We start from the raw sequence: 144,179 nt of genomic DNA on the forward strand, positions 1-144,179 counted from the left end.
TCAGGAATGTACTTGAAAAAGATCTTGTATGTGCACTCAGATTTTGCTTAATCCCCAATTCCAAAAATAGTCTAATCTTTGAATTTCTGAATTTTTAAAAATCTCTCTTGCAGATTTGAATAGGCTACATATTCTCACAGCTCACTTTGGAAACTATGGGCTAGAAAACTGTGATGATGCTCTAATCCAACAAATATGCATACTAGGAACATCAAGTTAAACTTGTTATGACCTTGTCTAGCAAGGAGGCTCTTAAAGCAGATAATGGATATATAAAAGCTGATGTATTAAAAGTCTTTTTATGGCTGAGATCACAAAAGCCTCATCCATTTTCATTTTGTATTTTTTAATAGAGTCCATGATCATTTATTTAACTATAATTTATTAATTACTTGCTATATGCAAGACCTTGGACCTCATTTATCTATTCATCCATTGAGTAAGTACAAAAATGAAACATGACATAGTTCTTGTCTGGAAGAACTGATATTCTATTGGGGCAACGAAGAAAATACAATATGTCCTGACTTTTTAAAAATTGAAATCATAGCAATGAAATTAGAGAATGCATAATTTTTCTGGAAGCTCATTTAATGTTAAGGTTTTGTGAGATTTCTTCTATTGAAAAAGTTATATAACAACCTAAAGTTGCCATTTCCAATGGTGGTAAATAAAATGAATGCATCATAACTAGAATTTATACAGTGCTTTAAGGTTTGCAAAGTGCTTTAAAATATCTCATTTTATTCTCACAATAAATCTCAGAGGTAGATGCTTTTATTATGCCCATTTTACAAATGAAGAAACTAAGTTAAATAGAGGTTAAGTTTCTTACCCAGGGCAGCTAGTAAGTGTTTGAGGCTGGATTTCAACTCTGATTGTCCTGACTCCAAACTATAGTTCTATTCACTTTGTCATATTCATTGCTCATGAGGCTATTTCATTATATGCTAACTAATTACAGGACGTACATACCGATTTTTCTCTCGGCATTCAGCACTATTTTCTCCACCCCATTCTCTAATAATAACAAGCTATATTTTATAGAATATTTGAAAATTTACTAAGCACTTTTTCCTGACAAAAGCTTTATGACAAAGATCTCGTAAATATTGTGACCCATTCTCTTCTCCTCCCTTCCTCTCACACAGATTCATTTTTATATGAGAAAACTGGGGTTCATGAAAGATGTGATTGAAAAAGGCAAATGAGCTCAAGTGTTTACCAGGATTGGAATTCAAGTGTTCATAACTCTAAGACCAGCACTTTTCCTACTGTATCATATATTTTTTTAAATTTTTACTAAAGCTTTTTATTTACAAAACATATCCATGGGTAATTTTTCAACACTGACCCTTGCAAAGCCTTCTGTTCCAAATTATCCCCTCTTTTTCTCACCCCCTCCCCAGATGGCAGGTAATCCAATACATGTTGAACCATATTACTTTTAAAAGAAGAAACTGATTCTGAAAGATAGTAAATGACTTGTTCAAGGGTATGTAATTGGGAGGCAAATAGAAGACCGAGAATTTTAATTTAATCAATAAACATTTATTAAGCATTTACTGTTGGCCAGTCTCTACGTTAAGCTAAAGACAGAAAGACAAAAGACAATCCTTGACCTCAAGAAGTTCAAATAGTTATAATGTCAGTTGTTTACCTCGTAGAGACAACATGCAAACATCTATGTCCAGATAAGCTATATGCAGGATAATTTGATCTCCTTTTATAATACGGTTCAGACTTTCCCAATTAGCTTTATTTTTCATCAATTGTTCTACTTGGTTTGGACTATAGAACATTTTATCCCCATCCACAAGTGGTGATTTCCCCTCCTTTCAGCTTCCTTTAGCACCTTGTCTTCTTCCACTAGATTGTAGACTTCTTGGCTGGAACTATGCTTTTCTTATTTGTAATTCCAGCATCTAGCACAGTGTCTTACATGTAATAGGTGCTTAATGTTTATTGACTGACTAGAGATAATTAACAGAAGGAAGGCTGTGAAATTGAGGAAAATCAGGAAAAAAAATCCCGTGAAAGGTGAGATTTAAACTGGAAAGGAAACCTTGAAAATCAAGAGACTCAATGTATAGAGCACTTGGCGGGGATTCAGAAAGATGGGGGTTCAAATTTAGTCTCAAACACTTCCTACTTGTATGATCCTGAGAATGATTGCTATTTACCTCAGTTTCTTCATCTGTAAAATGGGGATTATTGTACCATCTACTTCCCAGTTTTGTTGTAAGGATCAAAACAGATGATCTGTTTAAAGAGCTCACAGACTGGTTGGTACTAAATATTTGTGATGATGATGATAATGATGAAAATGATGATGAGGATGATAAATGAGAATAGAAAGTAGTCAGTGAAAATTCAGAGAAAGGAGATGAAATATCTTGCACCTATTTTGACCATAGACAGTGAATTCTCATGAGGACAGAGACTATCATTTACTAGGTCAAAGATGGTATAATAGTAATAATGAAATGAAATTAGAAAATAGAATATTTAAGTTGAATCCAAGGAAATACATGTAAACTTTAATCATGCTATAGAGATGGATCCCAGTTCTTCCACTTATAACTTGGGCAAATAACTTTACTTTTTTGGGTAGTTTCCTCCTCTGTAAAATGATATGCTTAGACTTGGATGACCACTAATGTCCCTTCCAGCTTCAGGGTCCGATTCAATGATATCTAACACCCTTAATTTACCCAGGAGGAAAATAAAGTCCAAAGAGGCAAACGGACTCATCTGAAACCAAGCAGCTAATTACTAGCAAAACTATTATCTGCTGTCTCTATCTAGAGCTCTTTTTACTACAGCAATGGCCCACTGAGGATGCTAAACATTGATCAATAAATATTATTATTATCCACAGTAGCTAATGTTTTACACAATCCCTGAAATGTCCAATGCTCCTTATATATATATTACCTCATTTAATCTTCAATATCAGCCTGCGAGCAATAACCTAATAAGTGGGGTCTTTTATTAATAGGGAAGCTTTTTTTTTTTAAACTAAAAACAGGGACTCGGAGGGTTAATATGACAAAACTGAGAGGCCAATGAGTTCCTCCCTTTCATTTCACTGATGAGGAAACTGAGGTCTGGAGAGGGTGTGTGATTTGCATCATACTATCATACAGATAATAAAAGACAAAGGCCGCATTCGAACCCAAGTCTTCCAACGCCAACTCCTGAATGCACCCTTTCCACGGGACTACCTTGCCTCGCCCGGGCTGCCTTTGGCTTCCTGCGCCCTTCGCCCAGTGCCTAGGACTACAGTGTACAGTTCTTAGGGCTGCAGCCCTTCCTCCAGTTCTCCGACACCCTTTTTCTTGGCCACGCCCACACGCCGTGGGGAGGTGGGGGAGGTGGGGCTGGGTGGTGCCGGGGCCGCGGTGATTGGCAGATGCCCTGGCAGGGGCGGGGATGTGAAGGGAGCGGAGAGGCGGGGGACTGTGGCGGGGGCTGCTGCCGGGAGCGGAGCCGGCCACGCGCAGGGTGAGGAGGGAGCTTCCCGGGTGGACGTGCGCGAGCTGGCCTGGGGAGTCGCGAGTGGGTGAGTGATGTAGGTTCCTTCCCACCCTCCCTCTTCACTCGGACCAGGGGAGCGAACACTTGCCCTCTCCCTTCTTTCCACTCCCAGGAACGGAGGGAGGGAGGAGGTATCATCTCCTGGGCTAGCGTGTCCTGCCCAGGGGATGGAGGGCACTTATTGATCCCCGGCGACCCCGCGCCTTTGCACTTCCCTAGGCAGCTGCTGCCCTGCCTGCTTCTCTGCTCCACACCCCGCCGTACTCAGCACTCATCTCTGCGTCCCACTGCCCCCTAAGGACTCTTTCCCCTTGCTCTTAATCCCCTCCCCTCTTTGACATCCACCCCAACCCCCACCTTCTCCATTGCCCCTTCAGACTATGAATTTATCTCCACAGCGCAGACGCTGCCTTTTCTTGGCGGGGGGGTGGGGGTGGGGGTGGTGGTGGTGGTGGGGAAAACCTGCGGGGGGAGACAGGTGCCTCCCTAGCCGGGACTGCCTGGCTACCTCTCCTGAGTTTCCCCTAGTGTGCCGGTACCGGGGAGGGGAGTCCAGGTGACCCCTGGGCGGAGCAAAAGAAAGACCTAACACATACATACCCCACATCCCCCGGGGAATTGCACATGGATTGTACACTTAGCTCACCTGGGCGTCCTGCCTTGCCCCACCTTTTTGTTGGGGAAGGACCAGGTTTTGGAAAAAAGGCTTCTTCAGTGTTTTGAACCTGAAACTGAGTGATTTATTGGATTTCTGGTCAAAGCTTGGACATGGAACACCCTGTCATCCCATTTATCGCCAACAACTTCCCAAGATGCTTCCCCCCCCACCCCTCCAAAGATAAGCAAACCTAGGTGGTGGAGAGGTAAAGGTGAGAGGGAAACCTCTCAAACTCTATCAACCCTTATCGATGTGGAAGCCACTGTTTCATTTTTAGTAAACTATTAACTATGTGCCGGTCGTTAACACACACACACACACACGCACACACACAAACGTTTATTGTAGCTGTTGCTAATGAATACAAAAGTTCCCGTGAGAAGCAGATCTCCCGACTCTCCTGGCCCCTCCTCTCCTGTCATCTCCAGAATACTATTTCTATAGGTTATAGAGTTCAGGCTGGAATCATTTGCTTTATCGAATACAGTTGACTGTTGAACAGTCTATTTGAGGGATCAGTTGATCTTTAGTGTCTTTTGTGTTTGTTCTTAATGATAGCAATGAATAAATAGATTTTTTGAAACTAGAACTGCTTTAGTTTTACCTTTGTGTATTTAGTGCCTAGCCCAGTGTTTCATGCATATTAGGTGACTTTCAAAGGTCTGTTGTGTTAAGTTTAATGTTATTGACTGATAAATTCAGTAGGATGATTTAAAAATTAGCAAAGAAAACTAAGCTTGGATTTTAGGAGGTGAAATGAATATTGAGACTGGATGATTAATATAATTTTGTTGTGTTTACTCAGGAAAACAGCTGGTGTGGATTGTTTTAGATTTGTGGACATTTAATAGCCAAGGATATGAATTCTAGTTCTTTTCCAACATAATTAATTTTGTACACTGTGTGTGTGAAGGTGCCATGAAAGGGAGGGGGGGATGAAGATATATACATAACCAGTTCCTTACTCTCAATAAGTTTAAACACTGCTTATTATGATTCTATAATAAGAATTCCCCTCATGAAGCAGTTTGATCATAACAAAGAATAGTGACATTTCTTCTCTTCTTGGTCCGTGGGTAATAGAGAGTTTGGAACACAAAATAAAAATTAATTGAAAAAAAGAATACCTAGTCCTGTAGCATCATCAAGAGAATGTTGTTGGGGGAGACATGGATGGATCATTGTAATAGGAAATAATTTACGATGATTGAAAGTGCTTGACAATTCCCCAATTGTCCAGGAGCCTGATTTTCTCCTCTTATTTGATTTTTGACCCAGCTTATTGTCTATGAACAGCTCACGGCCAAAATAGAGTATTGAGTCAGTGGCTAGGACTTCCCCCCACTCAGGGACCCTATATTTATTTTGTATATGTTTTGCATTTTCTCATATGTAAACACATTATTTCCTTTCAAGGAATGTAAAGCTAGAGCTAGTTTGTTTTTGTATTTGTATCCTCAGTGTGACTGCTACATAGTAAACATTTGTTAACGGCAAAGAGAGGGGAGGGGAGAGAGAGAGAGAAAGGGAGGAAAGAGGAAAGGAGGGGAGGGAGAAAGGGAGAGAAGGAGAAGGAGAGAGGTGGGGGAGAGGGGGAGGAAAGGAGGGAGGGAAGGAGGGGGAAAGAGAGAGAGAGAGAGAGAGAGAGAGAGAGAGAGAGAGAGAGGGAGGGAGGGAGGGAGAGAGAGAAGGAAGGAGAGAGGCAGGAAGAATGAATGGGAAAATGTTTCTTAACTGCTCTCTGTGTACCAAGCACTCATGATAACAAATAGAAAAGATGAAATAGTGTCTGCTGTCAAGGAACTCATACTGTAATTGTGGGAGAAGAAAATAAAAGAAAGTTTACCTGCAGAGCACACTGCAAAGACTAGAGGTTGTATGTGAATTCCTGTAGTGATGGATTAATTTAACAAACTGGCCATGCAGCTTCATGTTATATTTTAATAGTAATCTCTGGGGGGAAAAAAATCACTTCACTTCTGTCTCAGTTTCCTAATCAGTAAAGATAGTGGTAGCATCCACCTTCTAGGATTATTGTTAGGATAAAATGAGATTATATTTGTAAATGCCTTGCAGATCTCAAAGTGGTATAAGTGCTATTATTATTATTAATCCATTTTTTCAAAATCTTTCTATCCTTTCCTTTCTTTCCATCTGTGCCCCAAAGTTCTTTTCTTTCACTTATCCTTTGGGATCATGTTCTCTTAATTTTTTCTTCTTTTTCTTGCCTGTTGATCATTTTACTCTTATTCTTTCCCTTCTGCTTAAAGATATAAGCAAAATTCCCCTCAGTTAAAAAAAAAATATTTCCCTTAACCTTGTGGTTCATCTCATTTCACATTTTCACTACCAAACTTCAAGAAAGTTGGGTTCAATCATTAGCTTCACTTTTCTTACCACCAACAACCATACTCAGGCTCCAGACTCCACCATTCTTATTGCTTTCATCTCATTGACCACCAAATTCACTGGTCTTTTCTCAGTGGTTTTTCTTGACAACTCTGAATCACTCATGAAGCTGTGTGCTACCTCCTTTATTCTATGAATGGTTGGTTGGTTTGCCTAGTTTTTTTTTTTTTTTTAAAAAAACTATTCCTTCTTTCTTCTCTGTCTCCATCATTGCCTTCTCTTCTTCCTCCTTTCCAGAATCCTATTCTAGAAATCTCGTTTCTCTTCTTTCTTCTTATTCTTTACCACCTGTCCCTAAACTTTCTCCTTTGCAAGGCTCATCTGCTGCCAAGGATTTAAATGTGACCTCTTTAAATCATGCCCAAATCTTCATTTTCTTCTCCAATCCCTCATGAGTTGCAAAGACACATTTCTGACAATGTCTCCATATCTCTGCCAGAATCTAACTCAAAATATCTCAAGCTGAAATCATCTTTTCCCCAAAACTTGTTCCTCTTCCTTACTTCCTCATAATCTATTAATGGTGCCAGCATTCTGCCAGACACTCACACTTGAAACCTCAGACTCCTCTTTTACTATTTCTCTTCCTGCTTCTAGTTGATCTATCAAATGGTAGCAATTTTACTTTATAGCATTTCTGAACTACCTTGCAACGTCTCCAATTTTGCTAGCTCAGAAGCTTGGTACCTCTCTACTAGACTATTGCAATATTCATTCGTTAATACTCAAATATAATTTCCCCATCTCATCCATCATATACATTACTACCAGATTAGTTTTTCTAATGCCACAAATGGATCCAGTCTTCCTATAACAGAAACTTATTTATATGCAATACAGTTTTAAATATGCCTTCATGCGATATCATTTGGTATAGACAATATCTGTAAGCTAGGTCAAAGAAAGTTGTATTGCTCCTGTTGTACAAATGAGGAAACTGAAGCTCAGGCAGCAGTAATTTCCTTAAGGTCAGGCAGGTACATCTAGGATTCTAACTCAAGTTCATCTGACAAATTCAGGTTCTTTCACTATTTAATAAAATTCAATAAACTTTTATTAACTTCTGCTTTGATCATAAAGAGAGCAGGAAACTGAGGGGAAATTTTACAGCAAGTTTCTCTGATTAAGGCTTCATTCCTCAAGTATTCAGAAAAGTGAGTTCAAATTTATAAGAATTCAAGTCATTACCCAGTTGATAAATGATCAAAGGATATGAACAGGCAGTTTTCAGAAGAATTCAAAGATGTCTATAGTTATGTAAAAATGCTAAATTCGGCATTGATTAGAGAAATGCAAATTAAAATAATTCTGAGGTTGGCTAATATGACAGAAAGGAAAAGAACCAATTCTGGGGAGAGGTGGAAAAAAATGGAGCCGCTAATGTACTATTGGTGGAATTATGAATTAATCTAACCATTCTAGAGAGCAATTTAGAATTGTGCTCAAAAGGCTATAAAGTTGTATACCCTTTGATCCAGGAATACCTACTATTAGGTCTGTATTCCAGAGAGATTAAAGAAAAAGAAAGTTTGTATGTGTAAGACACAGCAGCTCTTTTTATGGTGGCAAAAAAATTTAGGAAATTGAAGGGATGCCCATTGTTGGAGCTGAAAAAGTTGTAGTATATAGTTGTGATGGAATTCTATTGTCATATAAGAAATGATGAATAGGATGATTTCAGAAAAATTGGGGAAGATATATATGAACTGAAGCAAAGTGAAGTGAGCAGAACCAGGAGAACATCGTAGACAGTAAGAGCAATATTGTTTCATGATTAATTGTGAATGATTTTATCCTCAACAATACAGTGGTCTAGAACAATTCCAAAGGAATTATGTTTTAAAAAATATTATTCATCTCCAGAAAAAGCACTGATGGAGCCTGAATGCAAATCAAAGCATACTGTTTTGGGGCTTGCTTTCTTTTTCTTTTTAGGGACAATAGGTAGGTCTGTGTTTTCTTTTGTAATATTGCTAATATGGAAATATGTTTTATATGATTGCATATATATATATTTTATATATATATATATATATATATATATATAAACAGATCAAATTGCCTGCCTTCTCAAGAAGGGGGGAAGAAAAAGAGAAAGGGGGAACTTGGAACTAAAAAATTTTAAAATGAATGCTAAAAATTGTTTTTACATGTGATTGAGAAAAAATTAATTAATTAAAAACAACCTTCCTGCTTTGTATGAGGCACTGAGAATACAAAGAAGTAGTCTCTGACTTTAAGGAGCCTAAATGGCAATGGGAGAGGGGAAGAGATTTGTAAGTATGCAGGGAAATGCAAGGTCATTTGGGGGATGAGAAAATACAAACAACTGGGAGGGGGGCATCAGAACATACTTTGGCAGAGGAAACAGCTGTAGTTTAAAAGAAGGTTCAGATTCTAAGAGGCAGAGGAAAGGAGAATGAAAAGAGATGGGAACTTGGGGAACAGCTGCTAGCAGACTTGTTTGCATTCCATTTCAAGTGTATGATGAGCAATGATAAAGAATTAATCTGGAAAGGTAACTTGGTACCTGATTATGAAGGGTCTTAAATATCAGATTGAGGACATGTATTCATCACATAATAGGGAGTCAGTGAAGGTTTTTGAGCAAGTGAGCCACATGGTCAGCCCTGTACCTTAGAAAAAATTAATTTGGTGGCTATGCGTAGGATAGATTAGAGGGGGAGAAAGCAAAAGAAGGAAGGTTTCTCCTCAAAACCTGGAATCCAAAATCTTTAGCAAATTCTACTATCTTGGTTAAGTCTAAGACGTCACCCTTTTTGTGTCATGATTTTCTTTGGCAATTTGCTGAAGCCTGTAGATATTTCAAAATAATGTTTTCTTGCCTATATTCATAATTGAAGGCAATGCTAAATTTCATTTAGAGCTTAGTAGAAATAAATGTGTAAAATTTCCCCATCCAAATTGTGGATTCCCTGAAATCTATCTGTGTTCTGCAGATCTCAGGTTAAGAAATCAGGCTCTAACCTAAGTTTCTAGTCATATCTTATCTTACTCTTATTAGTGCCTTGTTTTGCTCTAAGCAGATTTGCTTGGCTAGATTTGAAATCAGAGAATATGGGTCCAGCTCCCAATTTGTATTACTTGTGGATCTCTGTAGTACTTGTAAAAGTTATTTACATTTTATGGGCTTCTCTCCCCATGTAAAACAGGGAGAGGAAAGATGTTGGACTGCCATGCTGTCTAAAGATCCTTCCAGTGCTAAGTCTATAACCTAAGAATTTGTTTTCTATGTGTTTTACTTGTACTTTTCTGCCTGCAATTCCTATCTTTTCTCCTTTCTTTCTATGTTCTGTGACTCTCTCTGTCTCTCCATCTTTGCCTATATCTCTGTCTCTGTTTCTGTGTCTTTCTTTCTCTCCTTTGCTGATGCTTTGAAGGTCCAGTTGAAACATTACCTTTTTATTCTAGGCATACTTTACTAATGGCAGCTCTAAACTCCAAGTAATAAGAAATATATGAATAACAAGGCAATTCCAATAGACTTGGGAGGGAAAGTGCCATCTGCATCCAGAGGGAATGACACTGAATGTAGATCAAAGCCTAGTATTTTTACTTGTGTTGTTGTTCGCTTGCTTGCTTGTTTTTTTCGTTATCATTTTTTTTCCTTTTTGATCTTTTTTTTCTTGTGCAGCATGATGAATATGGAAATATGTTTAGAAGAATTGCACATATTTAATCTATATCAGATTGCTTGCTGTTGGGGTGGGAAGAAGGAGAAAAATTTGGAACAAAAGGTTTTGCAAAGATGAATGTCAAACTGTTTTTTCATGTATTTGGGAAAATAAAATACTATTAAAATTAAAAAAAATAAATGAATAAGAATGAATGAATTGGTTCAGTTCTGCCTATGACATAATGCTCCCTGTGTGACTCTGGACAAGTCCTTCCTACAGGTGGTGGTAAGAGAGGTGTCAAACTCACAACAGCTTGAAGCCTGAACCAGATTACAATGTAATTGGGAACACAAAACTAATTCTGAGGTACAAAACAGATAATGTTTGTTGGTGCTTTTCCAAATCACTAGGGATCCAGCAGGGATTACTTTCTATTTGAGTTTGGCAGATAGTTCTGTTTCTAATAGTTCTGTTCTAAACCAGTGAAATCAGGGTCCTTAGACTTGTATAAATGGCAGATAGTGTTTAAATATGTTAAAATATTCTTATGTCAGATTGAGTTTCATTTGAATCCTAGTATGAGGGCAAACAGATAGCACAGTGGATAGATCATTGACCTAAGAGCTAGAAAGACTCATCTCCCTGATCTCAAATCTGGCCTCAATCCAGGGTTACTGTTTGCCTCAATTTTCTTATTAGCTGGAGAAGGAAATAGACTCCAGTATCTTTGCCAAGAAAATCCCAAATAAGGTCATGAAGATACAGAGATGACAAATAAGTGAACAACAGGAGGCAGGAAACTACAGTAGACATTAAAACAGCAAGCAATAGCAACAACAAAAAGTTGGATTTGGTTTAAAAGAACCTGGATTCGATTTTTTTGACTCTAAAATTCACTCTATGACTGTATGTCAGAATCCTTATTTCTTTGGTCTGCTTTTTTCTCTTCAAGATGCAAGAATTGGACTAAATCACTAATGGAATAAATGTGTGATACTGTATACTACTTAGTATAAGGAAGAGATTAGTTTTATACACATATACACACACCCCTTTGTATTGGTTAGTATTTGTATATGTTGATATTGATGGTTCCCTCATCCAACTGATGACAGATAACCCTCTGGGACCGGTTGTTGGATCACATAATTAGGCTCTAGAAAGATGTTGATAAGCAGGAATGATGGATGGACTACATCTAACAACATACAGATTTAATAAGCATAAATGTAAAATCCTGCATTTGGTTTCCAAAAAAGAATAAAAATTCCTAAGTATAGAATGGGAGAGGAGAGAGAAAGGCCTTGAGCAATACATCCAAGCATCTTAGCTCAGCATTTCACTTGTAGTCATTATCCCAGAGACAGTGCGATCTTTTAGACCAGATAATTGATATGGTCAGATCTGTGCATTCTGGAGGAAAAACAACTGGGTTTAAGAGACTGGGAGTTCAACGAATCTGAATTCTGATGTAGTTGCAAAAATAAAAAAGTGAAATTGATCTTAGGCTACATTAAGGAAAAAATAACATTCAGAACAATTGTATTCTTTCCTGCTTAGAAGACCACATCTGGAACATTTTTTGGGTATCATATTTTTCAGAATTATATTGAAAAGCTGAAATTTATCTGAAAGAGTGTACCTCCTTCAAGGGTACCCCCTTCAGAGGTCTTCAAGACAACCTTATTATTTTTCTTCTAAACATACTTCCACAATTATCATGCTGCGCAAGAAAAATCAAATCAAAAAGGGAAAAAATGAGGAAGAAAAAAAAAGCAAGCAAACAACAACAAAAAGATGAAAATATTATGTTGTGATCCACTTTCTGTCCCCATAGTCTTTTCTGGATGCAGATGGCTCTTTCCATCACAAGTCTATTGGAATAAGACAGCCTTATTATGTAAGCAGTGATGAAGGAGCTAAATGTAGGAAAATGTAAAGAGCGAAATGTAGGAGAAAAAAATCACAAATTTTTAGAACTGAAATGGACTTTGGGTGTCATCCCAGGCTGCTAGATGGCTTAATGGATTGAGTGCCTGATTTGGAGTCATAAAAAAACAACTCCAAGCCAACCCTAGATACTTACTGACTGGTTGATCTCTGGACAAGTTATTTCACTTTCCTCATCTATAAAAGAAAATTAATATAGTAACTTCTTACTTTCTAGGATGTGAGGATCAAATTTTGCAAATTTTCAAATGCTACTTAAATACTAGTTCTTATTTAATGCAAAATATATGCAGAGCAGTTTCTGTTGGTGAGGAAGCAGCAGCAAGGGGAAGATCAGGCCAGAGCTCTCTAAGGAGGTGACACTTGATGTGAGCTTTGAATGAGTTTAGGTTTTTTCCCATCCTAGATCCATTCAATTAAATTCCATTCTTTGAATAGATAGACCCCAGGACAGCCTGTTCAAATGTACAGAGGCCAGAAATAGATCACCAATAGGGAAGAGCTTTTTGTCTGGAACAAAAAGTACATCAGGCAAAGTAATAAGTAATGTTTAATTAGCCTGGGAAAGAAAATGTATTGGAAACAGCTTGCAAAGGGTTTACTTGCTCAACAGAAGAGTTTGTGAGGCAACAGGCATCCACAGACATTTCTTAAGCGAAGTGACATTTCTTAAGGGAGGGGGCATTTCTTAAGGAGTGATATGGCTGTACTTATGCTTTAAAAAAGGAAGAGGAAGAATATGGATTCAGCATGACCATCTGTTTACAGGCTAGAGATAATGAGTACCTATATGATGATGGTGGCTGTTTGAGGGAAGAGAAAGGAATGGAGGTTGGATCTGATTGCGATTGTTGTTTGTTCTTCATTCTGGAGGAGGACTATGACATCTGGAACGTGATGCCATTACATGCAAGTGAATTGTATTGAAATGAGGGAAGGCTATAGAAGGTCACTGCCTCACTTTCCCCTCCAGAGCCATCTGGGTCCAGTGGCTGGATATAGATTAGGAAGACTGGAGATGGTCCTGGATGCATTGGAAGATCTGGGCCTTTTAATGCTAAAGTCTTCAACAGGTTTCAGTTTGACTGAGGCTATATCCATTTAGTGATTAAGGCTAAGTAAAAGCCGAGGCAAAGAATGGCCTCTTTCACCTAATCAAGAAAATAAAAATCTAAATAAATAAATAAGTAAGGGAAGGGAAGACTCTCAGGGTTTCTGTCCAAAACAGAACTGACTGCTGTTTGAATTCACTATGAGTCAATCAGGACCCAAACAATGACCTCTACTATGACTGAAGGAATGGGGAATGTTTAGTGTGAGGGAAGAAATTTGCTAATGACATGAGAGTAATCTTCTAATTCTTGAAAGGATGTCTTGTGGAATAAAGACTAAATAGATTCAGAGTAGACCATGATGGTAGAATTAGGACCAATAAGTGGAAGCTAGAGAGAGGCAGATTTTTGGTTTTATTAGGAAAAATATATCCCAAGCATCAGAGCTATTTTAAAAAGAAATGGAAAAGGCTGCTTTGCGAGATAGGAAGTGCCCATGTTACCCATACCTAGATATCCTTGGACTGTCTGGATGTTATACAGATGATTCACTTTAGCTGTAGACTGAGCAATGTTAAAGGTTCCTTCTGACTTCAAATTCCTTATTGTACTTTCTAATCATTTCTATTTGTGGCTTCTTTCCCCTTATTAGATTGTAAGCTCTTTGAGAACAGGCACTGTTTTAATGTATTTCCAATATCTGGCGTAGGACCTGGCACATAGTAAATATTTAGTAAGTTCTTATTGAATTTGTTTTGGTAACTAAAATTCAACTTCTCTCTAAATGATAGTTGAGGATCCCAGCACCATCTCATTTACCAACCTCATCAGGCTCACCCGGTTCCAATACCTATTGTGATGATTCGAGTGGTAAGAGTTGACATTAGATCCTGCAGGAATTAGAATTTTCTGTTCTTGTCTCCTGGTTATCTGTTAGAAGTCCCACAATGAGCTTACTTCCTCAGAAGTGTCTGAGACTCAGAAAGGTGACTTGCCTATCTATGGTTACAGAACTGGCAAGTTTTAGAGTAGGGAGAAGTTAGTTTTGAAATATTAAGGGGTAAGTGATAAGGACCTGGGGAAAACATCTATTTGGATTTGATTTAGTGAGCTTTATGAGAGTAGATATTTCCACTTTTGTTGCAGGAACTTGTCATTCTCTCAGTTCTCCTTTTAAGTTTTGATGCCCTATCACAATCATGACACAGTTGTTGACTGTCAATAAATACTAAGCATGTCTCCTCTTCACCCTATTGCATTTATTTCAAAACTGGAGAAAATCCTTTGGCATCTTCCTAAGATTTTTTTCTGAAGGAATGCCTCATCAAATCAAAGAGCTAGTATTTTAAGGCAAAAAGGAATGTTAAAAGATTATCCCTTTCACTTTATAGATTGGGAAACTGAGACCTGGAGAGGGGGCTTGGAATGAGAAGTGAGTCTAGCATACATGTCTCCCAATTTCCAGTTCCAGTTCACATATACAGGATGCCACAATGCTCAGGTGCTTCCTAGCTTAGTATTAGAGAACCTTAAGTGTCACTTTGCTTTTTTGGCCATGGGTAGCTCAGTCTATGATGAAGCCCGAGAACATTCATTCTATAGATTAGTCTGCTCCTGCTTTTGTCTCCAGCCTTAGACCTAGAATTTCTTGTTGATTCTCCTGCTCTTCCTGCTCTGCTCACACCCAGAGGCAAATCTAGGTCCCCAACTCACTTTAATTCAGTGCAACTCAACAATTCAGTAAGCACTTATTAAAGGCAAAGACATTCTCCTGGGTACCATAGATAAAAATATGAAAAACAAAGAAAGATTCCCTGCTCTCAAGGAGTATCCATTCTTAAAGAATCATACTACCTCTGAAATGAGTTATAGAAATGTAGATTCACAACTGGAAGGGGCCTTAAACATCACCTAGCCCCCCTTCATCCTTTTATAAAAAAAGAAACTGAGACCTTAAAAATTAAAATGACTTGACCATTCCCAGGGAGGAAGCAATAAAGCTAGAATACAAGCTCAGATCCTTTTATTTCAAATCCAGACCTGGTTCCATGCTATTTCATAAATATGCACACATTAGGCAACAATATATTAGAACACAATGAAGTACATAGGTCAAAAAGAGAAGGCTGAGACATCAAGGAAGGAAGGAAGACTCATTCCCTTATCAGGGAAGTCTTTGTAAAGTAATGGCAACTGAGATAGGTTTCTAAAGAAAAGAAGGAATCCGAAAGAAAAGAAGATCCGAAAGAGCAAGACCCAGAACAGTGACTAGTCTTGTTTGTGAGAAGCACAGTATATGAAGGGGGGAGGAATGGGGGATGTGTTGGGGGTGGGGAAGCATTCCACTTTTCCATTTTCAAGACCAAGAATTCCATTTTAACACCAGGAATTTGATTTTAGAATGTCTCTGTTTCTTTGTAAATGAATAGGCACTTCAAATCCATGTTGTATGCTTTCTTTTACCTCAGTTCTTGATCACTGATAACAAGATAGATCAGTAGAGTCCACCTTGTATCAAACTAACAGACTAGTAGATTACATGTGCCTTGAAACTTGCATAAACACACACACACGTCTATAGATATGTGTATGTTTATGTGTGTGTATATATATACATACACACACAAACACATACCTACAACCCAGCCCTGGATAACTTATTAATCCAGGATAACTCCTAAAGTATCTTCTCATTCTATATCTACCATCCTAAAAGGAATGAAAAAGCATTTATTAAGTATGTATATATATATATATATATATATATATGTATATATCTATATATCTGTATTATATATCAGGCACTGTGCACTGGAGATACAAATACAAGCCAGAAAAATAGTCCCTTGCTCGCATATCTTGGAATAGGTAAAGATAACATAACATAACAGGAAACCTGCTCCTTAGAGGAACAGAGTTACCAATCTACTATGTTCCATAATGGGAAGGACAGTTGAAATAATAAGGCAGAGTAGGGGCAGGAGAGAAAATAAACATTTATTAAACATCTTCTGTGTTCTAGGTGCCATGCTAAGTACTTTACAAATGTCATTTGATCTTCACCAGAATCCTATGACATGGATACTATTATGATCCCCATTTTACAGTTGAGAAAATTGGGACAGTCAGAAGTTCAGTGACGTGTTTGAAGTCATACAGCTTGTAATTATCTGAAGTGGGATTTAAAGTACTGAAACACAATTGAAGTGAGATTATATAATATACTACCTAGCTGTTATAATAAATTCCTTGAGGGCAGGGATTATGTATTCCCAGTTTTGCTCATTAATCGGTACCTAATAAATGCTCATCCAGTTGATCTCTCTCCATCAAGTTTTTTTCCACTCAATCATCCTGGCTGTCAAATTAATCTTAATTTGTCACTGATTTGTCACTTTGTCATTAATTTGTCATCACCAGTTCAGTAGTTTCTCATCATTTCTAAAATCAAATATAAAATCTTATACTTGGCACTCAGAACTATTCACAACTGGTCCCTCTCTCACCTTTTCAGTCTTCTGACTCTCCCCAAAGCTCCCCCATAAGTGACACTGGCCTTGCTGTTTTTGTAACAAAACTCTTCATCTCCCACCTGTGGGCATTTGCCCTGGCTGCCTCCCTTCAAGTACCAGTTAAAATCCTATCCCTGATTCCTTTTTATGCTAATACCTTCCGATATTGATTATTTTAATTTTTATCATATATATATTATTTATAAATAGTTATTTTTCTTATGTGTTCCCCCAATAGCCCAAGCTCCTCAAAGGCAAAGACTGTCTTTTGCCTTTCTTTGTATCCCCAGCATACAGCACAGTGTCTGACATATAATGTATTCTTACTACTAGAATCAGGAATATCTGAGTTCCCATGTGGCCTTAGACACTGTGGCAAGTCACTTAATCCTCAGGCTCCTCATCTGTAAAATGAGCTGCATTAGGAAATGACAAACCACTCCAATATTTTTGCCAAGATAACCCCAATTTGGGTTACAAAGAGTCACAACAAAATGCTTATTGATTGTTGTTTCACTACTAACTTTCCCCTCCAGAGGCCCCTGTGCTGCTTCTTTCCCCCTCTCTCAACTTCTTTCATGTTCCTATTGACTATTGAGAACCGAATTAGATCATTCATTAGATAAAGGCAGGACTTTCTAAACCACTGCGGAGATAGAGATCTAGCCCTTAGAGGGAGGAGAGGATGGTCCCTAGAATCTGGCTGTTAAATTCAGGGAAGGAGGAAGGGAAGAAGAGCCTAAGATTCAGAAGGAAATACTAATGGGATCAGCTGAAATGCTACCTGTTTTTGCTTTGTTCAGTTTTATTCTCACGTCCTGTTTTTTTGCTGAAGCCTTTTTTAAGCCTAGTAATAGTTCTTCTGCAACTATTGTGTCTGGAGTAATTGATCTGAGCAAGCTGACCTATATTTCTTCCCCTCAAAGCCTGGCTCCCAGAAATAGCTTGTCTGTTCCTGCTTTTACTGTCTCCCTACCCGCTCACTTCTCCAACTCTTAAAATTAAGATTTGACTCCAGCACTCTAAGCTATTCTCTCTTAGGCTACCACAAATCTTTCAACTGCTAAATCAGATAGACTTTTCTGGTCTCATCCTCTTTTAACTAGATTGGATATTGATGATCAATCTTCTTTTCTCTGGGACACTCTTTCATTTGTTCCTCAGAACAATTTTATGAAGTAGGTACCCAAGGATTAATGGATTCATGAATAGATGGATGGATGGGCAGATGGATAGATGGATGAAGATGGGTGGATGGATGGATAAAATATTTATCAAGCACTTACAATATAATGGAGATAGCTAGGTGGCTCAGAGATTAGAGCTAGATCCAGAGACAAGAAGATGTAAGTTCAAATTTGGCCTCAGACATTCACTAGACCCTAGGTAAGCTACTTAACCTCTGTTTGCCTTGATGCACTGGAGAAAGAAATGCACACCACGCCATGATTTCTGGCAAGAAAGCCCTATGCACCACATAGTCCACAGGATTACAAAGAATCAGAAACCACTAAATGACTAAACAATAGCAACACTATATACTGAATACTGTATTAAGCACTAGTGATACAAATACAAGCAGCTACTTCCTCCTGTGAGCTCCTTCCTTCCTACCTATCTCCTACAAGCTCACAATCCAATGGGGAAAGATGACAATTCAATTCAATTTAATTGAATAAATATTTATTAAGCAGTTATGTTCTAGGAACTATGCTAAGTTCTGGGAATACAAGAGGAAGGAAGGAAGGGAGGGAGGGAGGGAGAAAGGAAAGAAGGAAAGAAAGGAGGGAGGAAGAAAGAAAAGGAAGGGTAAGAAGGAAGGAAGGAAGGAAGAAGGAGGAGGAGAAGGAGGAAGGTAGGGAAGGAAGGAAGAAAGGTCCCTGCCCCGCAGGAGCTTACAATCTAATGGAGCTCATACAAAAGGAAGCTGCAGTAGGTTTGATTTCAGCAGGTATCTGGCATATTAGGGACTGTGTTCCATGGAGTTATAACTAAGTGGAGCTGGAAATATAGGTGGAGAGTTAGATGCCTACCCTCTATAAAGGAAAGTTTTGGTAGTAATGCTTTATCTCCTTGTCCTTTAATAAGAACAGAGAAGAAACTGAAGCGTTGGGAAAATGTTGAGTCTTCAAAGCTCACTTGGTTATTGTTGAGTCATTTTAGTCATGTTTGATTTTTTTCCTGACCCCATTTGGTGTTTTCTTGTCAAAGATATTGGACAAGTTTTCCATTTCCTTCTCTAGCTCGTTTTACATTTGAGGAAACTGAGGGAAATAGGTTCATTGACTTGCCTAGGGTCACTCACCCAGTTAATAAATATCTGAGGTCAAATGTGAACTCAGGAAGGTGAGTTTTTCTGACTCTAAGTCCCATGTTTCATCTGCTTCTGCTTTAGGGTATGTATGTATTTTTAAGTTTTTTGTGTGTATATGTGTGTGTATCTGTGTATTTTAAATTATATTAGTTTATCTGGGCGAAAGCATCATGTTCCCTAGAGTTCAAACTAAGAAGAACTACAAATACACTGTGGAAAGTTTTAACATATTTAGGGTGGCCATAATTACAAGTCATCCCTGTTATCACCCTGTTAGAGATGAAGAATGTAAGAAATAAAGTTTAAGAACTTGCTTAGAACCATATAACTTCTGTAATAGCAAGAATTTGAACCCAAGTCTACTTGATTTCCAATCCATCCTCCTGTCTTCTATGGCAAACAAAAGAAGCATGGAATTATTATTTTACCTTTTAATTTTTATAATGTACTTGCGTATCCTTATCAAAATGTCAATTATTATATTCTAGTCCTGTCATAAAAGTAATTTTAAAAAATGACTGCTGTATATCCTGAGAGACTAAATATCATACGGACCACAAAAATAACGCCATTTGCATCATAGATTTAGAATGGGAAAGAAAGTTAAAGGCCATACAGGAGAACTTTCATTACACAGTTAAGGAAACTGAGACCCTGTAAAGTTAATTGTTGTTGAGTCGTTTTTCTGTTCTCTGACTTTCTGTGACCGCATTTCCTTCTGCAGCATATTTTACAGATGAGAAAACTGAGGCAAATAGGGTCAAGTGACTTGACTAGGGTCACTCAGCTAGTAAGTGTCTGAAACTAGATTAATCCAGGGAGTGGACACTTCTTGACTCCAGGTCTGGTATTCTCTCTATTGTAAAACTGTTTGCCAAGATTAAGAAGATAAGGGATAAAGACAGAATTTGAGCCAGGATGTCTGATGACAAAAACACAGCTGAAGTCCTTCCCATGTCTGGGCACTGAGAGGTTAGGTGCCCAGGGGTTACTCAAGTGCTTAACACAGTGCTTGGCATATAATTGGTGCTTATTAAAGGTTAGTTGCTTGATTGAACACAGGTCTTCCAATCTTGAAGCTGTCTATCCACTATACCAGGCTGCTTCTTATTAAGCGCCCTTATGCCTCAGTTATCATGAGAAATAGTTCACAGATTGTGTACCTTGGGGCAGGACTGTTGTTTTCTGATCCTGAAATTAACTTGGCACATTTGTGTTCAGCTGCTGCAAGAGTTTAGGACTAAGGGTATGATGTGATTGGACAGGTGGGCAGCTGGGGAGATGCCCACAATTAAGGCTCTTCCAGGGTAGCCAGCATTTATAGTGGCAGGGCTAGTCTGTCATGGGAGCTGCCCTTCCTGCCTCTCACAAACAGCATTATTGACAAGAAGGCAAGCTACAAGTGTTTGTGTGGTCCCAAGTAGACATTCCAAAGCAAATTTTGAAATAGCCAGTGTCTTACTTTCACAATGAGTGTCTACACATGCTAGAGATTGTCAAGACAAGTGTTGAAGAAAAAAAAATACTGTTATTTCTCTGTTTTGGTCACAGTTCTATCATAAACAATGTATTCATTGAGCATTATTCTAGAGTAGAACATTATTCTAAAGTCAACTATTGTACTCCCTGGAGAAAAAGGCTTAAATTAGTAGAGGCCATGAATGCTTTTGGATATATCCATAACACAAGACATTTTGAAGTTATTTTTGTTATTATTATTATTTGTGAGCCAATTGGAATTAAGTAACTTGTCCAGGGTCACACAGGTAGGAAGTACTGTGTCTGAGGATATATTTGAAGTCAATTCCTCCTGACTCCAGCGCCAGTGCTCTGTCTACTGTATCATTTAGTTGCCTCCTTGGAGTTACTTTTTTTTTTAATTATAACTTTTTATTTTCAAAATATATACATGGATAATTTTTGACATTCACCCCTACAAAATTTTTTCCCTCCCTTCTTTCCCTCTCCCAGTTGGCAAGTGATCCAGTATATGTTAAACATGTGCCATTCCTCTATACATATTTTTACAAATTTCGTGCTGCTCAAGAAAAATCAAATCCAAAAGGAAAAAAATGAGGAAGAAAACAAAATGCAAGCAAACAACAATAAAAAGAGTGAGAAATACTTTATTGTGGTATATAATCAGTTCCCACTGTCTTTTCCCTGGGTGCGGATGAGTTTTAAAGTTACTTTTTATCCAAGAATACTGAACCAGAAAAATGTTATAATATGATAAAACACATTACTCCTAGTAATGAAATAATAGTCATTTAATTTTTCCTGAATATTCCCTAGAGAAAAACAATGTATCCCTCTTTGACCCCTTCCAGAGTAATCAAAGGGACTTCCTTCCTCCCCCTAATGTAAATTTCTTCTGACCAGAATTAGTGCCTTAAGTGGGCCCTGCCATTCTTTAAGGGGATGGGGAAGGCCAAGATCACACCCTATACCGGAGATATTCCCCCTTAAACTTGCTTACCCATTTCCATTTTCCGGACCTGGTCTTTGTTCTTGACCTTTTACTCACCTTCCTAAAATTCAATTTAACAAATATTTATTAAAAGAAAGAGGTTTTGACCTGAGAGGAAGAATTTTATCAGAGGGTATTATTTCCTAAAAAAATTAAGTCCTGATTAAATTTTTTCCCTATAGGTAACAGTATTATTGGATTCATTATTTCAGAAAAATATTATTCAACTGAAAAAGAAGAGATGTTTTTATTGTGCTTTCACATAAGAAAGGGTTAATTCAACAAGTATTTATTGGGTTTTCGATATATACCTGGTCCTAAAAAAAGTGAATTAAAAAACAGTCCCTTTTTCACTTTTTCAAAGGACAATATGTTAGGGAGATCAGAGGCACACACGAAAACCACCCTACAAGGAAAACTTTGGAGCAGGAGATGATAAAAAACAGTGTTGTTGGGTTTTAAGGAAAAGGACTATTCAGATAGATGGGACAGTTGATTTTTGCTAGACTTGGGAGCCAGGTAAATCAAATCCATCCTCTATGTCCCAGCTTCTTAAACGGTGGGTCTCAACTCCATGAGGAGTCTCATAACTGATTATGGGATCATGAAATTATTATTAGAAAATGATTATTATCTATTTCATATACTCATCTATTCGAGGTCACATAAAATTTCTTGGGGAAAAAAAGGATCATGTGTGGAAAAAGTTTAAATAACTGTGTCATACTAGCTAAAATTATATCCTGTTAAGAGAATCAGACTCAAAATCTGGTCATTCAGCTTATTCTCAATTCTGAGGATCCTCAGTTTATTTTCTTTCCCATTAGGACTATTTGTCTATCCAATATTCCTCTGTACCACCTAGCCACTATATGCAGGAGAAATAGGTTTAGACTACCTCCAGGAGCTCAGCTTTCTGATCTAGCTAATAAGTGTCAGGGATGGGAACTGAGCTTTTCCATCTCCAAGTTTAGCACTCTCTCCCTTGGCACACTGCCTGTCTATTAGCATATCTTTCTACAAGGATATGGCTGCTGTTTCAGCTGCTAAATGAGGTTCTCTGTTTTTTAGATGCCCTTTGGAGAAAGATTGAAGCAAATGGCCCTTTGGCAGAGGGAGGGAGAGATTAACTGAACAGTAGTTTGAATTGAAGCCAAACTCTCATTTCAGTGGCACTGACCTGTTTCTCCTCTCAAGAGACTCCTTTTCTTTCTTGTTTTGCTCCCTGCCCTTCCTTTGAGCTGGCAGGTTACTAATTGTATGAAAGCTCCTACCTCGAGCCAAATGCTGGTTTCAGCTTCCCCATCTTTCCTGGCCATTCATTTGGAAGATGTAGGAATGGGTGAAATCCCATTGGACTGAACTCTCCAGTAATGATTGGATTGCATCAAGGTTAGAATGGTTAGTTGTAACATCTGTTGGGCTGTGCAAATGTGTTGGGCAGAAAGTTGGCAAGTTTGCAGAAGTTGAAAGTCATTTCTTCTAAGTGTGGAGACAATGATGAACTATTCATACAGTAGCTGTCATGGAAACGCTATTTGGAATGCATTTATTTAACTCAGGCATGCTTAAAATTTTTTGACTTAAAAAAGAGGGGAAATAAAAATCCCAGAACCTGGATAGGAAAAGGAACTTTGAATTCATTATTTTTCAGAGTAAATAATAGGCCAAGAGAATTGCCTTGCCTAAATTCATAATTTGGTATATAGAGGAAAAAGACTAATTGTAGAAAACTTGCATTTATATCCTTTGGTCTGTTTCCCTCCTCCTTCCCTCCCTCCCTTCTTCCCTCCCCTTTCTTCCCTCTCTCCCTCACTCCTTCTCTTCCTCTCTCTCTTCCTTCCTCTCTTCCTTCCTTCCTCCATCCCTCCTTCTCTTCCTTCCTTCCTTTTTAAAAATGTAGCTAAGGTTAAGTGACTTTCTCAGGATCATATAGCTACTAAGTATCTAAGGTTGGATTTGAACTCATATCTTAAGGGTGTTCTATCCACTGCACTATCTAGCATGCCCCACACCCATTCATGTTTCTTATGAAGTAAGTATATCCCTCAACTTCTGGGCTTCAATTTCACACATACATACACATAAAATATTTCTATATGTACTTCTATTTGTCAATTTTTTTTCCTCTGGATTCAAATAGCATCTTCCTTCATATGTCCTTTGTAGATAAGGTACCTTAAAAAAAAAACCCTCTGTTTTCTGCAATGAAGGATCAGCTATAGATGGTAAAAGCTAGCAGACATTTTCTCAGTATCTCTGTAAGCACTTTACATGTATTTACATGCATGATTGTTTCCCACTTGGCTGCACTCCTTAGGACTTCTCCATCATGCTACCCCATTTTTACATACCCCATTATCCTGCAAGATTACATTAGCCTTTGTACGTACACCTCACCAGTACCTTCTTTCCCCCTAAAGCCCATCCAATTGGAGAACTACTCTCTATATCTCCACTTTAAAAGGATGCCCAAACTAGCATCTCCTCATTTCTTTTTTTTTTTTTTTTTAATTTAATAGCCTTTTATTTACAGGATATATACATGGGTAACTTTGCAGCATTAACAATTGCCAAACCTCTTGTTCCAATTTTTCACCTCTTACCCACCCCCACCCCCTCCTCTAGATGGCAGGACGACCAGTAGATGTTAAATATATTAAAATATAAATCAGATACACAATAAGTATACCTGACCAAAACATTATTTTGTTGTAGAAAAAGAATCAGACTCTGAAATATTGTACAATTAGCTTGTGAAGGAAATCAAAAATGCAGGTGTGCATAAATATAGGGATTGGGAATTCAATGTAATGGTTTTTAGTCATCTCCCAGAGTTCTTTTTCTGGGCATAGCTAGTTCAGTTCATTACTGCTCCATTAGAAATGATTTGGTTGATCTCGTTGCTGAGGATGGCCTGGTCCATCAGAACTGGTCATCATATAGTATTGTTGTTGAAGTATATAATGATCTCCTGGTCCTGCTCATTTCACTCAGCATCAGTTGCTGTAAGTCTCTCCAGGCCTTTCTGAAATCATCCTGTTGGTCATTTCTTACAGAACAGTAATATTCCATAATATTCATATACCACAATTTATTCAGCCATTCTCCAACTGATGGACATCCATTCAGTTTCCAGTTTCTAGCCACTACAAAAAGGGCTGCCACAAACATTCGTGCACATACAGGTCCCTTTCCCTTCTTTATAATCTCTTTGGGATATAATCCCAGTAGTAACACTGCTGGATCAAAGGGTATGCACAGTTTGATAACTTTTTGAGCATAGTTCCAAACTACTCTCCAAAATGGTTGGATTCGTTCACAACTCCACCAACAATGAATCAATGTCCCAGTTTTCCCACATCCCCTCCAACAATCATCATTATTTTTTCCTGTCATCTTAGCCAATCTGACAGGTGTGTAGTGGTATCTTAGAGTTGTCTTAATTTGCATTTCTCTGATTAATAATGACTTGGAGCATCTTTTCATATGACTAGAAATAGTTTCAATTTCTTCATCTGAGAATTGTCTGTTCATATCCTTTGACCATTTTTCAATTGGAGAATGGCTTGATTTTTTATAAATTAGAGTTAATTCTCTATATATTTTGGAAATGAGGCCTTTATCAGAACCTTTGACTGTAAAAATATTTTCCCAGTTTATTGCTTCCCTTCTAATCTTGTCTGCATTGGTTTTGTTTGTACAAAAACTTTTCAGTTTGGTATAATCGAAATTTTCTATTTTGTGATCAGTAATGATCTCTAGTTCTGCTTTGGTCATAAAGACCTTCCCCTTCCACAGCTGAGAGGTAAACTATCCTATGTTCCTCTAATTTATTTATAATCTCATTCTTTATGCCTAGGTCATGAACCCATTTTGACCTTATCTTGGTGTACGGTGTTAAGTGTGGGTCAATGCCTAGTTTCTGCCATACTAGTTTCCAATTTTCCCAGCAATTTTTATCAAACAGTAAGTTCTTATCCCAAAAGCTGGGATCTTTGGGTTTGTCAAAGACTAGGTTGCTATATTTGTTGACTGTTTTATCCCTTGAACCTAATCTAGTCTCCTCATTTCTTTATGCTACTTTGGATTTCTCTGTGTGCCTTTTTAGCTTCTCTTGAATTAGATTAGATTGTACTCTTTGAAGTCAGGGACTTTTTTTCTACATTTGTATCCCCAAATTTTAATGCAGTGTCTGGCATATAGTAGGCACTTAATTGGTGTTTACTTAGTATCTCATTTGATCTTCACAACAATCCTGTCTCATTAGTCCTATGAGGGAGATACTGCATAGGAATATTTCCCTATACTAGATAGGGAAGTTAAGAATAGGAGTCTTTGGGTCTACTCATGGCCACCCAGCTCTTAAGCATTAGAGATACTATTCCAGTGCATGTTTCTTGTCCTGCATTTCCTCAGAACTAAAGGCAGAGATGGAAGAGGTTTCAGGAAGAGCACTCCAAGCACATTTTCACTGCCCTGATGCTTGTGAGCCTGAGAGGAAAGGTTGATTGACAGGCTTGAAATAGAAAGCAGAACCTACCGAGAAGTTGGGAAATCTGAACAAATGTGATGGGTGGGAATCATAGAGGTGGCAGGATTCTGGGACTTGCTGGTAATCGTAATATTCATGCTTTTCTTTTTTCAGGTGAAGGAACTGAGGTTGAGAAGTGAAATCATAAAGCTCCAGTCATCCAGCTGATTGGTGACAGAATCAGAATTCTAGCTCAGCTCTCCTGGCTCCAAATACCAGTTCTACAATTTATTGCCTTTTAACATTGGGTAAGTCACTTTTCTGGGCTTCAGCCTCTTTATCCATGTAATACTCTATTATAGCAATTAGCTTCCTTTAGTCCTAGGGCACCCTTCTGCCTATAAAACTGGAGATTTAAACTAGAATTTGGATAATGTCTAGCTCTAAATTCTATGAACTTGTTCCATGTTAGACACTACTGGGATAACCCTTCATTTCCTTTGATTTTGGAAATTAAAAGTCCCCATTTCATTCTTGGTTCTTCCTCAAAAAGGCAGATTCCTGAAATGAGCAGAACCAGGAGATCATTATACACAACAACAAAAAGACTATATGATGATCACGTCTGATGGATGTGGCTCTCTTTAACATTGAGATGATTCAAACCAGTTCCAGTTGTTCAGTGCTGAAGAGAGCCATCTACACTCAAAGAGAAGACCATGGGAATTGAGTGTGGACCACAACATAGAATTCTCACTCTTTCTGTTGTTGTTTGCTTGCATTTTGTTTTATTTCCCAGTTTTTTTTTTCTCCTTGATCCAATTTTTGTTGTGCAGCAAGATAACTATAAATATGTATACATATATTGGATTTAACATATGTCAGCATATTTTTAAAAAGGCACTTTCCTCTAATTAAAAATGTTAGAACTAAATCATTTCAATAAGCACATATTAAGCACTTACAGTATGCTAAGCACTGTACCAAATGCAAAATAATGTGCTATAAAGGCTTTGGGTATAAGGGAATGCATGAAACTTAGTGTATAGAAGGGTGTAGCAGAAATAGTTGGGAGTCAGGCACTGGATTCAATCTTAGCTCTGTCACTCACCTGCCCTCGGTGACCTATTTGCAGTTTTTAGTCAACCAGCACATATGCATTACATATAATAGCAGTATGTGATAGATATTACATTAATATAATTATATATGGTGTTATATAAAATAAATATAAAGCATATATGTAGTTGCTGAGCCTTAAAGGTAGAATTCCCAAAATCAAAAGCAGAAAGAGAATACTTGTATCAGGAACAGCAAATGACTTTCCTGCTCTGCCTCTAAGAAGCCACCAGTGAGGCTCAGATTCCTTGAATCACCCCCATTAAAGTAAAGTCTTCGATCAAGAACAAAGCTCCTTTTTAGCGGGGAATTTGAGGATCAGTTATTTAATAATTTGGGTCAGATTCCCTTCTCGTACCCACAGTTGAGTAGGAAATGCATTCTTTTTGAACAATCTGTCTTTTACTATAACTATCTTGCTCTATCCTCCACTGGACTTAAATCAATCTTAAAAAATCCAAAGGTATTGAGGAAATGTTTATAGAGAGAAAATGGTATAGCAAACTTTTTTTTCCTCCCTAACCAAAAGCTTACTGAAAGGGACCTAAGTACGTAAGCACAGGAACTGAAACTCTTTCAAAATCTTTATAACTGGAAAAAAAAATAAGATTGTGTTTGAATTTTTGAATACCATGGAGTCTCCTTCCTCTAGGGACTTGCCTTGGGGAAGTGAAGTTCTGAAACTGAGCTGTGTCAAAGGGTGTTCTTGGTAGACATGGTTTACCCCTCCCTACTCCTGTGTTTATCATTCCCTTCGATTTACTGTAATATGACTTTAATTTCTGTCATTCTATTGAAACTGCTCTTCAAAGTCACTGCTAACTTCTTAATCCTCAAATCCAAAAGTCTTTTCTGGGTATCATTTCTCCACAATAAGTCTGTAGCTTTTGGTGCTTACTAAATAACTCATTTCACTTAATATTCTTGTTTCACTTAACTTTCCCAACTCTTCTCTCTTTATTCTCCTCCCCATTGACTGCTCTTAATAAGGGCTCCCTTCCTTTTAAACATGGGTGTTCCCCAAAGCTCTGTCCTGGGTCCTTTTCCCTTCTTTCTTAATAATCTGACCTTTGGCAGCCCCCAAAGGTCATTTCTATGCAGATGACTTCCAAATCTATTTCTAACCCCTAACTCTTTCCTGAGTTGTGAATCCACATTTCTATCATCTGATCAGGCATTTTCATTTCTTTGTCTTAAAGTGAACACAGCCAAAGCTGAGTGAATACAAGTCCTAAAGACTTCTCACTTTCTATTAATGGATTCAGTCAGTTGGCTGCATTTCAAAGTCATCTCTAATTCTTTTCTCTTTCTTCTTTTCTAATTAATAGCCAAGTGCTGGTATTTTTTCTCTACCCTTATTTTATACACGTGCAAATTTGTATGTTTCTGTCTGTGTGTCTCTGTCTGTGTGTCTCTGTCTGTATTTGTCCCTGTTTCTCCCTGTCTCTCTTTATCTCTCTCTCTCTGTTTCTGTCTCTTTGTCTCCCTGTGTCTCTGTCTCACTGTCTCTCTCTACTTCTCCCTCCCTCCCTTTCTCTCTCCCTTCTCTCTCTCTCCCTCTTTCTCCCCCTTCTCCCTCTCTCTCTTCCTCTTCTTTCTCTGTGTCTCTCTGTCTGTGTCTGTCTCTTCTCTCTCTCCCTCGTTCTTTTCCTCCCACCCTGCTTGTCTGTCTCTGGGGGTGGGAGTGTCTGTGTATGTATGTATGTATGTATTCCACTATAGGTTATTTCAGTAGAGGAGACAGACAGATAGATAGATAGATAGATAGATAGATAGTGATTTAGATGGATGTGTTGAGCCCAGAGTTCAAATCTTGCCTCTTATATTTACTAATAATATGGTTTGGGTCAAGTTGCTTCTCATTTCCAAACTCATTTCACAGAGCAAACAGCAAGGTTATATGTGCTTTGTCAACTTTAAAGTGTGATTTAAATGTTACCTATTGTTTAACCTAACCACTTTCCCAGGTTCCAGTCAATGAACATGTATGAACTCACTTTCTATATGCCAGACGCCTGGGGATACAAAAAGAGACAAAAGGCAGTCTTTGGCTCCAAGGAGCTCACACTCTAATGGAGGAGACAACATGCAAATAAATAAATATCAATAGAAAATGATCAACAGAGGGAAGGCACTAGAATTAAGAGCGGTTAGGGAAAGTTTCCAGGAAAAAAAAGGGATTTTAGTTGGGACTTGAAGAAAGCCAGAGAAGCTATAGACAGAGATAAGAAGGGAGATCATTCAAGACTTGGGAGATAGCCAGAGAAAATACCTGGATTGGAGAGATGGGGGATCTTGTTTCAGGAAGAGCTGGAAGCCAGTGACACTGGCTGAATATGTAAAGGGGAGTAAGGTATAAGAAGATTAAAAAGGTATTAGTGGACTAGATTGTGAAATGCTTTGAATGTTAAACAGAGCATTTTATGTTTGATCCTGGAGTTATAGGGAACCTCAGGAGTTAATTAAATAGAGGAGTAAGAGTTGGACTTGTGCTTTAAGAAAGTCACTTCAGTGACATCCAAACTGCCTTCCAGTCCCACTTATTTTTTTCACTGTTTCTAGATTCATTTTCCTTATTCTAAGGATTGTAATGTGATTCCTCTATTCATATGAAGGCAGTAGCAATAATTATAATATTTAGGGCTTTACAGTTTACAAAATGATCTCTCAAGTTTTGTTATTAAATTCTCAAACAACTTGGTAGGTAGGTTAAAAGCTATAAAAAGCACAGGTACTTTTTAAAAATTATTTTGTTTCTAAAAAGTTTTATTGAAGCTTAGAAAAAATAATACCACTTTTCAAATATACACTTTCTTTGCAACATAGTTGGGAAGAGCTGTTCAAAATCAGCTAAGAAATTACTGGGATTGAAAATAGATGCAGCATTCCACCCCCATAATTTATTCTCCTTCCTCACTAACCCCATCCCAGTTCTCCAATGGAAGGAATAAAGTATCTTTTCTTACCTCCTCCTAAAAACCTATTCTTTTGAATAAAAGCTTTCAGTTTTGTCTTGTAGTCATTATGTTTATGTTTATTTGAGATTCTACTCAATTCAGTCCACATCAGTTTATGTGAATTGGCATTCATGACTCCCTTTCTTACAGAACAATAATAACCCATTTTATTCATATATACACATGGTTTGGTTAGGTATCATTTGGGATAATGCTATTCCCCTTTTGCAGATAAGGAAAACTGAGACCCAGAGTCATTTATTCCGCTAGTAAGTAGCCAGGCTGGGATCTGAATCCAGGCGTTCTATGCAAAGTCCATTTTGAGGGGAATAGTCATATCAGACTGATTTCATTTTCTCTTCCTCAACTTCCATTTCCTTAGAAGAATTTGCCTTGTGTTAAATAGATGCTTGTTGGCTTTTTGACTACTAAGCTGATAGGCCTGGGAAATGCTGGAGATAAGAAGTGTTAAACATAAGAGGTGTTATTCTAGTAAACTAGTTTAAGTGTAATTGGAAAATGTTTAAGAAAATAAGTAAAAATACAATAAAGTATAGATAATGCGAATTTGGGTTTTTCTAAATCATTATGTGGCCAGCAGTGACCCCTTTTACATTTGATTGTTCGCTTCGATTTTATAAAAATGTCTTATCCAGCATCTTACCATGTTTTTTAGGACAACATGGAGAGAGGTTGGTTAGATCCCCTTCTTAAATTGTGGTTTGTGACCCCATGTAGGATTTCATAACTGAATGTGGGGGCCAAGAAATTATGAATTATTATCAGTAAATGTTTGATTGTTGACTTATTTTATATGCCTATGTATCTGAGGTTGCATAAAAATTTCTCAGATGAATAGGAGCTGCTAGTGGGAAAAGTTTAAGAAATCGCAGGCTAGATGATGGTACGATTAGGTTTTGGGTTTATGTGAAGGTTGAATCCCTAAAGTAGTCATTAATGACTCTGTGTCAATTTGGAAGATCTTCAGTGGAGTGCCAAGGGATCTATATTTGACCTTAATAATGTTTTAAAATTATTATCGTGACTTAGATAAAGGCATAGATGTCATGCATCTTAAATTTACAGATGGTGACAGGGTAAGAGACATAACTAGCACTGGCTGATAGTTAGGATTCAAAAAAAAAAAGTGACATCAGAACATAATAAAAACCTGAGCTTCTTTCCCTGACACTTAATTGTATGGTCCTAGAAAAGTCATAATGTCTCTACCTCAATTTCCCCATCTGTAAAATATGGATAAAAAAACTATCTACCCCATAGAGTTATTGGGAGGATAAAATGTGGTGATTTATAAATCGCATTTCAAACTTTAACTCACTACATAAATTTGAAATATCATTGCTGCTATTATTAATATGATGAAATTGAATGAGGATAAATATAAAATACCTGATGTTGAAAAGTTTTTGAGTCCTTATGAGCAAGTCTGGGAAAAGTATCATTAGATAACAGGTTTTTTTTTTCTTCTGGAAAAACAAGAACAAAATCTGATCATATTGGTGAATTACAAGGGCAGTAGGTCAGCAGTGAGGTATAGCAGCCCCTGAACATGATGCTATGAAAAGAGCACCAGGCGAAATGTCAGGAGATGTGGGTTGTGGTTGTGGCAGTACTTAGCTCTCCTGTATAACCACTTAACCTCTAGAATTTCCTTTCCTCCTTTATGAAATCATGGGGCAGAGTTGGACTGGGTAATCTCCAAGGTACTTTACAGCTCAAAAATCTGTAATTCTGGAATTTTGCTAAAATTTCTCCTGTGGGCCCACTCTTCCAATGTTCATTCCTCTCAGTTTCAGGTCCCCAGAGGGTGGCTGCTACTATAATTGCTATTAATGGAAACTAAGCAATTCATGATCTTTAAACAAATTTTTATGTTCCTTTTTTTTTTTTCTGAAGCAATTGGGGTTAAGTGACTTATTGAGGATCACACAGCTAGAAAGTATTAAGTGTCTTAGGCTAGATTTGAACTCAGGTCCTCCTGACTTCAGGGCCGGTGTATGTTCCAATTTTAAAAAAAAGGAGAGGGTAAAGAAGGATGACGTCTTCAAACTTTGGATTGGTGGATTTTGATTACTGCTCAAATTCTAGAACCTAATATTAGAGGGCTGGTTTGTAAACATTTATAAAGGGAATCGCACAGGAAGTTTGATCAAGAACAAGTTGTCTTGTCAGGCTAATCCACTTTTTTCTTTTGTCAGGACTAATATTAGACTCATAGATCAGGGGAATGTAGAGACACAATGTGTTTAGATTTTCATGAAAATGTTTATTAGTTTCTCATAGACTAAATGTCAGTATATGGGCCACCATCTTCATGGTCTGTTTTCAAATGCTGTCATTGGCACCCACTATCACCATGCCAATTTAGGATTTGCCCAGTCTGAATCTTTGATTAGTTTTTTATTCTACAAGCTCAGGCTCACTTGACTCTTAGACACCCAGTAGTTCCTCTGATTTTGTAGGCTTTCTGTTGAGATTCTGCCTAGAGTTCTGTATCAGTCCTTTAGCTAACTGATTATTACTCCCTCCATCTGTTATTTCAAGAGAGGAGAGGATAAAAAGAATGCCCAGTTCTATGAAAGGTTTTTCCATTATCCTGAAAGAAGTATAATAATCTCTAAAAGTCTGCTTCCAAAATTTATAAAGAACCATAGCTTTTCTACATAAACCAAATAGTACAGTTCAAGATTGGAGAAGCCAGATAAAGGTGGAGACTGATCCTGGAGAGACCAGTGGTCATGATTCTATTCTGTGTGGAAAATGTTGAAGGTGGACATTAAGCTGAATGTGAATGTATGATTGAATGAATGAAGCCAAGAACTGTACTAAACATGGGATACAATTAAACAAAGGAAAGGGTATCTCTGCTCTCTGGGATCTTATATTCAAGTGAAGTGAATAATTTTCTCTCTCTCTCCCCCCCCCCCATCTTCTCTTTCTCTCTCTCTTTTTCCCCCTCCCTCTCCCTTCTTTGGTCTTGGTCACTCTCTCCCTCCTTCTCTCCCTTCTTCACTTTCTCCTCTTCTTCCTCCCTCTGGCTCCTATCTTTATGCATATACACAGCATTCATAATTTCACCATTTGCTGTAACAGATGATGTGGTGCTGGCTGATGGAGTACCTATGTTTTCTTGGTTCACTTTCTAGGGATATATACATTGATAATAAGAGGATAACATACACATTGCCAGAGCTAGCTCAGTATTAGGAAGGTTCCAAAAAGAGTGTGGGAGAGGAGAGGTATTAGACTATCAAACTGAAGGTCTACAGAGCCATTGCACCAACCTCACTGTTGTATGTCTGTGAAACCTGGACAGTGTACCAGTGCTATGCCAGGGAATAGAATCACTTCTATTTGAATTGTCTAGGATCACCTGGCAAGAGAAGACATAAGACACTGAGGTTCTTTCTCAAACTAAACTGTCAAGCATTCCAACTCTTCTGCAGAGAATACAGCTCCATTGGGCTGGTCACATTGTTTGAATGCCAAATGGAAGCTTGTCAAAAAGATTGTTTTATGGAGAACTCACATATGGCAAGCATTCATAAGATAGAAAAAGTGATACAGGTCTCTCTTAAGAACTTTAGAACCGATTGTATGACATGGGAGACACTGGCACAGGACTGCCCAGCATGGCATGCCCTCATCAGAGAAGGTGCTGGGCTCTCTGAGCAAGGCAGAATTGAATTAGCTCAGGAGAAACACGGCATGTGCAAAGTTAGGGAAGCCCCCCAAATGTTCATAGGGACTATTTCTGTCCAACCATGGCAGAGCAGTCCGAGCTCATATTGGTCTGATCAGTCAGTTGGTTACACTGCAATGCAACTCTAACATAATGATGTCATTTTGGTCCTCTTCAAGAACTAAGGACAACAACCAACCAGCCATATCTATAAACATATATGTATATATTAAATTATACACTATATGTACTATTATAAAAGGGAATATTTTATACATATTCTAATATACTATGCAGACTATATAATATGTAAATTATATCTATATTCTCTCTGTTATGATGCATATGGGAGTAGTGATCTAAGAGCTAAGATCAAAATCACTTTGATTTGAAAAGTTACCAGTATGGTGAATGGTACCATTTTTTGGAATCTATTTATACAGTTAGAGGAGCAATATTAGAGTTGATTCAATCATGGTATCTGAATTTGGGGTGGGGTGGGACAAGTTTGACTGGCAAGATAGTTGGTAAGAGGGTTGAAGAATGAGTGAAGCATGACTAGGTTTTGGTAATTCTGGTGAAGTACAAATTGGTTCCATTGTGTAGGGCTAGTGTCTGACTGGCAGGGAAAAGGGAACCAGGTGATCTCTAAGCTTCCTCTGGCAGTAATGTTTTATGTTCTGTAATGTATAGTTATTAATGGATTCTTGTCATTTTGTTTTTGTTCGTTAAATTGCATCCTCTGTACTTGAAATATCCTCTTCTTCACCTTTGCCTTCAAGAATTCCTAGCTTTGTTAAAACTCAGCTCAAATGTCGTCTCTTATATGCAGTCTTTATTAATACTTCTGTCTTTCCCCCAGCTTCTACTTACTTAGAAAATATTAACTTGTATTTACTTTAATTTATATGTAATTCCATGTATATGTGTTGTTTGTACTGTAAGCTTCTTGAGGGCAGAGACTGTTTAATTTTTGTCTTTGTATTTAAACTGCCTAGCATACAGTAAGTGTTTAATAAGTGCTTTTTTGATTAATCTATTTGATGTTTGTTTCCTTCGTCACTTGCTTTCTCATGGAGTAGGAGGCTGAACTAGATGATTTCCTAGCTTTTTTTTTTTTCCAGTTGAGAAATTCTGACCTGCAATAATAAGTCAACAAACATTTATTAAGTACTTACTGTATGTCAGGCATTGTTCTAAGTCCTTTAGGATGTAACAAAATGCAAAAACCTGCTCTCCAGAAGCTCTCATTCTAATGGAGCAGACACCATGCAAGCAATTGTTCCATGCATTAGAAGTGGAAGGTAATATAATTTTTGAATGATTGTGGCAGACAACCATTGGCCCACCTGACTACCACAACCTTGCACTTATGTTTTCATTTCTTGGCAGATTGGCTCACGGGCCTCTACAGAGCTGCTGATCAGAATGGACGAAGAGCTCCTGCCCAATTCACATGTGCTCATCAGTGGCAATAAATCAATTCTGAAGTAGGTGCTTCCTTCTTCCTCTGGGGAAGGGTAACAAAATGGGATTTCCTTGGTTCTCCTTTTTCCTAATTGCTTTATTCCATTCATTGGGAAGAGGATTATTCAAGTTGTGTCCTCTATCATTGACTAATTTTAGGAATTGTTTATAAGTCAGGGAGGGTTAGATAATTGGAAGCAAGAAGAGTTGGGTTCACATTTCATCTCTGCTGTTTGCTAATTCTGTATCCCAGGGCCAGTCACTTAAACTCTTACTGTTCACTTTCTTTATTTATAAAATGAGGAAGGGGGTAACTAGAACCCACTGAAGATCCTTTCTGATCCTGAGCTTCTTAATATATATAAACATCATACCAACTATACCAGTCTACTCTAAGAAAGCCACTGTGATTGCCACTGAAGAACTGAGAAATCATGTGATGAATGATTTGCTTCACTAAACTGCTCTCTGATTTTAGTGAACTCTTCTTTCCCAATCCTATCATTCCATCCTACTATTGTTAATTCTTTTTTACCCATTGGTAGAGAGTATGTATATACATGGATGCGCCACAGAGTCCTGTTTACTGGGAAAAATATATATTAATAATGTAAGCTGGATAGTGTGTGGATAGAATTTAGGTGCTGATAACAGTTGTTTCCAGTTCTCAAGACTGTCCTGTTAAATTATCTTGTGTTTATATAATGTTTAGGACTTTCTCAAAGCACTTAGATCTGTTATCCCATTTGATCGCATGAAGCAGCAAGGCTAATCTTGGTAGCCTCATTTTACAAATTTCTTCTATGACACAGAAAATGTTAACTTCTCCATCCCTACATAGCAAATTATTTATTACCAGTTTCCTGATTTTTAGGCCAGTGTTGCATTCTTCATACCACAAATCTAAATTTGTGTTTTCACCCCTGCAGATCAGAACTCTTATCTCTGCTAAAAACATACAATTGCTATCATGAAGGAAGAAGCTTCCAGCTGAGACATCGAGAGGTAAGATTTTGGTTTAACTTAAAAAAGAGTTTGAGATAAATAACCAAAGTTGCCCTGAGAAAATCCAAACATTTTGACTAAGCCCTCGCTTGGAGTCAGCTCTAAGCTGGGCTGAGGAAGAGAGCCATTATAATTGGAGATCAGGGTTTATGTTCAGTCATATTATATGTTCCTGATTCACCCCAGCATCTTCACTATTGTTATTATGTTTAACTAAACTCTCAGGGATTCATAGCAAAATAAAACTGGAAAATATCTATACCAGTGATTATTCAACTGAGGTCTGTACTTTCAAAAATATACTTTATTTTTTTTCACTAAAATTGGTTTTCTACATGATCTTGTGTGTTTTATTTTGTGTATTTAAAAACATGATTCTGAGAAAGGCTAAACAAAAGTCTCACTAGCGGAGTACATGAAATAAAATAGGCTAATGGCCTCTGTCCAGCCTTACCCTCTCATCTTATTGATAAGGAAACTAAGCCATCAGTTTGAATACTCTCTCAAGAGCATGTGACCAGAGTTACAACAGTGCTTTGAGAAGTTTAAAAGCAGTTCAAATCATCTTGGAGAGAATATCCTTAGAGGGGAAGAGATTTCCCAAGAAGGAAACCTGTGGCTTAAAGAGGATGTTGGAAAGGAAAGGGTGGAGGAAGGAGAAGCAGCCAGAGTGATTCATATAACTCTTAGAACCAGCTGATCTTTTTTTTTTTTTTTTTTTTTTTGGTATAATTTTTATTTTCCCCAGTTACATGTAAAAAACAACATTTTATTTTGGTTACACATGTAACTTCTTTTATAGAACATATTTCCTTATGAATCATGTTGAGAGAGAAAATTCAGAACAAAAGGGAAAAACCATGAAAAAAAAAAAAAACGAAGAAAAAGAAAAAAATGAACATAGTATGTATTGATTTAAATTCAGTCTCCATATTTCTCTCTCTGGATATGGATGGCATTTTCCATCCAAAGTTTATTAGGATTGCGCTGGGTCACTGAACCACTGAGAAGAACCAAGTCTTTCATACTTGATCATCACACAATCTTGCTATTGCTATGTACAGTGTTTTCTGATTCTGCTTGTTTCTTTCAGCATCAGTTTGTGTAAACTTCCCAGGCCTTTCTAAAATCAGTCCATTTGTCATTTTTAATAGAACAATAATATTCCACTACTTTCATATATCATAATTTATTCAGCCATTCCTCAATTGATGGCTCTCTATTCATTTTCCAATTCTTTGCTACCACAAAAAGAGCTGCTACAAACATTTTTGTGTATGTAGGTCCTTTTTCCTGTTTTATGATTTTTTTTTTGGAGGTAGACCCAATAGGGTTATTGCTAGATCAAAGGGTATACACTGTTTTATAGCCCTTTAGGCACATTTCCAAATTGCTCTCTAGAATAGTTGGATCATTTCACAACTCCACCAACAATGTATTAGTGTTCCAGTTTTCCCCTATTCCCTCCAACATTTATCATTATCCTTTCCTGTCCAGCCAATTTGAGATGTGAGAGGTGGTGCCTCAGAGTTGTTTTAATTTGCATTTTTCCAATCAGTAGTGACTTAGAACATTTTTTCATATGATTTATAGATGGTTTTAATTTCTTCATCTGAAAACTGTCTTGAATCAACTGATCTCACCAATCTACTTTTACCTCCTAACTACTTTCCTGAGTCATTGCAATAGCCATCCTATTCCAAGAATAATTAGTGTTTTCCATCTTCTTCAAAATAATGGGTCTAATGGCAACTGTTGGAATAAAAAAAAATTATTGTATACCTACTATATGCAAAATATTTCAATCTATAACAGGATTAGAGAGAGAGAGAGAGAGAGAGAGAGAGAGAGAGAGAGAGAGAGAGAGAGAATGAGGATGAGAATGAATATGGATGTAAGATCTAGACTTTGGAGTCTTCACCTTTTTTGTTTCATGGACTTCAGATTCATGCTTTGTGGATTACATGTGTAACAGAGAGAAATACTCTGTATCTGTTTGAGATTAGTGAAAATTAAAATGATTTTTCCCCTCTCTCCAAGTTCATGATCCTTTTGAAAACTATCATTGTGTCCTTCTGGGTATGTAGATTTCAAATTAAGGATTCCTTATCTGTACTTGTGATAAGGGAAGACTACTAGATAGGAAAATTCTCTAGCAGTGTAGGTCAGCTCTTTCTCTTTAATGTATAGTCTTAAGAGATTTACTCAGGGAATGAGAAACTTTGCAAGTTTTCCAACTTGCAAAGAGTCACACAATGAGTTTATATCTGAGGCCAAATTGAATCCAGGTCTTCCTGGTTTTAAGACCAGTTCTCTTTTCATTATATTATGTTATATCTGATTCATATAATAAGAATGTTCATGGTGATATTATTTTTTTATTTTTATTTATATATTTATTATATATTTTATAATATAGTGCTTTTCAATTGAGAAAGAACTTTCCTTACAATGTTTCTGGATGTCTGTTGATAGAAGCATTATTACTCTCATTTTACAAATGAGACACTGAAGTTGAAAGAGTTTAAATTCTCCAAATCAGTCCTGTTAGCTATAGAATGAGTTCTCATTCCCACATATTCTGACTCTGAAGATCAGTAACTATTCTCATACATGATGCTTCCATCAGTAATTAGCATCTCCCTTATCCCTCAGGATTTCTGAAGTATAAATGCCTCTTTATAACCCAGTTATTGTTTGTCCTTCATTCTGGAAGAAGATCATGATATCAGAGAGGTGATGCCATGACATGAACGTGAATTGGATTTAAGTCAGGATTGTGTGTGCAAATTCACCTCCCTCACTTTCTCCTCCAGAACTGTCTGAGCCCAGTGGTTGGATATAGATCAGGATGACTGAAGATGGTCTCAGATGCAGTGGGAGAACTTGAAATTTTTAAATTAAGGTTTTTAACTAAATCAATGCCCATTCAGTGATTAAAGCTGGAAAAGAATTGCGGCAGAGAATGGCCTCTTTGACCTAGTTTTAAAAAAAAAAAAAGAAAATTAATCTGAGAGGGGGAGACCCTCAGGTTTTCTGGGTAAATCCAGAAACAATTCCTATTTACATTTATTTATTCAGAGGCAATCAGGACCTAATCTATAACCAAATGGGGCTTTGCCTGGAACTTCTTGTTGGCCAGTCATTGAGAGGTAGAGTGATTTAGATTTAAGGCATGGTCCTTAAACAGAAAGAAATTTAATTGGTAAGCTCCAAAATGTTTTGGGAGTTTTAAGCAATCAAAAAAAATTGCATTCCTTTGGGCAGTGCATCCACATATAAGGGTTGGATACCCTATGTGGACAGAAGGAAAGAAAGAGACAGAGATGGAAAGAGAAAGAGACAGAGAGACACAGAGAGAGCTGTGTAAAGTCTCCAGTCTCACTTTCTCCTCCAAAGCCATCTGGCAGGCTCTAGTGGGAAGATAACAGATGATGCTTTTGGAGAAGTTTCTCTGAGAGATCTGATTGCCCAGCCTTTTGTGGGTCTTTTTGCCTGTAGCTGTACACTATATCCGATAGCAAATTTCACTTATTCTGTGCTGCTGACTGAACCCTTCCCTTTTGGTTACTGAAGAGCTGATCCCCCTCGCTGAATATGATGATTTTTTTTAAAAGCAGCAAGGGCATAGTGTTCTGGAATAACATCTATTTCTAGCACAGGCTTCTGATCCATCCAACAGATGCTTATTTAGTTGGACATTTATACATCGAGACACTATTCACTGTTTACTGTGTGTATAATGCTGAAATATTCAAGAATACATGGTTTGCATTATAGAAATAGAAGTTTAGGTCTAGGGAGTAAATAACCTGCCCAAAAACTCTTTTTTCTCTTTTCTCATTTTTCTTATTTTAAAATACAATATTAATAATAAATAAGATCTGTTACATTATAATTAATATATTAATACAATTATTAATGATATCAATAGAATAATAAAATAAAAATACTTTATTTTTTCCAAATTACATGTAAAAACAGTTTTGTAATTTTTTTTTAAATTTTAAGTTCCAAATTCTTTCCCTCTTTTTCCCCCATTGAGAAAGCAAGCAATTTGACATAGCTTATATATGTGTAGTCATATAATACACATTTCCATGTGTAAATCATTCTGTGAAAGAAAATAGACAAAAAACGCCAAGAAAAATAAAGAAAATAAAGAAAAAGTATCTTTGATCTCCATTTAGGTTCTACAAGTTCTTTTTCTACAAAATTGTCTTGGATCATTGTATTTCTGAGACTATCTAAGGTATTCATTATAGATCATTATATAGATATTACTATTACTATATACAATGTTCACCTGTTTCTGCTCATTTCATTTTGTATCAGTCATGTAAGCCTTTCCATGTTTTTTCTGAGAACATCCTTCTCATCATTTCTTAAAGTAGAATACTACTCCATCACAATCATATACAGCAACTTGTTCAACCATTCTCCAGTTGATGGACATCCCCTCAGTTTCCTATTTGTTGCCCCCACTAAAAAAATCCTATAAATATTTTATGCAAGAAGCTCCTTTACCTTTTTTTTTTTATTTTTATTTAATAGCCTTTTATTTACAGGATATATACATGGGTAACTTTACAGCATTAACAATTGCCAAACCTCTTGTTCCAGTTTTTCACCTCTTACCCCCCCCCCACTCCCCTAGATGGCAGGATGACCAATAGATGTTAAATATATTAAAATATAAATTAGATACACAATAAGTATACCTGACCAAACCTTTTTTTTTTTTTAATAACTCTTTGGGCTGCAGACCTAGTAGTGGTATGTTTGGTAGATATGGTTTTATACCCTTTTGGGCATAGTTCCAAATTACTCTCCAGAATGGTTGAATCAGTATACAATTTCACCAATAGTATATCACTATTTTAATTTTTCCACTTTCATTTTCCCTTTCTGTCATATTAGCTAATCTGACAGGTATGAGATAGTAGCTTAGAGTTGTTTTAATTTGCATTTTTTGTCAGTAGTGATTTAGAGCATTTTTAAATGAATATAGCTAGCTTTGATTACTTTGAAAATTACTTGTTCATATCCTCTTACCATTTATCAATTGAGAAATGGCTCTTATTTTTGTAAGTTCATCTTAGTTTTCTGTTTGAGAAATGAAGTTAATATCAGAAACTCACTGTGAAAATAGTTTTCACAGTAATTATTAAATTATTACCAGCTATATATATCCCACCATCCTATTTTCCCTGTTTTTCTCTTCCCTCCCTCCCTCTCCCTCTCTCCCTCTCCTTTTCCCTTTCTTCCTCTCCTTTTCCCTCTCTCCCTCTTACTCTCTCCCTTCCTCCCTCCCTCCTTCCCTCCTTCTTTTCTCCCCCTCTCTCCCCTCTTCATTTATCCTGCCCATTTGCAAAAGCCCTTTTTTCTGTTATTTCCCCTTCCCTTCCTTCCTACTTTTTTGTATAAGAATAGATTTCTACACCCATCTATTTATTATTCCTTCTTTGAACCAACTCTAATAAGAGTTTGGTTTATGTGTTTCCTTCTTCACTTCCTTCATTTTCCTCTCCAATGTAAAATCTTTTTCAGACCTCTTTTTATATCTGAGAATTTATCCCATTCTACCTTTCCTTTTTCCCTTCTTCCAGTTCATTCCTTCTCATCTCTTAATTCATTTTTTTAACCATAACTTTTAACTTACACCCCTGTTTTCTATCTATGTATACTCCTTCTAACTTCCCTAATAATGGAAAAGTTCTTGGGAGTTATAAATATCAGTTTCCCATGTAGAACTTTATTGAATCCCTTATGATTTCTCTTTCCCATTTATCTTATTATGCTCCTTTTGCATCATGCATTTTAAAGTCAAATTTTTCATTCAGCTCTTTTTTTTTTTTAAATCAGGAATGCTTGAAAGCCTTCTGTTTCATTGAATATCCATTTCTTCCTTGAATGATTATGGGAAATTCTTGGTTGTAATCCTAGCTCTTTTGCCCTCTAGAATATTGTATTCCAAGCTCTCTTATCCTGTAATATAGAAGTTGCTAAAGCCATTATTCGGTTGATGAATGGTCAAAGGATATGAACAGACAGTTTTCTGATGAAGAAATTGAAACCATTTCTAGTCATATGAAAAAAAATCTTCTAAATCACTATTGATCAGAGAAATGCAAATTAGGAAATTATGAGGTACTACTATACACTTCTCAGATTGGCTAAGATGACAGGAAAAGATGATAAGTGTGCAAATGGATATGGGAAAACTCAGACACTAATATATTGTTGGTGGAGTTGTGAATTTATCCAACTATTCTGGAGAATAATACGGAACTATGTTCAAAGTGCTATCAAACTGGGTATACTGTTTGATCCAACAGTGTCTCTACTGGGCTTATATCCCAAAGAGATCATAATGGAGAGAAAGGGACCTACATGTGCAAAAATGTTTGCGGCAGTTTTTGTGGTGGCAAGAAATGGGGAACTGAGTGAATGCCAATCAATTGGATAATGGCTAAATAAGTTATGGCATATGAATGTTATGGAATATTATAGTTTTATAAGAAATGATCAGTAGGGTGACTTCAGAGAGATCTGGAGAGACTTAACATGAACTGATGCTAAGTGAAGTAAGTAGAACCAAGAGAACATTGTATACAGAAACAACATAATTATGCAACAATCAATTCTGATAGATGTGGTTGTTTTCAACAATGAGGTGATTCAGGCCAATTCCAATAGACTTGTGATGGAGAGAGCCCTCTGCATCCAGAAGGAGGATTATGGGGACTGAATGTGAATCACAACATAGTATTTTCACCTTTTTTGTTGTTTGCTTGCTTTTTATTTTCTTTCTCATTAAAAAAAAATTTTTGATCTGATTTTTCTTGTGCAACATGATAATTGTGGAAATATGTATAGAAGAATTGCACATATTTAACATAGATTGGATTACTTGCTGTCTTAGGGAAGGGATAAGGGGAAGGAAGGGAGAAAAAATTTAGAACATAGGGAATTGCAGGGGTGAGTTTTGAAAACTGCCTACATATATTTTGAAAATAAAAAGCTATATATATATATATATATATATATGTTGCTAAATCTTGTGTTATTTGTATTGTGATTCCACTATATTTTAATTTTTCTCCTTGATCTTTGAGGTCTGGAATTTGACTTTTAAATTATTGCTGGGACTTTTAATTTTAGGATCTTTCTGGAGGTGATCAATATATTCTTTCAATATCTGATCTAATCTAGAAGAGTAGTGCAGTTTTCCTTGACAATTTCTTGAAAGATGATTTTTAGGCTCTTTTTTTTTTATCATGACTTTCAGATAGTCTAATAATTCTTAAATTATCTCTTCTGGACTTATTTTCTGGGTCAGTTGTTTTTTAATTAGATATTTCAAATTTTCTGCTGTTTTTTCAGTCTTTTTATTTTTTTGATTGTTTATTGATGTTTCATTAAACAATTAACTTTTACTTGTCTAATTCTAACTTTTAAGGAATTATTTTCTTCAGTGAGCTCCTTCAGTACTTCCTTTTCCATCAGATAAATTCTAATTTTTAAGGAGTTCTTCTCTTCAGTGAATTTTTAAATGCTTTTTCTATTTGGCCAATTCTGCTTTTTAAGGCAATTTTCTCTTCAATTAATTTTTGTATCTCTTTTATTTTTATTTTTTTAGTGTCTCCTCTACTTTATTTTAAAAATACTTTTTGAACTCTTCCATGGCTTGAGGCTGAAATATTTTGGATTACCAGAATTTTGATTTTGTCTTCTTCTGAGTATGTGTTTTTATCTTCATTGTAATTTTATTTGGTCAGAGATTCCCCCCCCCCCCTTTGTTTGCTTATTTTTCCAGTCTATTTCTCATTTTTCAACTCAGTACTAAAGTAGGGCTTTGCTTTCCAAATGGAGGGGACACTGTTCCAAGCTCCAGATTTTTTGTATAGTTGTTTTCAGATATTAATTCTAGAAATCTATGTTTGGGGCTCTTCCAAGATGGTATGATCAGGGAGAGGTGTGTTTCCTACTCTCTTGTACTGTGCACTTTTTTGTGAATGACCACAAGGATCTTTTCATCCTGGAACTGGAGCAGGGTCTTTTCCCTTCTCAAGCAAGCTCTGTTGTGTTAATGCTCTTCCAAACACCAGGACTAAGATTAAGGACTGGGACCCAGATCCAACTTTAGGCAATGCATCAGAGTCCTGCCCCTAGTGCCGGCAAAGGGATGTCGATGAATCATCTTCCTATCCATCATCTGATCCAATTACCATTTGTAGGCTGAGAGGTCTGAAAATTGCCTCTACAGCCACTGATTCAATGCCTGTTCTTGGGTTGCTGGGATCTAGTCTGTGCTGGCACAGCCTGCACTAGACTGTGCTCCTCTCTCACCCTGATACCTTTCCTGATAATCTTCTAAATTGTCTTGGGCTGGAAAATTGTTTCTTTTTGTTGTTTTTGCTACTTTAGAATTTGTTTAGAGTCAAGGCTTTTAGAGGAATTTAGGGGAGAGCTCAGTTGAGGTTAATTCTGCCATTTTGGCTCACTTCTCAAAGACAATATCTTTATTATCTTTGAATCTCTCCATATGTACCCAGTATAGTACATCGTATGCAATAAGCCCCCAAGAACTGTCAAATGGATTGAGTGAACAGATGAAATCCTCAAGGAATTTTCAATAAGAACAATCTACAAAGAGTCAAATTTAGGTTCATTCTAAAGTAGAACCTGATAGGTCCTTATCATCAGGCCTTCAAAAAATAATAAAATAGGCTGCATCATGACTTAGTGATTTAATCATCACTGGAAGTATTCAAGAAGAGTCTGGATGACCATTTGTCTGAATTTCATAGTTGGATGAATGATCTACCATCTCTATACTCTTTTTTCTGTCTTACCCATCTGTCACATATTATGAATTACAGGAATGAAGTTCTCACTTCCCTCCTTTAGGATTTTATTTATGACGTAAAAGAACCAGGGTGATCTTAGTCAAGTTACTCATATTCTCTGATCTCAATTACTCATCTGTAAAATGAGGGAGTTGTGGTCTCTTAACTTTTTTGATCATGTATATCTACTGATAATTTTTTTTTAGCATGAACTCCTTCTATTTGTACATTCATTGATTTAAAAGTTGTATGTACATCTATACTAATATATATGTATATATATATCATAAACATGCACAAATTCATACATCCTAAAAGGATGAGGTAAAGATTAAATTAAAATGTTTTTAAATATTTTATTTTTATTCATTAATGATACAAAAACATTTACTTTGAATAAAATGTTGCTGTTGTTTGGTCATGTCCAATTCTCCATGACCCCATGAACCATAGCATACCAGGCCTTTTCTCCACTATCTCTCAAAATTTGTCCAAGCTCATATTCATTGCTTCCATAACACTCTATATTCATCTCATCTTATGCCATTCCCTTTTCCTTTTGCTTTCAATCTTTCCTAACATCAGAATCTTTTCTAATGAGACTCATCTTCTCATCATGTGGCCAAAGTATTTAAGCTTCAGCTTTAGTAATTAGCTTTCTAATGAATACTCTCCATTAATTTCTTTAAGAATTGCCTGATTTGACCTTGCCAACTGAGGTGACTTTAAAAAATTTTCTCTAGCACAATTCAAAACTGTCAATTATGTGGGTTCTGCCTGTCTGATAGTTCAACCCTCCCAACAGTCATAATGTATGACTAGAAAAACCATGGCTTTGCATATACAGACTTTTTCTTTTCTTTTCTTTCTTTCTTCTTTTTTTTTTTTTTTTTGTTTAAGAGCAATGTTATTGCATAGTCATCATTTTCAAAAAAAAATCCCTTGGGATGTCCAGAATATAATAAAATCCTTGAAAAGAATAATTTCTTATTGGTAATAAGTTAATTAATTTAATCAAAACAGCTAATCAAGTAGGTTAATATCTAAAGATACCTTTAGTGAAAGATACAGCATACAACATAATAATGGACTGCAAATAGCAGCTTTTCAGCAAAAGTCATATTTCTCTATGTGTAGTATTCCTGCATATGAGGCAAAAACCAAAACCAAAAGTGATTTATCATTGAGCAAAAGTTTTCAATATAAATAAATTCCTTTTTTTTTTTTTTAATTTAATTTAATAGCCTTTTATTTACAGGATATATACATGGGTAACTTTACAGCATTAACAATTGCCAAACCTCTTGTTCCAATTTTTCACCTCTTACCCCACCCCTCCCTAAATGGCAGGATGACAGTAGATGTTAAATATATTAAAATATAACTTAGATACATAATAAGTATACATGACCAAAACATTATTTTGCTGTACAAAAAGAATCAGACTCTGAATTATTGTACAATTAGCTTGTGAAGAAATCAAAAATGCAGGTGTGCATAAATATAGGGATTAGGAATTCAATGTAATGGTTTTTAGTCATCTCCCAGAGTTCTTTCTCTGGGCATAGCTAGATTCAGTTCATTACTGCTCCATTAGAAATGATTTGGTTGATCTTGTTGCTGAGGATGGCCTGATCCATCAGAACTGGTCATCATCTAGTATTTTGTTGAAGTATATAATGATCTCCTGGTCCTGCTCATTTCACTCAGCATCAGTTCGTGTAAGTCTCTCAGGCCTTTCTGAAATCATCCTGTTGGTCATTTCTTACAGAAGTAATATTCCATAATTTTCATATACCACAATTTATTCAGCCATTCTCCAACTGATGGACATCCATTTCAGTTTCCAGTTTCTAACCACTACAAAAGGGCTGCCACAAACATTACGTGCACATACAGGTCCCTTTCCCTTCTTTATAATCTCTTTGGGATATAATCCCAGTAAGTAACCTACTGCTGGATCAAGGGTATGCACAGTTTGTTAACTTTTTGAGCATAGTTCCAAACTACTCTCCAAAATGGTTGGATTCGTTCACAACTCCACCAACAATGAATCAATGTCCCAGTTTTCCCACATCCCCTCCAACAATCATCATTATTTTTTCCTGTCATCTTAGCCAATCTGACAGGTGTGTAGTGAGTATCTTAGAGTTGTCTTAATTTGCATTTCTCTGATTAATAATGACTTGGACATCTTTTCATATGACTAGAAATAGTTTCAATTTCTTCATCTGAGAATTGTCTGTTCATATCCTTTGACCATTTTTCAATTGGAGAATGGCTTGATTTTTTATAAATTAGAGTTAATTCTCTATATATTTTGGAAATGAGGCCTTTATCAGAACCTTTGACTATAAAAATATTTTCCCAGTTAAATAAATTCCTTTTAAAAATTATTCATAATGTGGTTCTGCTGACTGGAGCTTGTGCCTGAATTTCCTCTTCATGGTTGAATATTTTAATTGTGGTTTTGTATTAATATGAAAGACAGCAAAAAAGCTAGTTTGACTAGAATGAAGCATACAGAAAGGAAAGTATTGTGTAATAAAGCTGTATAAAATGGTCTTATGAAAGGTTACAGAGGCCTTTAAATGTCAAAGAGAGTAGTCAATCAGTCAATAAACATTTATTAAGTGCCTAGAATGCTCAGGCACTATGCTAAGTGCTTGAGAAGGCTAAGAGTGATGACATTGAACTAGGGTGGTAACTTTTTGAGTGGGGAGAAGAGAAGATGCAAGGGATGTTGTGGAATTGGAAATAAGTCTTAGCGATTGCTTCATTATATGGGATAAATGAAAGTGAGAAATTATGGGTAACAGTTGACTGATTTTAAAAAATGTTGGCTAAAGAAGGTCAGAAGAGGCAATGATTGAGGGGTGTGTTAAGAGAGATAAAAAGATTTGTGAAGCACATTATAATTCATCCATATCTGCTCATCCTGGGGGACTCGCTCTGTGCCACCCAAAATGAAAGCAGGGAAGGAGCCAAGGCTCATAGTCATTGGTTGTGGCACTTCAAACACCCAATAAACAGCACCTACCTGGGTAGCAGGTGATCTGGGGAGAAATTGGTGAGTATTATGCTTTAGGGTTAGGGGGATATTTGACTTATCTGGATCTAATGGGGAAGTATGGGAAGTCATCATAGAAAATAAGATCCTTGAGGGCATGGACAGTTTAGTTTTTTTATCTTTGTATCTACATTACCCAAGACCTAATATAATCAAAACTTAAAAGATGGAAGCTACCCTTTTCCCCTGCAATCAACAACTGTTAAATTAGTGCAATCTAATTAGGGCAGTTAGATGGTATAGTGCAGTGGTTCTCAAAGTATGGTCTAGAGAGTCCTGGGGATCTCTGAAACCCTTTTAGAAGGTCTACAAATTTAAAAATAGTTTTTATTTCCAATATGGTAAATGTCTATAAATATAATCCAGATAAACAAAAAACACTTTGGAGAGATCCTCAATAATTTTTAATAGGATAAAGATACTGAAAACAAAAGTTTGAGAACCACTGGTATAGTGGCTAGAACACCCAGCCTGGAGTTAGGAAGACTTATCTTTTTGAATTCAAATCTGATCTCAGACATGCATTAGCTGTGTGACCCTGAGTCAGTCACTTCACCCTGTCTGCCTCAGTTTCCAATTCTGAAAAATGAACTTGAAAAGGAAATAGCAAACCATTCCAGTGTTTTTGCCAAGAAAACCCCAAATGGAGTCATAAAATGTTAGACTCTACTGAAATGACTGAAAAACAAAACAATCTAATTGTGGAAGATCAAATTTATTTGTATACTGGGGCCCTTGAGCAATATTCCTCTGAATTTTCCTTCCTACCATTCTTCTTATATTCATGGACTCGTACTTGCTTAACCATCATTCACTGCCTCCTCCCCATGTGCTAGGACTGTGAAGCCATTTCCAGGCCTTCCTTGAACATACTCTCTCCCATTAAAATCTGTGTCTCTGCTCATTGTCTGAACAGTAATAGACTTAGAAATGAGTGGCAGTGAATGCTGTCCTCTGGTGAATGAATGCAAGTTGTGAACTACAAAATCCCGTTACATACTGTGAGTGTTAGGAGTTATGGCCTGCTGACTATTGTTATGGCCTGCTGGACCCAGAATCAACCTGACAAGCTCTCCTGGCTGTTTCCTGTACTGTGTCAGCTTCCCTCCTCCCTGAATCAAATTCCAAACTCTCTCTCTTTCTCTGTCTGCCTATCTGCCTGTCTCTTTGTCTCTCTGTTTCTGTCTGATTTATTATTATCTCTGTGTGTGTGTATCTCTCTCTCTGTCTTTCTCTCTGTAGCCCTCTGACTCTGTTGCTCCCATGTGCCTCTGTTGCTTCATCTGTCTGTCTGTCTCTGTCTCTGTCTCTTTCTTTGCCAATTTCTCTTCTGATTTTGCTTCCTTCTCTGGGAAAACAGCTTATATTTGGTTTTGTGCCAGATTTAGAACAAAGGCTGTGAGAGGTAGAGAGAATCCTTCAACTCCCTCATTTTATAGCAACCTTGAATGTGCAGAAGATGAGGGATTTATTTGCCCCCAAAAGTATTGGATACAGCTGCTATTAATTTATAAGAGGTATTATTAAATTTGGAGTATGAGCATTTACACCTTGGAAATCAGCAAACACTACAAATCAGTACTTGATTTATTGTTTTGGTGATTGCCTAGATTTAAGAAAGCATTGGAGAAAATGTTATATTGCCAGAGTAAAATTTAAAAGTCTACTTTGAGTACTCCCTCTCTCCCCACAGATACTTTGGAGAGACAATTGTTCAGCATTTATAAATAAGCACACCCTTGGCCTTCATCTATAATGGAGAGTTGGGGAGACTTCCTGAGATAGGGAAATAGGGGTGGCAGTGGGGTATAACACACTGCAGGGGTGGTTCCCCATAAGCTAATGTCTTAGCTCTTTTCACTTTTTTTTTTTTTTTTTTTTGGATCCAGACTTATTATTTCTTTTGTGTAGGAAACTTCTCTTCTGCTGCGTATCAGCAATTTATGTGCTGCTTAGATTCTCACAAAGGTCCCCTAGGCTAAACAGTTTGCCTAGGGCACACTCATAATTTGTGTTAATTTAGACATACTATCTTCCTGACTCTACTTAATCTGTTTGTATAATAAGTTTGAATTGCATTTTAACTCTTTGTGATCCCATTTGGGGTTTTCTTGGCAAAGATACTGGAGTAGTTTTGCCATTTCCTTCTCTAGCTGATTTTACAGATGGGACAACTGAGGCAAACAGAATTAAGTGATCTGCCCAGGGTCACATAGTCGATGAGTCTCAGAGGCTCAGATTTGAACTCTAACTCCTGGCCTGGCCCTGTGTTTTAATTTATTAAATTAAATAGCTGTCCTTTAATTTATACTTGGTATCAATTGTTAATTTTACTTACTTATCTTTGAAAGACTATGGCAAAACTTCATTAGTGAATTAATTTATTTAGGGGTAGGAAGTTGAAAAGACAAGAAAAGAAACAGCTCTGGAGTTGGAGTCAGGAGTAGCTGAGTGTTCTAGTATGAAAGGGCCTTCTCCTACCTTAGCCTGCCACCTGCTGGCCTCAGACTCACCATGTTATTCTACTGGATGAGAGTAAGAGATACAGTAACTTCAGTATATCAGCTACTTCCTCTCCTTTTTCCTACTGTGGGTTTCTTTTACACACAATAACAATAATAAATAATATTAAATATAATATTGTGTATAATAAAAAGAAATATAACATAATCACCAGGTATGACCTATTGGCTAGAATTATCCATCAAAAGCTTACTTTCCTTCCTAAACCAACAGTGGAAAAATCTAAATGTATCAAATGTAGTCCTCATAACAGCCTGGAGAATTCAACCATTAGACTATTCAACCCCAGACCATTATGTATCAAACAGTGGACCGTGATCACCTGCACAGAATGCTGAGCCAAAAAACTAAGAGCATTTTAAATAGTGTCACCATGCCAAATACTTATCAGTTCCAAAGCACCTGGAATAAAAGGCTTTGGAAAGAGACCTAACAGAAGACCTGAAAAAGTACGGGGGCAGAGGTTGAAATGCATTGGCATTGTACCAAGGACCCCTTCTCAGAATGACATTTTAGATGAATAAAATTCAATACATAGAATGATAAAGGAAACTAAAAATTAGTTAAAATAAACATATAACTTTTTTTCCCATCCAAGTTCATAGACCCCCTGAAATCTATCCATAGACTTCCTGGGGACTTCCATATATAAGTTAAGAACCTCTGGTATATATACTAGATGAATTTTACATAGCCATTGTAGAGAGATTGTCCCCATAATGATTCCATAAGGGAACTATCATATATATGCCTTTGACATGTGACCTCTGGATCATGGTATTTCTATAACACCATTCCTCAGGCAGCGGAAAGCAATTCATGAACATAAAATCAATGACTAATTGAAATTTAGGTCAAGAAGGGAAGTTAGAGGTCACATTTCTCCCATTTCTTCTTATGCGTGAAGAAGGGGGTGGGGAAGACACTGCTTATATTCAGCTTTTCTGGGCAAAGGCAAAGAGCAGCAAACTGACATCTCTGAGGTCAGTGTGTGCCCTGGAAGCTGGGTCTAATGTCTCACTCCACTATCAGGCCATGTGATTATTGCATTTTATTGGTTAATCACAGTAGTGCATTAATAGCAAGCTAATTATTATGAGCAGTAGCTAGCCTTGACTGAGTAAAAAAGGAATCATGGAAGATTATAAACTCAGTATGATTCAATAATGTGATGTGGCCACCAAAAAAAAAAATAATTAAGGGAAGTAGAGCTAGAGGAGGAAATAGAAGAGATAGCCCCACTTTACTGTGTCTGGTCAGACCACATTTGCATTGTTGTTCCCAGTTCTAGGGGCTATATTTTTAAAAAGCTGCAGTGTTTTTAAGGAAAGGCAGCTATATTGATAAGGGAACATTAGCTTATGTTACATGAAAATCATTTGAAAAACAATCATAATTATTGGGTGGGGGGACAGGCCTAAAAGGTACATGATAATTACCTGCATATATCTACATGGTTATTACTTGGAAGAAGGATCAATTTCATTCTTTGTGGCTCCAGAGCACATATCTGGAACTGATAAATATAGATTTGCAGGAAGACATTTCCATTTAGGATAAGAAAAAGAATGATACTATAATTATTGAAAACATGAGAGGAAGTATGGCCTGGGAAAACCTGGGTCTGGGCCCTATCTCTGGCTAGGAGTTCCTTGAGAGCAAAAGTAGGAACTAGCTTTTGCCTCTTTGAGTCCCCAGCATTAAGCATGCTACCTGACACATAGTATATATATGTATGTATATATATATATATATATATATTAATTAAAGCTTTTTATTTTCAAAACATATGCCTGGATAATTTTTCAACGTTGACCCTTATAAAATGTTGTATTCTAAATTTTCCCCTTCTTTCCCCTGCTCCCTCTTCTGGATGGCAAGTAACCCAACATATGTTAAACATGTTAAAATAGATGTTAAATCCCATATATGTTTATATTGTATATTCTTAATAAATATTGACTATATTATATTTATCTATATTTTACTGTATTTTTATTCATTTTGCTAAATATTTCCCAATACATTTTAAGCTGGTTCAAATTATACCCATAAGTATGGGAGGCTTAAACTGCATTTTTGACCCCTCTCTTCTAGGCATCCCCCTGTCTTGGTAGACAAAAGTTGTGTTCAGCCAGAAATTTTCTATACCAGTAAAATCTAGTTCCTATTCCTATCTCTAAGAAAACATTCCCTAACAGGTAGAACTGTCCAAAAATGAGATGGGCTTTCTCACCACATGGGTTTAGAGAATCCGTTTTTGGAAGTAGAGTTGAAGAGAATGCTTGCTTCAGATAGGAATAAGACATAGATGACCTCTAAGGTCCCTTCCATTTTTAGAGTACATTTTATACAGCATTCCATCTAAGGGGAGAAGATATGGTGATGTTGGGTAGGCTAGAATAAGAGTAGGGAATCTTTTCTTCCCTCTTTTCCTTTTCATATCTTTTCCCAAATTCTCAGTAAGTTTCCTCTGAATGGAAGTTCCAAGAGATTGAACAAGATGTCAGTAAAATAATTATAGAACAGATGCTTTATTTTCAAAACTGATCTCAGTATTCAGTCCCTCCTGCACCTAAGGTTTTATGCAAGTATGTTAGGCTCTAGGACCAGATAAAAACTAGAGCTATGGTTTCGTCAGTATCAATAACTTTCTGAAGAAACTACCCATACCTATGCAGGTGGGCAAATTTTCTACAGCTAATAACCTCTCAATGCTGTGGGCAACTCTTTAAGATCAAGTACCTTGCAGGAGAGTCACATAAACATGTATCAGGGTTGGGACTTGAACCTGAGTTAGATCTTGATCCACTGTAGCCACACTGCCCTCCCAGACAAGAGAAAAATGGAAATAAGACACGGACCCTAGTTTCCAAAGATTTGCACAGTCCCCTTATTCTCCCATATCTCTTCTGAGGGAGTCCCCCCACATTAAGAGATCATAACAACAGAATAGGAAAACCTTATGTTGGTTGGTATAATTCATGTTATACCATATTATAGGGTACTGGCTTATGACTGATAGAGCAGTTATTCCTAGAGTTCATTCTGACAACTTCAGGAAATATTGATCACTGGGTCAGGGTACAAGGAAAAGGACTCAGTAATGATTAAGAATTCTGGAGTTATTAAATTTGTGTTTTATGCCCAAATTCCATCAAGACTTAATTTAAAAGCCATTTCCTTGATGAGGCCTTCTCTGATTCCCTCAGCTATTATTGCCTGACTCACTCCCACCAACCCTTGGGTTTTTGTTGTTTATGTTATATCTATGTATGTATCTATATGTATATGTGCACACATATAATATGTAAACATTATTATGTAACATGTACATAATACATATATGTGATATATGTATTTGTACATACATATATACATACATCTTTTATCTGTGAGTTTGTACCATCCTAGTAGAATGTTAGCTCACGGAAGGGACTTTCTCATTTCTATATTTCTATTTCCTGTGACTAACCCAGTACTTCTCACATAGCAAATGCTAACTAAATGCTTACTGATTGATCAGTTGCCAATAGTTTGGGCTCTGATGAGATTTATTTCTAGAGCTACCTTATTATTTGTGAAAAAAAAAGTTTTTTAGAGTTCACAACATTTAACTATGCTAATATCCATAGTCATATGACTTATATAAAGCCCCACATTTTATTCACATCTTGGATAAAGCCAAAGAGATGTGCTTTGACAGTCCAGAACAACTGTCCCCTCCCTTTTAGATTTCTCATCTGGCATGTATCTGTAACAAAACCTGAGATACTGTCATTTCATTTTCTCCATCTATTAAGCACAGTAGCTACACTTAAGATATACTGTTACCATTGTTACTTATCCAAATGGAAAGTTTATCCTACCCACTTCAAGTACTTAATCAAAACAAGTATGTAGTTCTTAATGGAAAAATTCTCCCCTTCAGTAACATTCCTTAGCCTCGCATGGATTGTGAGACATTACAAGAGCAAAGACAGGATAGATGTCCTTCTCTTTAAGATAGGAAACCAATAATGCAAGAAAACACCATAACAAAAAGCTATTTACAGAAGACTTTATTTGTGGGGTCACAGTTCATAAATGACTGGGAGATTTGAGTTCAAAACCCGGGATATCCTATCCTGGTGAGAACTGCTGGAATACTTCAGGGAAGCATTCAGCATAGAGGGCTGAGTTCTTTTCTCCCAAACCTTGCCCCACTCACTGGACAGTTTTGTTAAGGGACCCCCAGGGAGCTTTGCTTCACAGGCTCTGATTCGACGCGGGACCCTGGATTTTCCGGGTTCATTCTGTTTATGCAGACATGAAGGGTCAGTGGATAGGCCAGTCCTCCTTAGGGTGTCCTTCCAGCTCTGTCTTTTTGGTTGGGATTCCCCAAAAAGCCAGTCGAGGGGGTCGATGTTGTTGCCCAGAGGCAGTGTCGAATGCTGGCCACTGAAGTGGGCAGTGATGTCCTGCATGGGTGAGGCTGGGCTTGATTTCTCACTGTGTGAAGCTGAAGTTGAATCATTGAAGGTCTTTCCTCTGAGCCTGCATGGCTTTCGCAGTCTATTGTAGGGGAGACGTTGGTCCCCATCAAGTACAGAAGTGGGCTGGGCTAGCTGACAGATGGACTTCACGTAGTCATCGAGGCTCTGTGATGAAAGAAGATCACTCTGCAGCTCATCTTTGGCCTGGGAGCTTCCCAGCATCATCATCTCTGAGTTCTCACTTATGGTTGGCAGGAGGGCCACTGAAATCAGAAGCCTGGATCTCATACCTTGATAAGAAGAAAAAAAAAATTCACCCATTAGTTATGTAATTAATTCATGAGGACTCTCAGAGACTGACATGCAAACAATTTTCATTAACATTTGGCAATTTAAAGATACCAGTTGCAAATCAATGATCCTGACAACTCTCTGTTTTAGGAGAGATGAAGGGTGAGCAATGAGTATTTAGCAGGGCTTTCTTACACTAACTAGACATTGATGGTATTTTTGGTAGACAATAATCAGAGCATTTATGCCCAACACTTTTTGATTCACAAAATACATTACATATATTAACATTTAATTCACTCAACAACATTGTGAGATAGGTGCTGCTCATTTTACAGATAAGCTAAACTGTGACAGAGATTACTCATTGTCATACAACTAGTTAGTTTCAGAGCCAGAATTTAAATTAAGGCTTCAAGCCTAGAACATTATTGGATACATCATCGATTTTTGAGTCCTGCCTCAGACATTTACTAGTTTAAGAACCTGAACAAGTCACTTCATGGCTTCGAGGACCCCTTTCTAAGAGTTCTCAGGCGGTGATCCATACTGCAGTTAGCCTAATACCAATTTGAAATGAAGAAAAAGAAAGAGAAAAGAGAGCAAGAAAGAGAGAGCAAAAGAAAGAAAGAGAAAGGAAAGAAAAAAAAAAAGAAAGAAAGCTTCATAGTTTTCCTTTTCTGAAGCTAGACACTTTGGAGGTCCAGAGAGGCACATAGCTGTCCCTGCTTTCTACCCAACCATACCTAGGCTTTGAACTACAAGTTTCCATGCTAAAATCAGAATGCAAGGATGTTAAAGACAGACTATTTTGTTACCCAGTGGTTGAAATTTCCCTAGCTACTCTAACTGATCTTTGAGCCATTGAAAGCAATTAAAAAAAAAAAAAAATCAAAACACACACACACATTAAACACACACCAACCCAAGGTGCACACAGTCTGTGCTCTCACCTGCAGTTGCAGAGACTGGGCTGTGAAGTTCTGTCACGGATTGCCTACAGACGGTGGCTTCCTGAGAACCCAAAGGGAATCCTCTTCCCTGGCTGGCCTGGGTCAGACACCCAGAAAGCAGAGGAGAAAGGCAAGGTCCCTTCGGGGGCTTAGAGCTGGAGCTGGAGCTGCCTGCTGGTCCAGGAGCTCTCTGGCCAATCTGGGCCTCCCAGCAGCCTCTTATACCATCCCTTGCCATAGATAACTGTCAGCTGTGCTCTAAAAATAGCAGCACTCAGGAAGGCTCTCAGAGGAAAAACAGGCTGGAACTGGGCAGGGTTTGGTCCTTTCACTAACCTCTCAGTAAATGTTTGTCTTTCAGATTCATTTCCCCAGTGATTCAGCCATTGTTTATCTTACAGTAATGAGGGTGGGGGTGGGGTGGTAAAGAGGAGGCAATGCTTTGTGGGCCCTTGGCTCCTGCTGCATGGCCTGCCTGGGCCCTAATGGAGCAAAGGGCTCATGAAAGCTTTTCCGCCTTAAGCTAAAAACTGATTTCCATTGTTCCCTCAAACTACTTTCCCACAGAAACAAAACTATTCTAGGTCCAGTTTCCAAGCCAAGCCCCCCTTCACCCTGCACCTGTCAGGTGGTTGGGGGACATAGACTTTGGTAGCTTGCACAGGTTGGATGCCTGCTGGGGTGTCAGGACCAGGCACCAGAAGTATAGGACAGAGGTTCCAGCTTGTATTAGGGAAGATAGCTTTCCTGGAATCAGTTCTTGCTTTTTAAATTTTTTATTACAGCTTTTTGTTTTCAAAACATATGCATAGATAATTTTTCGACATCGATTCTTGCAAAATCTTGTGCTCAAAATTTTCCCCTTCTTTCCTCCCACCCCCACCCCATAGGGCAAGTAATCCAGTATATGTTAAACATATTTAAAAATATATATGTTAGATCCAATACATGTATGAATATTTATACAGTTATGTTGCACAAGAAAAATCAGATCAAAAAAGGAAAAAATGAGAAAGAAAACAAAATGCAAACAAACAACCAAAAGAATGAAAATGCTATGTTGTGATTCACACTCAATTCCCACAGTCCTTTCTCTGGGTGTAAAAGACTCTCTTCAACACAAAATCATTGGAACTGGTTTGAATCATCTCATTGTTGGGAAGAATCACATCCATCAGAATTAACCATTGTATAATCTTGCTGTTGCCATGAGCTCCTAGTTCTACTCATTTCACTCAACATCAGTTCATGTAAATCTCTCCAGGCCTTTCTGAAATCATCCTGCTGATCGTTTCTTATGGAACAATAATATTCCATTATATTTATAAACCATAACTTATTCAGTCATTCTCCAGCTGATGGGTATCCACTCCATTTCCAGGTTATTGCCTCAGTTCTTATTTTTAAAGATTGCTCTTTCCCCTCAAACTTTGCATTTCACAGGCTAGGGATTCTACAGAATTTGAATTGAAGTTCCTAAATAAGGAAGAGATCTAGCATTTTTTAAGTCTACTACATACTGGACACTGTGCTAAGTACTTTACAGATATTATCTTAATCCTGATTAGATGATATGATTAATTTTGAAGTTAAAGATATCGAGGCAAACAGAAGTGAAATAGATTTTCCAGGGTCACACAACTAAATGTCTGAGTTCACATTTGAGGTCTTCCCAATTCAGACCTGGAACTCTATCCATTGCACCATCTATCTAGCTGCCAAAGGGCTCTCTAGCCTGTACATGACCACATAATCCTCTCTAACAAATAATAGTAATGAGGTTGGCAGAGAAAGACTGAACTATTGATGGAATTACTCCGTGGAGCAAAAAGGAAAGGGTACTAATGGATATCAGTTCAATCTGACAGTTCCACCCACTGTGGAAGTCATGGGCAGTCCAATTCTGCTATGTTCAGTCAGAAATCTGAGTTATGTCAAAACCCCTAAGTTAAATTTCCTTTCCAAATCTGTCCATGGCTCACACTATCTTTGCCGAACTTCTTTGGGTCGGTCCATCACAATGTTCTGCCTCATGATGTCTTTCCCTTCCCTATCTCCCCCTGGTATCTCTCTTCTCATCCCTATGTCATATGGTGTCTTTCTTCTTCTTAGAGTTACCTAACTTTTTAAAAGTGCTAAATCTCTTTTGGAATTTAGCCTACTAGTCAGTGATATCCTCCCACCTCATCCAATATTTCCTTTCTCCTAGTTAATTGTGAGTTCCACTAAGAAACTTGTCTTTTCCTTTGCTAATGGTTAAAAGTCCTTTCTTTGATAACTATATGCTCTTCCAACTCTATTTCATATTTACCCCTCTTGGTGTCTATTATATCTCTTCATTTTGTCTGTAATCTCTTCTAAATAAATGTACCTTTTGCCAAAGAGAATGGCCACTGTGAATTCTTCATATAACTGAACCTCAACATTTGATGACTCAATGAAACTAAATGAATTGAGAGAATATAAAAGGGAGATTAGAAAAGAAAAGATCCCAGACATGGGGGATAGCCATTGTGCAAAGGCCTAGAAGTGAGAACTAGGGCTCTGTGTATTAGAGAATCAGAGACACATCTTTCCAACCACATATTTAATCTTGGAGAATGAAGACTTTGATCTAGGAGGATGGAAAAGGTGCACATGTACATAAAGTTAATTTATTTTCTCCTTCCCAGGTGAAGAAAGAAAGACTCTAACATGCTTCAGGCTACCCCCCAATTCTTTAAGAAAACAAAGTGAATAATTCTATTCTTAAATCCAAACTTTTTTCTTGACTGTTGTGCCCTGAGCTAGAGTACACATTAATACCTGATTTTAAGCCTTTGGCAAAATCTGGTTTTCAGGAGACACCTCAGTCACGTCATCTATGCTATATTGTTGTTCCATGATATCCCTTGTCCAAGGCTTCCCATTAGTCTGTCATCAAGCTTACTATTGACTTTGTATTTCAAGTATATTCACTACTAGGCATTCAAGGGTCAGGATGTTAGCAGCCAGAAAACTGTTTTATTCTTAAAAAAAAAAAAAAAAAAAAAAAGTAGCTTGAGCAGAAATGTGTGAATAAGGAAACAGAAATTCTGAATTATCTCCAAGTCTTTTATTGATTCTCCATAATGTGTCTTTGTGGTGTTTTTCTAAAATGAGTAATGCTATAGTCCCTGATCAGACCACATCTGTATTGTTGTGTTGGGAGAGCAGGGTACAAAGTTGGGAGACAGATGAAATATAGTTGGCAGAGTACTGTGAAAGAACTTTCAGAACATTTAGGAACAATGGGAATTTGTGACATGAGGAAAGTACAGTTGTCTCAGCCTGAAGAACAAGTAGGGATAGAAGAGGGGCATGAGGCCAGATGGGGAAAGAGACATATGATAGGATAGCAGTCCTTTAGATTTGGAAGATTTGCTTTTATATTAAAGGACGGAACTAAAACCAATAGTTAGAACTAGCAATGAGGCAAATCTGGGCACAGTATTACGATGTTCTTAGTCATTCAAGCTGTTTTTTTAATGACATTTTTTCCTGGCAAAGAAATGAATTTCCTGTCACTAGAAGTTTTCAAGGATGAAAATCATGGCCATTTATCAGAAATACGTAGAGAGGGGATTCTTTTTTCAGGCAGAGAATAGCTAGACTTCAGTCAAAAGATTATACTTGGGTCCTGCTTAACCACTTTTCTTAGAGGGTTCCTTAAGAGGAGAAAGGTATTTATTAAGTACTTCACTTAATCAGGAACAAGATCCAGGAGTAAGCATGATCCTATCAGCAGTTTGTGGGAGTGAGGATATGAAAAATTCATGTTTTGTCTCATCTATCAATTTACATAGGACATCTTTCTACAAGTTTATGCTAGACTTAGCTATCTGATTCACAGATTAGAGAACTGGATGACTGAAACATGAAATCTTGTTAATGAGGACAAATGGAAAGTTGTCCAAAAAAAAAAAAAAAGATGTACTGTTTCCAATTGACTCATTAGGGATTTTATTTGCTTGTCTTACACTATGTTAAAGAAAATAAAATCAATCAATAATCATTTATTATATCAGCCATTGGTATTATACATCCAAAAGTAAGAGGGTCCTTTCTTCTTATTCATCTTATGTTCTACCAGGTCAGAGAAACTATTGAGGCCTCTGCTTTAATATGGATGGGACTCTAGATAGTAATATGATGAGTGAGTTTCAAGTCATTTATTCCAAACAATAACTAAAAACAATACTCTTCTACACCATCCCCAACAAATGATTATTCAAACTTTTACTTGAAAAAAATGTTTTTTTTACTTGAAAATAAAGAATCAACTTTTTTTTAAGACAGCCTGTTGTGCTAACAGATGGGTGAATGGATGGATGAAGAGATGGATGGAAAGATATATGCTTGATAGATAGATAGAGCATTGATTAGGATTTATTATATGCCAAGCACTGTACTAAGCACTGGACATAAAAAATATATTGGAAGAAAAAGTGACGTTCTCTACCCACAAGGAGTTCACATTTTAATGGGAGAAGACAACACATAAAAGAGAGCTGGAAAAATCAGGAGAAAAGCTGGGAGAAAAACGAATGTAGATGACCTAGGCTCTTCCTGAAATAGTGGTCTCTGTAGGAACTCACCAGTCAGTGGAGAAATCCCAAAAAAGAAGTGTCTATAGTATTAGAAGTCTATTGACCCAAAAAAGGAAAAGGCTAGATAGCTCTAATTTTTAATATTAACTTAAACCTTTTTTTTTTTTTGCACCTTCTACCCATTGCTTCATTGCCTTTGAAACAAAACAGAAGTTTAATCTTTCTCCCATGTGACAACCTTTCAAATATGTGAAAATAATTTCTGTCCCCCTCCCCACTCTTCAGGTTAAACATCCCTAAGTTTTTCAACCATTTTTTGGTTAGAATGATATTCTCCACTATTCTAGTATATCTCTCTAGGTCACCAATGTCCTTCTGAAACTATGACAAAATAATTCATATGAAGTCTAATTAGAAAAAATATACCTGTACTATTATTTCCCTTGCCTGTGTTGTGCCTTTTTTTAATTTCACCTAAGATTATGTTAGGTTTTATGATTGCCATATCACATGGTTGACTTACTGACCATAGGGCTTCCAGTGCATTCTTGTTCCCAGCTCCTTGTCATCTGTACATCTGTCAAATATACCATTTAGACCTGTATCCACGTCATAGATAAAAATGTTAAATAGCATAGGGCCAAGCAGAACTTCCTGAAACCTCTATTGGAAACTTTCCAAGTAGACATGGAATTATTAATGATCACCCTTTGGGTTTAGCTATTCGACTATCTCTGAATCTTTCTAATTGCACTCTTGTGCAGACCATATTACTCCACAGGAATAGCATAAGACGCTTTTGACAAATGCTTCTCTGAAATCTGAATAAATTATATATAAACTATTTACAGTATTTCTTTGATCAGTAAGTTTAAAAGCTCTCACACAAAAGGAAATAAACTTAGACTGATGTGACCTGTTCTTGATGAGTTATTCTGGGATTGATTCATCATTCTTCTTTTTCTTAGATATTCATTAGCATTAATATGTTCTAGGATTTTGTCAGGAATGTTGAACTCCCTCATTGAGTTTTTGACTTTTCTCTTTCACATTTTTGGAAATGGGGATAACATTTGTCCATCTCCTGTCCCATAGCATCAGTTCCATTCTAAATCTTTTGGATATCGCTAACAATGGCTTGGCAATCACACCTGCCATTTATTTCACTTTTCTTAAATTTAATCTTTGCTGGATAACTTTTAATTCATCAAGGGCTTGAAAATAATTGATAGTGTTAACCTCTTAGCCCTAATATTTAAGTCTTTGGTTCTTTTCTGAATTAAATGCTAATTTGATTGCAAATTCATCTTAAATTAAAGGGACAAAAGTTTATCTCCCAGGTAGACTGAAAGCAGTTTTGATGCTTGTAGAAGATTTTTGATTGAGCTACAAAGGATATGTAAATAAATTAAAAAAAAATAACCTAGAATTAAATCCCAGTTTTGATATTGAGGGTTCTGGGACTTGGCTGCTTGATGAGGATTAGGATAGCTGATTTCAAAGTCCCTTCTAACTCTAAACCCAATGGTTGGTTAGGTCCAAATTATGAAGGACCTAAAATGTTATTCAGGTGATACTATCCCATCTGTGTGTCTTTGCACTAACTGGTCTCCATTTCTCTAATACTTTCCAAATCTTTCATGTCTACCTCTAAGAATCCTTTTTTTCTGCTTCAAAACTCTTCTCAAGTGATACCTTCTACCTTTGTGTTGAACCTGGAGGGGAAATTTTTTTTTACATACTTATTTTCACTAATATTTAAATTTTAGCACTTCCTTCAATTCTGAATGTAGGTATCAGTTGTAATTTTGAAAAGGGAGTTTGTAACCATCATCATATTGCCAAAGGGGTTCAGGACACACAAAAAAAGGTTGATTTAATCTTGTCCCTACTTTTTTTTACAATTAAAGAAACTGAAGTCCTAAAAAGTGAGATGAAGTACTTGGCTATGGGTCTAGAGCTTATTAATAAAAGTAGCATGAGCTTCTACCACCAGTCTTCTGTGTTCAGTTTCTACTACACCATCACACCACACCACTTTCCTTCCTTTACAACAATAGTACAATATCAATATTCAGTAGTTTCTTAATTGCTATTTGATCATTTCCTATATTGAGAAAATTCCTCAAAAATGAGACTAGTAAATAGAACAGAATCTGTATGGAGGAAGGGTGGGGTGGGATAGATTGAACAGAATAACTAATGTTCTTGGAATTTTAGATGGTAATTGTGCACTCATGAAATGCCCTCTAAATTTCCTAATTTTGATCTTTTTTGGAAAGATGAATTAAGTCAATCCAGGGCCAGATAGCCTAACTCATACCAAATGAAAAGTTAGTTGCCCTCTAAAGGAGATTTCTAAGAGACCCAGTTAATTAATGAAGAAATATTCAATCCTTCTAACTTACCCCTAAAAGGTTTATTACAGTTTGGAGATACTTTTTTTTTATTACCCTTTTGGGGATAGTGTGTCTAAGGAAGGGAGGAAGGTGGTAAATGACTAAGTCAAGGGAACAGAATTCATTTTTTTTTTTAATCTTACACTTCACCTATAAAATTAGAAATTAATTTATCTTTGGAAATATCATGTCAAGAAATATTCTTCCTATCTCCTGATAGAGAAGTGATAGACTCAAAAGTGCAAATTGAGACTCTTTGTGTGTGTATGTGTGTGTATGTACACACATGTGTGAGTTATGGCTAATGAGAGATTTTGATTTGTTTAACTGTGTATTTGTAACAGGACTTTTTTTTTTTTATTTTCTCAAAATGGGAGTGGGGAGAGTGGGAAGGATGTACTTTTAGTACAGTAGTTAGATGTACTTTTGGGGGATGCGGGAGAATTAATTTAAAAAAATCTTTATAAAAAAAGAAAATCTCATTATAAAATCTGACAGTAAGATAGCTCTGGGAGCCTGCTGGTTGATTCATTATCATTCTGGTGCTTTAGTGACCTATTTTTTTAAAAAAAATGATACTTAAGACCTCCTTAAACTTAGTAAATGTTGAAATTGAATTATTTCCTCTGCTACATCAGAGTAGAGGCACAGATACTTGGTAATCCAGGAATGCTTTGGTTGTAGGATAGAGATTGATTCAGGCACACATACTAATACACAGTTACTCCCATCCTCTTGGGTCTTGTCCTGACACCTTTTCGTGTTTGATCTTGCTTTTAGTCTGACTGATGGGGGATGGGTGGGGTAATCTATTTGCAGTTAACTGAGTTGACCATACATAGGAAATAGAAGTCAGCTTAAAATCCATTAATAGTAACTCATTAGAGAAGTCGTATGGTCGGAAGGGGAAGTTTCTGGGTATGTGGGTAGAAACACTTCTACCTTGAGACTTCTATTTCCTCAAGGCCCAGGCTGTACGTGACTGACTATACCTCGGCTGTGTTCCTGAATTAATTCTGACTCATCAGATTCATTCCCTAGTACTGCTTTTTTCTGGCCAAGTCAGGGTGGGATGAGATGTGAAAGTGCACGGCTCACATTTCCTTTTGCTAGGTTCTCTCATCACGTACCAAATGTTATATAGCACGTGGAGATAGGTGGGCCCTGAGACCAATCTTTAAGTTGGGTAAGACTGGCCTTGAGTGTCTCCATGTTTTGTTCCCCCACCTCCGACTTCAGGAAGAAGGAGAGCTGATCATTGAAGGGCTACTCAACATATCCTGGGGATTGAGGCGACCCATCAGGCTCCAGATGCAGGATGATAATGAGAGAATCCACCTCTCTACGGCCCCATGGAAGAAAGATCTATCTACTTTAAGCCAGTAAGTAGCCCAATGGAGAGGGAGCTCCTCAAGGTGCTCCATGCAACCTTCCCTTGCTAAACTAGACATTCATCCAGCCTCTTTATAGAGGCCAGAGTAGAGATATGAGGAAAAAAAAAACCCAGAGAAGTCAAAAGAAATTAACAGAGAATATTGAGAATGCTCAAAAAATTCATGGTTTGGCTGAGGTCAAAGAAAGACCTTTACTCATTTCGATTCAGGAAGCATCTATCATGTTCTTCCTATGTGGAAGAACTGTACCAGGCACTGGAGATCCAGGGGCTGCCTGCTCTCAAGTACCTCAAAATCAGCTCCATATTGATTCTTAGTCTTCTTAAGTGACTTGCCCAGAAACTATGTAGACAAGTGGTAGTGAAGATCAAGGACAGGATTTAAAACCAGGTCCTTGATTCCAAATTGAGTGATGTAGTTCTGCTCTGCCATTCTGCCCCCTCTTGAGACATGGCCAGAAGTCTCTTTCCCTCTTTAATCCTCAATTTTCCATCTATAAAACAGAAATAAGAATATACCACTTACTTCATAATATAACAATAACAAGCATTGATTAAACACCTAATGTATGCCAGGGAACAAAATGAAAGAAAATAAAGAATCCCTTCTTTTATATCCAATAGGAGGAGAAAATATTCACATATAGAAGTATGATGTAAAATGTCAGCATTTGACTTTTGCCTCCTCTCCTCTCCTTTGTCCCTCATATGAAAGGATATCTAGCTCAGTCCCTTTGGAAATGAGAAACTCTTTTCTGACAACAGAAAGCCTCAAATGTGATGACTGTCTTTTCAGAACGGGACTTCAACAGGGTGCCAAGGAGACCATTGAGGAATCAAGCCCTCATGCTGTGGTGAACTCAGAAAGCTCTGGCACCTACTCAAGTAAGTGGGGTTCCTCCTGTGGGCAGGTCCAATCAAGAAAAGGACAGAGAGGTGAAACTCCTATAGATTAGTGTGATTTTCACTCACCAAGCATTATGTGTGATGATGTGATAACAAAATGAAAATAAAATAATTCCTACCCTCAAAGTCTATCACTAGAAATAGCACATAGATATATAAGTATATACAAAAAATATATACAGGCTATATATGAGGTCATGGGGGGAGGAAACACAAACTATTGGGCTCAGGAAAGGTCTCAGAGGAATCATCCAGCTAAGCTTTGAAGGAAATTAAGGATTACAAAAGATAGAGATAGGAGGGAAGTATGTTCCAGATGTGGAAGATGCATGAAGATTAAATGTTGTGAGAGATAATAAGTAGATTGATTTGGCTGGCCTTAGAATACATAAAGAAGAATAATCAATACACGTTTAGCATATGCTTACTATGTGCCAGGCAGGCCTATACCAAGCTCTGGCAATACAATGGAAAACCAAAATATTCTTTGTCCTCAAGCAGCTTATTTTGCAAAGGGGGGGAAGCATGAATATAAATAGATACATTCAAGATACATACACAGTAACTAAAAGGAAATTTGTAAAAAGACTGGAAAGGGAAGTCGGAGCCAGGTTATAAAGGACTTTATATGTCAACAAAAGAGTTTATCTGTCTGAACTAAGGCACCAGATTAGATGGTAGTCTAATCAATCAATACCCTAATCAAGCCACTTGGAATCTCATTTTCTGTTATTTGACCTGTAGGATCTCCCCAAACTGGAGATCCAGGGGCTGCCTGCTCTCAGGTACCTCATAATCACCTCCATATTGATTCTTAGTCTTTTTTTTCCCCCAATTTGTATTTTCTTGTACAGCACCCACTAAAGGTCACTCAGTAAATATCAATAATTTTCTAAGCAGAAATCTCACAATGTCTAGTGGACAAAGTATTCTAATTAATCACAAATTGTTTCTTCTTTTTTTTTCTATACATCTTTATCTACCTACTTGAACATAGGAGCAACAGAACTAGTGCCCTAGTCTCTTGCACAAAAAAATTATTAAATTTAATTTGAGTGATAAAAACAGAGAATTAATAATTCCATATGCACAAATTCTTAATGTTGTTCTGTTTATGAGTTCAATCACATATCATTTTATTAATTGTATTGTCATCTATTGGCCCAGCAAAACTGTCATGTTTTTTGTTCTCCTCCACCATCAGCAGATCTTATAAATGGTGAAGAGGAGACACCACAGCTCATGCGGACAAAAAGTGATGCAAGTTGCATGATTCAGCGAAGATCAAAATGCCGCACACTGGGAGAAGCTCAGAAGATAAAGCGGCATAGATTTTCAATCAACGGGCATTTCTATAACCACAAGGTAATCTCTCAGGACTAGCACTTCTTATGGTGCATTTAGCTCATTTACATTACAGATTAGCATCTGAACCTAAGAAAAGATGGTCAGGTTACTGTATAATTTGTGCTCAGAGGTGTAAGGAAATGGTGGTTTGGGGTTTTTTGTTTGTTTTGTTTTGTTTTTTACACTGTGTGTATAATTTTAGGATTGGAAAGAATGTTTACTCTAATTCCCTCCCTAGTATCTGAGCCCTTTCTGCAGCAGCCCTAACATGTGGTTAGTCACACCCTACTCCTGAAGTTCTTTTCATATGGGCAATATTGTTAGAAAATTCTTCATTTTTGAACCAAAATCAACCTCTCTGAAAATTTGATACATTGCTTCTAAATCTTCCCTCTATAGCTATTAAAAATGGGCCCAATCTCTGTTCCACCTGTTGCCCACTCTGTTATTTCAATGGACTTGTGAGCTCACTGATTTGGGTATTTCTTCCATTAATGCATGTCAGTATAATTGTGTATTTTTGTTCATGTTGTCCCATAATTCCTCTTTATGGACTTTTTCTCCCCTACCCTTCCCCACCTTGTTGCTCCCAGTATACTAGAGGCTTTCTCACAATCTTAGACCTCTTCTTGCAGACTCATCCAGCTTCCTCTCATAAAATATGGTGCCTGGAACTTAAAACAAAACAGTGGTCATGGCAGAGCACAGTGCATTTGGCAGACCCCTGTGTTGAAGATATTGTGCTTCTTCTGTTGATTCAATGGAAAATATGACTTGGTTATTTTGGCCAAGTCACACTTATTTGTGTACTGTATTAAAAACTCTAATTCCTTTATGTACAACTAATCAAACTATATTTTCCCTTTTGTGCTGTGCAGTTGATTTTTGTAGCCCACTTGCACAATTATTCGACACTTCATCATCCTGTTGTGATCTTTTGAACCCTGATTCAACCATCCACTACATCAGATTTCATGCCTCCTGCATGAGTTATCAAGTATGCCTTTTATGATTCCAAGTCATTGATAAAAATGTGACGTGGAGGTGGCAATGACAAGGTCATACAACAGTGCTCTAGATACCTCTGTTAAGTATGACAAGAAATTCCCCTTCTCAGGATAGGTAGTCACTTGTAGGAGATATAGTAGAAAGGGTACTCTAGTTTGGGCACAGGTTGGACTAGTTATCCCCTAAGGACTAGATCTGAAATTCTATGATCCATTAGCAAATTCAGTGTACTGGGTCATTCAACCAGGTCTAAATCTACTTAACTGCACTGTTGCCCAACCTGTACCACTTCATTTTTGTTGACAAAAATACAACAATTTTGTCAGATGTTTTTCTTGAAGGCAAATTTGCTTCAATAATATTTCTTATATCTCTAGGCCTACTAACCTTGTCAAAAAAGGAAATGTAGTTTGTCTACCATAGCTTACTTCCAGTGATCTCACACTGGCTCCTAAAAAGGTATAGGTAGTATAGTGATGATTATATTGATGGACTGATTGAGAGTATTTAGGCTTAAAGCCAGCTCTTCTCTTCACAAATTGTGTGACCTTGGGCAGGTCACTCTACATTCCTTTCTTTCTTTCTTTCTTTCTTTCTTTCTTTCTTTCTTTCTTTTTGCAAGGAGGTAAATGAGATATTAAGTTGGACAAATCTACCTTGTTTCTCTTAAAAATGTATCTTAAATCTTAGAGTATTTTTCCTGTTCTCTAAGATTCCTTAGTGATCATTAACAGAAATTTAGCTTTCATTATAGAAAGTTCTTGCAGTATCAATGGGATATCATTAATAAGAATGAGGGATTAGAAGTTTATCCCAGGGCCTTTGGTCTTCTCTTTCTATAAAAGTCATTATTTATCTTGGACTGCCATTTTCAATCTGAAGATTGTTTTCTTAGCATAGTATGTTAGAAGAGTTTAAGAGCTGATCTAGTCCAAACCCCACATTTTATTGATGTGGACACCTCTCCCCAAGCCTGTGTGGCAAAAGGATTCAATTCAGCAAAATCCAGTAGCTGCTCCATACAATTCCAGGAGCAAAAGGGATGTCACAGCAAGGGAACTTGCCTCTGAGTCAGATAAACTTGGCCTTTGACATATCCAGGTTGTGTGACTCTGGGCAAATAACTAAAGGTCCCCAAGGTACACCTCTTTCTTAAGACTATAAATTACAGAACAAGTTTTGACCTACTTGGTAGAAGGAATTTCCTAAGTTAATGAAGTCAGGCCTTTTCAAATCAGCACTAGATGAAAATAACATTAGGTGCTGACTATTTCCTAGGTGTTGACTGTTTCCTCTCCTCTTAGTTATCCATTATCAAAGGCCTGTTGACTTCACCCAAATCTGTCTTTCCCCTGGTTTTTATTTTTTAATTTGATTTTGTTGTTGGCACCTACCTTCTACACTTTCCCATTGAATCATTTAAGCATTTTGTGTATATGTGCAGCCCACTAAAGGAATGAATGTATGTTCCAGGTTCTCACTGGTGACGACTCATTCTTCTCTTCCCCATCCCCTTTCCTTCTTTACCTCTAGTTTTCTCAAAGGATCAAATTCTTTTCTAATTGATGTCATTTCCAGTTAATTATTCCATATTGCTTATCTCTGAGTTTTAAGATTTTGCTTTTCTCCTCACCCTGGTCCAGGAAACAATCAGGAAGTTGAAAAATCAATTCTTTGTTCTTTTGCTTCACTTTGAAGACCCTGTTCCACCCCATCTACCCAGTATCAATAATGGATTGAAATATTAACTCTTTCCTAATGCTCTGTGCCCAAAAGCTCTTTCTTTGTCCCACCCCACCTGCCCCATACCAATTAAGGATTGGAATATTAACCTTTTTGTAATATTGTGTTCAAAAGGTCTTCTTTTGTCCCACTCCTTCCCATACCAATTAAAGATTGAAATAGTAACTCCCTTTCCTAATACTCTGTGTCCAAAAGATCTTCCTTTGTCCTATCCCACTTACCCATAACAATTAAAGATTGAAATAGTAACCCTTTCTTACTTTGTGTCTAAAAGATCTTCCTTTATCCTATCTGACCTACCCCATATCAATTAAGGATTGAAATAGTAACTCTTTCCTAATACTTTGTGTCCAAAAGGTCTTTCTTTGTCCCACTCCATCTACCCCATACCAATTAAAGATTGAAATAGTAACCCTTTCCTAATATTGTGTCCAAAATGTCTTCCTTTGTGTACCCATACCAATTAAGGATTGAAACAGTAACCCCTTCCCAATACTGTGTCCAAAAGGTCTTCCTTTGTCCCATCCCAACCCCACCTACCTCATACCAATTAAGGACTGAAACAGTAACTCTTTCTGAATACTCTGTGTCCAAAAGGTCTTCCTTATAATCCCAACATTTATCCTCAAAATTTTCCATAAACCTTGTCATTCTTATCATTAGTCTTTTTGTAACCTTTATAGTTCATTCTAACTTGACCCTGTTTTCATCTTGGTTTCCTGTTGTTGGGTTTCAAAGGAGATCCCAAAAAGATTGGGGTTCCAGACTGGTTTCACAAAGTGTCTCAAAAGAATTTGCAGGCTCAGATCCATCTCTAAGACAGGGGGTGAAGTTTATTGTAATTATAAAGCCAATTAAGATGGGCTAAGTTCCAAAAGAATTTAATAAAGGACCAGGAACAAGATAAATTTATAGGGAAAAGAGAGAAAGATCAGGTGTTCATGTCATGATATACTAATTTTTATGGCATAGAGGTAGAATTGAGGAGTGGTCTTAGAGATGGTATTGAGTAGTATTGAATTCTAGGGCTTAGAAGTGGTGTTGTACCCCATTATTGAATGCTATGATTTAGATTTAGATTTTCTCAGAAACTTTGTTACTAACAGATTGTTATCTGACAGCCAGGATCATTTGTGGAACTACAGCACTCCCAAGGCCAAATGGCCTTAGGGTTAAGGTCAAGTAGTCTTAGGGCTTTTGCTGTATCCCTAGGAGATATATTATATCACTATCCTCTTCAGTTCAGAGAACTTCTTATGTGGGCACATTGGACTCTTAAAACTTTACCTTTTCTTACTCATTAGGCATATTCTTAACTCTGTCTTGATAATTTAATTCTGGAGATCCCCTTAACCTACCCACCTCCATTATAATCTCTTATCTTATTTCTGGATTCTTTTGAAACTCCCTTTATTGAAATCTAAACCATGTTCATCTAGTTTCTTTGGTCATAATGGATTCTAGAATAAAGTTATTATATCCTTCCAGGTATCCAATTCTTTATTTCAACCAAATAATTTATTCTCATTATTCAGTGGTGCTACTTATTCCATCTGTCTCCTGAAAGATGATATTATCATCAATTCAGGATTTTTTCTCACGTTCTCCTTTTAAAAGAAAGTTTTATCTGGTAGATGCCATAGTAATTGAAATTCTTTATTTTGATACCATTTGGTGATCTGAAGCAGAAACTCCTCTACTTACTGCATTGGCCCCATTGCTTTAATCTTCTATTATATTCTATCTTCTACTTCATTCAGACATTCTTCACTGTGTTTTACTTCTCCTGTCTGTGGATGACTATTAATTCTCACACTAAGAGTTGACTTGCTATCTCCTCCCCATCCTAACTCACACAGCTTCCTTTGAATAAAGAATACACTCTCATTTCTATATTCTTCAATAAATATCATCTTACCAAATCCCATGCTTTCTATGTGGTGATATTTGCCAGCTTCCATATTAAAATCTTACTCTCAATTTGCTGTTTATACATTTTCTGCATGCTGGCATATAGATGTCTGAGGCTGTAAGTCTAATATTCTCTCTTCCCTGTTACTTTCCCATGATTTACTATCTTTCTCTCCCATGGAGATTCTGTCACTCTTTGTAATGTTAGTTTCAGGTCTTATTTGATTGGAAATATTTTTCCCTTTACCACCATTTTCTATATGTCCTTTTTGATCAGATGAATAATTTCTTCTTAGGCTTTGATAGTTTTATTCCATACAAAGAGCTAATAATAATAACTAATAGCTAGCATTTATATGATGCTTTTAGGATTAAAAATATTTTGCAAATATTATCATATTTGATCCTCACAACAACTGTAGGAGGTAAATGTAATTATTATCTTCATTTTATAGATGAGTGTGTGGGACAGTGAACACTAACCCAAAAGAATTCAAATAGACATTTCTAAGAGTCAGAGTAGAAAGCAGTTTATTCAGGTTCTGCAGAAAAAAGATGTCACCTCCATTAGCATGGTCTAATGGAGCAAGGCAAAGAAAAGGCAACAGAGAATGGTTTTTAATACACTAAAACAATTTTTACCCCATCTTGGGCCTCAGCTGTCCCGAATTTGTATCAAGGCTCACAATCTGTAATCTAGGGTACAAGAACAGGTGGACTATAGATTACAATGTGTTTTGTGCGAGATTAAGCAAAGGAGGTTTTCTTGGAACTGTAGCCCCAAACTATGGCAGGGGTCATATTCTGAGAAGGGTTCACATTCTCTCCTGTTTTCTTTTGTATAATATATGATGGTTCTCTGGAAGCAGGTTTCTTGGGGAGGTTTTCTGGAGGCAGCCTTAGTTTCAGTTCACATTAATAATCACTCCAAATGCAGCCAGCTGATAAAATCCAAATGTTTATTTTCTCCTTCCAAGTCTTATCTCTTTCCTTGGGCCCAGTTAGCTTTCTGAGAGGCCTCTCTCCTTCCTTGGTTCCAAGAGCTCTTGCAGCTCGTCTTTTAGCTCTTCCAGCTTCTGCCTCTAGCTCAACTCCAACTCGTGGCTTCTCAATCTCCAACTGATGCTCCCCTCTCAATCTTTTTCAACTGAACTCTCCTGACTGAGCCCAGCTGTTTTTATGCTCTTTTAGAGGTGTAAGCTCAAAGGTTGCTGAGAGTGGGATTATGGGAGGTATGAATTTGGATATCTCATTGTGAACCCTGAACTCTCCCAAACGTGTGAACTAATGTGTAAGCTAATGTGTGAACTCTCAAAGATATTAACTTAAACATTGTTTCTATCAATACTAGTGACTTAACACCTTGTAAGGATTTGCTCTAATGTGCGAACCAATAAACATTGTATCAATTCCATTGAGTTAACACTAGGATTCTAACACTCTCCATCCTGTTTTTGAAGAAACTGGCAGATAAGTGATTTGCCCAGGATCTCACAGTTAAGTGTCAATAAAATTGAATTTAGGATTCTCTGATTCCAGTTTGAGCACGCTATCCACTGTGCCACTTAAGCAGCATAGAGATAGTTTGGTGTTGAAATAAAGAGTTTTGGACTTCAGAAAAGAAAGGACTCAAATTTAACTTCCTACCCTTACTGCTTGCCTATTTGCAGGAACATTACATAACCTCTGAGGTTCAGTTCTATTATCTGTAAAATGAGGATGACATTGTCTGTTGTGCCCACTCAGTATTTTTGGAAAGATCAAGTGAGGTATAATGTATCTAAATCAAGTACTTTACATTAATTAAAGAACTATATTAATATAAGCTATCACCTCTGATTGAATGATTATGTCTGTAATATAGAAATTAAGAATTTAAAGGGTCATTGGGACACATCCTATTGTTCTTTATGGTCTTAACCAGCTTTTCATTGCTATATAATTATTTCTGTTCTAAAATTCCAATTTCTAATTGGAAAATATTATTAGAAGATCGCTTGTGTTTCCCCCTACTCTCTACCTCAAATTTGTCACTTTTCTGTTGAGGGCTTAATATTTCCCAGAACAAACTTTTGGTTTTCTCTTACAGACCCCATTTGTTCCTACACAAATCAATAGAACAGTGCTCAACAGACATAAATTCCTTTATGCTCACCTTTATACTATAGAAGCACATATCCAGCTGATTTAAGTCATATTTAGAGAGCGCACATCCCTCAGCAGTGATAGCCAGAGCCAACACCATGCTATATTCTTCTTGCAGAAAATACCTATGAATCCCTTCTAAGAATCCATGGAATATTATGCAATAATTCTTTGTCCCACCATCTAGAGCTATACATTGTGTTTTGAGATTCATGCTTTTAATATACCTTCAGTGTTTCAGAAGGTGCTATTCCCTTTCTTCTGGTTTCACATTCTTCTACCCACCAACTTGTTGATACTGGGTTAATTCTTCAATACCTTCTCCAAACATTTTTTTCTTAGTTTTTCTTTCTTTCTTTTTCTTTTTTTTTTTTTTGATTTATTTCTTCCTTTCTGTTAGATAATTCTTCATTTAATTTGTTACAGCAAAGAGAAATGTCCTTCAAATCCATGTGCCTTCTGTTCTAGTGGATCATTCAGTTTGCATTTTATATTGTATTTACCTTTGCTTCCAAGCAGGATCACAAACAGAACCTTCCTTTAAGTCACTGGAACAGGCCCTTCTGTTCCTTAACTTTTATTTCTTTAAGTTTCAGGTACTTTGAGTCCCAAACCCTCATTGTTTTATTAGTCTCCTCTCCCATATCTATGATGAACACTAAATTGATTTATAATTGAAGTGATTATTTTATATGGGGTTGCTGTAGGAACCAAGTTGATTATTTGTTTGAATGCCATATCCTAGTCATCTATCATTCCCCTTTCTATAAATTAAACAGATTAGATTGAAACATGTTGCACTGACCTTCTAAGATTGCATAATTTGGTCAACAGAACGACAAAAAGGAAACAACTGGAACTATAAATAGAATGAAATTACTGGAGATAAATATATGAAGGCTGTTTCAAATGTTGCGGCAAAAATTGCTTGTGAAGATGTTTCCAGTTTAAACAGCTGTCCCATCTCTTTCAAAGAGCCAAAGAGTTTACCTGAGGAGCTTAAATCTGGCACCTAGAGGTGGAGTGGAGTGGAATAGAATCAGGGAGACCTGAGACCATATTTTGCCTCAAGCACTTCCTAGTAGTGTGAACCTAGAAGAGTCATTTAACTTGTTTACCTGAATTTCTTCAAATGTAAAATGGGGATAATTGTAGCATCTACCTCCATAGAGTTTTTGTGAGGATCAAATGATATGAAATTTGTAAAGCCTTAAAGCTTTGGAAGCCTTAAAGCACCATTATCAATTTTTTGTTCGTTAGTCATTTTTCAGTCATGTCTAACTTTTGGGGTTTTGTAGACAAAGATCCTAGGGTTGTTTGCCATTTCCTTCTCCAGCTCATTTTTATGGATTAGGAGACTGAGGCAAACAGAGTTAAATGATATGTCCAGGGTCACATAGCTGGGAAGTGTCTGGGACCAGATTTGAACCCTAATTAGGCCTGGAACTCTAATCCACTGCATCTCCTAGCTGCTCCTGTATAAATGCTAGTTATTGTTAGAAGATTCAGTAACTTGTATGTATTTATTGAATGTTCTGGGCTCTAGGAAGGGCAGTAGCTTAAGAGGCCAGTCACTGTGGGGTACATTTATTTGTATATATATGTGGGAAGAACTTAACTCCTGAATAGAGACAGTGATTTTCAGCTATTTAGGCAGTGTCCTGTTGATTGAGATTCAGTTCTAGCGGAAAAATCAGATATGAATTAGTCTCAGGAATTCTGGGGATCTCACATCCATTTATCTCAGCCCCAGCAGAATTCCTTAGGCCATAGTTTCAAGGATCTAGCGCTGTCTCTCTAAATAGAAAATGAGGCTCAAGACTCTTGCATTGACAAAGACTCTGTCCTAATGGAACTAAATGTCCTTTCTAACTTCATCATCTTTCAGGATTGTGATGAATTTATCCCAGTCTGGCAACAGAATAATACCTGTGCCTCAGTCTCAGCTTGAATTCTGTTGCTGATGCTCACTATAGGTTCTTAATCCCTGATGATGATGTTAGAAGACAACATATTCTTATGTTCTCATCCATTGTGTTTGATGTCCAGAACAAGGTGTAATATAGTTGATTTATGTTTGATGTCCAGAACAAGGTGTAATATAGTTGATTTATCTAATCTTGACTATCATGACAAGAAAGTATTTTCTTAGCAATTCGGTATTCAACTTGCCATCTGTCAAAGTGGTTCATCATATGGAGTCAAGTGAAAGCAAGAGAACAAGCAGGATATTGTGTGACCCAGTGGTCAATCTGATGAGAGTACGTGGAAAACTATTGTACAGGATGGGCAGCAATATACATCAATGAAGGGGAAACATTTACATTGATGTGATCAGTAATTAATTTAAGGTGAAAGATAGTTACAATGGAGCCTAATTTTACAGAAAATAGATTACTGCATATTACAGATTCACTTATGAAATGGAAATCGATTCTTCCAGCTTGCTTCCAGGTAAACTTTTCTAAGACACTGAACTAGAATTTTGGAGAGTTAGAATGAGTGCTAGTTCCCCCAAGAGAATTGTGTATACCATCACAAAGGCCTCTTTCTCACCTTGTTTTGCACCTAGACATTAGTACCCATTAGCAGGGAGGCAAAAGTGTATCCAGAGCATAGCAATAGGTAGGTTTTATCAGGCTTTCAAACTAGAGACCCCTCTTGAGTTGACGTTCTTGGAAGATGCAGCCTGTTTTGATCAGCTTTATTTAGTGATTTTTCTCAGAATGGTATTGGGACCTGCTTTCGCTCACGCAGAGATATTTCCAAACACTATTTTTATCACAGGAAAGGTGATTTAATTTCCGGAACAGGCAAAGGTTTATGACTTATCCTACTGCCTTGACCTTACTGCTAGATTCAGCTGTGTTCCTCTTAGAATGAAGCACTTCCTAGCCCAGAATGGGAAGCCTGCCACATCAGTTTTGACAGCACTCATATCAGTATCAGTCCTAAAGTTAGATAGGAAAAGATCAACATGAAAACAACAATAATCACAACATGTTTGATGCCAAAGACCTTTCTTACAAAGCAGAATAATTTTATAGCCCTACTGCTTGGGAAGAGCTGTTTCATTTTCAGTGTTTTGATAATGCCTTTTTTTTGTTTTGTTTTGTTTTTTACAGTGCCTTCTCCCCCACCCCCAATTTTATTGGTTTTCATTTTATTTTTAAGTTTTTAAAATTAAATTCCATTATTTCAATCAATAAAAATTCATTTCTTTGCTCCTCACTCCCCCCAAGTCTTTCTTAAGGAAAAAAAAAAAAACATAACCTTTGTTAAACATGTGTAGTTAAGCTAAACAAATTTCTATTATTACCATGTCCAAAAAATAAATATATTTCACAAATATATTTTATTCTTCTCTCTAAGCCTACCACCTCTCTGTCAGGATATAGGTACCCTGTTTTATTGTGGGTTTTCTGGAATATTGTTTGTTACTAAATATCATTTGTTATTGCATTATTCAGACCTGAAAATGAATCACTTACACTAAACAAGTGAGTTTTTAGCTTTGGATAGTGGCAAGGATAAGAAGAAAATGCTTAGCATAATTTCTGTCACATAGTAGGTGCTAAATAAATTGTCTCTGGTAATATTATTGTTGTGGAAATTGGTTTGTTGATTCTGCTTATTTCATTCTACATCAATTTTTCTGACACCATTCATTTCATTGTTCCTTGGCACATAATTCTATCACATTCATATATCATGACACATTTAGCCATTCCTCAATTGATGAGCAATTCATCAGATTCCAATTTCCCCCCCCCCCCAGAAACTTTGTTTACAAAAAAATAATCCTTAGCTTTCTTCAATTCCTCCAATTGATTCTTTACACTCAGGAGACTATAAGCCATTGATCTTGGCCCCCACACTCACACTGTTAATGTGTAAATGCTTGGCCTGGTTCTCTAGACTTCTTGTACTTTATTCCCCTTTGTGAATTCTTAGTTACTGCTAACCTAGTTATACCCTAGAATTTGTCTTAGGCCTTTCTGCCTTACAGAAGCTATCCCTGCCACATGGAATATCTTTTCTCTTTGAATCCTCCCCCTCTTTTACACTTCAGATTTCTCTTATGAGACACCTTTTCCTATTCCTCTTGTTTTAAATGCTGTTACTTTCTCAAATGATCTCCATTTACTCATCTGTGTAAATGTTATATCTCCCCCAGAGCTTAATACCATACTATATTTAGGAGCTGCATAATAAGTGAATTTTGTTTGGAAAAGATGTAATTGACAGAGGCAAAGTGACCTTGTCTCAGAATCCTAGAATTTTAGATCTTGAAAAAATGAGTTCAATAACTTTTTAGTCCAGACCTAAAAAATGAATCTCTTACACCAAACAAGTGAGTTTTTAGTTTTGGATAGTAGCAAGGATAAGAAGAAAATGCTTAGCACAATTTCTGTAATATAGTAGGTGCTAAATAAATGGTTGTGGTTTTGACAGCTTGAATTCTAGGACTTCTGATATTCAGCCTTGGACCTTTCTTAGGGCTAATGGAGAGAAATGAAGGACAACAGGAAGTGCGACTATTAAGAGCATTCATCTATGAAAGTGGATTAGACTTTTGGCTTCAGATCCGGAAGATCAAGGTCCAGATGTAGTTTAACCTTTGATATCTAGAGCTCAAGAAAATCACTTCCTCCTGATAGGCAGATAAACAGGGCCCCTCAGTGAATACTCTAGAGAAGCCAGTCTCCTAAAACATGTCACTGTATATCTAAGACTTTTAATAAAATTAAAAATCTGACCAACAGCATTTATTTTAGGCTGCTGAAGCTCACTTCCAAATGCAAAAGGTACCATGGGTATTCAATGAATGGGAAAAAGGAAGAGAAGAAAATAAAGCATTTATGTAACACCTATTATCGACCAGGCACAGTGTTAAGTACTTTAACAATATTATATCACTTGATCCTCAGAAGAATACTGTGAGGTAAATGCTATTACTCCCTATTTTATAACTGAGGAATGTGAAGCAAGGATTAAATGACTTGTTTAGAATCACCCAACTGAGTCAGGGTTTAAGGCTAGATTTGTATTCAGAACTTCCTAACTCCAGGTTTCATACTTTGTCCACTGTACCATCTTTCTGCCTTTTTAAAAAGAAAAAGAAAAAGGCACTTGGTGAAATGTTGGTGAAGTTTCTGGATAATCCTTTTTTTTATTATTATTAATTGTAGTAAGTTTATTTTTTGATACATATTGCTTTATGAAACATTGGGAGGGAAAAATTAGAGCAAAAGGGAAAAAACATGAGAGAGGGAAAAAAAAACCAGGAAAAAGAAGTGAACATAACATGTCTTGATTTACAATCAGTCTTCTTAGTTCTTTTTCTGGATGTAAATGGTATTTTCTGTCCCAAGTCTGTTGGAATTGCTTTGGATCACTGAACCATTGAGAAGAACCAAGTCTTTCTATAGTTGATCATCACACATTCTTGCTCTTAGTGTGTACAATGTATTCCTGGTTCTTCTTGTTTCACTCAGCATCAGTTCATGTAAATCTTTACAGGGCTTTCTATAATCAGCTTGTTCATTTTTTATAGAACAATAATATTCCATCATCTTCATATTCCCCAATTGATGGGGAAAATTTGCCACCACAAAAAGAGCTGCTACAAACATTTTTGCACATATGGGTTCATTTCCCTCCTTTATGATTTCCTTGGGATATAGACCCAATAATGGCACTGCTGGGTCAAAGGGTATGTACAATTTGATAGCCCTTTGGGCCTAGTTCCACATTGTTCTCTAGAATAGTTGAGTCAGTTCACAACTCCACCAACAGTGCATTAGTGTTTGCCGAACAATCCTGATGAAGCGATTGTATGAAATGCTGGAGATGGACATGCATCTTCTAGAAGACAAAATGACATTACTGATCATAGAACCTCTGTAATCCAAATTGGAATTCAACCTATACTTTTATATATTGTGAATATTTTTCATAATAATTTTGAAATTCCACAGGGATTTTTACATTTTAGAAGCCTATTCACCCAGGATCTAAGCCTCAGCATGAGGCTAAATTTGGAAACTTTTGAAGTGTCACAAATTTTATCAGAATCCTGGAACATTCTGTAATGTGGCATTGTGTGGTGCCAGACAGCAGGCCAATGTGAGCAAGGTTATAATTGACTTAATATAGGACTACTCAGAATATATTCTTCACTCCTAAAGTGAGATATATTAGATAGGAAAAAATACATACATGAATAGACATGTGTGGATTAGAGATAGAGACAGAAGTAGGGAGGAAACGCAGAAATAGAAAGACAAGCAAGGGTGAGAGGTAGGCTGACACATAAGAAACAGAAATACAGAAAGGGAGACAGACAACCATGGTGATTGCAAGAGGCTGAGAGATTCTGAGACAGAATTAGTTATGAGAAAACTCTTCAGATGCAAATAAGTAGCTTCCTCACAATTTAATCTTAGGAAGCTGTCTCAGACTCTAAGAGGGTGAATAACTCATAGACTCTTTATTTCACAGATGATTTGAACCCAGGTCCATTGGACTATGGGTTCAGCTCTCTGTCCCCTTCATCATTTCCCTGCTTTTTGCTCTGTCTCATTCTTTTTCTATGTTTCTGTATCTGTTCCTCTATGTGTATTATGTGGATGGAACATTTGTTAAGCCCTTGCTGTGTGTGCAAAGCACTGTATACATGCTGGTTGTACAAGTGAAAAAAGTGACAGTCCTTGCTCTTGGAGGTGGGGGCGGGGGGGAGAAAACTCCAGATCACATGTTTCTGCTGCAGTCAGATGAAACAATCCCATGTTTCTGAGGATGCAGCCCCAAAGCAGATGGCCGTGCTGCTTCTTTAATATTATTTACACTGAGAAAACCATATTACTTTCTGATTTGAATCCTTTGTCAGGGCCAAAGGAACCAAAGGAGCAGTTACTTGCTAGGCTATATCCATATAGAATAATGGCTAAAGGCAGCATGTTAAGATGGTTATTCCCACGACTCTTGGTTTTGGGTTCCTGATATCAGGGCCGTGGTGGTCAAGGTAGAGGTAATAGCCTAGCACAGGCTGCCTCCTGCCTCTCCCTAACATATATATATGTGTGTACATAGTTTTTTTGTGTGTGTGTGTGTGTGTGTGTGTGTGTGTGTGTGTGTTCAGGGACTAGACCTGTGATTTTATTGGTATAGGTAACTCCCAGATGAGAAGACTCCCTTTACCAAAACAGTTGGGCAACAACTCTGAAGTTTATGGTCTTAGAGAGTTGCCTAGAGCAGAACTGTCAGATACGTGGTCCACAGTCCACATGAGACCTACCATATTCCCAATTGTCACCTGTACCAGATTATAGTATAATTGGGGAATATTTAACCAAAATATATAAAAGTACAATGAAGCAAAGATATTTTTAAGTTTTAAAGCATTTTAAAGTTGTCAATATGTGGCTTGTAGAAATCCTTAGGTACAGATTAATGGCCCCCATTTCTTTTTGAGTTGGATCATATATGTGTGTTTTTGTGTATGTATATATGTAAATATGTGCATATGTGTATATGAATGTATGTAAGTATGCTTATCCACATGTGCAAAGCATCTATACACATATGTGTATATGTACATGCACAAGCAATATAGTTATCTCTTGCGTGTGTATACTATGCAAAATATATGTATATACACACATATGAAATACAGGTGAACATATATAAAATGAATTGTATGTATATGTATGAAGTATATGTATATATTCCCTATATTTTATCGTTTAGTCCCTTTAGTTGTGTCTGATTGTTTGTGACACCATTTGGAGTTTTCTTGGGAAAAATACTGGAATGGTTTCCTATTTCATTTTACATATGAGGAAACTGAGGCAAACAGGGTTAATTGACGCCCAGAATCACACAGTTAGGAAGTATCTGAGGCTTGATTTGAATTCAGCTCTTCTTAAATCCAAGCCTAGCACTTTATCCATTGAATCATCTAGCTGTTTATATTTCATACACACACACACACACACACACACACACACACACACAAAATAACTCAGAGAGTGGATTCTGCCTCAAAACTGAGGCTCCTCAGTCCATTCTTTTTAATAACTTTAATGTCTTACATAATAAGCCTGAAATTTTGGAGGGACATACATACTCATGCATAGAAACACTTAAAAAAATATAGCAGGTCACACTCAGGTTTGCTCCAAGGTATATTTTTTTGGGAAATTTATATTTGAACCAAAGTTGGTTATTATATAAAAATAACTTAATAATAAAATGTAAAATGTTGCAAGATCTTTTAAATAATGACTATTATTCTCATTTGCATCTCCACTACTACTGTTGTAGGACTTCTGTTTAAGGAGATAATAATGGTCCCTCTGCTCTTTTATTTTAGTCCTTTTTGTTTTTAGTCCTTTTGTTTAGTCCTTATGTTACAACTCTGTTTTGAGGATTCTTCACTAGCAATTTGGGTCATCGAGTCAGGTAAAGCTGGTGAAATGATTAGGGACTGTCCTCCTTCTGTTTGCATCCCTATTGTTTAATATAGCATCTGACACAAAGCAAGAGCTTAATAAATGCTTTTTCATTCCTTCCATTCCTTCATTCATGTTTTGTTCTGAAGCATGTTTATTAGAATCATGGATACTTGAGGACAATGTCCAGTGGTTTCCCCATGCAGAGGGGATTGACTAAATCAACCAATTGCTTTTGTGTAAATTAGGCTTAGCACTGGTAGGAGATTTCTTTAGTATTGTTAGTATTGAGACTCTTTTAGAGTACAACAGTGATTCTAAAAGCATATGGAGCTGCAAGTGATGAAGGGTCTTTTTCAGGGTAGTTTCTAGTCCTGGAACCTGGGACAGTGAGTGGTTAAATGATGTGTCAGAAGCTGGACTTGAATGCAATCCTTACTGTGACTAAGGCTGGCACTCTCCATTGTCACTACTTTCCCAATCCTAATTTTCTAATAGGAAGAGAGAGATTTAATATAAATTCAGGAGGGCAGATAGCATGACAATTGTGGCTAAGTGGCAGATGGCCACAGGTGTTTCACGTGAATAGTGGATAGGACTCTTAAGTTTTCTTTCCATGTGCCAGAGATGTCCATGGCAGAGCAGTGTGCTCAAGACAAGCTAATACCATGATAGGAACGTGCATCTGACTCTTACTCTATCTAATCAGCACTTTTTGTTTCTCTCAGACCTCAGTGTTTACTCCTGCCTATGGCTCCGTGACCAATGTGAGAGTCAACAGCACCATGACAACTGTCCAAGTGCTCACCCTGCTTCTGAACAAATTTAGGGTAAGTCAGCCTGGAGAAGACATCATTCTCATGTTCTGAGGGGGAAGAACCCTGTGGAAGTCCTGGGTCTGTGTAGACATACACTTGTTAGGACTTACAAGATGCTATAACCCAGAAGTTATTTGGGTGATAGACATGTGGTTTCTTTAAGGACAGGAATCAGCAAACTATAATCTGAGGCTGGTTCCTACTGCTTATGAGCTAAGAATGATTGTGTACTTTAAAATACAATAAAAGTATATTTTAAAAATGGAAAAGCCATCCTTATCTCACTATATAAATACAGATGGTGGACTGCATTTGGCTATTGAGCCCCAGTTTTCTCACCTCTGTTTTAGGAGGAGAAAAGTCAAATTATGTAGAATAATGCTTAGGACACTTTATATATTGGTAGGTTATACAAGAGGAAAGGCACATCCTATACTTTTAATAAGTTCATTTGGCCACATTTAAAAGATGCACATGTCCAAGGTCTTAGAATTTATACTATAAAGGACAAAAAAGCAGAAAGAAAAATAGAAATGAATATGATACTGATCTTTGCCCTTGAGGAGGCAGTATTTTGCAATGGAAAGAGTTCTAGCTCTCGAGTCAGACATCTTGATTTAATTCCAATCACTACCTGAGCTCCCATGGACACTTTGTCTTAGTCTTAAAAGGATCTGATTTTATATTCCTGCAGCAGACACTTATTAGTAGCTATGTGACCCTGGCCATATTTCTTAATCTGACTATGCCTTTGTAAAATGAGTAGTTTGGATTTTGTCAGTCAACATTTATTAAGTTCCTATTATGTTCCTGTTATTGTGCTAAACATTGAAGATACAAAGAAAGGCAAAAATAGTCCTTGCCTTCAAGAAGTCCTTCTAATGCAGGACATATATAAATAATTATATTATATATCTATATATATGACATAAATACATATGGATATATATGCATATGTACATAAATGTATATAATTGTACATATATACACACATATTTGCAATACATATATACAAATACATACATGTGTGCATGTGTGTGTGTTTATATGCATATGCAATCCAAGACACTAGCAGACAGGGGTACTAGGGAAATCCTGTTGAAAGTAGAATTTCAGTTCAGTCTTGAATACTGTGAATGAGGACAGCTATTTCAAAGGCACAGAAGGGGAACTGGAATATTGTATGCAAGGAATAGTAAATGGGCCTCTGAGTTTACTTGTGATTCATTCAGTTCTATGTATGTTATATCATGATTAGTAGGTCTCTGAGATCTGAGTCTATACCCATGATCCTCCAAGCTCACAATATGGTAGAGGAATCAGGATCACCACATAGATTCATATGATATAATGCAGAATGAGATGAGGGCTCCACAAAAGGTAAAAAAAGAACAAAAATTTGAATACACAGAGAAAAAAAAAGAAAGATCATTTCTGTTAGGAAGAGATAAGATAAGGTAGAAATGGTAGAAATGGCATCTGAATAATAACTATCAATAGGAAATTCAGTAGGAGTTTAGGAAAAGCAGATTTCATGTGGAAGGACAGCATAAGGAAACTCATGGAAGTTGCAAAGTATAGGTTATAGACCAGGGAATGGTATAAAGTTAAAACTATAAATAAATAGCTTATGGAATACATTGTATGTCAGACTAAGCAGTTTGGAATTCAGATATATATTTGATTATATGTGTGATCTAAGCAACAGCTTAGAAAACTTACTCTAGGCATGATATATATGGATCTGATGGATTGGAAAGGTCAGACCAGTTGGGAATCTGTTGCAGTACTTTAGGTGACAGGTAATGAGGATCTGATATTGGGGGCAAGAGGGGGGAGCTATAAGAATCAAAAGAAAGAGACTAGATCACCAAAAACTTAGTAATTGTTTGGATATTGGGAACCATGGAGAAGGGCTATAATATTCTTCTCTAAAATATAATATTCTCTGGGAGCAGGTTTCTTTTCAGTTCAAATAATCACCTCAAATGCAGCCAGGAGTTAAAGTCCAAATTCTTTATTGTCTCTTTATTGTCTCCTTCCTTGGTCCCGGTTAGCTTTCTTAGAGGCCTATCTCTCTCCTTGGTCCTGAGAGCTCCTGCTGCTAGTCTTTTGCCACTGCAGCACAAAGGTGGAAGATGGATTAAATCTGTCTCCTCCTCCAAGAGCTTCTAGTGGGCTTCAGTGTCTGGCCCTGAGAGCTTCTTGCTTATATGCTGTACACTAAGTATACACCAGTCATTATATCACTAGGAAACCATTATTTGTTGTAGGATTAAATCAATGCTAAACTATATTTAACCACTGTTTCCTCAATTCCATTTAGTACCTTGTTTCAGGTTCTATCCCATAACCTCTCCTTGTAGAATCAGATCAATCATACTGAACCATGCTAAATTAGATAATTATTGTCTCTATCAATTCCACTGTCTTAGCACCTTGTAAGAATCCTAACAAAAGGAGAAATAAAAAGATGTTTTTCATTTTTTGCTTGAGTGACAAAGAGAATAGTGGGTTATTAATAGAAATATTTGAGTTAGAAGGAGAAACAGATATGACAAGGCCCAAGGTGATGAGTGAGGTTCAGACATACTGAGTCCAATACTATGATGAGACATCTCTAAGTCCTAGTACTAATATATTATTCTGAATGTTGCAGGTTGAAAATGGCCCTAGTGAGTTTGCACTTTATGTAGTTCATGAATCAGGAGGTAAGTTTTAAGCATTCCTTCTGAATGGTAACACCTGCATTTGGGTTTGGGAAAATTTCGGGGGACTCTGATAACATTATGTTTTTGGCATAAAGTAGGTGCTTTACATATATACTTATTCATTGAACTATTTGACACAAATAGAGAGAAGGAAATCAACATTTATTACATATTTATTTTGTGCTAGGCACTTTACTGCTCATAGGAAAGCACAGTGATGAGTTGGGAGAAGACAGTACTCAGGCTCCTGAATCCCAGAGGTAAAGGCTCAGTGAATCTATGGCGCTCAGCCAAAGGAAAGGCCAGCTTTGGTTGATCACTGCCAATGAATAATGGTAACAACAAGAGTTCACATCTATAAAGAACTTTATTCATCAAAAAAAGCACATGTCAGTGGATGATGGGCCTCAGGAAGTCCTGAGTTCAAATCCTCCTATAAACACTTATTATCTTTGTAACCCTAGCCCTGGTCAAATCTTAGCTTCTCAGGTCCCTCATCTATAAAGATACAAAGATATCTATATACCTATATAGATATAAAAATACATTATTATGGAATAATTTGGCCCACTAGGTAGTTCTAAGGCTCAAAGGGCATAATATATGTTAAGCATTAGATAAGTGTGAGCAAAGATGATGATAAAAATGGGCAGAATCAGGATTATTTTTATTATTTATGTTATTATGTATAATAATTTTAGACTACCTGGCGCTGTGTGATCCTCAGCAATTCACTTAGCCCTATGTGCCCAAAGCACATAGGATTTGATCTACCAAGCCATATCCACATTGGAAGAAGTTCCTACACCTAGAATGAATTAGTGTTGTAGAGGCTGAGAGGAGTAGTGTTTATTTTTTGTAGGAATTATAGGAATTATACACTTATTCATTAGTATTTAGTATTCTTACACTTTTAGATCTCATTCTAGTAAAAAATAGTTTTGTTGTCTTTTGTGGTCCATGTAACCTTATTATATTCTTTTTTTAAAAAAAATTGATTTTATTTTAAGCTTAAATATAAAAGAAATAAAAGAAAAATAGAAAAAGGGAAAAAGGCAGAAAAATAAAAAAAAAATTACCATGTACACAGCAGAACATAAGAGAATTTAAAATATGAAACAAGAAATTACCATTCCAGGAAAGCATGCATATATAAATACCATACATTGTATCCAAAACTGTCCATCTATTTTTTCTTTTCTTTGCTTCCTTGTAGATTCTTTTGTTTTATGTTGTGCTTAATTCATTTTTTTTTCTCTTTACCCCCCCGTAACTTCCCCCCAAAAGGCTACAATTAAATGTGAATATATACATATATATACACCTATCCATAGATATACACATATAAAACATATATGCATACACATGTACAAACACACCCATACATTCATATATACATATATTTGCATATAAAGCATATGTATATATGTTATATACATAAATATCTATAATCATGTACATAGATATGTATATATTCATAAACATCCACGTAAGACTGTACAATGCTTATTCTGTTTCTCTGAAGGTGTATACCATCATCCTTGGTAATTCCAAGTCTTTTCATATTTTTCTAAATTCACCAACTTATATCCTAGACCACAGAAATACTCCAATTTTATACTATTCAGTAATTTTAAATTGTTGTCTTATTACATTTCCATTTCGAATCTAGATTGAACTGAGCTAGACCTAGCCTAGAATAAAACAAATATTAGTAGCTATTAAATTTGTATTCAGTGACAAAGCTCAATAGGAAATGAGCAAGAGGTGCTCACAGTGGGTGTTACTTGAATTTACCAAGTGCATAGATGGGAGAATGACTTAGTTCTCTGCTCAGTATTCAGACAAAATCTTGGGAAGAGAAAGCAGAAGTCAGAGAAGAGCTGGGTGTGTGTGAGTTTTGCCCTTGATACTTCCTATTGTATAAATTAGGACAAGTAAGGGAATCTCTTTCCATCCATTTCCTCATCTGTAATATGAACAAGCTAAATCTCTTCCATTTCTTCCTATAGGAAGATGCTGCTGCCTTGCATTAATTGTTAGACTCTGCTTTCAATTGCTCTTCCACTAGTGAGGATGGATTCACACTGAGCCTCTTAGCACTCTCTAACCCAGTCTGCCACATGATAAATCTCTATTGGCCAAGTCCAAATGCACTTCTCATTTGGCTTATCAAATCAAACACATCATTTGTTGCCTGGAAGTGGGTGATTATTTTTCATTATTGGTCATTTGGAATTGTGATTGGTCATGGTGTTGATAAGAGATCTTAAGTCTTTCCTCTTTCTTAAATTTCCCTAAATTCTCCTGTACATAGTCCTGTTATTACTTCAGCTCACTTCCCTGTAAATCAATCCATATAAGTCTTCTCAGGTTGCTTTGAAATGCTTTTTTTTTTTTTTTTTAGCCATTTCTTAAAGCACAGAAAAAAATATTTCATTATATTTAAAGACCATTATTTTGTTCAGCCATTCACTAATTGATAGTCATTCATTCCCTTAGTTTCTAGTTCTTTGACACCATAAAAACTGCTGCTATGAATAGTTTTATGCATATGGTTCTTTTTATTTCTTTGGGGGTATAGTCTTTATGCTGATTTTCTGGGTTAAAAGGCACTCACAGTTTAGTCACTTTGGGGACCAGGTCCAATTTATTACTAGAATAGATGGACCAATTCAGTTTCACCAACAAAGCATCAGTGTGCTTATTTTAACCCAGCCCCATCAATATTTGTCATGTAAAGAAGAGAATGTTTTTCAAAACAAAATGAGACAGCTGGATCTTATTTACCTTCCTCCAGAACGGACAAAACTAAAAGACTGTGAATATCCACTTATTTCAAGAATCCTACATGGTCCATGTGAGAAAATCGCCAAAATATTTCTGATGGAAACAGACTTGGGAGAAGAAGTTCCTTATGATGTAAGTAGGAATCAGCATCATAGATACTATGGAGCATATGTGTTTTTAAAAGGAAGAATACTTAGCATCTAAGCTAAGTAGGGATAGCTGAGAAAAGCAGATAAAAAAAATCCCTCATTTCTTCTCATTTATTTTGACTGGTACCCCACTAAACCTTTGCAAAGTCCCATCAGCCAGAATAGACTCAGATCTATGGCCACTCCACCCATATTATCTATAATGAACCAGCTAGCTTTTGTAGCTGTGTTCACCCTCCACCCCTCACCTCCACCTCCAAGAAATGACATAACAAAGAAACCAGGTAAGGGGGAAATTGCCTTCATGTCACTTTTTCCCCTGCATGGTGGTAAAAAGCTTCTTGGAAATAAAAAGTTTTATTGTGTGTGTCTTTTGGACAATCCAGAAAAATTATTTTAACTAGGAGCTTAATCTCAAGGTCAAGATAGCTCTCATTAGAGCTCAGTCTTTTTGGTTCCCAGCCAAATGATTAGCAAATCTCCAAAATTACCAGTGGGAAAAAAGATTAGCTAATTGTCGATCCCACAGAGTCTATTCCCATGACAGAATTGTTTAAATGTTGTATATCTCCCTTTCACCCCACCTCCTCCATTACTTTTCTGAGTGTTATTTCAAGTTCAATTCTCATTGTTCAGGAGAATGGGATTTGAACCACTCCCCCTGAGAGAACTCAGTGTGAGTGTATTTCACTATTGAATGCTTTTCCTAATCTTCAGTTTAATATTTCCTCTAATGGAGAATAGTTCTTCTGAAAATAATAATGGGACCTTTTTTTTATTTCTGCACTCACTGTTTAGCTTCTATTAGTTGATACCTAAGGATTTTATCAGGGGCAGGGTGGGGGAATAGCATTTATAAAGAACAGAAATGTCTTGTTGCTTGGGAATGCCAATAAAACCATATTTGAAAAGCAAAAAAGAAATAAAATTAAAGAATATTTTACAAAAATATTAAATCTTCTTGGATCTTCTAGGTCGCTCAGTACATTAAGTTTGAAATGCCGGTGCTGGACAGTTTTGTTGAAAAATTAAAAGAAGAGGAGGAAAGAGAAATAATCAAACTGACTCTGAAGTAAGCAGCTCCAAGGAATCCATATAGTAGCTATCCATCAGGGTTACCACATGGATAGCAGAGAGAGCATCCCCCATTAGGATGGCAAGGATGCTTTTCTCTTCTCTTCTCTCTCTCTGGCTAAAGAGTTCTTTAAGTTAATTTCAGTAAATCCAGTCTCCCAATTGCTCCACACTCATGCTCCATGGCATTTTTGTGTGGCTGCTGTGACATTTCATTTATTTTTAGTTGGAAAGTAGTCTTGAGATCTCCCCTCTATGTGGTATAAGGGAAACAGAGAATACTGAAAATGTCCTCAAAGTCACAGAGACAGAAAGTCCTATGTCTCTCAGCATTCCCATTATAAACTGTCAGTGTGATAAAGTGAAAGGTGGCATTGAAATGTCCAAAGAGATTTATGGGGGGGGGGAAGAGGGAAGTGGAATAAGAATTCTTGTGAGATGTTGGCTAGGCCCAGGGAAGATATTTTTAAATAACAGAAACTGTAAACTTGCTACTTGCTTCAAGCACAGATATTTTAAAAGGAGCTAGTCAAGTGATGAAACTTGATTGCACCAAATGGTGTTTTTAGATTTTTGGAAGGGGAAGTAATGAGGTACTAGCTGCCTACTCTCAGGTACTTTCCAATTATTTGGTTCTATTTAATTACAGGTGTGATCAGGAAGAACTATTCAAAGTTTTGGTGAGATGAGATCATTGAAATAAATCTCAGCTCTACTTGCCCAGAGGAGGAAGGGCAGGTAGCAGCCGCTCTTGGGGAATATTCAGTTCTTTTTATTGTTCATGTAAACAGAATAAGCCTAGAGTCCATAATTAGCTTTGTGTTTCTAAATCATCTTCACTTGGACCCAGGCTCCTTGGATAAAGTAATCAGTGTGGACCTTAATGAGCTGGATTGAAATACCTTTAATGCCCTTTCCAACTCTAAAATTCTGAGTTTATGCTCATTTTACATGAAAAAAATCATGTTTTTTAAACATGTACAATGACTTGCATGTGGTAGTGACTTAAAAAAAATAATCTATTCATTTGATCTCAAATCTCTTTCCAACCATGTAATAGAGAAAGAAAATAGTATTTCCTCCTGGTTTACAAAATTGAGATGAGAAATCACCAATTATAGCAGGTGAATAGTTTTTAAATTCATACCATCTGGGGGAAATGTCCCATCTTTTCATTATTGTTTACTTGAGAAAAATAGTACAGCTTTTAAAAGAAAAATACAGCAAAAACTCAAGGTTCCTGAACTCATCACTGACTCCCTTTTGACTCTGTGAAGCAGCCTCCAGAAAAATGAGGGTGCTGTTGGAGAAGAGAAGAATTCAGAGTATTGAGGGCACAGCCTAAGCCAAAATAAGGCTTGTGAATGTTTGAGAAGTGGGCTCATGGGCCACATGCCCTGCCATGATAACAAAGCATCCGGGCTTTCCCTGGGTAAAGATCCTACATTCACTATTACATTGGCTAGTTAGTCAAACACTGGGTGAGATCTGTGCATTGTGTCTCCCATAAGGTTCCGCACTCTCCGCTTGATGATGTTGCAGCGTCTGGCGCAGTTGACAGATCCAGAAGAGTTGGCGTAGCATCTGGTTTCCAGAATGACCAGGGATAGCAATTTTGGATTATGGAAAGGTCTACAGGATGCAAGCATCTGAAGCCAATCAGCTGTGATTCTTTGATACTCGCCCTCTAATTGCCACTTAACCAGCTCCGCAGAACAACTGGGGGATAGACACACTATTTATCTGTGCAGCACTAACACCTTATCTTTTGCTATTAACTGTATCTCTGGAGTTGTTCCCTCTGGAGTTGGTCTGTGGGGGACCAGATCAGATCTTAGGGAAAGAGAACTTTCATCTAAGGTACCTACAGCTGATATCTTTCTTTTGCAAGAAGATTCCTCAGAGTTTATAACCCCCTTGATTGCCTGGTAGTAGTGTAGAGTAGGACATGTGGCATGGGTGAGGAGATGTAATGGGAGCTGTAGGAACTTCTAGCTCCCATTCTTGCCATCCTTCTGGTGCCAAGTCCCTAAAGAGTTAGTTTGTAAGGCCGGTCCAACTAGTCTTTGCCTTTTCTAATATCTCTGAATAACCCAAATCACTGTTCCTTTTGTCACCAGAAAGGGGTGGTATGTACATCACACAATTTGTGTTCTCTCCTATTGCTTCTATGAATTCACCATAACTCACACAGTGTGGGTGTGTTACTGTGCTAGAAAACACCAACCTCAGTAGTGGTTGACAGTCAATTTTGAAATACTGTTATTTGTAACAATGCCCATTTCACTATGGTTTGGCCTTGGCTATTGGACTGTTGTGAATCTTTTCAGTGCAAACCTGAAAATCAAAGTCACTTAAATATCAAAGTCACTTAAATTCTCCTCTTTCACCTTCCCCTGCCCCTGCCCTCCCCCCCAATGAAAAAAGTCATATAGATGTTCATTCCAGTCCTTGCTCTTTACAAAGCAGTGCAATTGGTGGAATGTGTATTGCGCAACTCATGAAGGGAACACTGCCAGCTTCTTTTGGCTACTTCTAAAAGAGTATTATCACTCTGTTAGCATGGTGTACATCCAAGGGAAGGACTAGTTTATACAATATTCCCAGATAACCCTAAGACAAAATACTAAATGAGAATGGTGTCTGAGAGGTGCAAAACAAAGTGGTCCTAGTGATGCCCAGGGGCATGGAACTATTATTTCTACCTCGGAAACAGTGAGTCTAATACTTTTCAATTCCTTCAAACTGACATTTAAGCCATTAGTGCTTGAATTGGGAGGAAAGGGCTTCAAGTTCCCAGGAGACACGATACTGAAGAAATCTTGTATTTTTCGGCTAAGGAAAAATTCTAGGAATGAAGTGGCCTTTGCAAAAATATGCAGTTTCAGGGAACAGTCACTGGAAATGCTTGGTCAAAACAGAACCAAACCTATAGCCTAGATTCTCCTTTTGGACCAGAATCTCATGACCTAATTCCCCAGCTATTTGCCCTTTCTCCTAATAAATGGATAATAAATTTGGTGTAAATGGATTTCTGAGAGCTCTAAAATCAATAAGCATTTGTTTAGCGCTTAATGATCATAATTGTCTTCTTTGGACCCCTAAGCCAAGATCTGCTGAAACTCAGTGGGCCTGACAATGTCCTTAAAGGTTTAAAGAGAAATTTGCACGTGCTTTAAAATTTTCTAAACTAGTAATTTCCTTCTTCTAAAGCAGATTAAGTACCTAATCTGAAAGTTATAATCTAAGGAAATTAGTTGCCTGGGTCAATGACATATTAAATTACTTGTCTAGGCTCCCATAAATAATATATGCTAGTGTTAGAACTTGAACTCAGCTTTTCTTTCTTCTGGGTCAGCATCATCATTGCCTCTCTGTGAACACTTATAACATAAAAATTCCACTCCTGTGTCTGGGCTACTTTCTTTCTCTACAAGTTTGAGTATTTGAATATAACTGTTTACTATACATATACAAATAAAGCTTCAATATTTTTCTATAACTGTTTTTATTCTTTCTTGTCAGACTTAGATCAGCCAGAGGGTTTTCTTGCAAGTGGAATATATTGGATAATACTGCACTTGCTGTGATGTGGAACCTGGTAATAGTGGGAAATGAAAGGACTCAGTCCTGTGAGTTTCTCAGCATATCTCACTTACATATTTCACCTCAGTCCCATTATACTATACTTTTGTTTTGCCTCTCCTTGAAAGGCAGAAGCAATCATAGTTTAGAGCATTGGTTTTGTAGGGAATTTTTGTGGTCAGTAATAAACTGTCTTTAGAAAGTTTAAGCTTGTGCTAGGAAGAATAATTTTTGCTAGCTGCCATTTATTAGTAGGTCCAACACTTCTGTGTGAACCTGACTTTGCTAATTGCTTAGCATAAGACAATTAATGAAAACTTGCACTGTGGGAATTTATATCACTCAATCTACGTCTGGGGTCATCCATGTCCTATTTATCTTTGCATCTCTACCAGTGCTTGGCACAATAATGTGCACTTAGCAGATGCTTAATGAATGAATACTTAAAATCTATAAGAGCTTCTGTGAATAGAAGAGAAAGCCAAGGTCACTGTTAATTGAAAAGACTGGGTTTCATTTGTTATTTGCCAGAGTTAATCTCCGATTTCATTTGTTCAGTTCTATAAGAGTGCCTCATCTTGAAGTGCAGGTAGTCCTTGGTTCTCAAAGTCTCTGTTAATTGGACACAAGCTATCTGACACACATTCACTGAACAGTGGGCATCTTAAATCTCCTTTATGCCTATAGGTCAAGCACTATTTTAAATCCCAGTGCCTACTTTGTACAAAAACTGTGGTAAGCAATGCGTAAGATATAGAGTTTAATAAGTGAATGTTCTTGCCCTCAGAAAGTTACAATTAATCATAATACATGACATTTTACAAAATGTCCTAAAAGTCTTAGTGCAGCTTGAAGCTATTGAAGAGATAGGTAAGCTTGTTATTACAGTTCACATTTTACAGGTGGAGAAACTAAGACTGAAAGAATTTCAGTGATTTACCAAATTTCCCTTATTAAGAATTGGAGGAGAGATTCCAATCAAGATCTTTCTGGCTTTAAGTCTAGCATTTTATCCCCAATGTTCTTCTTATTTCTTAAAGAGAAATTCATCCATATATGAATATACATTTATTATTCATTCATATTTATACATGCTGTAATAGGTAGAGAGTGCTCAGTCCTTGATACCAGGTAACACCAATCCTTATCCCTACATCATCAATGTAGCAACTAAATGAACATGCAGACAAATCAGTTCCTTATGGATCATATGCAATACTGCATTTCAACAGATATTTATTTAGCATCTATTGAAAGCAGTGCTAAGAGAGAAACAAAGTTTGGGCAAAACAGTCCTTTCCTTGATGAATTCCCAGTCTAAAAGAGGGATATTACATTCACAAATAATCACAATACAAATTAATGTTCTAGATAAGTAATAGTCTAATAAGGTAAGCCTTCACCACAACTAAACTTTATGTTCATTTATTTGTTTTAAATAAATACTACACATTATGTTCAGAGCTGTCTATTTTTTCTTAGACTTTATTTTTGAAGAAAATGAAATAACTGCAATATTCATGTATTATCATCAACATGGGTGAAAAAGCATTAAGTGCTTACTATGTGCCAAACACCATACTAGGAATACAAATAGAAAGAAAAAATTGAGACAATCTCTGCTCTCCAAAAGTCCATACTTTAGTTAGAGGAAAGACACAAAAGAAAGTTGAGTAGGAGAGCTGATGAGAAATACTGGGAAGACCAACAATTCAGCATGGCGAGGCCCAGAAATCCAATGACTGTCTAAGAAGGTTAGATAATGATGCTAGGGGACTGCAGGGCAGATGATAAGGTCTGGAGGATATTAAAATATATTAGCAAGGCCTACTTGTATGCCATCTTATAGGAAGGAATGGAGTTACTGACTCCCATCTCATTCAAGCCCTATGAGCAGGCAAGCATCCTAAGCAAAGGGCCTGTAACCAGTATGGAGATAGGTCTTCCTGCTGCAGGGCTATCTGGAATAACTTCTAGAGTGCAGTCTGGGGCAGAAAGAAGAAGTAAAAGAAAGGGGAAAGCAAGAGTAGAGTGTTTTCATCTTGGGTTAGAGTAATTCAAAAGGAACAAAATGGGTTCAACCAAATCCATTTACTTCTGTCAGATGAGGGAATTCAACTAGAAGATCTAGAAAATCTAGCTCTAAATCTGTAGTGGGAATTCTACCAGGTAAGCATCCCTAGTTGCTTCTGGGATTTAGGTTGCCTCACCATGTTCGAAGTTATCCATGTGCTTCTTAAATGTGGCATTCAGAAGTAGAAGAAATGAGAAGTTATAGAGACAAATTTAGTTGTAAGTTAAGAAAACAACTTCCTTATGAACAATGTTATCTAAAAGTTCTATGGATTGATTCAAGAGGTGACAGATTTCTCCTTACAGCAAGGCTAAATGACTGTATAACAGTTTTGTTTTGGAAGATTCCTGTTTAGGTATAGTCTGGATCAGATGTTCTCTTGAAATGCTTCCAATTCTGAGATTTTTAAATGCTGGGAATGCAGTATTCCTGATATGGCCTGATGAGGGCAGAGTACAGCGGGTCCAGTACATTACAGAGTACAGTACATTTCCTGTATTTTGCTGATTGTTGGCAAAAGTTCATTGCCTGTCACCTCCACTGTTCTGGACAAAATGTTTTTAATGAGCTCAGACTAAAAGCTCATTAGCTTGTTTTGAATTTGCAACCCTCTAAAGGAAGGTGTGAATCAGCTGATTTCTAACAGGAGGCCAACTTTTGAAATTTTGAAAGATGAACAAGAAAGGGAATTTGTTAAAAAGTGTTGTGGGCGTTATTCTACTTATTATTGGTTCATCACAATTAGAATTGCCTGCTACCTTACAGTTATTGCCACCTTTGGAGACTGGCAAATTCTGCAGTATTCTAAGACCACCTACGATTGACCTATCTGAAGATGCAACAATTTCAGATCTTTTTGGCCATGTGAATAGCCAAAATCAATGCTGATGTCAGATGATATCAGTGGTCTTGGACTTTGATGTATTTTGAAAGGCATCTTTTCCTCAAAGCGTAGTGAATACACGCACAATCTATACTCTTCATTATTTCATTTGTAAGTGGAACTCTTGAATCCAATATGGTAACATGGAAAGAGTCATGGATATTGAATCAAAGGGATCTGGGTTTGAATCCTGGTTGTTAGTTTTAGTTCCTGACCTTGGGAAAGCCTCTATTCTCTGGGTTACTCATCTAGAAAACAAAAGGATGAACTAGATCAATGGTTTTCAAAGAGTGAAACCAGGTACTTTTGGAGGTCCCAAAGACCCTTTCAGGGAGCTTGTAAGATCAAAACTATGTTCATAATAGTACTAAGATATTTTAATTTAAAATACTTTAACTATCAATAAATATGACCCACATAAAAAAAAAAAAAAAAACTCTTCCCGGGGGAGGGTTCTTGACCATTTTTAAGAGTGTAAAATGGTTCTGAGACCAAAAATTAAAAACTAAACTAAATGAACTCTAAAGTCTTTCAATCATGTATATGCTGACAAATGTTTAACAGCCAACTTTTCCTAAAGAAAAAAAATGCATTCAGGGCACATTTTTAAGTAGTCTGCATTTTCAACGTGATCACTTTCTTAAATCTAGATAATCAACAAAACAACAAATCAAAATTGATCATAGCATTTATCAGTTTCCCAGGTATAAATGATCACCGAAAATCTAACTGACTTGTTTGCTTGCTTCCTTCCTTCCTCTTTCCCTCCCTCCTTTCCTTTCTTTCTTCCTTTTTTCCCTTCCTTTCTCCTTCCCTCCTTCCCTCTTCCTCTTTCTCTGTCTTCATTTCTTTCTTTTTACATTTATTCATTCTATCTATCATCTACCTTTGCATCCGTCTATATGTCTGTCTGTCTGTTTATCTATCTATCTATCTATCTACATATCTATCAACTGACAGACAGCTCTTTGAGAGCTAGAATGAATTGGTTCCTGTTGGAATCTTTATAAACTGTTAAGCCATTGGAGTTGATTTGATCTTAGAAAGAGATATTTTGGGCCAGAACTTGAAACAAGGTACTAAGTGGAACTGATAGAAACAATGCTTGTGTTCACACCTTTAGAGACCTCATAAGTATCTAAGTACTTAATGGAGTTCACACGTTTGGGAGAATTCAGGGCTAGTATGAGATCTGAATTCACACCTCCCTTAGGGCCAGAGAGCACTCTGGGAGATAACCCAGAATCCCTCTCCCTCCAGAAGGCGGACTTAACCTTTGGGAGATCACATATATAGGGAGCTCTTGGAGCTTGGGTTTTAGTTCTTCTTGTGGGACTTAGGAGACAGAGCACTCTGGAAGAAAGCCTACAAGCCCTATCTTCGAGGCAAGAGAGATTCATTGCATCTTCTACCTTGGTGCTGGCTGGAGGCTGAAGAAAGCAGAGGCAGAAGCCAAGGACAAAGCTGCAAGAGCTCAAGCAGAGAGATAGGTCTCTGGGTTAACCAGGCTAATTTGGAAGGAGAAATAAATATTTGCATTTTTACCAGCTGGCTGCATTTTGGAGTAATTATTTATTTCAACTGAGACTAAGGCTGCCTCCAGAAAACCACCACAGGTTCCAGTACTTTCCTAATTTCACCTTTAATCTGTTGATCCTATTTAGCCTGAAGAGATCCTAAAGTAACATAAATATTTTGGAACATTTATTTCCTGTGTTCTGGAGACAAAAAATGCTAGCTATCAATGCTTTTTATAAACATCATTGATCTTAGAAGCTGCTTCCTTAATTCATGAGATTTAGGATGATTCAATCTTACTGGATAAATTAGACCTTAGCTTGACCCATTCTATAAAAGCTTAATTTGGTTCAGTCAAGAAGTTCTTCTTCATGAACTTGACATACAAAAATTCCATAATATGTCATTTGAGAAATCCCCCAAGTAAAAACTCTAAAGTCCTATTAAGCAATGCCTCTAAAATAAACAGCAGGGCCCTTACCACACTGATGATTCCCTGTGTGAAATTAAAATCCCTAAAGAGTAACTGATAATGCCTTGAGCTATATACTTTCAGTAACACTTTCAGTAAAGTAAATAACTTATTAAGTATATGCCTGGGTTCTACAAATTTTTAGATGTAAAGCAGGCTTTGTCTCTCACTCCTTTCAAAATATAAATATAATATTTCAAAGTATGAATACCTAATAGGGGGATACTTTTCTAGCTCCTCACTTTAAGTGTGACTTTTCTTTTATTCAATGCCTTTTACACTGATCTTCATGGGAATAGTGTACTTATCAAACCTGCTTTAGGAAGAAAAATGGGGAATTGGATATGAACTTTCCTCAGAAGATTACTCTGGTTCATTTTCAAATCCTTCCCTCACCAAATATTTCAGGTTCATTGGGTCTAGATACTCACATTTACCTACTTACCTATATAAACACATATATGTATGTGTGTGTATATATATATATATCATACATATATACATATATAATATACATATATTTTATATATGCATGTATCATATCTTTTGTTACTTGAAAATCCCAATTTAATGTCAAAGTTTCCTAACATAATAGAATATCAATCTTCCTATATATGTTGCTAACACTAGCTTCTTTCTTGATTATATTTACTCCCCATCCCTTGTCTTAAGAACAAGTTTCTTTCAAAAATAAGTGCCAAGTCAGAAAGCAAATAAATTCTTAGATTGGAAAAACAAATTCACGTCTCCCTTGAGGGAGCAGCAAGGACAAAAAGGAAATAGAGTGAAAATATGTGTTACCATCTCCATTTTCAGATGCTAGGCACAGAGCTATTTTAGTGTGTTCATGTTCTCAGCTACTCTATGACTTTTCTACTTGGACCATCATTTCCACTTTCTCCCCATTGGTAACCTGAACTTTGTCCCATATCCTGTGGATATGATGTTTTGTCAGGATGACCAATACTTCCTAGCCTCCTCCACACCATGCTGTAGTGTGCAACTCCTGTTTCCTTTTTAAATTTTCTTACTCCATTAGAATGTAAGCTCCTTGAAGGCAAGGGATTATTCTTGTTCTCTTGTGTTTGTATTCCCTGTACTTAACTAGGACCTGGAACAGACAAATACTTAATAAACGCTCTACCTATCTACCTGACTCTTTGTCTCTGTCTCTGATTCTGTGTGTGTGTGTGTGTGTGCGCCCATGTTTGTATCTTTCCCTCCTTCTCTCTCTCTCTCTCTCTCTCTCTCTCTCTCTCTCTCTCTCTCTCTCTCTCTCTCTCTCTCTCCCTCTCCCCCCCCTGTGTCTCTGTCTCTCTCTGTGTGTCTCTCTTTCCCTCCTTCCTTCTCTCCTTCTCTTCCTCCCTTCCTCTCCTCCTCCCTCTCCCTCTCTTCCCTCCTTCCTTCCCTCTCTCTCTCCTTCCCTTCTTCCCTCCCTTCCTCCCTCTTTCCCTCCCTTCCTCCTTCAGTCTGTCCCTCCTTCTCTCTCTCTCTCTCTCTCTCTCTCTCTCTCTCTCTCTCTCTCTCTCTCTCTCTCTTTCTCTCTCACACACACACACACACACACACACACACACACACACACTTACACACACAGAGTAAATAAGCATTTATTAAGTGCCTATTATGTGTCAGGAACTGTGCTAAGTGCTGGAGATTCAAAAAAGAATCGTGTTCCTGTTCTCAAGGATCTCACAATCAATTGAGGGGACAACAAGCAAACAAATATATAAAGTTATATACGGGATAAATTTTAAAAACATAAGAAAAAAGAGGAACTAAAATTGAGAGGGGTTGGGATTTTCTTTAAAAGATGGAATTTTATTTGAATCTTGAAGCCAAGAAACCCCAAAGGCAGAGAAATAATGTTAATTTATCTTAGCTGTGTGTCTTTCTTTATTTCTGTCTGTCTGTCTACCTACCTACCTACCTGTTTATCTATCTATCTGTCTGTCTATCAGAAGCAGCTAGCTGCTGCAGTGAATAGAATAGTTGGTCTGGAGTCCGGAAAATTTGAAACTAAATCTGGCCTCAGGCACTAGCTGTATGATACTGGGCAAGTTAATTAACTTTTTTGTCTCAGTTTCCTCATCTGTAAAATAGAGATAATAACAACCATTGCTTCACAGGGATGTTGTGAAAATTAAAAATAATAAATGCTAAAGTACTTAGCAGAGTTCCGGGCACATAGTAGGTGTAATGTAATGCTTATTCACTCTCTACACACCCTCTTTCTTTCCCTCCATCCTCTCTCTCTTTTCTCCTTCTCACACTCCTAAGTTTAATGCCCCACTTATGCTGCAGCACTTTGTGCCCATGGTGGCAGACCCAGATTAAGTTTATTGAGTCCTTCACAGAAGAGGCAATGTCTTCAGATAAACACAGGAAACAACAGGAAATTAACACAGTGGACATAAAACTATACCAGGAATTAGGCTAAATGAAGTCAGACTTTTCCAAATGCTCCAAAGCAACCATTTGAAGGACAGATTTGCTTAGATTTCAAGGGAAGAGACATATTTTACTATTAAATGTATTAAAAGTAAGTTTTTGATTAAACAGCTCAAGATGCTGTTGTTGCTACTAATATTATATGGCACTTACTTTGTTTCAGATCCTGTATAAAGTACTTTACAATTATCTCATTTGATGCTCACAACAACTCTGTGAGATAGGTACTATAATTTCCTCCTCATCCCCCATTTTACAGATGATAAAACTGAAGCAAATTTAGATTACATGAATTGTCCAAAGTCAGATATATAGTGACTGAGACTGGATTTGAACTCAGATCTTCCTAAATTCTGATTCAGAGTATGATCCATTGCACCATCTTGCTTATTATAGTGTCTAAAACACTTAGGTCCTTAATGAATGTTTGTTCTCTCCTTCATCCTTACTACCTCACAAAAGATCTAGGGTTTATCATCAGAATGGCTCATAGGTATCATTGACATCTAAGGATAACACAGCCCTAGAAACATGAGTCAAATTGATTACAAAGCAATCTATCTGAAGTCACTGTCAATTATGACAAGTCAACTATGATGGAATTCAAAAGGAATAATAATTATTCACTTTTATATGATGTGTTAACTTTTAAAAAATTTTCCTTAAAATGATGCAGGGACAAATATTTTCAACCCCCCACCCCTCTCTTTTTAATACTTTAATAATAAAGTATTATTACTTTATTGTTGGGAATAAAGTGGGGAAACTGGGGAAGAGAGAGATTAAGTGATTTGCTAAAAATCAGTTAAATGACTAATTAAATGACACAAATCAGTTAAATTAAATAACAGATTGGGAACTCTAATCCAGATTCGCTGACTTCCATTCCTGTGCTTAACCCATGATATAATGCCAGAAAGAATTCCTGGGTTGCCCCCTTGGATCCTCTAGTACACATATGCATGTACACACACAGACACATGAGTGGAAGTCTCACATGGTGAAAATATTCCACACATGTGCTGGATAAAATTGTCCGGGCAGCTGCAGCAAGAAACATTGTGCAACCTTATCAAATGGATCGTAGTTCAACCCCCACCTTTCCTGATGCCTTTCAGTTTTAATTAGACAGGATGTTTTGCCTTATCCAAAAAGTAACAAAACATAGAACTAATTAGATGTGAACAGGAGCTTCTATTTGGATACCATATGTTTTCGGTCTTTGGGAAAGTCCAATTCTTTCCTCAGATACTGAATAGCAGTATGACTGTAGGCAAAATTATTAAATGCCTCAATTCACCATCTGTAAAATAAAGGGGTTAAACTCAAAAACCTATATGGTCTTTTTAGCTCTAAATCTGTGATTCTCTGTGTAATCCCAATAGACTTTGGGTAGAAAATGCCACCTGCATCCAGAAAAAGCTATGGAAATTGAATGTAAATCAACACATGCTATGTTCATTTTGTTTTCTCATGGTCTTTCTCTTTTGTTCTGAGTTTTCTTTCCCAACTAGATTCAGAAAGCAATTTGTATCAAAAATAGATAGAAAGATAGAAATAAAGAAAATCTGTGATTCTAGTCCTAATATGGTCTCACCCCCTTCCTTCTTTATTAGTCACATTCCATTCAGGCTCTTACCAAATAAATCCCAATAATATTTCACTGTGGTGTGATGGAAAGAGAAAAGGAAATATTTTCATAAGATCTAGGTTCAATTTTTGATTCTAACATTAGATGTTATGGTCATCTCATTTTGTGATCTTCAGCAAATGCCTTGTCTTTTTAAATGCCAGTTTCTTCATCATGTGAGCCAATGACCTTTTTATTTTATTTTATTTTAGTTTAGTTTTTAGTTTTTTGCTGAGGCAATTGGGGTTAAATGACTTGCCCAGGGTCACACAACTAGGAAGTGTTAAGTGTCTGAAATCAAATTTGAATTCAGGTCCTCCTGACTTCAGGGCTGGTGCTCTATCTACTGTACCACCTAGCTGCCCCACCAATAATCTTTTAAAGTTTATTAATCTTTATTAATCTTTTTAAAACCTTAGTGTACTATGTAATGGTGTTTTAAAAATATATTATTGGATAAGATTTTGTAAAAGTGAATGTTAAAAGCTATATATTTTGAAAATAAAAAACTATTATAAAAATAAAAAAAATTATTATTGAGCAATGTTGTCTTCATAGGAACAATAATCATGATATTGTCTTCATGGGGACAATAAACCATACACAACGTCACATACAATTTCTATGTGAATAGGATCTATTATTATTATAACAAGTGACATTGCTAGTGGGCAGAATTTTAAGGCAGGGCTACACCAAACCCTGGGGTGGGAATGTGAAGGGCTTCCTTTCCCAGAGAAGCCAAAGGAAACAGAAAGTAAGACCTGCGGCCTTTGGTGAACAGAGCACATTGTGTGTCCTGGGATGCTTGATTCACACAATAAAAAATCTCTTCTTGCACAAGGGTCAGAGGTTTGGACTGGAGACATGTGAGAGGTCACACAAGCACGGCTTCATCTCTTAATCACTTCCTCTTAAACAAAGCCCCTGAGACTGAAATAACAACAGCTCTGCTGCTTATGCAGCACTTTTCACGTTCAGAGGTGCTTCCCATCTTTTTTCTTTCTTTTTTTAAACTACTTCACAAGAATAAATAGACCATAAGAAAGTTACATTGTCCTTTTGAAAAGAGAGCCCCCTTCCTTCAGGCCTCCATTTCCAGTGCTTGCTGCTCCACTAGTAGTAATAATAACTGAGCTTTATATAGCACATTAAGGTTTCAAAAACTCCTTACATTATCTCCTTTAATTCTCATAGCCACCCTCTAGGTACTACAAATATTATTATTCCCATTTTATGGGAAGGAAATTCAGACAGATTAAGTGATTTACCATGGTCATATAGACTAAAGCTTTTTAAACTGAGGAGGTCACATAACTGTGGGGATAATGAAAAATTTGGCCACAGTAAATGGTATCAAATGCTCTGCCAAGATTTAATTCTTTATATAAAAATAAACAAGCACATTCCTCTTATTAGCATGCAAATATGCTTTTGTCTTTAATAAATGGTAAAATTATAGATATAACAAAGATTTGTTTTAAAATAAATTTCTTTATGATTTAAGATCAGTGAATATTTGATTTGTATGTCTATTTTATATACCTATATAACCAGGCTCATGCAAAAATTTCTCATGTGAAAAGGGCACAAGTGGGAAAAGTTTAAGAAATCCTGATATAAATAGTAAATATAAGAGACAGGGTTTGAACTTGGTTCTTTTCTGACTTGCCATTGTCAATGCACCATATAACTTTTCTTATCATAAGGCTCTATAATTTCTTGGTCACAAAGAGTTGGCACCAAAATAGCCAAACATCCAGAGCTCTCTTGAATATGTCATTCCCATAGTTGTATAGTAGAAAGACCATTACATTGGAGTCAGAGGACATGAGTATGGATTCTGGCACTGAAACAACCCATGCGACTTTGATTCAGTTATTTAATTTATCTGGGGTTTACATGATGTGCCCTCTATCTCCCCATGTTTTGGGGAATTCTGGAATCTATTTCCTCCTCTACTTTTCCTCCTGGTAGATAACTTCTCTTTTAAGATGAAAGTGAATTAAAGGTAACAAGTTGGCTCAGTGGATAGAGCACCAGCAATGAAATCAGGAGGATCTAAGTTCAAATTTGATCTCAGACACTTGACATTTACTAACTTGACATTACAAATTAACTAATTTAACATTTATTAATTGACCTCAGGTAAACTACCTAATTCCAATTGCCCCTTCAAAATAATTTTCTTCATGAACTGTTTCCCTGATCACTCAAATGGTAAATAGTTTTAACTATGTATATTGTTTATATTTATTTATTTTATATTTTTACTGTACATATAGATATATATGTACATATTGATAGAGAGGGCAGAACTGGAGATATGTTGAGTAGTGTATAGTGTCTAGATGAACTGGTCATTGAGTGTTTGAAGTAGAAAAAAATAAAGTTAAAAAGTTAGAGAAGAGCCAATTTGTGGATGACCTTAAATTTGAGGCCAATCAAGGGATTGATGCAGTAACTCATGGGGAGGTTAAGTGATATGACCAGATCCTTGCTTGGAATCAAGACTTAGACTAAAATCCTGGTTTTCAAAATTACTATCTGTGTGACTTTGGGCTAGTCACTTAACTATACCCTCAGATTCTTCCTTTGTAAAATGAGAGATTTGATATATTGACCTCTGAGGTCCTTCTAGATATAAATTTGTGATCTATAAGCTCATACATAGAAATGAGGTAATTTAAGGAGGAAGAGTGCACTGACATTTGACAAGATGAGAAGGGAAGAAGGTTTCACAGAGAAAGTGGCATCTAGGTATCTTAAGAGAAGATTAGAAGCAAATTAAGCCATTAGAGACACAAAGGGGAAATGAGAATCAGATTCTCCAGGAGTCTAGAGGAAAGCCTTTGCTTAGAGCAGGGCTATTTAAACTTTTTCCATTCTCAACCATTTTCACCTGAGAAATTTTTTCATGACTAAGGTTCATAGGACCATGGTATTACATGATCAAGTAATATAATATTACTTATTATGTAGTAAGAAGTGTATAAAACAGGTACAAATCACACAGTTTCTGATAATAAATTATAATTTCATTAGCACCATATTCAGTTACAAGACTCCATTTGGAGTAGTTTAAGAAAGGACTTTGAATGGAAGATGGATGACAAAAAATAAAGAAGCTGGAGAGGAAACAGTCAGAGATAGAAGGAAACCCAGGAGGAGGCAATGCCAATGTGTGAAGAATGGGAACTAAGGAAAAGCCATTGGATTTAGCAGTTAAGAGATTATTGGCAGCCTTTAAAACTTTTTTCCCCTTATTTATTCTGTCTCTATCTTATATCAGACACTTATTAGATGTGTGATCCTGGGCAAGTCACTTAACTCTGTTTATCTCAGTTCTCTCATTCACAAAATGAGCTGGAGAAAAAAAAAATGACAAACCTTCCCAGTATCTTTGCCAAAAAAGGATCCAAGAGGGATCACGATGAGTCAGATATGACTGAAAATGACTGAGCATATCTTCTTAGTACAGAGTTATTTGCTTGTTGCCTCTCCCTTTACTTCGCCATCCCTTAATTCAATAGGTAGGATTGCCTGAAGAATGGATAAGATTGATCCCAAAGGCAAGCAGGGAAGAGTACTGTTAGTGATCGACTAAATTTTACAGTCCCATCCCTTGTGGAGGCCTTGGGTAACCTCACTTTAATTGTGCCCAATTAGAAAGCCAAATTATGATGCCAAACCCCTGAGATTGCATTTTTCTCTGTAAATTTGTTCATGGCCTAGGCCATCTTTGCTAGACCCCTTTGGGTTAGTCTGCCATGGAGTTCATGGAGAGCAGAAACTTCAAAACGTAGGAAAAGGTCTTAACATTTTTTGTGTCATGGCATGGACTCCTTTTGCAATCTGGTAAAGGCTGTCGACTCCAGATACTATTTTAAATTTATGAAATAAAATACATTCAAAGGAAACAGTGAAATTGTCATCAAAAAGTGTGTACATATGTGCGTGTATATTTGTGTGTGTTTGTATGAATTTATGTTTATGAACCATAAATAAAGAACCCTCGATCTAGAGATGCAGCTAAGAAAGAAAGAATCCACCATGGACCACAGCTTGAAGAGATAACAAGGTCAGGGTCAAGTTTCCTCCCCCCCCCCTGTAAGGATGGCTAAGACTGAGCTTGGTAAGGAGCAGCCTATAGAGAGGTCCAGTACCGTGTGAAACATCAGGAACTTTTTTGTTCCGACCCAGTTCTGCCAAACCCATGCTGTGCGAGCTTTACTAATGCTCTTATTTAATACGCACTGCAGCACTAGGAGGTCGGAGTCATTGGAATTCCGTTTGCGAGAGGAGGGAAACTGAGACAATGTCGAGGCTGGATTTGAATGTCTTCCTGACTTCAGGTCCAGCGTCCTGTCTACTGCACTTGTCTAAGCAGTGACCGGTAGCCGCGCTCTGTCCCAGACCTGGGACTCGTAGCCACAAGTTAAGAAGAAGGTCCAGGGTCGACTCGGTCATCGTCGGAGCTCCATAGGCTCCAGCGGGTTAAAACCATCGAATCGATCCTCCCCTTATCCTAGAGTGGACGCATCGGAAGTCGTAGTGTGATTCGTTCTCTGAACTTCCGGAGAGAGGGGCGGGAGCCGTAGTTGGGCGCGTAGAAGTAGGCCGCTCTAGCGGTGGCGGTAAGTGAGTGGGCCTCGCGGACTGGCCCGCGTCGGCCGCGCTGTGCTCCCGCGGCTGCCTCCCCCGGGTGGTGGGCGTTCCCCGGCCCGCCAGGTAGGGCCGAGTTCGAACTGGGCCTAGGGATCCGGGGGGCGGGACCAAGGCACCGCCCACTGATGTCCCGGGAGCCAGGCCCTGCGGGTGTTGAGGAGTGGGGAAACTGAGCCCTCGGACCCCCTGCACCCTGCTGCATATCCCCAGAAGTCATTCCTAGAGCCGAGCATCCCTCGGGCGGGGGGCGGCGTCCATGAAGGGGGTGTTGGGTCCATCAGTCTATCCAGGAGCATTTATGTCCCCTGTGTGGGGCTGGTGGGAACCCCCAAAAAGGGAAAAAAAAAAAAAAAAAAAAAAAAAGGCTGTTAGTTTGTGCAGGAAAAGTAACAACCGTAAAAGCAGCAGCAATAACTAGCGTAGCAGTAACAATGTAATGATAGTAGTAACAGTAATAATAAAAGCAATAGCAACAATAATAGCAATAGTCATACTAACAGTAACAATTATGGCAACAGTTAATAATAGCAATATCAGTAATGGTAATTACAGTAAAAATATCAATAATAACTACAAAAAAGTAATAATAGAAAATAATAATAATAGTATTTACAGTAACAATGCTAACAATATCAGTAGCAATGGTAATAATTGCCATCATTTATATGGGACTTTAAGGTTTGCAAAGCACTTTGCAACTCACTGCTGTCCTGGAGGGTGGACATAATTATTCTGATTTTACAAGAATTTCTCATTCAGGGAACCCTGAAGGCCAGAAGGAGGTGTATGCAGCCTAGAAATGCTTTGAGGCTGGATTTGAACCCAGGCCTTGTAGACTAGTCCGTGATGGAGCTCCTTTTCTACCGTTTTAGCTGGGGTCTTGGCTGACCAGTTAGAACTTGGCAGAGCTCTCTTGGGGGGAGATGGAGCTGGAGGAATGTTAATGAATATTGACTTTTGGTTGATCTCCATTCTGAGATCCTACAGCATGCACCAGTGTGATGGCCTGTGCTAACCTTGGTTGTCTTTGTGATAAATAAAGCTCACCAGCCTTCTAAGGGTGTTGTGAGGAGAGAAGCAGGTAATGTTAAAATTGGGGGCAAGGGAGTGCTCGAGTTGCGTACCTTAGAACACTATAATTGCTGACTCTTAATTGGTTTTATTTTGTAACACTTGAGGCAAACTTGAGTGTTTCAGAGCAGGGGCTCTTCTCCATTCTTGTGTCCTTGCAAGGATGTGGATAATGTTTTTAACTGCATAAAATAAAATACAAGGGATTATAGAAGGAACTAAAAAATAGGAAAAATAAAGATGCAGATTTTTTCTCCCATTTCCAAGCTCATATAACATGTGAATTTTTAATATATATGCATACATGTATGTGTATGTATACATATATACATATGTGTGTTCCTATGATCTGAAATATATTGACAAATGCCTTGATACCTCTGATTAAAAACAAACCCTGTCGTAGAAAAAAAAAAAATGAGCCCCTTCCAGATTCATTGATGATTCAGCCCAAACTTTAGTTTTATTTGATAATTGTTAGTGAAGAACCATGATGTGGTGGACACAGAAAGATGGCTTCAAAGACAGGCAAATCTGGGTTTAACAACCCTGCCTCTGCCATCCTTGATTGGATGATGCTGGGAAATCCCTTGACCTTTCAGTGCTCCAGATAATTCTTGACTTGAAATTTGGATCAGGGACTGATTGATAGATCATCACAGGAGCTCTCTACATTGAAGACAGATGTCTAAGTGGTCCAAAAGAAATAATGTGAAAAAGGGAATTAATAATGTCGTTACAGTAAGTAATCTCTTTTTTCTCAGCCTGCCCTTGGAGGCCTTCTTCATGTTGTTCTAGTTTTATTTTTTACTGGGCTACACACTTCACTTGCAATGACATTGAACATTGAATAATCTAGCTTTTCTCCCATCTCACTCCCCACTCCCCAAACATGGATTTCTGTTGAATGTTTCTACTGCCCAGAACTTACTCTTGCTACATCTTCCATGAAACCTTCCTCTAGGAAAGGGATCTCTTACTTTCTCAAAATTTTCTTTCCCTGCATTTCTCCCTCCTCAGATTCTTACTTTATTATATTCATTTTCTCTTAGTTCCTATCTCTCTGAGGAGATTGTAAGATTGTAAATTAGTATCTCTCATTTTCTTTGTCTTCTCAGTTCTTAGCACAGAGTAGATATTTTAAATACATGTTGAATTGCATTGCTGGCAGTTTCAGTGACAGCGTAAGTACTTGTCCTTGAGAAACTTTAACTTTATTTCAATAAATAGGTAAGTACACAAATGTTCATTTGAGGACAGAGAAGCATTCACTGCTGGAGAGACTAGGAAAAAACTTTTTACTCAGTAAAGTAGTACTTAACTGAGGTGAACTTTGAAAGATACTGGGAATCTTTAGGGGCAGTGTTCATGAGGGAGGACAGTATATACTTAGGACTTTCACATTTTTAAAAAGATGCAGATAATGGATAGGGTAAATTGTCATTGGACTTATGAATCTGGTAACTGGAATGAGTAATGTATGATTTAATTTTCTTCTTCCAGCATTCTTTTGTTTCAACTCACCCAGGAGAGTTCCCAGTTCATATATAGGGTCTGTATGAAGGCTGTGCTATAGGAACAGGGAGAAGACCAATAATTTCATTCCACATAAAGTAAGTAATCACTTTAATGTAATCTCATCATTGGCAATGATTTATAAACTACTAGTTTGAACAGATTCCAGATATTTTATTTTATAAAACAGCATTTCCAGATAAAACAGCAGCTTCCAGATATTTTAAAATATTGATCTGATTTTAACCTTTAAGTTTTATTACCATCATCATTACTACTATCTCCCTTCTATTAAACTCATCAATCTTTTTATTCTAATTTGTTCCCATTGCCTTTTTTCTACTCAGTACTCCATTGACGAACAAAGAATTCTTTGAATAATTCCTTTTTTCCTCCAGGAAAGCTATCATGCATCAACTTTGTTTTGTTTTAAGAAGTATTATTTCTTTTTCTTGTGATCTTTTTTTACCTAGGGAAAAAAAATCCCACTTCTAACACATTTCTAGAATGAAACCATTATTATTAATTACCCTAATGTAATTAATATTTTAGATTTATAAAGTTGCCATTGTTGAGGTATACAAAGTAAAAACAAGAATCTTTCTTAATTCAATACATCAACTGAAGAAAAACCTAAACCTTAGATCAGAATCATGAAGGAATAAATAAATATTAGACTTCTATTTATTACAACATGAATGAGTACTAGCAAATTTTGAGTATACTTTTATGCTTATATCTGGAACTTTATACTTAGAATAGTTTGTTCTCATTTAAAAATTACAGTTGCTTCTCTTTCAATGTAACTTCACATTTTGCTATTCTATTTATTTGGCATAATTAATATAAATTTTATTCCTTATTTTCTTTTGTAAAGTTAATTTTTTATTATGAATTGATCATTAACCCAAACATTACAATAAACAATTAAGAACAAAAAGAGAGAATTATAAATGAAATGACATTTCTATACTGTTTCTTTTTAATTTTTGTGATGGTTTGTAGCACATGCTTTTGTACTTTTAAAATTTTATTTGTACTTTAAAAAATCTATACCTTTTCCTGTTTCCTTCCCAAAAGAAGCTATCCTATTTACAAATAAACTATGAATAAAGTTAAACAAAATCAAACTATCTATACTTTGCTTTAAAAAAAAAAAAGTATATCCTATCATGTACCTTCCAGGCTATCATCTATATTAAAGAAATGGATGCTTGCTTCCTTATTGATGTTTGGATGTCATCATTGGTCACTGCATTGATAGATCTTGTTTAACCTTTATATTATTTTTGTCATTGTATAAACTGTCTTGGTTCTGTACACTCTATGTTGATCTATATGTCTTCCCAAATGTCTATGAATTCTTCTTATTTCTTATGGCACAATAATTTTATGCCATACCTAAATTCATTAAATTAATATATCACAGTTTCTTTAATTACTCCCCAATTAGTACACTCTATGTTGATCTATATGTCTTCCCAAATGTCTATGAATTCTTCTTATGGCACAATAATTTTATGCCATACCTAAATTCATTAAATTAATATATCACAGTTTCTTTAATTACTCCCCAATTAGCAGGTACTCACTTGTTTTCAATCCTTTGTTTAAAAAAACAAAAGGAAAGTACTACTATAAGTATTTTTATACACTTGAGTCATTTTTCTCTGTTTTTGGCTTCTTTTGTGGTGTGTACAGTTTAATAACTTTTTGAATACACATGCAAATTATTTTTAGAATATTTGGACCAGTTCAGAACTCTTAGCAACAAATTTATTTTTCTTCCCGCATTTCTCCATTTACAAGTGCCCATGCAGAACAGAAAAAAGACAACTTCAAATGCAGTTAGGATTTTGATATTGTGGTCCTCTTTAAAGTTTCAATATCTAGGACTTCTTCTAATATCAAGTAGTACAGAATTCACAAATATTTTTTGCACTTGTTGATGTCTGATATATTTTTCTTTCGTCACAGGTGGGTTTGTTGTTCTACTTGGACATTGAAGTAGGATTGGCCCACTCCATGGAATTCTTAAAGAAAAATCATTACTGGATTTATTACTTTATTATTAGTAATAGTAATCACTATTATTATTATTACTGCTTTATTTCTTTCTGACTGAGGAATTAACTAAGATCTGCATATTTTTTCCTTTAGAAAATTATGCCACAAAGAAAGTGAAACATCATTGGATCAAAGAGGAAAACAATAGAAAGTAGTCAGCAGGACTATTTTTAAAATCTACAGGATGCAGTTAGGAAGAGCCAAAGGAAATGTTTCCCGAAGCACAAGCCAAGGAAAAACCTTTGAGAATCAATGTAAGACAGCACGGCAGCGGAAGAGATGGGGAATGACTTCCCGATTTGACACAGGTTTCAGTAGATTTAGAAACAGCCTAGAGGAGAAACCCTATAAATGTACTCAATGTGAGAAAAGTTTCAGTCAGAGTTCAACTCTTTTTCAGCACTTAAAAATTCACACTGGAGAAAAATCCCATAAATGTGCTGATTGTGGAAAAAGCTTCTTTCAGAGCTCAAACCTCATTCAGCACCGACGCGTCCATACTGGAGAAAAACCCTATAAATGTACTGAGTGTGGGGAAGGATTTAAACAGAGCTCAAATCTCATTCAGCATCAGAGAATTCACACTGGAGAAAAGCCCTATCAGTGTGATGAATGTGGCAGATGTTTCAGTCAGAGTTCCCATCTTATCCAGCATCAGAGAACCCACACAGGAGAGAAACCCTATCAGTGTATTGAATGTGGCAGGTGCTTTAGCCAGAGCTCTCACCTTAGTCAACATATGAAACTGCATAGAGAAGAGAGACCTCACAAAATCCGTGGCAAAAATTCCAGGGCAAAAACTAGTTTAGTATCAGGTTGGAGAATTCATACAGGAAGGAAATCAGTATCTTTGCTGTGCTAAATAAAACAGATACACCATTTAGGCCTGCTTTAATAAAAATGAAAAAAAAAAAAAAACTACAATTCTTGTACCTGCCACAATCCTCCTTGCCACCACCCTTATTTCCTGGATCGTTCCTTCTCCACCCCCTCCTACCATCAACAGAAATGATTTAAGTATTATTGGGATTTATTATGAATTTGTTGATACTTGGGGTGAAAGACTATGATTCCTCCTATCATTGTTCTTTGATTTAATGATTTTTCACCTGCAAATTTCCCTGTGGTGCTTTTAAGGTTTGATGCAATGAGAAGGTACAAGAATATGCTAGTAGTTGGTTATTGAGTTTTAGGATTGGTCAGACTTTGTATGAAGTAGAAGGGAAGAGGAGTTAATTCCACTCAAAGAATTGATGGATTAACTTTTGGGTTTTGGAACAAATGGGTTTTGTCCTTTTTGTTTTTGACATTTTTTCAAATATTGTACTTCAAGAAGATTTATTATAAAAACTGAAGAAGGAAGCAAAGATAGATTTAAGCTCATTAATCAGTGGAGAGCAATTTAATCCATTTAGGATTAAAAATTTTCTGTTCACATTATTTTGATTTATCATTTATTAATACAAGAATATAATAGAACTTCTAATTCTCATCATCTCCTGAACTTTCCTATTCTCAGCAAAAGATATAATAGCTGAAATGAGATCTAGTGTTTTTAGGTCTTGGGTAATTAAATTACTATAATAACAGTAATCATGCTTTCCCTTTTATTCAGAGGTAATACTATTAACTTACAAATTAGTAAGTCAGGTTCTTCCAGGAGTTTTGGTGGATTTATTCTGTTCACCCATACTCAGTTCCCTGGATTTCTCCCTTGTGACCTTGAGAATGAATTTTCAAGATCCAGGGTTATGAATGTAGTCTGTATCCACTGAACAGAATGAAGATATACTGGCACACATAACTTTGGCATCAGTAACTTTGTGCTTCAAGGTAACCATGTGGACTCATGAACTTTGGGTAAAAAGAAAGTTATATTAAAAGATCTGAACGTTCCTATCTGATCTATTAACTATTTGCTTGTGTGCTTGCTGATTAAAAACATTTGTAACAAGTGTCCCTGATTTTAACTTTGAGAACTTTATAAATTTTGTTCTTTCAAAGCAATTTTTTTCAACAATTGCAAAAAGCCAATAACTTTTACTTTGGGTACAATTTAGCTTCTCCTTTGAAATAACCTTTTCTCCTCTCTTCCTCCTATTCCTGCTTTCTAGATCAAAATTAACATTTTAGAAGTCCAGGAAAACCTGTTTCTCAGCTTCTGAGGGAACAGTGTCATGTTTCAGACATCCTGGCCAAACTTAAGCTCAGGGTTTTGGTTCCTATTGGATGCCGAGATTCTCATAACTTTCTCTATCTTTTGTAATCATTTCAGATATTACTGTGCTAATGATAGCTCTCCATATGAAATAAAGCAATATTTTGTACAATGTCAACTTTTGTTTTTCAAATGCTTATTTTTTGGTTTCCAATTTCATCCATTTCTGTTAATTCACCACAGGATTCTTTGTTCTCTCCTACTTCTCAACTTTTTGAATCTTTATGATTCCATCTGAAAACAAGGATAAATCCAGTGTTAAAGTGCCTCCTGAGAATTCTAAGGTTTATTGCTCTGAATATATTAGTGAATTTAATTACAATCACTTGATTGTACTTGATTTCTAAGTACCTTTACTAAGATAAAGTAGGGAATCTACTTCATTACTTCAAAGCTATGTGTAGTTTTGTGTATGTTCCCCTGATAGTAAATGGATTTAGAATTTCTGTGACCTCAACATTCATGACCCTGCCCCTATTTTGATAATTGGCTTCTCTAAACTTAAGGTGGTCAATGGATAGCACATAATCTTTCTGGGCATGTACTCAGCTTCTTTATCTTGGTAGGTTGTAATGGGCTGAAGCTCGAGTTGATGCACTGAGATCCCAAGCATGTGAGGCTAAATAGTAATTGGACCATACTCTTATTAATATATATGCTTGGAGAAAGAATGGCCCCCACCCACTCTTTGTGCAAGTCTTGATGTGTTGTATAGGAAATGACAATTTTGGTGGGTGGAGGCAGAGGGGCAGGAAGAGAGGAGTGGAGAGAAGGCTGGCTGGCTTCTGGTCTGGCTGGCTTGACTCAGCTGCACACATTGCGATTGTGAACCCCCCTTCACCTCTGATCCTCCTTCACCTCCAATCCTTCTTCACCTCTACTGAGAATAAAGATTGAAGATTTTCCCTTAACCTAAATTCCTGACTCTGGCTGATTTTAAAATACATGGTCATCACAGTAGCTCCTACTAAAACATTTTTAAAATGAGATGTTGGATGGAGTTTAAGGAAGAAAATTATAGCTGTCTTAAATACAATAATGGAAAACAAAATCATTGGAAACTGAAAAATCTGGAAAGTTTTATCCATTCTCTTTAGGTGCTATTTAATTTCAGGCATGCACAATGCCTATGGAATTGTTCTTTGTTAGCATGCTTACTGAGAAGGTCTTTCATATACTATAGACTTTTAGGGTGCAGAATATCTTCTGAGATTTTGAGAACTTGGTAGTGTTTTGGTTTTCCCCCCTTGGAATGCTGCTAATAATAAAAATTGCCCTTTATGATCCATCACTTAGGTGTTTATGATATAGATGCAGATATCAAGATTCCTGGAGATAGTGAAGTTAGAGCTCTATGGTGCAGCTAGCTTTCAGTAGAGTTATTCCTTAAAGAATGGCACAAGTTCTGAAAAATGAATGTCATGTTATTCCTGATGTTGGGTAGGAATGAAAGGAGCTTAATGTGGTTAAAAACTAAAATCTCCAAGCCAGTACTTCAGCATGGTATTGTACAGAATGCTAGCTTTGGAGTTGGGGCTCTGGCTTCCCATCATGTTTGACTACTGTCTTTGAAATAGCCCATAGTCTTTGCTAAAAAATATCTTGGAAATTAGTCAAAACTTTACTCTCCTTTTACAAAACTAAGAGATTGATAAAGTCAAAAGTTTAGAACTACAAGAGGCCTAAGACTATCTAGTCTAATCTTATTTTACAAATGAGGGAACTAAGGTTGTTGAAGGAATATTTTGCCCAAGTTCACATTGGCAGTAAGTGGCTTAACTGGAATTCTGACTGATCCCTGGATTTTTTTTTTCCTACCTTTTACCACTTAGAAGACTGTGGTTAGACACATCTCTATGGGATGGCAGTTTTTTTTTTTTAAATCTAAAATGAATGCTGAAGTAGATGACTTTTCAGTGTCCCAATTCTAACTCTATGATTCTGTGATTTTATTGAATTATAGATTTTCTTGGAGATTGCTTTGTTCCTCTTATCAAATGTGTATGACCCCAAGCAACAATCAGGCATTTATTTCAATACCCATTTTTGAGAAGAGGGATTGATTCTTCTCATGTCTCAAAGTCTCGATGATGCCCTGGCCTTCAAAGGGAAATGAATGGTCAAAAAAAAAAAATAATGGTGCTGCTGTATAAAATAATGAGTGTCTGATGTAGAAGTGTTAAGCTAGACAACTACAAATCTTTCATCAATTTTGTCAGATAATGTTTCCACTGGGTAAGATATGAAAATAGATTTACAAAGTCTCTTATTTGTACATTTTGTAGAAGCACAAAAAAAATCCTAATATCCCACTTGGAGATAGTTTATGACGGCAAAATTCTGTTTACCTTCTGCATAATTCTATTGCTGAATGCTTCTCCCTCACCCCCTAAATGAGAGTGCTAAGTGCAAATCTTGCAACACTGAATATATTTTGCCTTTTTCCCCTAGCCTATGGATAACTTATTGATTGACTAATTTCCAAAGTGATACACACAATTCCTGTTAAAAAGAGTGTACATTACATCCTGGGTTCAGAGGAGTAAAGAAAGTCCTTTTAATATTCTAAATGGAACTTTATTCCTAATATAGTTTTAGAGCTAAAAGGGATTTTAAATGTCAGTCCAATGTCCTCCACCAGTTAATACATCTTAAATCTGTGTTGAGGGATACAAAGACAAAAACAAATGAAAACCAAAACCATTCCCTATCTCAAAGGAGCTTACATGCAATGGAATCCATAGGCCTTTGGGTTCACAAGAATAGGGGTTACAGAGTTCTTCAAGACCTACTCACCCCCCACCCATGTCTCCCCTGAAGAGGGTTGATTATTTTCCTCTCACCTTGAAAATTCTCTGGACATCTGAAAAGCAGTAACCACTTAGGTATGTTCTGTATTTGAATTTTTCCCAAAGTGGGTACCAGGTTCTTACTTCCTATGCAAGCACTAAGTGTACAGTATAAGAATTGAGTAGGGACAAGCTTTTATATCTTGTACCACAACAAATATTTAACATAAAGGATTTACAGAAATTCATGAACAAATGCAATATTCAGTTATATCTCATTAGACTTCCCCTTCACTGGCCCAAATAAAGACACTTGAGAAGATTTTATTTAGTGTTTGCACAATCAGAACAATAGTTTTGGCAAAGTTCAGTCTTGTTGCAGTTTCCATTTTACTTTTTTAGCTGAAGAGCTATCTGATATTCCTTTTCTTCAAATGGTCATGCTGTTGAAGAAATCTAAGGGATCTAGTGCCTGAACATGTGAACTGAAAAATGTAAATTTCAGAACTCTCAAACTTTCATGGAAAGTATTCTTAGAGTTTAGGGTGCTAGGTACCTAGAAAAAAAAAAAAAACAACCTCAACCTTGAGGACTAGAAATTAATTTCCCATTTAGTATGTATTGGGGCAAGTGGGGAAACAATTTTTTGCAGTACCTTCTTGGACCCTGTTCCCTTTTTATTCTAAAAAAAAATACAGAAGGCTAAATGGGGGTCAAGAAAAAAGTAAAATTTTGTTTTAAACTTCTGGCAAAACTTGGTTCTTTTTGAGTTTCAATCAACATCCATCTTGGAAACAGAGCCAGTTACTTTACTTGGAAACTAGCCAGAGCTAGCCATAAGCATAGGACCATGCTAAGCATTCCTGATGAACCTTTATTTCATTTTTTTCCAGTTGAATATTTTTGTTCTAGGGAATCAAACATTGTCATTGAATATGCTGTTTTTTATCTCAATTTCTCCTATGGGGAAATTGCCTGTTTCTGTGCTTTCTGTGGTACTTTGTACAGTAAGAGTCCCAGCAAAATCTATGCAGCTTAATTCTTAAGACATTTCCAAATTAAAGTGTTTTGTCAATCCAAATTTTCCATAACTGGTGGGCTTAGAGAGTATGTGCATTGGTATCCATGAAGCAATGAATAACATCAGCCATTATCCTCAGCAAACAAATAAACAAAGACATCTAGTGACAGATGAACTTCAAACCATCTCAATAGGAACTGGAGATCCAGGGTGAATTGGGAGTCAAACTTTTACCTCTGGGGAGAAGCCAAACTGCCATGTGTGAAAAGTTCTCAGCAGCATATAAACAACCCAGACCATTACACTAATAGTTCCCTGTATTAAACAGAAATGGGGTTCCAAACAAAGTTTCTCCAATGAATCATTCCACTAACATTTTTCTTTCTGCAACTCCTGGGAGATTAAGTACTTGCCCTTGGATACATATGGAGGGTATCTGATTTTGCCTGAACAATAAAATTCATACCTACTCTTTCCATTTCTACCTGGAAAGTAATCTGTATCTTTGTATTCTTCCAAAGTGACTGGTAATGAGTCTTGGACAAAGTAAGTATTTAATAACTGTTGATAGGGTGAATATTTATAAGAAAAAAAGTACATGTGGATTCTAGACCTCAATGGCTCTATGTCTTGAATTTGTACTGTACCAGAGAAATGAGGAAGTCTTAGAGAATTTCTTCTGGTGACAGCTTGTCTCATAGGAAAATATAGCTTGAAGAATATATTCAGAAGTAAGAATATTCCCATCTCCTAAGAAAGACAATGTGATGTCATGGAGAAGGTATTGAAGATAGAGTGAGGAGTACTGACTTTGAATCCTTTCTGAAACACTGGTATATATATATATATATATAGAGAGAGAGAGAGAGAGAGAGAGAGAGAGAGAGAGAGAGAGAGAGAGAGAGGGAGAGAGAGAGTCATGAGCAAATCATTAAACTCAGATCATTAGTTTATGTGTGCGTGAGTGTGTATAATACTACTTAGCTTATAGAGTTATTTAGGAAAGTATTTTGAAAACCAAGTATCATATTAATGTGAGTTATTGTTTAGTCAGCAAGGATAGCATGGTAGATCTTGGCAGAGATCTTTAGGGAAATTCAGTTATTTATTATGACTTATGTTCACTTGAGGAGATTAGTTTAGCTTGAACTCTTTTTGATGAAGTTATTCTGATTCTTTGTAAGTTTTTTAACCCTTTAAATGTATGGAAATTAATAATGTATTCTAGAATTTTGCCAGAAATTGAAATCAATAACCCTGATTTATAGTATGCCAACTCTGCCATCTTTTCATTATGATTCCCTTTAAAGTTAGGCCATTTCCCCCCTTTTCAATCCTAAAATTCTTGAGTTCTTGAAATTTGCTCTAGTTGAACATGAACTACAAAATTGAGTGAAAGTTTGAGCATAAATTGGGATAGGTTGGAGAAGCCTATCAGCAGAAAATTGTTGATAACATATTCTACTCCCAACATCACTAAGTACTGATTATTATTATTTTTTTTTTGTCACCAGCAACTCATCAGGCCTGTATAAGATATGAGGACCTGTAATCTACAGAAATAGGAGTACCCCCACGAATGAAATCACAAATTTTGAAGTATTGAAATATTCTATGATACACAAGAGAGATGTCATTATCAGGTAAGTGTTTAATCGAAGATTTTGATTACAATGGGTTTTGTGACTGGTATATCAAAAGTTTGAATCTTTAGACTTGAGACCTTCTGAACTCTAAATCTTTTTTTTTTTTCAATTTTGTTGTATTTGATTTATTTATTTAATAATTTCTCCCAGTTACATTTAAAACAATTTTTTTATGTTTGTTTTTAAAATGTTTGAGTTCTATATTCTCTTTCATATCTTCACCCACAATTAAGAAACCACATGTGAAGTTATGCAAAACATTTCCATAAAAGTCAAGTTGTGAAAGAAAATATAGATTGCCCATGCTAATGAAAACAAAAACCCTCAAGAAAAATTAAGTTTAAAAGAGAAAGTGACAATGCTTCAATCTGTATTCCTACACAATCAATTCCTTCTCTGTGTATGGATAGAATTTTTCATCATATGTCCTTTTTAAAGTGGATCATTGGATTGATGAGAATAGCAAAGTCATTTACAGCTGGTCATTCTACAACTTTGCTGTTAGTTTTTATACAGTACATTTCACTTTCTGAAGTCTAAATCTTTTAGAAATATTTCAATGTTGCTTTTTACGTTGATGAACAGTAGATGGCGATAAAGGCAAATTAAATTGAAATGGAGATATTTGCTTACCATTATAAATTTACCCTGGAAATTATCACATGTATCCAATTAGAGGTTTGAATGGGAAAACAGATGAGTTCTATAGATTCAAAAAAACGAACCTCTAGATCACTAGAATTCCAAGAAATGTTTAGATATTATGAAAGTTTGTTTTAGGGCATTTTTGATTTAATATTCTAAACAACTCAAATCTTAGTGCTGGAAGAAACTTTAGGAATCAATTCCTAAATCTAACCCCCCCCCCAATTTTATTGAAAAGTTGAAGTATAGGGAAAGCAGTGCCTTACCCAAAGTCACCCTGCAAGTTAACAGAGCTGGGACTAAAACCCCAATATTCAGTCTTGCTTTAAGTTTTTCCTTCCAGTAGGCTATGTTTTCAAGAACATCTTAAGCTGCATTAACTGAAAGGCAGTTGCATTCTCTGATCTCTCTCCTTTTCTCTCTTGCTCTCTCCTCCAACTTATTTCATTCCCAATCCACAAGCAACATCTGTGTCAATAAAGCCTGATTTGCAATTCCTTCAGGGTTGTTATTATCACAGCTATGTGGGCTTTTGGAGAACTGATATGCCCCTTCACACTTAGGAATGGTCCTTAATACTCTGTATTTTGTACTTAATCTATTTCAATGATCTGCTACTCCAATTCTTAGTTAGTACCAGATTTTTTTTATGTTTATTATTTTGTAATAAAGTTTAAAGCTGCATATTACAAGGATATCTTCCTTAATTTTTTCCCCATGATTCCTCTGGTATTCTTGAACTTCAGTTCTTCCAAATGCATTTTTAAATGATTTTTTTTCCAGCTCTATAAAATAAATCTTTAGTATTTTATTCATGTAGCACTGAATGAATAAAAAAAATCTTAGAATTACTATTTTATTATATTGGTTTCAGCCTACCAATGAACAACTAATATTTCAGTTGTTTAGATATGTTTTCAGTTGTACAGAAAATTATCATTGTATTTATATAGTCTTGGATTCATCTTGGCAGGTGGACATAAAGTATTTTATATAACATAGTTATTTTAAAAGAATTTCTCTTTCTGTATTTTCCTTTTTTTGGAGTTTATAGAAATGCTAATAATTTGTGTATCTTTATTTTATATTCTACAACTTTGCTAAATTTGTTAGTTACAACTAGTGTTTTAGTTGATATTCTAGTATTGTCTTAAAAAGTCATCATGTACAAAGAATGATAGTTTTTCTTTCTTGTTTATTTTTCTTCCTCCAATTAATTTTATTATTTTTCTGTCTAGAATTTATAATATAGTGCTGAGTAACAGGGATGATGAGAGATATCCCTGCTTCACTCCTGATTTTATTTGGAAGATTTCATGTTTATCTCTATTTCAGATAAAGTTTGGTTTTTAGACACTATTTGTCGTTTTAAAGAAAGCTCTATTGATTCCTATGTTTTCATATTAAAAACACGAAAGCATATGGTATTTTGTCAAAAAACTCTTTTCTATAGCTATTTATATAATCATATAGTTTTCTTCATTTTTATTATTGAGATGTTCAATTATAGTTACATTTTTCCTAGTGTTGAGCCATTCCTGCATTCCCAGTATAAATCCCACCTAGTCATAGTCTTTTTATTCCCATTCAGTTTTTCTTCAGCTTTCTCCAACATATTTAACTTTTCTAAGATTCTAGTGATTCTTTAACTTAATTCTTATATGGTTAGGCTTATTTAACTCTGAGAGAAAAGTGTTGAAGCCCCACTCCCATCCCCTTACCACCCTTATTGAGTATAGTTTTATTGTCTGTTTCCTCTTGTAATGTTTCCTTTAAGAATTTGGATGTCATGCCATTTGGTGAATATGTTTGCTTATATTAAGTTAGTGTTTGGTATTTCATTGTTTATAGTGCTTTTTGGCAAGATGTAGTTTCTCTTTTCATTTTTGATTAGATCTTCTTTTGCTTTTGTCTTGTCTAAGATCATGATCACTATTCCTGTCCTTTTTGATTTAGCTAACCATAATAGATTCTATTCCATCCCCTTATTTTTATCACTGTATGTGCCTCTCTATTTCAAATATGTTTCTTATGAATGAGATATTGTTGGATTCCAGTTTCTTATCCAATCAACTGTCTGTCTCCATTTTATACAAGTTCATTCTATTCACATTTACAGTTTGATTATTGTATCTCCCTCCTATTTTCATTTTTTCTTTTTTTTTTTCTGTTCCTCCTCTAATACTGAATACTACTGCATACTGTCTTCATTTATTCACCTTTCTTTTTTATCATCATCTAATTTTCTCTTATTGCCTTGAACACTATTTTTCTTGTTTTTTTATGCCTAATTGAATGTATAATTTTTGCTTGCATATGTATAATTTTTGAATGCATAAATTTTTGAATGCATAAATTTTTACTCCTTGAACCAATTTTGATAAAAATGGGATTGGAGCAATCCTTGACTCTCCTCCCACATTTTAACCCACTACATGCCTATTTTATATAAAATAATCTCCATTCTTTCTTTTCCTTTCTCTTTCTCCCAGGACAACCCTTTCCTTCCCCATCCACCTTTTCATATTATCCCAATATAATTGACTCACTTCCATGCTCCTTGTCTATGTAGAATCCTTCTAACTACTCCAATAATGATAAAGTTCTTATGTTACATTTTTCATCTTTCCATATAGAAATGTAAAAAGTTTCATCCTTTTTCATTTCTTGTGATTTATCTTTCATGTTAAACATTGTGCTTTTCTTGAGTCTTTTTGTTCAAAGGCAAATTTTCTATTGACTTGTATTTTTATCAGGAATGCTTGAAAATCCTGTTTTTATTAAATATCCATTCTTCTTCTAAAGAATTATCCTCAGTTTTGCTAAGTAAGTTATTCTGGTTGTATTCTAGCCTTTTTGTCTTCCTGAATATCATATCTCAATCTTTCTGCTCCTTTAATATGGTAAGTTTTATGTGATCTTGATTATGATTGCAGGTTAATTGAATAGTTTATTTCTGATTGCTTGAAATATTTTCTTTTTTGATATGGAAGCTCTGAAATTTGGTAGTAATATTCCTGGGAATTTCATTTTGGGATCTCTTTCAGGTATTCAATGAATTCTTTTGATTTTCATTTAGCCCTTCAGTTCTGGGAGATTGGCACATTTTTCATTAATAATTTCTTGCAATACAACATCTAGCCTCTTTCTTTGATGAAGCTTTTCATATAATAAACAATAATCCTAAGATTCTCTCTTCTCAAACTAATTTCCAGATTATTTGTTTAAATTTTCTATTTTTAAAATTCTTTTGATTTTGTTTTATTGTTTCTTGATGTGTCATAGAATCATCAACTTTCATTTATCCAATTCTAATTTTTTTCAGTGAGCTTTATTTTTTTAACTTTTTTTCCCATTTTGTCAAATCTCTCTACTTTAAAAAAGTGTGCTTTGATATACAGTCAGAATCTAGCAATTCTTTATCTGGATGTGAATTGCATTTTCCTTTGTGAATCTTTTGCACTTGTCTTGATTCATTGTGTTGCTGAGTTGTTGAGTCATTCATCAATTCACAATGTTGCTAATACTGTGTGTAAGTTTCCCTTGCTCTTCCCTTTTCATTTTGCATCAGCTCATACACGGTTTTCCAAGTTTTTTTCTGGAATTTGCTTGTTTATTATTTCGTATTGAGCAATAAGACAATATTATATTCATATCCCAAAGCTTGTTTATTCATTACCCAAGTTATGGACCTCTCTTTAATTTCCAATATTTTGCCACCACAAAAAAAGTCTGCTACAAATATTTTTGCACATCTAGGTCCCTTTTCCTCTTTAAAAATTATTTCTTTGGAATAAAGATCTTCTAATGATATTTCTGGATAAAAAGATATGCACTGTTTGGTTGCTTTGGGGGAATAGTTACAAATTGTTCTCCAGAATGATTGGATCAGTTCACAATTCCACTAACAGTGCATTAGTGTCTCAATTTCCTCAACAATCCCAATAATCTTTCCCAACATTTATTATTTTCCTTTTTTTGGTCACATTACCCAATCTGATAGGTGTGATATAGTAGCTCAGAGTTGTTTTAATTTGTATTTCTCTTATCAAAGAGTGATCAAAAATCAAAGAGATTTTTCTTTATAAACCTATAGTTTGATTTCTTCATTTGCAAACTGTCTGTTCATATCCTTTGACCACATGTCATTTGGAAAATAGCCTGTATTCTTATCAATTTGACTGATTTCGCTATATATTTGAGGAATGAGGCCTTTGCTGTAAAGTTCAGAAACACTTGTGGTAAAGATTGTTTCTCAGCTTTCTCCTTTCCTTCTAATCTTAACTTTGTTCCTGCAAAAGATTTTCTATTTTATATCTTCTAATGATCTCTTTCTTTTGTTTTGTCATAAACTTATAATTCATTTAACTTCTTTATGAATTTGGATGCTATGTCACTTGACTTAGTATTGATATAACTTCATTGTTTTGGTACCTATTTAGCAAAATATAGTCCTTCCTTATTTTTTTAATTAGGTCTATTTTTGTTTTTATTTTATCTGAGATCAAGATTGCTACTTTTGCTTTTTTTTCCTTCAGAAAAAAGTATAATAGATATTCTTCCAGTCCCTTATCTTTTCTCTCTATGTATCTTCCTGCTTCAAGTGTATTTCTGAAAATTCTGTTTTTCAGATTCAAGCAGATTCTGTTTTTTTTTTTTTTTTTAATTTACTCTGTTATCCACTTCTGTTTTATGGAAGACTTTATCCCATTCATTTTCACAATTATGATTACAACTGTGTATTTCCCTTCATCTTATTTTCCCTCCTATTTATATTCTCTCTCCTTTTACCCTTTCCCTCCTCACCAGTCTTTTGCTTCTATCTAATGTCTCCTCTGATCTGCCCTTCCTTCTTTCAGTCCTAACAATGTTCTCCCTTTCTACTTTGCTGTCAAGTAAAACACATTTCTATATTCAACTGACTGTGTGAGACAATACTACTGAGAGTAAGGTTTGAGCAATGCCCATCACCTACACTCTCATCTTTACTTCCACTATAATAAGTTTTTCACTCCTCTTTATATGAAGTGATTCACCTCATTCTACCTTTCCTTTTCTTCTACATCTAGTGTACTCCTCTTTCTCATTCCTTAATTATTTTCATATCATTACTTCAAATTCACCTTATATCTTTGCTCTCTATATGTATATTCCTTCTAGATGTATTATCAGTGACACATTTTTTGAGAATTACAAATACCTGTTTTCCATGTATAGATGTAAGCAGGTCAGCTCCATTAAAGCCCTTATGTTTTCTTTTCCATTTTTTTAGACTTCTCTTTGGTCTTGATATTGGAGATCAACTTTTTTTGTTTAGCTCCATTAGAAGATATTTTAGAAGAATTTCAGGAAAGGTCCATCTCAACTGGACAAAAGGGAGGGGGGTTAGCCCAGTGCAGATATAGAATGAGCAGGGGAAATTTAGTAGGAGGCTCTTAGCCAAAAAAATAGGATCTCCTGGTTCAGAAGCCAATGGATCAACAGACCAGTTGTGAGACTTCCAACACAACTACAGAAGGAAAATAGTAAGTTCCTGAACCCCAGGATAACAGGTGAACCATGGGCATCCAGCACTTGAAGGAAGCCAATGCCTGTAGAGGAAACTTGGGACAATCTCCCATTTTCTCTAAGAGCAGACTTTAATCTTTAAAAATGAGCAACAAAGCAAAAAGAATTCTGATCATAGATTGTGTTTATGGAGAAGGGAAGAACAGACCTCAAACCTTGAGGACATTAAAGGCAAAATCTTTCTAGATGAAGCCTCGAAGGATGATATAAATGGTCTTCATCTTAAAAGGCTGTCTCCATTCTCCAATTGATAAATGGTCAAAGGATATGAACAGGCAATTCTCAGATAAGAATTCTAGTCATATGAAATTTCTAGTCATATGAAAATATGCTCCAAATCATTATTAATCAGAGAAATGCAAAGTAAGACAACTCTGAGATACCACTATACACCTGTCAGATTGGCTAGGGGGTGTGGAAAAACAGGGACACTGATACATTGTTGGTGGAATTGTGAACACATCCAGCCATTCTGGAGAGCAATTTGGAACTATGCTCAAAAAGTTATCAAACTGTGCATACCCTTTGACCCAGCAGTGCTACTACTGGGCTTATACCCCAAAGAGATACTAAAGAAGGGAAAGGGATCTGTATGTGCCAAAATGTTTGTGGCAGCCCTCTTTGTAGTGGCTAGAAACTGGAAAATGAATGGGTGCCCATCAATTGGAGAATGGTTGGGTAAATTGTGGCATATGAAATGTTATGGAATATTATTGTTCTGTAAGAAATGACTAGCAGGATGAATACAGAGAAGATTGGTGAGACTTACATAAACTGATGCTAAGTGAAATGAGCAGAACCAGGAGATCATTATATACCTCAATAATGATACTGTATGAGGATGTATTCTGATGAAAGTGGATTTCTTTGACAAAGAGATCTAACTCAGTTTCAATTGATCAAGGATGGACAGAAGCAGCTACACCCAAAGAAAGAACACTGGGAAATGAATGTAAACTGCTCGCATTTTTGTTTCTTTTCCCCCGGGTTATTTATACCTTCTGAGTCCAATTCTCCCTGTGCAACAAGAGAACTGTTCGGTTCTGCACACATATATTGTATCTAGGATATACTGTAACCTATTTAACATGTATAGTACTGCTTGCCATCTGGGAGAGGGGATGGAGGGAAGGAGGGGAAAAATCAGAACATAAAAGATTCTGCTCCAGCCTTTTACCTTTACTCGATATGTATCACTAACTTTGAATGTGTTTCTTGTAAATAATATATTGTAAGATTCTGGCTTTTAATCCAGTCTGCAATCCACTTAGATTTTTTTTATGAGAGAACTCATCCCATTCACATTCACAGTTCAAATTATTAATTCTATATTTTCTGCCATCTTATTTTTTCTAAGTTATACTTTTCTCTTTCCTTTCCCCCTTTCTCTCATTACCAGTTTTTTTTTTGTTTCTGACCACCAAATCCCTCAATCTTCCCTCTCCTTTTATATAATTTGAACTGTGAATGTGAATAAGTTCTCTCATAAAAAATCTAAGTGGATTGAAGACTGTTTCAGCTGAAGTAAAAAAAAAAAGCAGTGGTAGCAATCTTGATCTCAAATCAAGCAAAAGCAAAAATAGATCTAATTAAAAGGGATAAGGAAGGAAACTACATCTTGCTAAAGGGTACTATAGATAATGAAGTAATATTAATGCTAAACACATATGCACTAAGTGGTATATTATTCAAATTCCAGAGGAGGAAATAAGAGCTGCATGAAAAAATAGACAGCAAAACTATACTAGTGGGGGATCTCAACCTCTCTCTATCAGAATTAGATAAATTGAAGCACAAAACAAATAAGAAAAAAGTTAAGAAGGTAAATAGAATTTTAGAAAAATTAGATGATAGATCTTTGGAGAAAAATGAATGGGGATGGAAGGGAATACACTTTTTTTTTCCCTCAGTGGTACATGGACCCTATGCATTAGGACATAAAAATCAAAATCAAATACAGAAAGGCAGAAATTGTAAATGCATCTTTTTGCAGATTATGATGCAAAAAATTTACATGTAATAAAGGGACAGGAAAAAATGAAACAAAAATTAATTGGAAACTAAATAATCTAATCCTAAAGAATGAGTGGCTGAAAAAACAAATCATAGAAACAATGAGAATTTTATCCACGAGAATGGCAATAATGAGACAACATACCAAAATTTATAGGTTGCAGGTAAAGCAGTTCTTAGGGGAAATTTTACATTTCTAGATGTTTATTTATATAAAATACGTAAGAGAAAATCAGTGAATTGGGAATGCAATTAAAAAATGTAGAAAGATAACAAATTAAAAATCACCAATTAGATACCAGGTTTGAAATTCTGAAAATAAAAAGGAAGATTAATAAAATTTAAATTAAGAAAACTATTGAATTAAAAAACAAAACTAAGAGTTCATTTTATGAAAAACAACAACAAAAAAGATAAACCTGTAGTTAATTTGATCAGAAAAAAGAAAAGACAATCTAATTGCTAGTATCAAAAATGAAAACGCTGAACTTTCCAACAAGGAAGGGGATATTATAGCAATAATTAGTAGCTATTTTATCCAACTGTATGCCAATGAATGTGATAATGTAAATTAGATGGGCAAATATTTACAAATATATAGATTGCCTAGATTAACCTAGAGGAAAATAAATTACTTAAATAGTGCCATTTTAGAAAATGTTATTGAATAAGCTGTTAATTCCCTAAGAAAAACCTCCAGGGCAAGATGGATTTACAGCTAAATTCTACCAAACATTTAAAGAACAATTAATTTCAATACTATTGAAAATCATTTAGAAAAAACAGGGAAAGAAGGAATCCTGCCAAATTCTTTTTATGACACAAATATGTGCTGATACCTAAACAAGTTAGGTTTAAAACACAGAAAGAAAATTATAGACCAATTTCCCTAATGAATATTGATGCAAAAATCTTAAATAAAATATTAGCAAAGAGTTTATAGCCAGTTATCATCAAGATAATACAGCATGACTAAGTATGATTTGTACCAGGAATGCAGGGCTGGTTCAGTATTAGGAAAACTATTAGCATAATTAACTATATCAACAACCAAGCTAACAGAAATCACATGATTATCTCAATAGATATAGAAAAAATATTTGACAAAATCCAACACTCATTACTATTAAAAACACTAGAGAGTATAGGAATAAATGGAATTTTCCATAAAATTATCAGTAGCATTTATCTAAAACTACCAGCAAGCATCATATATACTTGGAATAAACTAGAAGCATTCCCAATAAAATCAGCAGTGAAAAAATGTTTCCAACTGTCATCATTATTATTCAGTACTGTATTAGGTATGTTAGCTTTAGTAATAAGAGAAGAAAAATAAATAAATAAAAATAATTAGAGTAGGTAATGAGAAAACCAAATTATCACTCTTTGCAGATGATATGATAGTATATTTAGAGAATCCTAGAGAATCATCTAAAAAAACTACTAGAAACAATGAACAACTTTAGCAAAGTTTCAGGATAAAAAATAAATCCACATAAATCATCAATGTTTCTACTTGTTATCAAAAAAAGTCCAGCAGGAGATTAAAAGAGAGATTACATTTAAAATACCTGTAAATTATACAAAATATTTGGGAGTCTATCCAACAAAGTCAGGAACTATATGAACACGATTACAAATCACGTTCCACACAAAATCAAATCTAAGCAATTGGAAGAATATCAAGTGCTCATAGGTAGGCCCACCTAATATAATAAAAATGATAATTCTACCTAAATTACTCTGTTTATTCAGTGACATACCAATCAAACTGCCAAGAAATTACAGAGCTAGAAAAAATAACAACAAAATTCATCTGGAACAACAAAAGATCAAGAATTTCAAGTGAATTAGTGAAAAAAAAAAACAAAAAACAAATGAAAGTGGCTTAGTTGTCCCAGAGTTAAAACTATATTATAAAGCAGCTGAGCTGTCATCAAAATCATTTGGTACTGGTTAAGAAATTGAGTGGTTGATCAGTGGAATAGGTTAGGTTTACAAGAAGCAGTAGTCAATGACTATAATAGTCTAGTATTTGATAAACCAAAGACCCCAGTTTCTGGGATAGGAACTCATTTGACAAAAATTGACTGGGAAAATTGGAAAATATTATGGTAGAAACTAAGCATTGACCAACACCTAACACTGTAAACCAAAATAAGGATGAAATGGGTTCGTGATTTAGACATAAAGAGTGATATTATAAGCAAATTAATTATAAATAAAGAACAAATGATAGTTTATCTCAGATCTGTGGAGAAGGAAGGATTTTATAGTCAAAGAAGAACTGAAGTACATTATGAAATGCAAAATGGATAATTTTGATCATATTAAATTAAAAAGGTTTTGTACAAAAACAATGCAGACAAATTAGAAGGGAAACAGAAAATTGAGAAAAATTTACATCCAAGGGTTCTGATAAAGGCCTTATTTCTAAAATATATAGAGAATCAATTCAAATGTACAAGAATATAAGCCATTCTTCAACTGATAAATGGTAAAAGGATATGAACAAACAATTTTCAAATGAAGAGATTAAAAACATTTCTATTCATATGAAAAATGCTCTAAATCACTATTGATCAGAAAAATGCAAATTAAGACAACTCTGAAGTACCACTCTACACCTGTCAGATTGGCTAAGATGACAGGAAAAGATAATGACAAATGTTGGAGGGGATGTGGGGAATTAATACATTGTTGGTAGGTTGTGCATTGATCCAACTCTGGAAAACAATTTGGAACTATGCTCAAAGGACTATTAAACATTGATCTAGCAGTGTCTCTACTAGGCCTGTATCCCAAAGAGATCATAAAAAGGGGGAGAGGACCTACATATGATAATATTTGTTGCAGCAACGTTTTGTAGTGTCAAGTAACTGGAAATTGAGTGGTTGCTGGATGAATAAACTATGGCATATGAATGTTATGGAATATTATTGTTCTATAAGAAATGATCAGCAAGATGATTTCAGAAAGGCTTGGAGAGACTTAGGAGAACTGATGCTAAGTGAAGTAAATAGACCCGAGAAAACATTGTACACAGCAACAACAAGATTATGTGATGACCAGTTCTGATAGATATGTTTTTTTCAACAATGAGATGATTCAGGTCAATTTCAATAGATTTGTGTTCGAGAAACCTTCTGCCTCCAGAAAGCTCATTGTGAAGACAGAATCCACAATCACAACATAGTATTTTTACTTTTGTTATTGTTTGCTTACTTTTTTTGTTTCTCATTTTTTTTCTTTTTGACCTAATTTTTCTTGTGTAGCATAATAAATGTGAAAATATGCATAGAAGAAATGTACATGTATAACATATATTTGATTACTAACTCCCTAGAAGAGAGGGAAGGGAAAGAGAAAAAAATTGGAACACAAGGTTTTGCAAGGGTGATTGTTGAAAACTATCTTTGTGTATGTTTTGATAATAAAAAACCACTATTTAAAATAAAAATAAAATATGGATAGCTGTGTATTTACAATAAGGACTACTCATATGTTGCAGAACTGAATTTTATTCACTTCAGGTCTCTTCAGCTTATTTCACTTCAAACTGAACAAACAGGTGGTGGTGATGTGAGTGAATCTTTCTAAGTAGGCACTTGTTCTGTACTCACTCTCTCAATTATGACTCCAACCTTCTATCTCTGGAAATAATGGAAATATTCCAAGATCTTTGGTTCTCAAAGAAAAGATGACTTTCTATCACCATCCTGTTGTAACTCTTTTTAGGTGGCTATATCAAATACATTAATTGAGTGTGTGTATTCATTTGTCACAAACTGAATCAACACTTGAGCCTCTAGTTTGTTAGGTCCTGCATCTATTCTATACTTCTTAGATTTTATTTAAACCCTAATTATATGACTTGGCATAACACCCATATCCCAGTGAAAGAGAGAAAACTTGTGCAATGGTATGCAGTTACTTTATTCTTTTCATATAATCAATAAAAGCAATAAATGGTATTTAATAAAATATCCACAATATGGTTTTACCTCACTCTCCCATAATCTCTCTGATATTCAAGCAGTCCCCCAAGACATAAATTGTTTTGAATTTTATGATTCCTTCAGTGCTCCATAGATGGTCCTCCTAATAATGGTCAAAGGAGACTTGATATCATAAAACAGATTGCAACTGGAATTCAACTTTCACACCCAAAAGGGCTAGTCTTTTTTTTTTTTAAAAAAAAAAACAACTTAATTTTAATTTTTCAATTTCAAGTTCTCTCCCTCCCTCTTTTCATTGAAATAAATCAAGGGCCAATCTTTATATATATTAAAGTTAGAAATTGATGATTTAATATTTCTTACACCACAGGTCATGGATTTGAGATTTAGTCAAACTGGAAGTTCTGAATATTAGTGTTTTTCCATTCAGTATCCTGTCCCTAGTAGGATTTAATGGCTAATTGCAATGTGATAGCTAGCTCATCATTTGTGGATTCAGGGAAAAGGTTTTCTAGAAAGAAGGGCATTCTTTTATGTTATCCAACTATCTTATTCTCTTTGACCTTAAAATTTCCAATCTTCAGTTATAATGTTATATCTTTTCTTTAGTTTCCTACCAAGTTAGCTAAAATCCTATTCTTCCACTCTACAAATTGAGAATGAAAGAAGTACTATTACTACTATTACTATTAATATTACTACTGCTACTATTACTACTACAACAAGAACAACAACAATAATTACTACTACTACTACTCAATAATAATACACATATATGTAGGCAGTTATTTAATGGCTCTAATATGTGGCAGATAGAAGATTTTGTACCAGGAATTAAACTGAGAACTGGACTTTCCAAGGATTCACATACATGTGTCTCTTTTTTGATGGATGCAGGATCCCCATTGGTGACACATTAAATGTTTGAATTAACAAAACCAGAGAATATAATTATTTCAGGGTGGGATGGTTATACATATGAGCTACAGGTATTGAAGTTGTTTGATTTTCCTTGAAAGATCTAGTAGAAACAGTGCAGGTTTTTTTTTCCCTTTCCAATGATTCTGAGGATCACTTTGATTAAATTATTTGGGAGTTTGCTTCTTTTTTCTCTTTACTGAAATTCCACTAAAGAGACACTTCTGGGAAATCCACTTGAAATATCCTGGGTATTTCATGAATTGGATATATTTCCAGAAATCATTACATAATTTTGGCTTTAAAAAGATGGGGTATTAAATTGACACCATCAACTGCAATGTGTTTATTCAAAAGGGGAATCATGCAAAGTACTTTTCTCACTTGTGCTCCCTACTTCTGATTGGAGAACTACAGTGTTTCCCCCACCCCACCCCTGCCCCTGAGTGTATATGAAAATAGGTTAATACCCATTTCTGCAAATTAATTCCCCTAAGTCTTTGGGAACCATATCTTCATGACTTGATCTCTCCCATTAAAAGTTCAAAGTTACTGTGGCTAGAAGTTACCCCCAAAGATTTAATCTCAGTTGTCTCTAAATTTAAATTCGTCATCAGAAATAATTGTGCTGACTACCATAACATTTCTCCTTAGAAAGTTGTCTGTTCTTGATAATTAAGCCTTCATGGAAGAAAAGTTAATGAGTTCCGATGGGCAGCAAGGTCCCTTGCATCGTTCACATTGTAATTCTATGATATTAAGCTCCAAAGACTTCTTTTTTACCTTTCTTCCAGAAGGTCTGAAGAATAATTAGTACCCAAGAGAAAAACCAATGCATAGGAGATTCCAAAAGTGTCCCAAGTGCTTTCTCTTATTATCTATTTCTATATTTGACTTACAAAATTAACAAGTGAATTCAAAGATCATCTTGGAATTGCTTTGCATCCTCATCCTTTCCCTAGTTTATGAACAGGGTAATATGGAATGTGGAAAATACTGGGAAGAAAGAATAATAATGATGTTAGTGATGTATGAGGGTATGGATTCTACCTTACACTATTTTTGGGGGGGTATATGTTTGAATAATAAGTAGCAAAGAGCTATACTTAATATTAGTTGCTCAACACATATTTTATGATGATAATATGACAATATTCAAGAATGGAGCTTCATGATAATAAGAGAAATAAGAAGAGTCACATTCCATTTAGAAAGCCCAGGAGTTTTCAGAATAAAACTTGAAAAATATGGGGTATTGTAAATAAATTTTATTCAGAGCAATGGCCTATTCAAAATAGATGATCTGCAGTTGAAATTAGTGCCAATTATATTATAGGACATTTCAACATTTATGATGATATAAGAATAGAAAAAGTCAAATTTATGGTGAATCCACATGCATACACATGTATATACATATCACATGTGTGTCTTTATATGTGTACATAAAAATACACATATATGTACATAGATATATTGTAATGGAAGATGGAGATCCTTCAACTGATCGGAGGGGGACTAGGTCCATAAGGGAACCTTCTTCCTGAGTATTATGCTTTCATGAACAACATCTGCCCCCAAGAAAAGTGAAATTATAACTAGAGACAAATGAAATCCAAGGCTAAAATGGCATGTGTTCAGAGAGGATATTAGGTGGCATAGAGGAGAAAAAATGATCATAGGCAGGACAGGGGATAAAATTGCACCATCTGATTTGAAGCACAAGAAAATTTCTATTACAGGCAATATTTAAATCCTCATTACTTTCCCTGTGGATTTATACTAAAACAATACAGTACAACAGAAAAAAGAGAAAAATATACAAGGCAATAGAAAGAAAGAAGGGACTCAAACTTGGTACTTTAGAAGCTTCAATTCCATGAGAAACACAAAGAGATTTTAAAAAGGAATAAATAAACAACCAGGCTATGAATCAATGAATAAAAGTTTATAATAGAAAGGAAAGAGAATTGATAAAGAGAATAAAGTAAATAAATATTTCCTTGACACTTTATGCCAAGATGAGGTTGAAATGAGTTCGTGATCTAGACATTAAAGGGTAATACTATAAACAAATTAGGAGAACTAGAGGTAGTTACCTGTAAGATCTTTGGAGAAAGGAGGAATTTATGGCCAAAGAAGAAATAGAGAATATTATGAAATGCAAAGGGATAATTTTGACTTCAACAAATTAAAATGTTTTGATCAAACAAAACCAATGAAGCAAAAATTAGAACGGAAGCAGAAATCTGGGGGAAAATTTTTATAGACAGTTTTTCTGATAAAGGCCTCATTTAAAAATATTTATATATATATATAATTTATATATATACATATATATGTATATATACATATATATATATATACATATAAAGAACTGAGTCAAATTTATGAGAATACAAATCATTCCCCAATTGATAAATGGTCAAAGGATATGAACATAATTTTCAGATGAAGAAATTTAAACCATATATAATCATATGATAAAATATTCTAATTGATTAAAGAAATTCACATGAAAATAATTGTAAAGTTATCACTTCACACTTATCAGATTGGCTAAGTTGGAAAAAAAGATAACGGTGAATATTGTAGAGGAGGTGGAAAAACTGGGACACTAATGCATTATTGGTGGAGTTGTGAACTGATCCAGCTATTATGGGGACATTATGTCCAAAAGTATATAAAATTGTGCTTGACTTTGAATCAGCAATGTCACTACTGGGTCTGTATCCCAAAGTGATGAGGGAAAGGACTCACATATACAAAAATGTTTGTAGCAGTTCTTTTTGTAGTAGCAAAGAACTGGAAAATGGGTGGCTGCCTATCAATGGGGAATAGCTGAATAAGTTATGGTACATGAATGTAATGGAATATTATTGTTCTATAAAAATGATGAGCTATAATAAAATGATATTGTATCTGTAATAAATATGTTTTAAGAAAAGCTTGGAAAGATTTACATTAACTGATGCTGAGTGAAGTAAGCAGAACCAGAACATTGTACATAGTAACAGCAAGACTATGTAAGGATGATAAACTTAGCTCTTCTCAGCAATGTGATGACAGCATAATTCCAATAGATATGGACTGGAAAATGCCATCTGCATTCAGAAAGAGTACTGCAGTCACTGAATGTGGATGGAAGCACACTATTTCCATTCTTTTCTTGTTTGTTTTTTCTTTCTTGTGGTTTTTCCCTTTTGTTCTGATCTTTCTCCTACAAAATGAATAATATGGAAATATGTTAAAAAATGATTGTACATGTATAACCTATATCAGATTGCTTGCTGATGGGGGAGGGAGATGGAGAGAAACAATTTGGAACTCAAAATCTTACAAAAATGAATGTCAAAAACTATTTTTACAGATATTTTGAAAAATAGAATTCTATTGAATTAAAAAGTCAATAAATTCTGCCTTGGAAAAGGCATAAACAAGAAAGAAGCAAACAAAAGAAATTGAATAGCGATGGACAGGATTTAATTAATTTATCTAGAAAGAAAAAAGTAAGAGAAGAATAAGGGAGTTATTAGGTAACTAAACAAAAGCAAGCAAGAAAAAGAAATAAATCTAAGTAAAATTCCAAACATTAGGAAAAGGTTAACAAATACAGAGTGAGGGTTATAAGGGCAAAGGGAAGAAAATCTGTAATAATAGGTTATCTTTAAGGTAGATTAAACAAAATTAACTGTGAGGGCAAATGCTATACCAAAATGAGAATGCAAATAAAAATATAATTCAGAAAAAATAGTAATACCAGAGAAACCAATGAGGAAAATATAATCCTAACTCTCATAATTGAATTATGAATATATTAAGCAGTACAGTAAAAGAGAGTGGCAGTTCAGATGTGAAAAATAAAATTGCACAATATATTGCTTTCAAGAATAACATCTAAAAAGCAAAGACATACATATTATAAAAATCAGAGACTGGAATAAATTTTACATCAAATCAATCCACAAAACAAAACAATAGTTACAATCATGCTGTTAGATCAAGGGAAAATAAATTTGCAATACAGAAATTACATTAAGTTGAAAGGAAAGTCAATAAACCAATGTCAATATTAAACTTATATGAATATATATTATTATATATATGATTAATAATTAATGTCATAAAATCTAATTTCATAAAGGAAAAAATAACACTGAATTATAGGAAGATATAGATCATAACAACAATAGAAGATTTTTAATGGTTCTTAGAATTGAACAAATTTAACAGAAATATCAATAAAAGCTAAAATATAGGATTGAACAGATTGCTAAAGAATTTGGGTAGAAGTATGTCTTCTGAATAAGGTCAGTAATAGTTTTTACTCACATTCCTCCTTTTAACTTATTCCTCACTAAATTTCCATGACCCCCAACTTCACTTCATAAATATGGAAAAGTCAGATCTTCCATTGGATTATTACCTGCAACTATACTCTTTTTCATGATCCAAAATACTGAAATTCTACTTTCTAGTCACAATACCCTATATCCTTATTTTCTTTGTGTCGTCACTCCTAACCTTCCTTTGTTGTTATTGAAACATGCAATCTCTTTGCCTTTTTTTATTCTTCCAAACATCATGTTCTTCTCTCCCTTCCAATATTTCACAGAATTGATTGATCAATTTGATCAGTTATATTTGAATCCCTTCCTCCTCTTATCCATCAGCAGTATTTTCTCTATTTCCATTTATGTGTTGCTAAACATTCTTGGGCAAAGTCAAACAACTGTACCAACTAGTTCACTACAAATTTATATCCAATTTCAACTGAAAGGATCTTATGTAATTCTTTCATTCCTTCAGGATTTACCTCTTCATATTCTTTACAATGCTGGTTCAAACCTTTTCTTGTATCTTTAGCATTTTTATATCCCCTGTACCAACTCCCTTATCTTCTCACCTCTTACTTTGCTAAGAAAATAATTACTAAATATCTATCTGCTCCCAATGTTTTTTTGAATTCTATTTTAGTACTAAAAGTATCTCTTGAACTGGCTTTTATAGCCACTGGGGTGGGGGGAAGTAGATGTCAATCAATTAGGAAATTAAAAACCAATTCAGCTTGATATAAAATCCTTTTAATATCTAGCTCACACATACTTTGTTGATCTTTTTAATATTTTCCCCTTTATGTATTTTCCATTTTATTTGAATTTGCCTGCCAACTATTTCCCATAAACATTCTATCTCATATATTCATACCTTTTCACAAATTAGTCCCCCATATTCGCAATAATCTCCCTCTAATTTTTATAATGTATAATTCCTTTAAAATATGTTTCAGATTCTACTCCTATACATGCACTTTTCTGATATGAATTGGAATACGCTAGTAAATATTTCAGCAGAATATATTCAGAGATTATTCATTTTGTACTAATAGGCATTAGATGTAATTACCAAATCAGAATAACATTTTATTCATTCATTCAATATTTATGTGCCATTGTGGATGTGAATGCTGGATGTAGAACCATGAGACATTTCCTTGTTAGCCCCTGATTTTCATTCTCTTCCTATTCTATGAAAAGTCTATGATAATTCTTCCTCTCCCCTCTTGGTACTCCCAATCTTTGTCACCAGGTTCCTCATTCAAAACATAAGGAGGGCTTTTTTTTGGTCTCCTTGTGACATTTAAAAAATATTTCATAACTCTTGTACCTTATCTAGTTATTTATATCAACATGGAAGGCTTTGTTCTTAACTTTGTTTTCAATGATAGTAGGCACTGAAAAGATTAAAAGGCTTTCATGAGAATTCAATCCAAATAATTCACCTCAAATCAAAATCACAATAAGCATGACTGCGCAATAGATTTCAATATATGAGTGCACAATAAAGCAGATTAAAAAGGTAAAAAAAGATTAGCAACCAATAAAACTAATGAAATATAGCAAATCAAGGTGAAAAGAATTTCCAAGTAATATAAAAAAGCAGAAAAATATTCTCAAAATCTAATTTTTTAAAAATATTACAATAATACTTATATATATATATATTGAATTCTGGGATTTATCTTAGAATTCTCTTAAGTAGATATATAATTCTATGCTTAAAAAAATTCCAAAGTGAAGTTCCCACCTCTAACCACTGGGTGGCTGAAATGTATAATCACTGTCTATGAACATTTGATTAATAGCACCTGTTTTTGTACACAAACCAGTGAACTCTTTCGTCTGTAGTGCCCTCTGGTGGTTAAACATTCAATAATATAATTTCTTTAGCCAGTCCCTTAGTCATATATTGAAAACATTTTGTTTCTACTCAGTTGTAATCATAAACAAATGCTACAATGAACATTTTTGTACTTTTTTATGTTGCCATTATTATTCTTGGTGAATTGTCTCAATAAGGAAGTTATTGTGTAAAAGGAGATAAGGACATAAACAATTTAATCACTTTTCTGAATAATTCCAAATTGCCTTCAGAGCCATGAAATTATTTATAGTCTCAAAAGAACTGAAACAAAATGCCTACCTTCACACAGCCCCTACAACAAAATTTTCAATCATTTATTGTCCTGTCAAAGGCATTTATCAAACACTGAGTGATGGGGTTTCTTAGTGTTGTTTTAGATAGCATTTCTCTGATTATTTGAGATTTTAAGCACTGGTCATAATTTGTAAATCTTCCTTTGAAAAGCATTCTTATAGTGTGACCATTTTTCTATTGGGAAATGTTTTCCAAACTTTTTTGTGAGCTGTTCTATTTGTATTTTCTTTGTTTTTTATAACAATTTAGTCATTATCTCATTTGATCAATATTGTGATATAGGTGCTATTATTATCCCTATTTTAAAGTTGAGAAAACTGGGGCAGACAGAAGCTAAATAACTTGCCCAGAATCACACAGTTAGTCAGTCTTGGCCTGATTTAAACTCTGGTCTACCTGATTCCTCACCCAGTATTTTACCCACTCTGTCACTAGCTGTTGTTTTAGCATTTTAATGCAACACAATTTTAATGCAAAAATGGGTATAGTGGAGGACAGTGAAAAATAGGCTGAAAATATAACCAAGCAATAAGAAAAAAAGAAAGGCTAGAGGCTATGCAGAACTTTCCTTACTATATACATTAATACTTTCTTTGAGAAAATAATAGGAAAGTGTTGAGCATGTTGATTAATGAGTGACATTAGAAATGCTTTAATTTGCATTTTAATTAACAAGAAAAAATCTGATATTAAAAATTATTTGTCATTAGCTAACTGTTATACACTCAGGCAACCAATTTGTTAGCGTAAATAAAATCAAACTCAATACTGATTTAAAAAAAGAATAAAACTGAAAACAAGACCCTGTGAAGTTGAGCCAATTCTAGGATTATCTATTGAACAATCCAGCCTTTGATTCTAAAACATGTACCATATCAAATATCTTGTTCTTTTTATTAGTTTTATTTTTCAAAGTAGTAGCCTTATAATGACTTTTGTAGAATCCATCTTTTATCTATCCATTTCTGTACAAAAACTTTCTCACATAAATGAGTTGCACATCATTGTCAGATAAGTCTTCCTTTTTTTTTTTTTTTTGCAAAGGAAAGAGGAAAGGGACAAAATTTTGTTGTTGTTGTTGTTGCTTTGTGAGACAATGGGGTTGTAACTTGCACAGGGTCACAATAGTGTCAATTGTCAAGTGTCTGAGCCAAATTTGAACTCAGGTCCTCCTGTCTCCAGCTTATACTCTATTCATTATATCACTTAACTACCCTTCCCTTTGTTCGAGGGAGGAGGGGAAAGAACGCATATTTATTTTTTACCTTTTATGTGCCAGAAGGCTAAGAAAAAATATTATCTCATTTAATCCTTACAAGGACCCTGATAAAGTGAGTCTCTTTAATTTTATTTCTATTTTTTTTCCTTTATTGAATTATGTAAGGACTAGTTTTGATGCTATTTACCTCACTATAACTACTAGGCTATGCCACTTGTTTCAAATAACCCACATGAAATCTTCACATCATCCACTAGAGGGATAAACTCATGAGCACTGAAAAGGAGCACTTGGCTGCCATAGTTGGTTCTTATTAATTGAGTCAGGTACTTACTTGGCTAGCAGTGTTCTCTAGTGATTGAACACACATAAACCCTAATTTATCCAACGATTACCTAAGAATTCAGCATATGTTTTGTTTTTAGTTCTAATAACAAATATGTTTCTATGATCATTTCTATACAATGTTTCTTTTTATCAAACAACATCTTTGGTATGGTCTCCATAGTGAAACTGCATTACCCCCTTGTAACAAAGAAAGATATGGGGATGATTTGGGTATAATCAGCTATCACTAGTAGGGAAAACTACAAGAAATGTTATTTTCTTTTATCTACTATTTCAAAGGGTATGAAACTAGTAACTTTTCTTAAATAATTCCAATTGATTTTCAAAATAGTTGAATCAATTCACAGATTTGCCAACAGTGAATGAAAATATCAACATTTCACCTCTTTTTACTAATTCAGACATTCTACATGGCATTTAGGGAGATTGGCTCAATATTAAGCTGTATTTGTAATTTAAGTGATTCTCAAGACATCATAAAGTATCACTTTAAGACAGACTTTTTAGAAACAGATTGCACATTATATGTAATTATGTTTTTCCTTTTGGATTAATTTAAGGGGCCTATGACCTGCCAAAATATCCTTAATGAAATGCCACCCCATCCCATACATAGGGTTTTTCTGATCCTTTCAGCTACTAATATTACCCACTAAGTACTTTGTAGATATTTCATACATCTATTATGTTTACTTATCTATGAAGATGACATTTCTCTTTGACAGAATGCAAACTTCTTAAGAGTAAAAACTTTTTCTCACATTCATCAGTTCTTAGAACAGTAATTGGCACATAATAAGCATTTAATAAATTATTGTGATATTATCTTGTTTCTTAAATAATATTTTTTGATATTTCTCCCACAGTAAAAGCACATTGTGCAGATTTATGAAATATTTATCTTCTTGCTCTGCTAAAATATTTTGTTTTGTTTTGTTTTATAACAGTAAAATGACCCATATGTGAAAGAACCTTACAATTATTGGGATTTTGTAAACCTCTCATTATGATCTATTTTCTGGACATCTGTGGAAAGTGAGAACCAAGAATTAAATTTAGCAGCTTTACACCTAAGCTGATTGTGTACAGCTTGGGTGGCATTATGTTCAAGGCCGTAAACAGAAAGAAAACACAAAAGACTTTTACAAAAGCCCTGGAGGCACATATAATCCATAGTAGTGTTTCCTTGATGTTTTTCTTGAGTGAAGTCTTATTTTTATAAAAAGTTTCCCAGAGAATTCTATAGTCTTCCACAATTTTCTTGACCATTTTCTTATGATGTGTCATTTAATGTGATTTTACAAGCTATATATTCCATTCCTCAAACCAAAGAGAAGGGTGGAAAGAAAGACTTAAATGAACTGATGAAAAGTGAAGTAAGCAGAACCAAGTAAACCATACAACACAACGACTACTGCAACGATGTAAATAGAATAGCAAGAATATCAAGGCTCAAAGGAAGGAAGGATGTTAGGAAAGAAGGAAACACAGAAAAAAAGGAATGATAGAAGGGAGGAGAGAAGAAAAGAAGAATGGAAGGGAGAAAGGAAGGAAGAAAGGTTGTAAGGGAGGAAGAGAAGAAGGAAGGAAGTAATGTATGGGAACTTTGTAGGGAAGTTACTGTACATCTTAGAATTTATGAAACAAGAGAAACACATGCTTATACTCAAATGAATGCTCTTTTTGCTCTGATTCTTCCTTTTCATTTTTGTTCATAAGGATAGTATTTCTAACTCCTTTGGTCTAGGGAATCCCTCTGTTAAAGAATACTTACCAATGCAGTTCAGCACCTTTTTTTTTTTTCAACTTAAAATCCTAAATTACCCAGAGAACTGAAAAGTTTACTGACTTGCCCACAGTCACATGGTTAGTCTTAAGTAGAAATTAATCTTTATCCCAAATTCTCCTGGCCAAGAATTCATCTCTCTGTCCACTGCACTATCCTGAGGATATTATATTAACATTTAATTTTAACTGATGAAGTGGCTAGGAATGACTAAGTTTGAGTTATCTTCAAGTTATTTAGTAATCATAATTGTTCTCAATACGTTTTGCCTGTGAAATCTTAGCTTGATAGATTTGTCTTTACTTTAGTATACATTGACAGAACCAGTATGGATCTGAATCAGTAATCAGGTGCACACAAAAGCAAGCAGGTCTGAGAAGTAAGTGTTGAGTCAGCTATCCTACTTTTATTTTCTAACAAATTAATGCTTATATAGACTGAAGCAAAACTAAAAGTAGCAAGCATTTGCTTTTCAGATACCTTCATGTTATTCAGAGAAAAAAAAGTTTATTGTATTCAACACATCCACCAGATAATTTAGGCTAAGAAATCTGTGACATTGTGTGTGTGTGACAGAGAAAATAAACAGAGAGACAGACAGACAGACAGACAGACACAAGGACAAAGATGGAGAGAGAGGCAATGAAACAGAGAAACAGTGACAGAGAAAGAGACAGACACAGAGTGACAGAGAGACAGAAACAGAAATATACAGACAGAGAGGCAGACAGAGAGCAGAGTCACAGTAGTATAACCACACAAAAACCTTACCTTTAGAAATCCCCAAACAGATAAAATGGATAAAACTTTTGGAATCATAATTGGAAAAGATTTCCCAGTGTTTAGAAGGTTCTGTTCATGATAGCTTATCCATATTGCTTGCTAATGAAGAGACTTTATCTGCCGTACCCTTATCACAAGAGGATGGAATTCTCTTTTATAAATGTTCTTTTTTTTTTTTTTTGTATAGTATTTCTAATACATGTTCTTTTATTACAATCACTATTATCATGTCCTTTCTTTCTAGAATGATATTCTCCTATGACTGTTTTTAGAAATGATAATTCTTTCACACTGGGAAAAACCAATATTTGTGATCTGTTTCTTAATGGATTATATATTGGGCTTCCTCCCAAAAATAAGATGAGCTGGAAAAAAATATGGCACAAACTACAACCAATGAAGATTTCTTGAAGCAGTTGATCACTTTTAGATATCAGGAACTGTAGCTAAAAAGCTGTATTTTGCGTTTTCATTGAATAGAGTTGTATTTGTTGCCAGTTTTTGACATTTTTTTTTTTTTGCCAATGTCTTTTGCCGTTAGCATGAAGTAGAACAGACATGATTTACTAAGGAATTTATCAAAAATTGCATTCTATCACTGGTAGGAGGATTAAAACACAGAGAAAATGTTTTGAATGTAGCTTTTGCTCAAGTAATTTCCATCTCTTTACTTGTGAGAAAGAGGGTTATATCTCCATTTCTATGTCCTAATGTTATTATAGCTTTGTTCTTTCTACACTTCACTCCTTTTAGGGTGAATTATTTTTCCAGCTTCCTTGTTTCTCCTATGTTTTCATGTTCCATTTTTTTCTTAACACTCTCTTTGAGCCTTCCTAGATCCACCTGGTCTTCCCTATTAAAGTTCCTGTGATACCTCTCAATTTTTTATTTTATTTGATAAAAACCCAAGAAAGAAACTAAATCAAGCAAAAATAATACATATATCATCTTATTATTATTTTCTATTACTCTCTGATGAAG

At 35.9% G+C, this 144,179-nt stretch overlaps 2 protein-coding genes and 1 non-coding gene across 6 annotated transcripts; 2 read left to right on the top strand and 1 right to left on the bottom strand.

Annotated features, from left to right (window-relative positions):
• Positions 1 to 3,462: 3,462 nt before the first annotated feature.
• Positions 3,463 to 92,877, top strand: RASSF4 (Ras association domain family member 4). 4 transcript variants are annotated; one of them, XM_023499242.2, is made up of 12 exons: positions 3,463 to 3,574; positions 26,192 to 26,325; positions 35,189 to 35,286; positions 36,193 to 36,268; positions 64,639 to 64,781; positions 65,589 to 65,677; positions 66,903 to 67,063; positions 83,037 to 83,138; positions 85,786 to 85,837; positions 88,638 to 88,759; positions 89,751 to 89,848; positions 91,362 to 92,877. In XM_023499242.2, the coding sequence occupies exons 3-12, from the start codon at positions 35,225 to 35,227 to the stop codon at positions 91,429 to 91,431; spliced, it is 975 nt and encodes a 324-aa protein (XP_023355010.1). In that variant the 5' UTR covers positions 3,463 to 3,574; positions 26,192 to 26,325; positions 35,189 to 35,224; the 3' UTR covers positions 91,432 to 92,877. The 4 variants fall into 4 exon arrangements, with proteins under 4 accessions (XP_023355010.1, XP_012400372.1, XP_023355046.1 ...); XM_012544918.3 differs by having other exon boundaries at positions 3,463 to 3,565; XM_023499278.2 differs by having other exon boundaries at positions 3,463 to 3,565; positions 66,906 to 67,063.
• DEPP1 (DEPP1 autophagy regulator) lies at positions 54,388 to 56,713 on the bottom strand. Its single transcript, XM_012544978.3, has 2 exons — positions 56,433 to 56,713; positions 54,388 to 55,478 (listed from the first exon to the last, which is right to left on the bottom strand). Exons 1-2 carry the CDS (start codon positions 56,668 to 56,670, stop codon positions 54,787 to 54,789), a joined length of 930 nt encoding a protein of 309 aa, XP_012400432.2. The 5' UTR covers positions 56,671 to 56,713; the 3' UTR covers positions 54,388 to 54,786.
• Positions 92,878 to 107,017: 14,140 nt separating the features above from the next.
• LOC100919887 lies at positions 107,018 to 112,702 on the top strand. The gene is made up of 3 exons (XR_004232554.1): positions 107,018 to 107,100; positions 109,706 to 109,815; positions 111,878 to 112,702. It is a non-coding gene; the product is annotated as an uncharacterized LOC100919887 (transcript).
• The last annotated feature ends 31,477 nt before the right edge of the window (positions 112,703 to 144,179 follow it).

Source organism: Sarcophilus harrisii, chromosome 2 (genome assembly GCF_902635505.1).
Source record: "Sarcophilus harrisii chromosome 2, mSarHar1.11, whole genome shotgun sequence".
Classification (NCBI taxonomy): Eukaryota; Metazoa; Chordata; class Mammalia; order Dasyuromorphia; family Dasyuridae; genus Sarcophilus; species Sarcophilus harrisii.

Excerpts from the sequence above, each read along its gene's own strand:
- RASSF4 (XM_023499242.2), top strand. The coding sequence starts at position 35,225 with ATGGACGAAGAGCTCCTGCCCAATTCACATGTGCTCATCAGTGGCAAT. Across the intron at positions 35,287-36,192 it reads GGCAATAAATCAATTCTGAA|ATCAGAACTCTTATCTCTGC; the intron begins GTAGGTGCTTCC and ends TCACCCCTGCAG. Across the intron at positions 67,064-83,036 it reads GGCATTTCTATAACCACAAG|ACCTCAGTGTTTACTCCTGC; the intron begins GTAATCTCTCAG and ends TGTTTCTCTCAG.
- DEPP1 (XM_012544978.3), bottom strand. The coding sequence starts at position 56,670 with ATGGCAAGGGATGGTATAAGAGGCTGCTGGGAGGCCCAGATTGGCCAG. Across the intron at positions 55,479-56,432 it reads CCCAGTCTCTGCAACTGCAG|GTATGAGATCCAGGCTTCTG; the intron begins GTGAGAGCACAG and ends CTTCTTATCAAG.